The 118,849-nt window shown below is 41.7% G+C and overlaps 4 protein-coding genes across 8 annotated transcripts; 1 reads left to right on the top strand and 3 right to left on the bottom strand.

Moving 5' to 3' along the window:
* Positions 1-13,400: 13,400 nt before the first annotated feature.
* On the top strand, positions 13,401-27,306 carry LOC137676361 (granulocyte-macrophage colony-stimulating factor receptor subunit alpha-like). Its single transcript, XM_068423132.1, is given in 12 exon segments — positions 13,401-13,488; positions 13,660-13,796; positions 14,813-14,909; positions 14,912-14,932; positions 16,571-16,700; positions 16,823-16,998; positions 18,793-18,932; positions 21,791-21,829; positions 22,777-22,906; positions 23,560-23,650; positions 24,281-24,362; positions 27,238-27,306. Coding segments are annotated over 12 exon segments (1,200 nt in total).
* Positions 27,307-30,009: 2,703 nt separating this feature from the next.
* Positions 30,010-33,898, bottom strand: SLC25A6 (solute carrier family 25 member 6). The gene is made up of 4 exons (XM_068423143.1): positions 33,724-33,898; positions 32,058-32,544; positions 31,155-31,295; positions 30,010-30,655 (listed from the first exon to the last, which is right to left on the bottom strand). Exons 1-4 carry the CDS (start codon positions 33,832-33,834, stop codon positions 30,498-30,500), a joined length of 897 nt encoding a protein of 298 aa, XP_068279244.1. The 5' UTR covers positions 33,835-33,898; the 3' UTR covers positions 30,010-30,497.
* Positions 33,899-35,662: 1,764 nt separating this feature from the next.
* On the bottom strand, positions 35,663-69,218 carry ASMTL (acetylserotonin O-methyltransferase like). 2 transcript variants are annotated; one of them, XM_068395531.1, is made up of 13 exons: positions 68,878-69,216; positions 67,156-67,287; positions 65,277-65,324; positions 64,589-64,653; positions 61,203-61,264; positions 58,995-59,103; positions 53,192-53,618; positions 49,767-49,929; positions 47,782-47,966; positions 45,664-45,793; positions 44,397-44,540; positions 43,704-43,826; positions 35,663-35,918 (listed from the first exon to the last, which is right to left on the bottom strand). In XM_068395531.1, the coding sequence occupies exons 1-13, from the start codon at positions 68,968-68,970 to the stop codon at positions 35,704-35,706; spliced, it is 1,896 nt and encodes a 631-aa protein (XP_068251632.1). In that variant the 5' UTR covers positions 68,971-69,216; the 3' UTR covers positions 35,663-35,703. The 2 variants fall into 2 exon arrangements, with proteins under 2 accessions (XP_068251632.1, XP_068251630.1); XM_068395529.1 differs by lacking the exon at positions 35,663-35,918 and adding an exon at positions 40,839-42,043 and having other exon boundaries at positions 68,878-69,218.
* A 9,967-nt stretch (positions 69,219-79,185) lies between these two features.
* On the bottom strand, positions 79,186-117,516 carry P2RY8 (P2Y receptor family member 8). Of its 4 annotated transcripts, XM_068395533.1 has the most exons (5): positions 117,430-117,516; positions 115,566-115,629; positions 114,900-115,006; positions 113,771-113,857; positions 79,186-84,081 (listed from the first exon to the last, which is right to left on the bottom strand). In XM_068395533.1, the coding sequence occupies exon 5, from the start codon at positions 84,011-84,013 to the stop codon at positions 82,940-82,942; it is 1,074 nt and encodes a 357-aa protein (XP_068251634.1). In that variant the 5' UTR covers positions 84,014-84,081; positions 113,771-113,857; positions 114,900-115,006; positions 115,566-115,629; positions 117,430-117,516; the 3' UTR covers positions 79,186-82,939. The 4 variants fall into 4 exon arrangements, 3 of the variants coding, with proteins under 3 accessions (XP_068251634.1, XP_068251633.1, XP_068251635.1); XM_068395532.1 differs by lacking the exon at positions 114,900-115,006; XR_011047716.1 differs by lacking the exons at positions 79,186-84,081; positions 114,900-115,006 and adding an exon at positions 104,132-104,229.
* Positions 117,517-118,849: the final 1,333 nt, after the last annotated feature.

Raw genomic sequence — 118,849 nt, 5'->3', positions numbered from 1 at the left:
GCTCACAATCACCTCCTAAAAGAGTGATGGGGTTGTACTAGACTACACTAGTTTATATAACCTTACATGATATCTTTCCTCTTGGGCAAAATTGCCAGAGTGAAGCATAGTTTGGTTCTAATGCACCAAAACCTAGCCATGAGCTATGAACCATTCATTGGCTCTCTGTAGGGAAGGGAACAGGAAAGTATAATAAAGACAATACTGAGACACTAAGGAGATGGCATTATGATCTTGTTAAACAGATGCTAAACAAGCTCCTCATTTGTTTCCTGATTTCTCCTGGAAAGGGATAACATAGTTCAACCTATTCAGGCAAGGCATTACACCCACGTTCAAAAAAAGGCCAAAAGTTCATCCCAGAGGACTGCAGGCCTGTCAACCTGGGAAACTCATGGCATGACTCATCTTGGAGCACATTTCCAGGCACATTAAGGAGAAGAAGGTCACTGGGAACAGTCAGTATGATTTTACCAAGGGTAAATGTCTATGACAAGTGGGGCACCACAGGGGTCTATCCTGGGACCTATCCGGTTTAACGTCGTTATCAACAGCCTAGAGGAGGTGATGGAGTGCATTGTCATCATGTTTGCAGGTGACACCTAATTGGGGTGACCAGCTGATTTGCTCAAGATGAGGGCTGCCATCCAGAGGGACCCAGACAGTCTGAAGGAATAGTCCAAAAGGAACCTTGAAATTATCTACTACTTACTTGAATTTACATTGTCTGGAAGAGGAAAAGGTAAAAAGTATAACATTATTTTAAAATAGCTTTTTCAAAAACAGTGTTTTGAAAAATTGTGCTGTGCATTTCCTAGAACTCTGTGCATACAGCAGCCCTTGTTAGTCTGTTACAAAAGAGCTTCATACCACATTTGGCAACTTCTCGAGGGATATGAACAAAAATGTTCCATCTACTGCTTGCTTATGAAAAGTTGGTAACATTTTTGAAGCTTTTATTAGCCTCGTGTCTTTCTAAGTGCTCCTCCTAATGCTGCAAATGTTAATGCTAAACTGAGAGATTATTATTGACAGATTTTTCAGACCATGTAGAGTGAATTTTCTGTCTTTCATTTATGACAAGATATTCATGAATTGACTAGCAACATCTACATCAACAGCATGGAACACCACCTGCAAGAAATCCCAGCAGACCAACCTACACCTGTGGACCAAGAACTCTGGTGCTGGAAGGGACTGTCTTGGGAAACCAGATTGGTCTCTGCCCACCCCTGACTACTCTTGAGGGAGTCTCAGCCACTCACATCGCCAATACTGAACTACAATAAACCACAGAAAAGCACATTAAACAAAAACAAAATCATTGCTGGCTTATCATAAACACCAGGCTGTAGACTGTGTCAGTTCACAAGCTGTTGAGATGACTGTTCCCATGAGAAGGTGGGGCCTGTTGAAGGAGGACAAAAAGATGTTATATGTCCTGAAGGAAGTTGGTCCCCAAGAGAGTTAGAGTCCTGGTCTTGTCCAGGACCTGAGTGCAGACGAGTCAGGCCCTCCCCGACCAAGGCCCATCCCACACCACCCAGAGAGGAAGCACAGGCAGCCAGAACCCAAGAAATGGGGAAGGGTGGCTGCACCAGTTGGTGCACACAGAGCCCTGATGAATTAGCCCAGGCTAGAGTTTTAAATGGATCAGTTAAAACTAATTCAGCCACTGTTAGGGCAGCCTGAAGGTAGTGGTCAGATGACACTGTAAGACCACCCTCAGGTTATCCAGAACCTGACCAAACATGCCACCACAAGAGGATGCAAATCCCTTCATAAAAATTAATCAGGCATACTGGCACACACTTTGTATCACATATACATGTGGCATGGGAGGATGATGGTATAGAAAAGTTACATAAGGTGGCAGTGGTCACTGAGGTGGCTAATGGTACTCAAGTAGAGCATATTTGATGAAAAGGCTATTTCAGACCACATTGACACGTGTACTAACTGTGTTCTTTTTAGGCTACATAAAACAAGCAAATTAAATCCTTTAGTGAGTAGATCTGAAACACGCCAGTCCTGTTCCCAAGGTACTGAAAAAGCTGGCAAGGACTGAGTCAATGCTGGATATGTGGTTCTAGAGAGCAAATTCTGCAGCTGAGCCACAGCCTCACATGGGCTGTGCCTTCTGTATTACTCACTTAACTTATCTATAGTTTTTTTCATCCATAACCTCGAGGTTTTAAAAGGGAAAATATTATTAACATGCCCTTCTAGTGGGAATCACTGGGTAGAGGTGGGCAAGACTGAGCAGTGTGGATGAACAGCAAAGACATTTAAAACTTGAAATGTCTGTGAAGTAGTTTGATATTGGTGGATCTGAGCACATACATAAGCAAAAAAAAAAGATTTTGGTTCAAGGGAAGCAGGGTTAAGAGCAATTCTTCCTCTAACAGACTAACTACTAACAATCCTGCCTCACTCCTAAGAAGCCTGGGGAATTCTTCACCTTCCTGCTATTGTGCCTGTGTTGGTAGTGGAAGGTAGAGGGTAACTCAAATCACTCTTGCTACAAGCATTTGAGAACAGGAAGAAACAAAAAGAATTTATTACATGAGGATTACACATCTGCATGCCAGATATCATGTGAAACAAACTAGGAAGTGGCTAACACTCAGCACGACCCAGAGCCGCATCTGAAGTTGCTGGAAGTTAAAGCAAATATTGTGGCTTAGACTCTCATATTTACATGACTGCAAAGTCTTTTGCAAACTTGACATTACTGAATTCAGCAAATGCTTTGGATATTTTCTTTTAATTTGAAAATTCAGACATTTTTGCACCTAGCCCATGATATTGTAGCCTAAGATGAACCAGACAAAACCAACCCAAAACAGGGCAGTGAGAAAGTTCAGAAATTTGGATCTGATATTTTCCTTGCCACTTTGCCTACAAATACGCAAGACAGAATTCTCTTGGCTGTTTGCATATGCATGCCAAGGATTGATCTTCCCCAAAGGAGAACCTCGGTTGGTGCAAAGGTCATAAAACAATGTATACAGCCTGTCAGGTCCTGACACAATTAAGTGGCCGTGTTGTAAGCACTTTAAACATGGATTATTCAAAAAACACTGCTGTTATTTCCAGAACATGTTTTTTATGAAAATGTGTTTATTTGTAGGAGAGGTATCTCTATGAGCATAGTCATGTACTATGACTACTGAGTAATTATGTATTTTTCTACAATGAGTTTGCATATTGTGACTATTAATGCTTAGTTCATTCAACATAACAGGAAGGAAGAGTTAGTTGCGTGATCAGTTCAAGTGAAATCATTAGCATCTGCAAATTAGGAAATTTAAGGAAGCTCAAAAGCAGTAAGGAAATGATAAACTGAGTTACTTTCTGACTTGCAGCATTTGCTACTTAATACTGGCAGAGCAAAACACACACTGATGCCTGCAGGATCACAACTACAGGTTCAAGTGTCCTTGCTGCTGTGATCCAAAATCAAACAACATAAAGGAGGAGGGTTTTTTCAAGAGGAGGTATGTCTATGTTATCGTTTTTTCTTGTGCCACAGAAGATTTTGTGCAGAATACAAATGTTTGCTAAGGATTAAGTTAGATACAGTTATACTAGCACAAATACAAAATCTGGATTAGCTTCCCACTTAAGAAATTTTAGGCAAAATTTTGGTGATACTTTAGCCTATTTGATTAAAAATGTAAATCTGTGTATATGTAAAATTTCTAAAGCTTTCTGCAAGATTCAAGGAAAACTATGAAATATCGATGATGTCTGTTACACTATTTGACATTTGTCATCTGACACTTATTTTGCAATAAGTGAAAGAAATGCTATTATCTGCACACTTCCTATAAACTAATCTAGCTAGAAATATGTGCATTTTTATTTCTTGCAAAAAAGTACATCACAGAATCTTGGGATGTTGAGGCTGGAAGGCACTACTGGAGATTGTCCTGTCCCACCCCTTGCTCAGAGCAGGGTCTGCTATAGCAGGTTGCTCTGGGCTTTGTCCAGTCAGGTTTGAGCATCTCCAATGTTGGAGACTCCACAACCTCTCTGGAAAACCTATTCCAGTGGTTAACTACCCTCACAGTAAAAAGTGTTTTCTCGTGTTTAAATTGAATTTCTATTATTTCAGGTTTTGCCCATTGCCTTCTCTGCAAAGCTGCTTTCCAGCAGGTCGTACTCAGACTGTGCTGGTGCTGGGGGTAGTTCCTCCCCAGATGCCGGACTTGGTACTTCCCTTTGCTTAATTTCATGAGATTCTTGTTAGCCCATTTCTCCAGCCTGTCCAGGTCTCTGAAGCAACATAGTGGTAGATCAACCACTTCTCCCAGTTTTTTATCATCTACAGAAATCAAAATACTGATCTAAAGACTGAACTGATTCTGGGAAAGTTGCATTTAGGCAGCAATTTGAGAGGAATATTTCATTGCCTGATATGCATTGCAAGGTTTTTACTCCTATTTTTATACCTCCTGGTATGCTTAGCAAGTGTATGGTATTCTCCATATGTCTGCAATGTATAAGCATCTGTTTGTCCACAATGTTAACGCATAAGTTTATCCTCACATTACCCTATGAGTAAAATTCAAATTTTCACTTCTGGAAGTGTGTCATGGGCAGGAGTAACTTTCCCAGAGCCACTCAAGAAAATAAAGTCACTGGCAAAGCTGGGAATTAGAACCAAGGAACCTTGTTCTCAGGTGACATTTTCTGGTAACACCCTGCACTCACAGCCTAAGAGCGAAGACAATAGACTGTACAGACTAAAAGGGTAAGAAATGAAAGTGGTTAAGTCAGTATTTAATGGATGCTTTCTGTACAAACTACTGTAGGCATATCACAGCTTTTAAATGTGACTGTATTTTCTTTCTGACACATTGATACTGAGATCACTGTAGAGCAGATTGAGTTTGACCTTGCCTTGCTACAAAAAAACAGACTCATGTTTGCTAGCATCCAACTTACCAGGCATATGATCACTACTGCTGAGTAAGACACATCATACATCTGGTAACATTAAATAATAAGTTTAGCAACGTTTTCTTTGATAAGATTTTGCTAGTGAAAAAATTAAACATACAGGCTATGCACATACCTCTAAATAAAAGAATGCTCCAAGGCCAAGCATCACTGGCTGCCTCATATTCACATAGCTTAGGTGGAGAGATTAGGTTTATAGCAAACCTGTCTTGGAGAGAGCGAGGGAATGAGCTAAGAATTGAGGAGTGTGGAAACCAGGTGCTTGAGTCCCCTCTGGGGCCCTTCCCTACATAGCAGGGTAGACAAATGCTGAGAGGTCAAGACACTTGTGAGGCTGGCCAGGAGAAAAAAAAGGAAAAAAGCAAAGCAGAAACAAGCATAGAATTAAGGATGGGGGTTTTCATCCTAATAGATTCTTTATTATCTCCTATATTAACGAAATATGAGGAAATACCACTTACACAAGAATATATATATTTCTTCTGGTCTGATCCTCCAAATAACACTCCCAATAGGTTTGATATAAGTATGTGTTCCTTCTGACACCTTCAATACTGAGGTCTGTTCAGAGCAGAGAGAATTTTACCACACCTGTCTGCAAAAGACCAGTCTGGGAGAGGGTGGAGGTCCTGCAGGCACAAAGCGCCTACAGATGTGATGCTGAAGCCATTTGCTTGGTCACCGGGAAGAATGTATGGATAGGTCAGGCAGATGGCTTAGGGCTCACCACAACTCCTATATCTCTTAACCTGCTTGCAGGCCAGAGAAAAGCCAGGGGATCTGGCTATGTGTTGGCACCTTCAGCTGGGGCAATAGAGAGAACATAGGCACAACCCAACACTAATCCTTTCTTGTGTAATTTGTTTTAAAAGTTAGTCAACTGTGAAACACAAATCCTTTGGGAAGCAAAACCCCTTAGTGTTGTGGTCAATGGAAATGGTCATTTCTTGTGAGGAAAGTGAACACAGGCCCTGCTATTCCTGCTGCAAGCCCAATGATGTGTCCAGAGCCTGAAGGCAATGGTGCCAGCAAGCACTCCTCTAAGTAGGCAGGGCTGCAGATGACTCCTTCGGCAGTGCTCCAGACAAGGATTTCCATTAAAAAATGTGAAGACGGCTTGCAGTATGGGGCTGCTATCATATGTAGGAAACCTGAGGGAGATTTTGAAAGCTGAGGAGTCATATGAGCACACTGAGGGAGATGACAAGAAGAATGAAACTAAGACTATAAAGGAAAGGTGAGCAGACAGTTGCCAGAGAACAGGAAAACAAATGCCTAAAAAGGAATGGAGGATGAGGAAAGGAAGGAGGAAAGGTTAAGAGTGACTGAACAGATGGCACAAAATGGAGAAAAATATGGTTATAAGAAAAGGGGCGGACTAGAAAGACAAGAGATCCTGAGGTTCCTGTGCGCTTTACTGGGGAGATCACTGAGACCATGGGAAAATGGAAATAACTGTTGAGACCAATATCTCACATAGCATTTCATGGCCAGTCCTCCATACTGTTTGTACTTAAGATTCTTCAGTATCACTTCCCAGCAGCTGTGGCCACATCCTTACTGTAGCATGATGATTTACAAAGAAAAGATTGATGCTGCAAGAGATAAGCAGAGAAGAATCAGGCTGCAGTGAAGAGTCTGTCACTGTTGCAGCTCCGACTTAGTGTCCTGCCCTGGCTTGATTCCTAAAGACCATGATGGACGGCTCACATCAAGCCAATTTCCACAAAATGTGAGGTTCCTCCCGGAAATATTCAGGACTCCAGCTTGCTTGGAGGGTCTGGCTGGGTTTTTGCTTTCACCACAAATGCAGTGAGTCTGGAATCAGCACTCTGAAATGACCATCAAAATTAATATACAAGGACAGACAAGTAACAAAATATTACCATGCTTCTCTTTTTCCCGAGTTTGTAAGAATTTACCTCACAGTCTTAGAATTAACCTTAGAAATACCTGCAATCAATAAAATTGCTACTAGGAAGTTACTCTACTAGAAAATACTAAACCAAAAAAAACCCACATTAACCAGTGTTGTGTCTTCATGTAGAAAAAAACAGTAAAACAAATGCCGGGAATAGAGAAATCTCTTCCAAAGAGATTTAACTTCCTCTGAGAAAAAGGAAAATGGCACCTTAGATACAGATATGTGTGATGAGAGCTGATGTTAGTGTTTGACTAGCTCTGCTCAGACCTCCACGCCACATGAATGAACGTGGAGTCACCCTTTGGAGGTACTCACACTTCCCTAGTAATTTAAATTTCCTACAGTGATCAGTAACAACTGACGGCTCGGTTTCTCACACAGCAACAAGCAAAAATCTGAAGTAGACTGTTCTGGGGTGAGGGATGTAAACCTCTAAGAATAGAGGGAGTTAATCTGGTTTGAAAAGCGGAGAGCCATTTGTTAGCAAACAGGAAAAGAATACTGTGGTGGTTTGACCTTGGCTGGCTACCAGGTGCCCACCAAGCCACTCTCTCACTCCCCCTCTTCTTTATTCTCTACTTCCCATCAGCAGGAGATATTCAGCCACTCACTGGAAAGGAGGGCCTTGGTACATATGGCAGTTGCTTCAGAAAACAAATGCCTTAATAATGAATGCCTCCTCCCACCCCAGTCCTCCTTTCTCCCAGCTTTTATTGCTGAGCATGACGTCATATGGTACGGAATATCCCTCTGGTCAGCTGGGGTCAGCTGTCCTGACTGTGTCCCCTCCCAGCCTCTTGCCTACCCCCAGCCTACTGGCCTTTGTGGGGTGGGTAGGGTGGGGTTGGAGAGACAGCCTTGATGCTGTGCGAGCACTGCTCAGCAATAGCCAAAACATTGGTATGTTACCAACACCCTTCTAGCTACAAATACAAGGCACAGCACTATATGGGCTGCTCTGAAGAAAGTTAACTCCAGTCCAGCTGGACCCAATGCAGTCTCCACTCTATTGCATACCATTTGTGTCATGCTCAGGTCCTACATACTTTGGTACATTCACACGTCTTCTGACCATCCCGTCCAGTATCTGTTTCTCATTCCAGAAATCCCCTCTTACCAACACTTACAACTTATAATACACGCTTAAACAATCTTTATATGCAACATAGATTTATACATTCTCATTAATTATATCCTCAGTATAGTTTTTAACAGTCCATTATATCACTCAAATTTTCTGGAAGCTTGTGAGTGATAGGGGATGTGATACACCCAATCAATGCCGTGTTTCTTGGCCAAGGAGCCTATGATATTATTTCAGAAACGAGTCCCATTTTCTGACTCAGTTCTTTCTGGGATACCATGTTGCCATAAGACTTGCCTTTCAAGGCCCAAGATGGTGTTTCAGGCAGTGGCATATTTACAGGTATGTTTCTAGCCACCTGGTAGGTGCTTCCACCATGGTGAGTATGTAACACTTGCCTTGGCAGGTTCATGGCAGTAGCCCAACATATTCAGTTTGCCAGGCCTCACAATATCAAAAACCCAGCCACCAACCTCTATTCCAAGGAGACTCTACTCACATGGCTCACTTGATTGTGGCAAATTTTTCACATTCATGGGTGATTTGTGTGATGACCATCATGGTCAGGTCCACCCCTTGATCACACGCCTATCTGTATGTTGCAACTCTCCCTAGATATCCCAATGTTTCATAGGCCCGTTGAGCTATAAATAGCTCACCCTTATGATCCCAGCCCATATCCCTTCGGGCCACTGCCATTTTGGCAGCCTCAACTACCTGTTCATTGTTTCAATGTTGTTAGTGGCATGATTCTTGGGCATATGAACGTCTACATGACATACCTTCACAGTAATGTTTTCTACCCGGGCAGCAATGTTTAGCCACAATGCAGCAGCCCAAATGGGTTTACCTCTGCACTGCCAATTAGTCTGCTTCCACTGATGTGGCCACACCCACAGGGCATTTGCCACCATCCATGGGTCAGTATAGACATAGCATACTGGCCACTTTTCTTGTTCAGCAATCTCTAGGGCCAGTTGGATGGCTTTCACTTCTGCAAACTGACTTGACGCACCTTCTCCTTCAGCGACTTGTTGTGTGGGACTCCACACAGCAGCTTTCCACTTCCAATGGTTTCCTACACCACAGTAGGATCCATTGGTAAAAGAGCATAAGGCCTTTCATCTTCTGATAACTGATCATATGGTGGTGCCTCTTGGGCACAAGTCACCTCCTCAGGCAATGTTCCAAAATCTGCCTTCTGGCCAGTCCATTATCTCTTCCAGGATTCCTAGGTGGTTGGAGTTCTCCATTTGAGCCCACTGAGTGATCAGCGCTAGACACTTACTTCATGTTGCATCAGTTGTGTGATGTGTAGATGGAATGTTTCTTTTGAACATCCAGTGTACTATAGGCTATTGAGGTGCCAAGAGGAGCTGTGCTTCTGTACCAACAACTTCTGAAGTGGCTCAAACCTCCTTATATGTTACTAGTATCTATTTTTTGGTCAGGATATAGTGGGCTTCCAATCCTCAATACCTGTAGCTCCAAAACCCTAGAGGTCAATCTCAAGTTTTCTGGTGTTTTCTGCCAGAGGCTGCAGGTAATGCCATGCTCCCTCAGCTGCAGTGTAGAGGACATTTTGCACACCTGGTCCTGTACAGACTGGCCCAAGAGCTACCACACAAGCTATCTTCTGTTTGATCTGCTCAAAGGCTTCCTGTTGCTAAGAGCTCCACTCAAAATAGTTCTTCTTTTGCATCACTCAACAGGAATGGCTCACAAGCTGACTATAACCTGGAAAATGCATTTCCCAGAATCCCACAAGGCCTAGGAAGGCTTGTGTTTCTTTCTTGTTGCCTGGTGGGGACATAGCTCTTATTGATCACATCCGTACGAATGTGACAACATTCATCCTGCCATTTTACTGCCAAGAACTGGATCTCCTGTGCAGGTCCTTTGATCTTGCTTCTTTTTTATGGCAAAACCAGCTTTCAGAAGGATCTGGATTATTCTTTTTCCCTTCTCAAACACTTCTGCTTTTTTGCCCCACACAGTGATGTTATTGGTGTATTACAGATGTTCGGGGGCATCACCCTGTTCCAATGCAATTTGGATTTGTCCATGACAAATGACAGGACTGTGCTTCCACTCCTGGGGCAGTTGATTCCAGGTGTATTGGACAACCCTCTATGTGAAAGTAAACTGCGGCCTGCGCTCTGCTGCCATAGGAATTGAGAAAAATATATTGGCAATATCAATTGTAGCATACCACTTGGTTGCCTTTGACCCCAGTTCATATTGGAGTTCCAACATGTCTGTTACGGCAGCACTCAGTGGTGGCATAACTTTGTTTAGGGCATAATAAGCCACTGTTAACCTCTACCCTCCATCACTTTTGCACTGGCCATACGGGACTATTAAAAGATGAGTGAGTCTTGCTGATCACTCCTTGGGTCTCCAATTGATGAATCAGCTGATGGATGTGAACCAGGGATTCTCAGCTGGTGTGATATTGCCACCAGTGCACCATCATTATAGCAATTGGCACATGCTGTTGTTCTTTGACCCACAGCAAGCCTACAATGGATGGATCTTCCAAGAAGCTATGTAAGGTAGACAGCTATTTAATCTTCTCTGTATTCACGGTGATGACACCACAGAATCACAGAATCACAGAATCACAGAATCAACCAGGTTGGAAGAGACCTCTGGGATCATCGAGTCCAACCGTTGCCCTGATACCACCCTGTCAACTAGACCATGGCACTAAGTGCCATGTCCAGTCTTTTCTTAAACACATCCAGAGATGGTGACTCCACCACCTCCCTGGGCAGCCCATTCCAATGTCTAATAACCCTTTCTGAAAAGAAATTCTTCCTGATATCCAACCTGAACCTCCCCTGGCGAAGCTTGAGGCTGTGTCCTCTTGTCCTATCGCTAGTTGCCCAGGAGAAGAGGCCAACTCCCACTTCACTACAACCTCCCTTCAGGTAGTTGTAAACTGCAATAAGGTCACCTCTGAGCCTCCTCTTTTCCAGGCTAAACAACCCCAGCTCCCTCAGCCGTTCCTCGTAGGTCAGACCCTCCAGACCCTTCACCAGCTTGGTCGCCCTCCTCTGGACTCGCTCCAACACCTCAACATCTTTCTTGAAGTGCGGGGCCCAGAACTGAACACAGTACTCAAGATGCGGCCTCACCAATGCCGAGTACAGAGGGACGATCACTTCCCTAGACCGGCTGGCTACACTATTCCTAACAGAGGCCAGGATGCCATTGGCCTTCTTGGCCACCTGGGCACACTGCTGGCTCATGTTTAGCCGGCTGTCGATCAGCCGGCTGTCGATCACCAAAAGCCCTTGAAGTATACTCTCCTGAGGTAGTCTATGCCAAGGACACCCAGGGCCTTTGGGCCAGTAACAGTAGGGTGCTTTTGCCACTTGACCCTGCTAAGCTCACCTCAGCCTCCAGTACAGACAACTTCTGCATCTGGGGGATCACTGATTACCTTCTTCTGTCTCAACAGTAACTAAGCTGACAGCTTCCTTGGTTGGCTCCTTCCTAGCAGCTGCCTTTCCCCTTCAGTTCACGTACACTGGCTTCCAGTTTAAAAGTGGGCTTGCCATCCCACTTCCTCATGTCCTTCCCCCTCGAGTTATGCAGGAAGAACCAGAAAGTGCCATGTGGCATGCACATGGGGCTCCCTTACCCTCTGATCAGGGCCAGAGGGGACTGGCTCCATGGGATGGCTCATTGGGACGAGGAGAGAGAGAGAAAAGAAAAGAAGAAAAGATGACAGAAAATAGCACTGAAATTGATAGACAACATATACAAAACCAATGGTATGTCTTCAGTCTGCTTTGATCTTTGTGTCCAGAAAAAGAATGAGAAGTGATTCAGGACATTGCGCTAAACAGCATTTTAAGGTCTATTACAGACTTACTAGATGAAATCTTGAAATCAGCCCCAAAAGCCTTTCAAGAAAGACTGTAGATTTGACATAGTCAAAATAAGGTAAGCAGGTCAGCATTTAATTCATAGAATCATCGAATCATAGAATACCAGGTTGGAAAGGACCACAAGGATCATCTGGTCCCACCTTTCCTGAGAAAAGCATGGTCTAGACAAGATGGCCCAGCACCTTGTCCAGCTGAATCTTAAAAGTGTCTGATGTTGGGGAATCCACCACTTCCCTGGGGAGAGTATTCCAATGGCTGATTGTTCTCACTGTGAAAAATTTTCCTCTTGTGTCCAATTGGAATCTCCCCAGGAGTAACTTGTACCCATTACCCCTCATCTTTTCATGCGACTCCATGTGAAAAGAGAGTTTCCATCTTCTTTCTAGCCACCCGTTAAATACTGGAACATGGTGATAAGGTCTCCCCTACGCTTTCTTTTCTAAAGGCTGAATAAACCCAGTTCTCTCAGCTGTTCCTCATATGGCAGGCTTCCCAGTCCTTTGATCATCTTTGTGGCCCTTCTCTGGACCCTCTACAGCCTGTCCACATTTTTTTTGCATAGCAGGAACCAGAACTGAACACAGTATTCCAGCTGTGGCCTGACAAATGCCGAGTACAGTGGAATAAAGGCTTCTTACATCTGCTAGTGATGCCCTTGTTGATGCAACCCAGCATCCTGTTGGCTTTCTTTGCCACAGCAGCACACTGTTCACTCATATTGAGCTTGCTGTCCACCAGAACTCCCAGGTCCCTTTCCACAGAGCTGCTCCCCAGCTGGGTAAATCCAGCCTGTGCTGCACTCCTGCTGCATTCCTGCTAAAACCTGACGGAGGTTGAGACCTTTCTCTTCCTGCTTTGCTTAGACAGTTCAGATCTCATGGGAGTTTTCCATGCACTGGTAAGATATGCTGGCAGAAGCAGGTACAGGCTCTGAACGTGCCTGGTGGTGATGCTGGCTTTAACAGAGCACTCACAGAGAAGTGAGTTGTCCACTCCCTGACACAAAAAAAAAGCAAAACCATCCACTCCCAAAAGGTACCTTCAACAAATGGTTGAAAGCCAGCCTAAATGCTCACTTTGCAGCAGAAGATGAAGCACTGCATAGAAGAATCTGCAGTGATGTTCATAGGATCAGAAAGCAAGAAAATCTGACTTTCTGATGGTATGGTTATGATAGATATGCGGGACAACAATAATCCTAAGTCATGGTCTCTGCACCGAATACAGTGAGTGTATGTATCATAATAAGAGTCCATGGACGCTCTATCTCAAATCGCTGTGTTGTAATAGACAATAGCGAGCCTATTCAGTTCTTCCAAAGAAGAGGTACCTGCCCGATGTCCTGAAGCACACACTCTGCTTGGCTTTTCTAAAGAATATTTTCTAGGGGTGAATTAGACAGCATCTTTGACTCTTCCCATGAAAAAAAAAAGGAAGCTTTGCAGAAACCAAAGTACCCTTTGGCATCACTTTTCTTTTTTTTTTTTTCCTGAAGGCTTCATTGTCTATTTCCAGAGAAGAAAAGATGTTTGATACTCTTGGACTCGTTTGCATGATTTGGTGGTGTATGATGCTATTTCATCCCTTGCATGCTGACATCCATTGTATGGGGTGTAAGTATGTTTTTGCAGATATAATCTGAGAAACAGGGTTTAATTCTTAATTTTTCAGAGATATTTCAAATTAATCTGACAATTGTCATCTTAAGCTTGACAGATACTATCCTCTGCATTCAACAAAAACAATAGCATATCCTTACTGAAATTATTCTGTAACACTTTCAGCAGAGGCACAAGAATCAACTATTACAAATGTGAAAATGAATTGGAGAAAAATGGAACTGTCCTGGGAGAGCAGCAAGAATTTCTCTACATATAAATGTACCATCATGGACAGGGACATGGAAGCTGTACCGAAAGAGGTAAACTTGCTATTCATTGAGATAAACAATTGCACCTTTTTCTTTACCTTTTGTTGATTTTACTTATTTTGAAAAAATGAATCAGTTGAAGGTAAAATCTGATCAGTGATTGCAGTCTATAGCTTGATCTGTCAGGGGCTGTGGAAAGTTGTCACCAATGCAAGGGTGCATTTGTTGCAGGAGGAGCATCCCATGCATACCACAGAATAGAACTTACGGCACCAAAGTGGAAAGGAGGCAACAGCCTGAACTGTACCTACATGGAATCATGAATAGGGATGTAGCTGCTGAAAAAAAGGAGCTGTGAGACTAAGTGAGACTCCTAGAGAATTTAGAGAGACAGAGCAAGAGACCCTTCAAGTAAAAAGTTAATTCCCCAAACACTGCCACGGATTTTTATTATCACAAGTTTTTCACTTTTTTCCCAGTAAATTGCATCATGCCTGTAGCACAAGTCATGTTATAAGCCCACATTATCCAACAAGAAAAGTAGGAAGCTTGACAGAAAGACAGATAGAGATGGCTTATTTAGCCTAGAAAAGCAGATGCCTTAATTAGAAATACATATTACAAAAATACATAACATCTTTATCGAAGATAAATATAATGCCATAGACGTGTTTCTTAACCCCTGGGGAGGTCAGACAAGGACTTCTATTTTGCTTAATCCTTTGATTAAATTCAGTTGTGGTTCCCCCATTTATTAATGATCATCTGTTATGCCACTGGGGTACTATTAGCCTTCTCCAATAGTTGCACATCAGTATAGCATCCAACTCCTGACCTGCAAAGTTTTTGTGTAGTTATGCTTTTGTGTGGTTATCACTTGGCTCCATCCTACTTCACCCTCAAGTGGTAAAGGAGAGAGTTAGCTCTTGAGCCTAAAACACATACATATACATGCAAGATTTTGGCCATACGAATTGTGTTTCTTCAGTTGCACTTCCATAGCCAGCATCACCTAACACCAGCACAGGAAAAACAGAGAAATAAAACATCAACATGTTATTTTTCAGGTAAATAGTCCACTATGCAGGTTTCCAGTGGAACAATACATACCTCTGCACAAAGGGGTAGACTTTATCATCGAAGTTCCAAACTCAAACATCTCAAAAACTGCACCTTTATCCCTGAAGGTAATGTCTATGGTCTGGGTAAGGTTTTCTTCATTTGCAATCTTTTAAAGATAAACATTGCCTTAGAAAGCAATTCCTTACACAGTAGGTAACTGCTTTATTTTACGTTAAAATTTATTTTTTGCAGATCAGCTAAAATTATTTGCTCTGTAATGAATGGTTCCACAATTCTGCAAGAGATGCATTACTACAAATGCATCAGTAATTGCATTATTCTCTTTCATACTGGGGCTCCAAAATGCCACTGAATTACAGTGGTTTAAGGGTGGATTCAAATAACTGTGCTGGCTGTTAGAAATTAAGATGTTAGTGCCCATTTCTTTATGAAATGCTTTTCTGCTGGGCTGTTGGTAAGTTTGTCAGGAGCCAGATCAGCTAAAGGCACAGTCTGGGGATCAGTGAAACCCATAAAATGGGAGGAGGAGAGGAAAGGAAATGCCGGTGATAAGCATCTAGGGGCAAACCGAATGTAGCAATCTCCTAATCTGGCCCTGCCATGCACGTGCACACACACACACACACGCATGCGTGCGTTCCCTCAGCTGCTGTGCACCCATTGAGCTGAGGCAACTGTTTACAAAGATATTCTGAGCCTGCCCAGCGTGGGACTTAATCGAAGTGGGATTTAGACAAATCATAAATTCATAACTCCAACCCTGAAGTTTTTACAGCCTGTTTCCCTCTTCCTTCTCAACTCAGAGTTCACTAAAATTGCCCAGTCACCAGTGCTCCTGCAGCTGTGCGTAACTGGGGTGTTTCAGACCTGACAGAGGTGATGAGACTAGCAGCTTGCTCATATCTGAGCAGAGAAAGTGCCCCCTACTCATCTCTTCCTGGGGACTTGACAGAGGAAACACTCTTACAGTGACCCTCAAAATGCAAGCCAGGACACACTGCCTCTTCAAACAGCTTGCTTTCGGTGTTCCTCCCCAGCTGGCCCTTGCCTCCAAGCATGCAGGTTCCCCAGGGGATTCCCCCCACCCTGCTTCCACAAGGGCTCCCTCAACACTGGGTGCTGGAGGGAGCTGGAGGCAGCAGCAGAGGAGCCCCACCCTTTTGCTGAAGTTGGGGCATGCCATAGAAAGAAGCAGAAAATTGGCTGAAGCATAAGTGAGGAGGAGGCTGAGCATGCCTGCACAGCCCAGCCACGAGGGAGCTTCCAAAGAAACGAGGTTCCCACTTCAATGTGCTCCAGAACAGGAAGAGATCAAGTCACTGTCACCCATGTCAGGGTGCAAAGATCGAACTAGGAGGCTATTTGATCAGAGGGCAGAAAAAAGTCCAACCTTACTTTTATAAGTCCCAGCTTTTTAAATGCTGTGTGTAAACACTTCAGGAGTGTATTCCTGGGCATTAACTGCAAAAGGAGAAATACTTCTCTCTGTAGCACTAAGGATGGTGTCAAAAGGCAATGTGCCTTCCTTTACCTGTGTGAATGCTCTACTTGCTCCCAGATTTCACAGTTCAGAGACAGTCAAAATAGGGTGAGAGTCCATCTTTCCCTCAGTTGTCATGCCTAACCCAAGCAATAACCAGCTGGAGTTGCAGGTGTCTAACATACCTAAGTGTGTGCCAAGATCCTCCAGCTTAAAGCAGTCACACGAGTTTTCCTCATCACGGATATTCCTGTGTTTGCAGGCAAGAATGGGTCGGCCATTGACAATTTCTCCTGTGTGATTTATAACGTTTCCCTCATGAACTGCACTTGGCAGGCAGGCAGGGATGCTCCAGGAGATACCCAGTATTTTCTCTACTGGCAGAACTCGAGGTAAGTAGGTCTGCTTGAGTCTAGGGAAGTCTGAATTCTCATTTGACACATCACACTGCCCGCATTTAACTAAAGTACCTTGCTATATACAGAGGTGATGAGGAGAACGTTGCTATATACAGAGATGATGAGGAGACGGAATGTGAGCTTTACATTAAAGATGAAAATGGCAGAAACACAGGATGCAGATTCCAAAATGTGAAGATAAAGACTGGAAAAGCTTACTTCCTGGTGAACGGGTCTAGCAAAGACTCCCTGATCCAGTTCTATGATGAGTACATTCAACTGTATAGAATTGGTAAGTAAGTGAAAATTTTTATTTTATTACTGTTTTATAAAATAAGGAAGCGGGAATTTTTCTCTGAAGAAAAAAGAGGAATAAAACAAAGTCCGTAGCCATCACAGGATCCTGCACTGCAGGACAGACTTTGCTCCTGATATCTGACAGAATATAGTTCCAAAAATTAACTAAAACAAGCGAAGGCAGAAGCAGCCTGAAATAACGGCTTGGAGAAGTGGTGCAAACATATCCATGGAATCCAAGTAATGAAAAGAAATGGTTAGACTTTCAAGGCCACTTTTCTGATAGGGTCATTTGTCCATCCCATAATTCCACACCTCTCTGAAAGCCACAAAAGCTACATGTGCTAAAACCAGAGGGAGGGTTCGACTTGCGAATTAAGACTGCAGTATTTAAATGTGTGGGTACCTATGTGTGAGCTAGGTATTCAAGCTCCAATATAGATCAGGGACAGGATTCCATTGCGTAAAAACATGCCTCTAGTGCCATCTGAAACACCCTCAGACACTTGAGGCATCTACAAGGCTTGCAGATGTGGCCCAGGACCTGTGAGAGACCAGGGTCCTCCTGGGTGTCCTATGTGGTCTGAAATGCACAGCGTGAGACTGACTCCTGCCTGCAGCTGATGCAGCCTGTACAGCCCAGAGCTATTCAGCCAAGTATGCCTGCTCCATGGCATGCCAAATGGCTTTGCAGACATCCTGGGCACTACTGATGAGGTCTCTGCTGACTATAGTGGTTAGACACTTAGGTCACACCTAGTCAAGTATATTGTAGGCACTCAAATTCAGATAACTTGATCTTCTACCTGAATTCGTCCACATGCACAAAAACTCCCATCTTTTTTTCCGATGGAGACTTGCATTGTCAATGTGAAATTTAGACAGAAGAAAATGGCAGTCTGCTGACTGTACTACTGAATTACACAAAATCATAGAATCATAGAATGGTTTCTGTTGGAAGGGTCCCTAAAGATCATCTAGTTCCATCCCCCTGCCACAGGCAGAGACACCTTCCACTAGACCAGGTTGCTCAAAGCCCCATCCAGCCTGGCCTTAAACACTGTCAGGCAGGGGGCAGACACAATTTCTCTGGATAACCTGTAGCAGTGTCTCACTATCCTCACAGTAAAGAATGTCTTCCTAATATCTAATCTAAATCTACCCTCTTTCAGTTTAAAACCATTCCCCCTCGTCCTGTCACTACTTGCCCTTGTAAAAAGTCCCTCTCCCGTTTTCCTGTAGGCCCCCTTCAGGTACTGGAAGGCTGCTGTAAGAGGTCCCCAGAGCCTTCTCTTCTCCAGGCTGAACAGCCCCAACTCTCTCAGCCTCTCTTCATAGGAGAGGTGCTCCAGCCCTCTGATCATCTTTGTGGCGCTCCTCTGGACTCGCTCCAACAGGTCCATGTCCTTCTTATGTTGGGGGCCCCAGAGCTGGACACAGTACTCCAGGTGGGGTCTCACGAGAGCGGAGTAGAGGGTCAGAATCACCTCCCTCGACCTGCTGGCCACGCTTCTTTTGATGCAGCCCAGGATACGGTTGGCCTTCTGGGCTGCAAAAAATCCTTCATACTTTTTTTACACAAACTTCAGTTACTTGAGATGTCCAACTGAAGTGATATATTCCCAAGTTTTGCTACTGTATATTACTCCTGTTTACCAGATAACATTTGTTAACATCAGTAGCACAAAGTTGTACATCAGTTGCCTCAACTTCACATGTATTTTGATATGAACATGAGTTGTAGCAGATTACTGACCATGCCTACATTAATTATTTAATTTCTTTCCAGAAATACTCACTCCTCCATTAAATGTCACTGTCAATTGTACTAGAGATTCAGCGGGTTGCATAATTACATGGCAACCACCCCTTACAAATCATGTGGAAAACGTAAAGTGTTTTCAGTATGAAATTAACATACGAAATAAGGTAAAAACAATTTCTTGGTTTGTATTTGGCACTATACACGCAGATCTATAACATGCAAACTTCTGTTTCCTTTATTTATTAGCTTCTCTGTCATAGGCTGCGGTGTCCTCCTGATCCAGCTCTGTTGGTCTTGCCTCCCACTGCTCATGACCTTATTTCAAACTAATGAGAGGTGCAAAGCAAAAAAGCAGAGAAGAGGGAAATGTTACGAGGGGTCTCTGTCCAAAGGCTGGAAGAGCATCTGAGATGCTTCCTTGCATGAGCATGTCTCACAGGAGATGACCGCATGATGGCAGCCTGTGATCTGCAATGAGGGCGCTGCCTTGGTGGCAGCCTCCAGATCAGGCCAGGGCCCTTCATGCTCGCCCTGCTTCCCTGGGCACCTTGGCTTCAGCAACCCTGACGGCATTTTGCAGGTGCTGGAAAGCTCACAGCTGTCCCTCAATTTCAACACATGAGACTGTTTTGCTCCCCTCGTCCCAGCCTCCACACCTCTCCTCCACCACCTTTCCCACAGTCTGCCACCCTTTGTCAGCCTTCCTTCAGACGCTGTCCTTCTTCCCCTGGAGCCTGGTTGGTCCAAGCCAGCCCCCCCTGTCTACGCAACAGCCACCAAAGCCCCCGTTTTGAAAAGAGTGCTGAAACAGAAGCCACTCTTCTGAAAAATTAGATACCAGCAACTCAGAGGAAAGTTCACACAGGCCTAGGGTAGATGTCCACAATGGATATGTTTGCTTTTCAGTGAGTTACCCTCTACTCTCTCTGCAGCCAAATGTGGTGTTACCCATCTCCTTCAAAGGTAGATGACAGACTAATTGTGTCCCTAAAGTGTTTCTTTCTTTCCATTGGCTATAAGAGAGGAACTTGAAAGGGCTATCATCTCAGATGTAAACATGTGTGTACCAAAAGTGAGCTGGGATTTCTCCTACGCCATAGGCAGAGCACTGCCAACTTACCATAGTGACCACAGGAAAAGTGCAGTACAACACAGAGAGCGTACTTTACCATAGCTGAGGTATGCCTGGTTTCCACCAAGTACGACGGAGCAGAGAGGCTGAGGTGTCAAATCCTCCTCTATAAATCTCAGGGCCTAAAGGACCTGATCTTAACACCCTTAAGGACAAAGGGCAAGAAAATTCTTTGAGCCCAGGAGTTTGACAAGTAGGCAAGAAATAGCACTCTTCCTCCCCATCCCTGGGATACTTGTTTTACCATTACGTGATTTCCACATGTGGATGACATCTGCGCCATGATGAATTAGTGCTCCCTACCTACCACATTTCCCAGCCGCAGCTCAGAAGCTTACCATAGTGGCAATTCCTCATGCATTTGTAACACAAGACCATTACAGGAAAGATCAGCTAAGGGTTAAACATAAATGTACAATGCAATAAAGCAACACACCATTAAAACTCATTAATTCGTTCAAAACAAGGCCTGCAGCTTGCATGCTGTTTGGATTGTCTGGATTTTGTATCTTGCATGCATTAATAGTATCTATCTTGGTAGCTATTTCAAGGAGCAATTGCAGTACACGTAGCTTTCAGGCTGGCTGGTATAAATTGACAGTAAGATCTTGTGTGAAATACTTAGAATAAAGATATAGTTTACAACATATGACTAAAACAATACTATCAAAATGTTTCTTTTAAAGAAATACACGTTACCCCTTCTTTCCTGTGTCACAGTCAGAATGGGTTGGGTGCAGTAGATTCCTACATTTCGGTGTGAAATTCATCTCACGGACTGAGACACCTTAATGCAGGTGTCTGGAAAGAAGCATGGATGTCCCACAACAGTCAATGCACATCTAGGGCTTCGTGCAGCTGAGCAGTAGGTGCCTCATTCCCCTTAAGATGCTATAGGTACTGGAGGTACCAGAGGTACCTACATGGAGATGGCAGAGCTCCGGGAGGGGCCATCAGAGGTAAGGCAGCTAAAACAGCACTGCACACCTAAAGTTTAAGTAACTCATTTGCACCCTCCCCGTTCACAGCACAGGTTGATGACTTCCATCACGTCCTAAGTTGAAAGGGCTCAGCTGAAATTGAGTAATGGGGAAATATTAGTCTACTTTGTAATGCAACATACACGGTGGGTGTATTTTCTGAAATGAGACATTCCTTCCAATAACATCTTTCTGACTTTTCCGTAATGCCAGCTGTCCTTCCGACATTACATGCGATGATAGATGTTTCCAGAACCTCAGCTTTTCAATGTTTTCTGGGATCCTTGCTAAAATCACTGCTGTTGATTTTGTTCACTCATTTTTGAACCGATCCTTTTTTCAAAATTTTCAGGTTCTTTGATCCAGGTCAATGTTTGATTCCTGTCAATTAAATTTTGATTGTATGGGATGTGTAAGTAGCTCCTCACAGTACTTTGGGGAAAGCCCCTGAGTATGGATCACTCAGATGTCTAACAGAGACTTTGACTGGAAGGAGGGTAAATTTGCTCTTCACATAAATTTTCTGCTGCATTTTATCAAACTATTGTGAAATTACAGCTTCCAGATCTGCTGTGTTTGGAGGCTGATTTGACTGCTTGCATAATTTGGATATACTTCTGCTGGATGAGAAAGCACAGTGTAAATATGCCCTTAGAGGCAAATACAGCTTCTCACAACAACTGATAAATAATTCATGTTTCCTTCCTTTTCTAAAATGAAATGGAGGAAGCCAAAACTCTGAATAAAGTGCTATATTCTGGGACATTGCTGGAGCAGAATATCCAATTGATTTTTCAGTTTAAAATTACTTATGATCTTTATAAGCAAGAAAATGAAAACAAAAGAAGAAGAAATATTTGATTATTTGACAAGAAAATAATACAAATGAAGATTTGTCTTTGGTTTGCAGGATGAGCCCAAAGAAGAGAAAAAGGATCCTCCTGTAAGAGTAAGTACTCTTGTCATATATAAATTTGTGCTTTTGCTCACTTAAGCATATAAATACCATTATATAAGATATAGTTACTTCTAGAACTATAGTTTTTGTATCAATATAGCAATGAGAATTCAGCAAAATATGTTCCTATGGTTTCTTTCCGTGTAAACTTAATATATCTCTTTTGGATGAGGTAGCTTACACTAGGCAGAATTTTTCATGCATTTCACAAAACTTCGTACTTTCCATTTATCGCACAAATAGATTTTGCTTAAGACAGATCTGACATTTTGCTTAATAAAAATTGGAAACTTTCTCTTCCTCATATCTGTTGGTGGAAAAATACCACCGTAGTACAGGACAGATAGACAGAAGGAACACCAAGATCTTCAAAACCTGTGGAAGTTAATACATACTGTCAGTCTTCCACTAACAAATGAGTGGTCCTCTCAGCCCTGGAAGCATCTTAGGCTTGGCAGATTCCAGACTTTGTATAAAGTATCATGAGGTCAGATGATATATATCTATTATTCAATTGTCTCAAAAACATTAAGTCTATTTAGCAAAGTCAGACACCATCCAGGGAATACTTGCATGATTAATCCCCATAATGGCTGCAAGGTGAATTTGCAGGGTACTTCTCTAGTTTCAGCTTTCTGTTCTTCTGGTTCTTTTAGGATGCATAAACAAGGACAGGGAAAAAAGTGCCCTTAAAGCATAGTAAAATAAATTAAAGACCCAATAAACTTCAAACTCCAACTTTAAACTTCAAAAAAGAGAAGATTCAGCGGCAGGATGAACTAATTTATCATGGTTTTAAATTTGGGGAGAAGAAAATTTAACTAGTACATACCTACCAATTAGTTTTTATATAGAAACTGCATCAGGAAATTAAAACCCAAATTTTATTAATATATGCCTATGGGGTGAAATGCACAGTCTGCTTGCTTTGATTTTAGGTAAGGAACAACAGATATGAATTCCAAAATTACAATGAAAAAAAAAATTACATTCTGAAAATCAGAGCACATGGAAAAAACTGTCTTGTCAGCTCAAACTGGGGAGAATGGAGTGAACCCATCGAATTTGGTAAGACTGTGAAATATTATTTTAATACAGAATTTTTTTTCAATATTACTATGTTTGCCTCCCTTTCTCCCTCACACTCACAGATATGAACAAAATCTTAATTCTTACCATATGACACGGAAGGAACCAGGTGGAAATTATTAATGTGGAGCAGAAGCTCCAGTATTATGGCAACAGAGGCTGCTACCAGCCTTTGATTAGTTGGAATTGTGGAGGCAGCAGTTACTTAGATGCCAGGGCTACAGGAACAGGCTGAGGCAGACCCAGTCTTGTCTTCGGATCGAAGTGATGAGGTTGCCTTTCAGTCCTTTAAGTTTTTGCCACGAATATCATCCCCTTCCTTCCACATCTTCCTTTTCACCCTTTCCTCACCACTCTTTTTACAGTTCCACCACTTTTGCTCTGTTATTCGTTGTGTGACTCTGTTTCTTCTCCTTTTCTGGATTTTTTTTTTTAATTCTCCACATTTTAAATGTTTGAAATGGTTTAAAATGCATCAAGTATACCTGAACTTTTTGGCAACGTTCTGTAAGAAGTCAAGTTGAAGTCCTTCAGATTATTCAAAAATTTAGGTGAAATTTGCATTCATTACTGACAGTCACAAAGGTAGCTTTTTGGTATGCTAAGATATTTCTCTCTCTTGGATGTTTCAGGTCGAGGGCAAGATTACTTTTTTGTGATTTTATTTCTGATAGCACTTGGAACAATCTTAGAGACACTTCTCCAATATTGTCTGTTCAAAAGGTAAATCAACCTTATTGATGTAGAAACTACTGATACAGTATTATTTCTATGAAACACATTCCTCCTGTCTCCTACCCTCCTAACCTACAAACTTAAAAAATTTGATTATCAATGTCATAAAGTATTATTACCAGTATTGCTGTGGATGCCACTTTGACATGCAAAATCACTTCAGGTGAAAAACGGGCAAAGGATGTTAAAGTTCGTAAGGAATTGGTTCCACTAGACCCTGCAAAAACATTTCTGTTCTTACTTTCAAGTATTTAACATCCACATTGCTTTGAAGCCATTGGCTTCATACAGTACCAGACAAGAGGGAATCAGGACAAATGAATGTACCATTATTTTGATAAAACTTCTCACTTAGTAGTGGAAGAAAGTTGTGTCGTGATTTATTGGAAGTCATTGTTTAATAAAGTATTTACTGTGAGTCTTGTCACCCAAGTGATAAGCGTAATAATAGTTACCCACCAGTCTACACTCAAAATATTTTCCTTCTCAGTGATTTGTAGAGCAATAGCTATTCAACCTTGAAAGTAAAAAATGTCGTTAAGGTACAACACACAATGTTTGCTCAAGTTGTATTACCGGTATTTTTAATTACTTCACAATCCCATTTTGTACCCACAGGTATTGCAAATTCAAAAGCATATTTTCTCCCATTCCACAACCAAGAGACAAATTTAATGCATCAACTGATGAAGACTTCCAGGTATGCTTTCTTTCCAATTCAGTCAAATTTGTTAACTATAAACCACGATAGGCCAAAGACTAGAAGAACTGACATATAAAGATGAGAGTTAAATTTGGTCCATTAAAAACTAACTTGCTCCCGTGCAAAGTATGCTGTTTTGAAACTAGAAATGCTCTGTGCCAGTGCTGAGACTAGTGATTATTCTGTACATATTTGCAGCCGTATTTTAAGACCAGTTATCACTTTTACTGAACCAGTAATTTCTGCAGGTACCACTTTTGCTAGGTTGCTGTTCATACTTTGAAAATAACCTAAGTGAGGAAGAATTTGCCATTAGCATTTTCAAATACCAATGATCATAATACAATGTGAATATATCTTTTTTAAGCCTGACCTATACCCATGCAAAAATACTGTTGCATTGAATCATGAAGAGGGCTGGAAAGACTCATCAGCTTAGCTAGCCTTCCTCTTTGCTTCAGCATAGGATTAGTTATGACAGTTTCAATGTTCTGTGCAAATTGTGTTTGACCGATATTCTGTAGCATCCCCATGCAGACCATTCTAATGTTTAATTATCCTTACTTTTAGAAAGCTTTTTTAATATCCTGTTTTACTGCACTGAAAATCTATTACTTCTTGTCCTTATTCCTTTGCTGTTTACAGTATCTTACACACTCACATACTGTCAACAGCACCTAAATCCTCCAGTCTTTCTTCACGTGTCATGACAACTATGCCTCAAACCATTCATGTTTCTCTTCTAATTTGTGTATTTGAACAGGGGTTGGCACAGTGTCTGCATAGTGAGGGAATGCTTTGTATCAGCTGGCTAAAGCAAAGATGTACTTTAAGTCAATAAATCAGGCTAGTTGTTTATTGCCTACAATGTTTCAATGGGCGACACCACCCCTTTCAAAGAGGCTTTCAGAAGTCCCCACAGAAATTTTCAATCAATACTTTACAAAGAATCCTCAAAGCTATTGCTACTAAAACTTTCCAGTTTTGGTAACTATAAACCAGCACATTGTCCTAAATTATTTGGCTTCGGTCCTATTATCTTTGGCTTTAATAGAAGGCAGGTAGCAATGTAACTTGGATGAGTTTCATCATACATCTTAAGTCATAAATACCTGATATCTCACTTCGCATCAGGCTACCAGAGCTAAGGCTACAAAGCAGCGGCCCATAGTCCATCAAATTATTAAATAGTAATTGCTAGTAAAGTAGCAAGCAGTCCTTCAAAAATTGCAGACCCTCTGGATTGCTTGCTTTTGCAAATCTTGAGAGGCCTCCAAATTCCTGTGCATATACTACCAGAACTACTCAAATCACTCCGCTACAACCCAGAAGCCTTTGTGGATGTGGTTCTGTAAATGATGGCACAGGCACTTCCACGCAGGCAGCAACTTACCAGTAGTAATTGTCAAAGTTGAAGTGAAGCCCTCAACTCAGGTTGCCTCATACCTGCCAACAGGCACTGTGAAGATAAGTCGTTAAGTCTTTGATGTGTCCAAACAGTTTCTAGACTCTTCTTTGCCTATTTTAATCTAGTCTTAAAGCCTAGTTTTATTTTACCTCTTCTCTCCACACTCAGGTGTCTTTAACACTGATTGAATGCTGTAATTCTTCAAGGTGGACAATAAAGCACATATAGGTTATCTCAGGAGAGCTCTCCTTTTCCACTGATACCAGGGCTCTCTCTTCATGCTATTTAGTGCCAATTGATTTATGAGCTATTTTGAAACCTGTAATGCCCTTTGCTAATCACACCTTCTTAAAGCTTGCATTTCCTCATTTTGTCTCACTTACTCAATGACCTTCAACATTTTCTCATTATTTGTCCTGTTTCACAACACAACTTTTCCTTAGATCACTGAAAAACCTCATGATTTACAACCCTAACTTTTCAGCACTGAGTTTGCACTTGCATCCTTAACACTAATGTTAAAAACCTGCTACTTTTCCTGTTTGCTGTGGGTAAGATCATACCAACCAGTCCACTCAGTGCATCAGACTCCTTGCATTCCTCTAATTCATTTCTTTTTACCCATCTTCCTTCACTTTTTGGTCATTCCCACCCCAAACACTATCCTCACCCTCATTCAGAATTACACTTTTAATACTTTGTTTTCCTATTTCCCTGAATTAAATACATTCCAAGAACTTGCAGGACACACACTGTGCGCAGGTGCATTGCTTTCCTCAGTGCATGGCCAAGTAGCCTAGAACACCATGACCATGAAGCCCTGTCATGCTTACCAAACCCACTGATCTCCTAGACAAAATTCCCCAAGACATCCCGGTTTGGTGCTCTGTAACATACCTTCAATATGACAGCAAGCTTGGGTTTTTTTTTCTTTTTTTTCTTTTTTTTTTTTCTTTTTCCAGTACTATCCCTCCTACTTTTTTAAAAAATTAAATTTATCTCCCCTCAGTATTTTAAGCCCCAAGCCCTCTATCAGTACTATGATCTTACCCAGCAGCATTCACTCTCAGAACTCCAGGTTAACCGACGTAAAACCATACAATAGCAACCAAAATGTTTTCTCTAGAACTCTAGTTAACACCCACATATAGAAAACTCAGGCAATACTCACTGAATAAATTTCTTCTGTCATCTTTGTTAAGGTTGTCCAGCATTTAAATCAACTTCTATTAAATTTCCTTCAGCTGAGAAATAGCTAGCACCTATCATACATGTTAAAAGCCAAGCAATCCTTAACTGTCCTTAAAACTGTTTTCTCCTGCTTTGCAAGCATTTCTTATGTACTAAAATAGCAAGACAAGGTGCCTTCGGTACTGGTGTATCTAATGTTTAGAAATGTCCTCTCTGATAATCAGCTGTGACTCTAGAGCTTATTGCATGTTACAGAATTTTCTTTCTCTTTAGACAGAATATGTAAATCTACCAAAAAAAAGTTGCACCGAGGAAATAACTGTGGTCGAAGAGATGACCTAACTTTCAAAAATAAAACACACTTGGATTGCCCAACATGAAAGAAAAGCATGGATCCCCCTGACAACTAAGGAGTACTTCAAAGTACAGGCTAGAAATGAGTATCATCACCTATAAAACTTATTTGTCCCCTAAAAATTCATCTAAAATGGAGCAGGGAAAAAAAAGTGGAGAAAAGCAGTAAAATTTGTTCTTTTCTCTTAGTTCAAAACCACAATGCCTGGCAGCTAAGCTTTTCTGCAATGCATACTGTAAAGACTTCCTCAAACCTTGCTGAGATTTTCTTCACAATCTGAGACAAGGCCTCTCATCCACAACACAGAAGAAACATGTTATCCCGTCTTCATCGCTATGATGCTTCTTTCCTCTGAATACAAGTTCCTGTTGGATGACAGGACTGCTCAAGAATGCCACAGTAGTTAGCTTTCCCAGCTTATCATTTTTATATACCCACGGTATTTTCTGAAGGGGAAACCTGCTATTCAAAATGTGTTTAAAATTGCCCTTCAACCTTGCAACCAGCAATACCAATCATCTGTCTCAGTATATTCCATACCTTCGTGAAAAACAGAAAATGGGAAATAAAATGACACCTGCCAAAAGTAACTATTAATGCTGGGCTGCCACTCAACCATTTCATTAGCTCAGTACTTCCAATGCAAACATGAACCTCGGCAATACTAATATGGACTTAACTCACAGAGAAAGTATTAAAAAAACCCCAGTGTCACAATTGTGAGAATTGGAATAAAATCTATAGTAAGATTTAATAACTGGATTTTAAAGTTATTTCCTCACACCAATGCATTTTATTTATTCCCTTCAAAGTGTGCAAGCCCCCTTTCCAATGCCTTTTTAAAATAATACAGGCTTTAGATGTATTTTCTCTTACAAATTCCAGATCTTTTCCTGTTATTTTTCAAAATACAGACATTTCACCAAGTGTTTCAATAAGGCAGAAAACAAATGCTTTTTTTAAAAGTCTCATTTATTGTTTGCCTCTTATGTTCCCACACTGCATAACCGCACATTGAAAATCGCTTCTGCATGACTAAGGGAAGCCGTAGACTAAAAAAAATGAACACCAAGTAGTACATGCTGAATGCACAGCATAGGTAAATTGCAGTTCCACTTAAAAAAACACCACCCACACTTGCATTGATTTCTTTCCGTTTCTTCTGGTTAAAACCTAGTTCTGGAAGGGAAAGGGGGTGAAATATCTCCTCCCCCTTTTGGGGGCTGCTTGAGTAATTGTCATGTTTGGTTCTTCCTCACAAAGTCTGGGCCACCATACACTCAGAGTGAGCTTATGGGAAGTATTTTATCATTATCTCTACCTTTCAAGCCACTGATAAAGAAAATAAACCTAAGCAATGTAACCTAAGCAATGTATTTATACAGACAAAAACTCTTCCCCTGCCCCTCAAAATCAATATAATTACAACTGAAACAGCAGGTTGATTGGCAAGGTCAACATCAAACGACCTGCCCGCACCATGGGAGAGCTACCATTACTCAACAGGATAAACACACTTGCAGTACGTACATAAAGTTTGCTATTAGTCTGTGTACAAAGTAGCTGTGTAACATACTTGCATTCACATACAGATGTTGAAAGCAGTGCTTCTGCAACAGTGAAAGGAAAAAGGTAAATTATATTTGAGAGGAAGGTAATAATCAGCCGAAACCAAGTAGTTAATTTAAATACTTCATCTTGAACAGCAACCTCAGAAGGCACACAAAAGAACTCGACAGCTCAGTCAGCCTTCAATGACTCATACAATGACACACCACTTCCTTCTCACAATACAGGGAGTTCTTAAAAACACAACTGGAAGATGAACACCTTGTTTTCCTTTACTGGTCCCCCTACCGTGTCTTTGTAGATTACAAAGTACAAAAGTAAGATTATCTACAAATGAAGAACAGCACGTAGGTGTTACATTATCTCAAACAGCAGTATGATAAATTATTCAATCCAATTTTGGTCCTCTGACAATCCTCAGAACTAGACATCAGTTAATATTACAGGCTGACCTACCTCGATCTATATTTTACAGCCACACAAAAGCAGACATATTCCCTCTCACACACCCCACCAACTTCACCTCTTGGAATGAACCTCATTTCAGATCGAATTCACCTTCCACAGAGGTACTGACCACTGCTACAGATCAGGCCAAACAGTATCTTCAATGGCACAATCAGCATTTCCAAATAGCAGCAACAATACAATACACAGGTCACTCAGAAGTCAAAGGCATTTACTAGGTTGCTGGGTTTTTTGCATGAATGCCATGTTGCTTTCAATATTGATTTTTTTTTTTTTAAAAAAAAAAACCACATTTCATTTTAAGCTGTTTTACCAAGGGCAAGAGTATTATTTTTTGACTGTCCTTGGGACTTTGGGTTCTCCTAGCACTACAACAGAAACCCCCCCCATTTTAAATAATGAGAAGTTGCAAATCAATTTCTAAGAATCATGCAAAAAGCCACTATCAGGCACAAATGGGAGTGGTTTCTATTAGTATGACCCATGCTCCCCTCCCCCCACCCCAAGTTCTCACATTCAATTATTTTTTTGTTAAATCAAGCTTATTCTGTTATAGAGTGCAGTGTAAGTGTATCAGAGGAACCATGATCTGAAACAAGTTTTCAAACAAGACACACTTCCCCAAAGCTTTTATGTAATAATTTCAACACAGACAGAGTAAGTATGTTTATTGTTTTACAGCAGAATGCCCCAATTTAAGAACAAAATTGCTAGATGTTCAGCTGTGCAAAATGGTACATAGTGCTTCAGTACAAGTGGAAAAGAACATGATTTGTTAGCAAGTACTTTCAAATACAATTTTATGGTCCTGGAAGATAGGACTTGAAACTGGGGACTGATCCACAGGCAAACAATTTTTTCTGCCTAAATTGGACCCAGCCACTTTGGACCCAGAACCAATGCTACTGATTCCTCATTGCTGGAAAAAAAAATATCACTACACTGAATTGCCAGATTCAGTGTCTTCATGCATGTTACTGAGAAATGGATCAGTCCTCTGTGTTAGTTTCTAGCCCCATCTACAAATATCATCTGGCTCTGATAAATAAGACTCACAGGAATTTCTTGAAGGTCAATGGTCCATAATGGTAGTTACTCTACATGATCTGCTCAACTTGATTTCCAATTCTAGTTATGCTGTTTAAATGACCTTCTTGAATTCATCATACAGCACAAGCACAAAAGCACCCCCCATGCCTCTGAGAACATTAGACCATGCACCCTTGAAGAAGGCTTTTCCTCCCTCATCCCTTGCGATCTTCCGCCAGCAGTCAATTGTTCCAGAGTACATGATATCAGCTGTAGAAAAAGAGCAGAGACATTTTTAACTCCTATAACTGTATCTAAGATGTTTTTAACAACTGCCCTGTTTCTCTTCTCTAGCTACTCCGTGAAGTCCCAAACCACATTTTAAGACTGTAACAAAACACTTAGTTCAGGCAACAGAAAAACTTCCTATCTGCTTGCCTAGTTATTAAAAACTAAGTCACAAAATAAAAACATTAAGCATTCTTTTTGGCAATTATACTGTCCCCTAACGGCCTTCACTTAATTTGTCACTGCAAACAGGCAGTCCATTTGCCCATTTCATATTCTACAAAGAAAAGTTCTCAGCACAATTCCTGACAAACACCACAAGTTATGAGCACTACTGGATTTCCTCCTATCATTTAGATGTAATATAACTTAAATCACATTTACGCAACAATGAACTGTAAGCACTGAGGGATGACTGTTAGGAAAAAAGAACTCTATCTTGTTAATGCTGCTTAAAGAACTGTGCAAATTAACAGCCTACCTCCTTTGCGTCCTGACTGCATCATCATTCTACGCCGCACTGTGTCAAAAGGATAGGAGACCACTCCAGCCACAGCAGTCACCGTCTGGGCAATCATCCAACTGATAACAATATGAGTATTTCTGGGATCGGGGAGCATGCCTGCAATAAAAAAAAATAATAATTAGCTTTTTATCTTGTACATCCTCCTCCAGTTCACTCACTGCATGACAGCTGCTTTACTAGAAGAACTATTATGAAACGTTGCAAAGTCACCTTTCAAGTTGCAACAAGACACCTGACAAACTTTAAACATGCTGAAGCAATATTAAAAAAAATTAAGGAAATTCAGAGGATTTTCTTCTCAGTAACCAAAATTTAAGCACCAGGATTCTTTTCAGACAGGCATGAGAACAGATCTAACTATTCCCTACTCTTTTTAGAAATAAGTGTCACTAAACTAAGTCACTGTCCCTGTGAATTACATTAAACTTTAAGCTAGCATCACTGACCTCTAAGCCCAAATGTCAAGCTTAACAAACAAGTGCTTTGTAAAGCACTGCTCAATCCCATTCTGCTAAACACACTGCAACTGGTCTAACATAACTACAGTAATGCACTGAACAAAAAAGAACTTGCAATTATGTATGGTTACCATTACGCTTTGATGGCATTAGGAAGAACTCCTTTAAGGCCAAGTACAAAACCAGCAGCCCTTGAAATCAGCCTGCAGCCATCAATACATGCCCGACTTTTGCCTTGAACACTGCAGAGACACTGATGTTGGCACCGATACCCCCCCCTTCGACCTCCACGCTAACATAAACTATAGTTACTACAGACAGACACAGAGTGACATCCAAGAACAGACAGAGACAATAAAATTCTGAAGATAGGTTTATCAGATCCCTTCTGAGATCTTACCTTTTGCTGTATCATAGATCCCAAAGTAGGCAGCTCTATAGATGATGATGCCTTGAACAGAGACATTGAACCCTTGATACAAGCCACGCAGACCATCAGACTTGGTAATTTTAACTAGACAGTCCCCTAGACCAGAGAATTCTCTGTCTGCGCCAGCTTTTCCGACGTCGGCAGCCAAACGGGTTCTTGCAAAATCCAAGGGGTAGACAAAGCAGAGGGAAGTGGCTCCAGCTGCACCACCAGAAGCCAGGTTACCAGCGAAATACCTCCAGAATTGAGTGTGCTTGTCTACACCTCCCAAGAACACCTGCTTATACTTATCCTTGAAGGCAAAGTTGAGAGCTTGAGTTGGGAAGTATCTGATGACATTTGCCAAGTTTCCTCGCCAGAAAGACAGCACTCCTTGTTCCTTTGGAATACGCACTACACAATCGATGATACCCTTGTACTGCTTATCAGCGGCAATTTGTTTACTTGCATGTTGTACCTGCAAATAAAAACACATATTTTGACTGTATGCTTTGGCAGGCCTGCACTATAGCTGGGCTTAAGTCTGCTTATGCTATGAAACAAAGAGCTGTTAAGCCTAAATGCCTGCTGGTAGTTGTATACAGAGATTAAGCCTCTGTTAACCACGATAAACCAGCTGTGATAGCAAACTTCCAAGAAAAAGTTCCTGGGTCACTCCGAATCTTAAGACTAAGAAAAAGTGTCATTTATTTGTATTTTGATAAAGAGCAAAGAACTCGAGGATTAACTTTAATTCTCAAGAATTGAAAGCCTAGATTTTACGCACACACAAAACTAGAGAACGTACATGAAGAAAGAACCATAGATACAGGAGGTCTTGTGCTATGCGAAGAACCAGAAAAAGGCTTAAAACTCCTTCCGAGCTTCTTCAGAGCTCAGGACTTGCCAAAATACAAAGAGACAGCCACGAGGAACAAGGGCAAGCACCAGACAAGTACGTGAGGACTGGGACTCCCTACAGCCGCGATCCCGCACTGGCCGAGGCGAGCCTGCGGGCCGAGGGGGCGCCTGAGCGAGCCGCACTGCGCCGAGAGGCCTCCTGGCCACCGGGGTGGGGGGGAGCGGAGGCCGCCAGCCCTGCGCCCGCCACCCCGCCCAGGCCCGGCCGGGCCCGCTCAGGCCGGCGGCCGCCGCCAAGGTCGGTCACGCCAGTCACCTTGGGGCGCCCCACGCCCCGCCCCGCCCGCGGGGGTCACGCGAGGCCCCGCGCGCCGGCTCGGCCCCGCCCCGCCGGCGGGCCAATGCGCTGCCCGGCCGCACCGTCACGTGAAGGTCACCAAGATGGCGGCGCGCTGCCGCCCTCCCCCCGCCCTCTGCGCGTTCGGCGTCAGGAGCGGGACGGCAGGAAGTGACACCGGGAGCCGCCCCCTCGCCCCTCCCCCCGCCGCAGCCCACATAGCGGAACCGGCTTCCCCCGCCGCCGGCGCCCGCCGCCCACGTGACCTCCCCGCCAGCCGCCGCCTCGCGCGCTCTCTTTGTTCCGCGGAGGCGGCGGCGCGCGCCCGCCCTCCTCCCTTCCTTCTCCCTCCCCCCCCCCCCCGCCCGGCCAGCCCGGCCCGCGCGGGCTTCGGCAGGCGCCTGCGGGGGAAGGTGCCGGGCTGCCCCCGCTCCCGCCGGGCTCGGCCGCGCTGCTGACCTGCAGCAAGAGCTTGACCCGCTCGATGGGCGCCACCGCAGTCTTGCTGATGGCGGCAGCGACGCCGCCCGCCAGAAAGTCCTTGATGAAGGAGATGGCCTGGTCCGCCATGTTCGCGCCGCAGCCGCCGGGAAAGAGACGCCGCTGCCGCTCAGGCCGAAAGGGCGGGACTGCCCCCGCGCATGAGCTAAATGCCGGGCCCCGCCGGCCCCGCCCCCCCGGCGCCCCATTGGCTGCACCGCCTCGGGGCGGGGCCTCGCCTCCCGGGGCGGGAGGGGCAGGGTCGCCTCTGAGCGGCGGTTGCGGCGGGGCGCGGCTGCCCTCGTCCCCGCGCGCCGGGTGGAGCAGGGCCGGCCCCTCCCCCGCACGTCCCCGCCCCTGCGGCGCCAGTGGCGCAGCGCCGCGTCGCCCAGGGCGCGCCGGGCCGGGCCGGCTCCCTCCCTCCCTCCCTCACGCCGCCGCCACCTGTGAAGGGCGAGAGGCCTCGTCTCCGGCTGAGCCGGCACCGCAGCGGCGCCCGCCCTGCCCGGCTTGGCCCGGCCCGGAGCAGGGTGTGCGGGTCACCGCTGCTCACAGTTTTTTCCACCGCAGTCGCTTTCTGAAGCGTTTTCTGCGGCCGCTTTGTGCCGTTCTCGGTAGCGCACACAGGAACCTGTACAGTTTAACGGGTCTCGCCTCGCCGAAACGGTGCGGCCCGCGCAGCCTGATACGGAGCAGAGCGCGAGGCGGGGGAGCGCCGGGCTCGGGGTGCGGGTGTGCGAGCCCGGCCGGTCAGTGAGCGGGACAGCCAAGCGCACTGGGAGGCTCTTGTGGTGGTCACTGCTGGAAGGCAGCGCAGGACGGAGGCGCCGCTTTCTGCGCGGGGCCCTGGGCGGCAGCAGCAGCCATGAGGCGGAGGGGAGCCGCTTTGGAGTACAGGGCGCCAGTGGGTTTTGCTGCGTGCTCGCCCCCCTCAGGGTAACGCCGATGTAAGGCATCTCCTTGTTCCAGGTTCTGTTCCCACCGGCTCCTCCTCACCATTGCGGTGCCAAGCGTCAGATCGCCAGTGTTTTCTGTCAGTCACTGAACTAATCCGAGACAATGAAATTCCAAAGAACTTAACCGTGGCTTCCTAGAAGGGCTACGGGGAAGTGTGGTCCCAGCTTCTTGTTTGGGTGCTCAAAGTTAGAAGCTGTGAAAAACTCTTCAGCAGTTTGCCCGAGAAGGCACTCGTGGCAGGGCCTCTGCCCCGACAAAGACAAGCCTGGTCTCAGTCAGCAAATTCTGCTAATTTTATTGTATGCTGAAAGTGAAATTTTACTCTTAATGGCCAAACTTCTGTCTGAAATTATACCTGTTCTTTCTAAAAGGAAGTCTTGAAATTGTTCTAGCTGGAGGGCATTGGTTCATTGTTAACTACGTTCACTTTAAATGGACATTTCCTACAAAAGTAAATAAAGCCAAACATTTCTTTAAACATATGACTGGTGAACCACAAAGTTGCAGTAGCTGAGGTGAGGTGTCTGAAACCACTGCTTACACATGTACATACTTCGCAGGATTTCAAAATGAGAGCACTTCTCTCGGCAGGCATGTTGTGAGAACAGGATGTGCCAGGCATGGCTTTTGTGTCTGGTGTAGCACGATAGACAATGTATTATACATCACTATACCTTGTTTTTGCACATCAGAAGGTATGAAGTAAATTGTGTGCTATTTTATATTCTAAATCATAATACACATAACAGTGAAGTGGCTCCTGTGCTCACACAGGGTAAGGCACATGCAGTGTTACAGGACTGTATTTTGGATGTAATGAATGAAAGGCTGTGGTGCATATTCTCAGGCAGGCACACACAGTGTGGTATTTTTCTTTTTAAAAAAAGCTCGTAACAATGTTAATACTCTCATAGCACAACACAATGTGTGTAAGGCTGGGATAATTACAAAACATCAAACATGACTAGAGACATACAGATTTTACTACGAAATCAATTTTTTCTAGGTCTTAACGCAAAGAACGACATCTAACAAATTTCCTGTCAATCTGATCTTGACATTTGTGAATCCATGTTGTTCCAGTAAGCCTCGATATTCAGAGCCACTTCTCTCCTTTCCCTCTGTCTGCACAAGCATGTTCAAAGACTGCAGCAGAGCTCTGCTCCTGTTCTTCTTCTCCTCATCCAACACCATTTCAGCCAGCAAAATCCCACAGCCTAATTTAAAAACAAATACATGCAACAGCACTAATCCATTATCAGGCAAGAGAATTTCTGCTACCATACATAAGGGTGCAAACTACAAGACACAGGTAATTTATCATTTATGGATTTGCTCTGTTATTAAATGACTAATCCACCACTAAATGTATAATCCACTTCTCTCACAAAACCCAGGAAATTCCCTTCTACGCTATGGAGGCATCAAACACTCACATGTCAAGTCATGCCTCTGTTTTCAGAGGAAGAGGGGATGACCTCTGTACACTTGGCATGAGGGTTGTGGAAACCAGTAAGACAGAAAATAGTAGTTACATCTCTTTGGGGCATACTGTTGCTTCATGTTCATATTGAGATGGTGCCAACCAGAAAAAACGGTGGATGGCAAGCATTGTAGAAGCAGAGAAGTCGATGTTGTACATATTTCTGTAGGAACTGAGTTCTTTGTGGTGGGACTGACCTAGGGATGTGAGCAGAACTTAAATGATCCTGTTTACACACAGCCTCTTCCTCCTTCTTCAGACCCGTGAGGGGAAAGGGAAGACAAGAGTGGGCTATTGATAGAACAAGCATTGTTTTACTCATTGTCTTTTGGCCTTGCATCTTATCTGGTGGTTTCTCTTGGCACAGTGGGGGTAGGATGCCACCACTCAGATCAAAATAGCAGCATTTTACAGTGATTTTAGTACTACTGAGTGCTGCATAACATATCTTTCTGACCCTTAAGACAATCTCCTCAGAGCCATTCCTACCCGTACACCTCAGACATTTAACAATTGATTAAAAGTAAATTAAACATAACACTGCAGAGAAGAGACCAAGATCTGCGGATAAAATTGCTGTCTGAGACCTCGGTGTTAACTATCAGGAGTCAAGAAAGTCCTTCTGAGAGCTTATTAACAAATTCCCTTTTTCTTCCCCGTATCATCAGCTACCTTACTAAATTCAAGTTCAAGCCACCTACCCTGTGATGACCCAATGACACAGGTTTGCCTCACAAAGAAAAAGGATTAGCCAAGCATGTCTGAGGTGAGCCTGAAGCTACATTCTCTCTCTAGCAGGATTCTTCTGCCCTAATTCAGTCATCCATAAATCAGATAGCTGTATTTCACCTAGCCCTCTTAAATCTGCTCTGTCCACTATTAAATGTATAACCACTTTTATTAGGAAAAGCAGGACATTCCCTTTCACAGATGGACGAGATGAATCATCCTCTGAAAACGCCTGTTTTTCTACTGATTGGACAGCTCAAGGTGACTAGATGATTTGAACGCCTAACATTTAGGTACCTACAGTTAGGGCACTGAAGCCCATTTGTTATGATTCAGTGGTTTCTATTCCCCCTCCCCTTCCCGTGTGATTCTCCTTTGCCTTCAACAGAGGGACCTCGGAATCGCTGCTCCTGGTACACACCAAACGTTGCTAGGCAGAGTAATGCAGTAGGACTATCATTTCTAAGTCACTGTTATATTACAGCTTTGGAAGATGGTGTCCAAATTTTGTACACTCTGAAAGGAGGACACAAATAGAATGGTGTCCTGGTTTGGCCTAAACCAGGCCAATTTTCCTTCCAGTGATTTTTACTTTCAGCTAAGTCTCTTCTAAGTAACTGCACTTTCTGAAAGTAACTGCATGTTTTGCAGACAGTGTCTGCTTCTAGGACTGATAACGCTCGAAGTTTACAGTTATCACTGAGGCACTGGTAGGGATGTTGTGCAGAAAGGCTCTTGCTGTACTTATTCTTAGAGAAACCAAGGTCACTGCTTACGAGTGAAGAGCCAAAGGGGGGTCGCACCTGCAGGGAGGAACGGACAGGGCAGGTGACCCAAAACTGACCAACGAAGGTATTCCATCCAATACACGTCATTCTCAGTATAAAACGGGGGGATCACGAGGGTCTCGCTCTCTGGCCCCTTCCGCCTTTCCCTTGCTGCTTCTGCTGTGTTTGGGTGTTTCTGCTGCTTCGGGCTGCTTCTGCAGCTTGAGCCTTTGGCCAGTGTCCAGGGAGGACTCTGTTTTCCTGCTGCCCCCGATCCTGAGCTGTCCATCCCTGAATCCAGCTCTCGACCGTCGCTGGGCCCAGCCTGGGCCTTCCTGGAGCCTGCCCTGCAGTGCCGGTGGTGACGTGGCCGACATCAGGGGAGCTCGATCTTGGTTTTGTATATATTTGATTATTCCACTATTATTATTAAACTATAATAATGAAAAAGAGTGTATTAAAACTGTTTTAACTTTCCAACCCATAAGTCTCTCTCCCTTTTCCCTTTCCCTTTGGGTGGCGGGGGAGGAGGGTTAACAGAGAGCGTCTGCCTCAGGTTTAATAGCCGGCCCAGCTTTAAACCGTGACAGATTTATTGGCGCCCAACGTGGGGCTTGAGAGAAGCTCCAACAGGTTGCTCTGATAAGTTGAGTCCTGGCTCCGGCAGGAGGAGACCCGGAGAGCTCAGCTGAGAGACTATCAGATTTCTTCCTTTGAGATTTACGAGGGGTTGGAAATTAAAACAGACAGCTAAGATGATAATGAGCGCTGTGTTATCTCATCTCTTTATAGAGCTTTATACAGAGTTAAGTGTAATAATACCTTACTTGCCACATGCAGCATATTATTGCTTGCTTCTTATGAATGTTTACATGTGGTTTAACAGTGGGAGCTGCTCGAAATGTTTCGCTTTGCTATGGGGTTTGATACCGATTTATGCCGTGATAAACTGGGCAGTTACTATTCCGATCTCTTATCTCTATGACACAGTATAATTACAAATGGTAATTATAATGTGCCACAGAAAGTTATTTGGGACATCCAGATAACATCAGGGTAATCTGGAAAAATATACCCAGAAAGCACAGCCAATGTGGGAAGAACACCTTCAAAAATTAGACACAGGAAATTAAATTAGTACAGGGAAAAAGAAAAAAAAAAATTCTCTCTACAGTTAATGAAGATTTACTAATGTAATTGAAATTTCTTCATGAGAGGGACTGAAACAGAGCTAACTTTCAACCCTTTCAGGAAACATACTTTGATGAAGAAATCTTGGCCATGGCTTTATAGGAGGTAAAAATTAATGGTCATAACAGTCTTTTCTGAATTAGAAAGCCATTTAATCCAGATTATCATTATTTAGCAAGGACATAATTTCCATCCAAAAGATGGGGGGGAGTATGGAAGTAAAGTGCCAGTCCTCCAAAAACTTTTTTTAAAAAAACAAACCAAAACCCCACATTAAATACTTTCACTATCCAGGAGTCAGCTAACACATGCAAAACTGAACTGAGAGCTCACACAAAGGGGCTTAGCCATTAAATAGCTCTTCCTAAGCTTCTGCACTGGGTGGCTCAGATGACGTCCTACCCTTCGCTTCTGTCCCGTTACTTTTCCAGGCACAAGTACTGCTAATAGCTGTAACAAGGTCAAAAATTGATATAAAAATGATTGAGCTAGGACAGCCAACCAAGTTGTGTCTCTTCTTTCTTACAAACTTCCTCAAGGATTCTTACCTCAGCGTTCAGTGAGCAAGTGCTGAAGTTCCTGTTGCTATTATTCATCTATTGTGTCAACCCCCATGATTCTCCACCTCAAAAATTATTTTCTGTGCATCACATTTCCTCTAAACTGATGTTAAGGCAGAATATGGATAAAAGACAGCATCCTCGAGAAGGCATAGCTGAATGTCACTTCCCAAGCAGCAACAGAAAACCTACAGGCTTTTTGGCAGAAGTTCATTTGGATTTTAAACTTTAGCCCCTCATTCTTCATGTATTGATTAGTGAACAGGCCCAGATCTTTCTCAGTTATGCCTATTGCTGAGGAAGTCTTTTCAGTGTAACACCATTAAGTCCACTCCTTCTACCAGTCAGCAAAAGAGATCAGCTTTCTCCAGAGCAACTGAAAAACTTGATTTGGACATTAATGAGAGAAGACAAGTTTATAATTTCTCAGGTGACTGGGATATGTCAAATTATTATAGAACTGAAATGGACCACAGGAGATATGTAGTCCAACCTCCCACTCAAAGCAGGACAGCTCTACAGTCAGCTCAGCTTGTTCAGGGCCTTGGTCTCAGATCTTGAAGCCTCCAAGGACAGAGGTTCCACAACATCTCTGGGCAACCTGCTCCAATGCTTCATCATCCTGAGTGCAAAGCTGTGGTGCATTACCACAGACACCATGCCCAAGGGACTAATGCTTAGTGTGTATAGCATGTTGTGCTTTAATTACAGAGTATGTTGAGGCTGTGTGGTAGCCAAGCACATTCTATTCAAATTTTACAGTCAGATACATAGTACTTAGAGGCACAGTTTTAAAGGCTGTGACAGTTACACGTGTGCCAACTTCAGGATTGAAATTTCCTGACTCAAACACCTTACAGCAGCTTAAAGAACAGCGTTATGAACTTTATGAATTACTATGAGATAAGAAACATCTGATTGCTGGAATGAGTCTCAAAATACTAACCTGTTAAGCATAATGGCAAGCTTCATGTCAATATGGAAAAGAAAGTTATTTTAAATTTATTCAGTTGTTGAATATTTTGCATTTTTTACAGATGAGATCAGTCAAATTACCATTCATAAAAACTTTCTGCTAAGAATTAAAAACCCCAATCTGGTAAAAGTCTGACATTTCCCTGACTTTGTGCAGCTGAAATGCTCTGTAGTAAGCCTGTTTCTCATGATGAATTGAATCACTGTGGCACTTTTGCTTTACTCGGTGCTCAAAGAGCAAAGTAACTTCTGATTAAGTAACATAAAAGAGTCTACCAGGCAGATGCAACTCTTGACCTTGCTCATCAACTCTCTTTGATTTCCTGAGGTTGGTGATTCAGCATATGCATGGCCTCTTTCACCCTGGTTTATTGGGATTATTGCTGGAGAAGTGTGACAGGCAAGAAACTCACAACTGATAGAGCAGAAAGCTAGTTTGAAAGTGCAACTTTAATCTCCAGGAAGGCTTCCACTACAAAGTACACTTCAAGTACAAAAAATAAATATCAATGAAGTATCAGGGAAAAATAAACATTAGGAGAGGTGACATTAGTGACAAATTACTTGAAGAAATGGGATACAGTATGTGCTTCTCCAATTAAAGACAGGAACATGAAGAAACTTCTATTTTTAATTTTCATGAGAGAATTCACACATAAATACTAAAACTCATCTCAACTAATGAGGCAGAAAGCATATATGGCCATTTAACTATATTCAGAAAAAAAAAATCAAACTGACAGGAACGGACAGGTACAGCTCTCAACTGCAGCCATTGTGGGTACATACTGTGGCTGGAGGTCAGAAGCTGCTGAAGTTTCTCTGTGACACTATAGCTGCTGTAGGACAAAGCTCAAACATGTTCCTATTTTCATTTTTGCCTGCGGAAGAAGTGCTTAAATAAGGGTATCCTCAAGAGGTTTTTGAGTAAAGCCCCACAGAAAAGTGAAAAAGAGGACTAGCATCCCCAAATTCATACAGGTGGCACAGTATTTATTTTTTCATTTCTGATAAAAATGAGCAGTAACCACTGACTACACTGCAGAGGGAGAATTCTCTTTAATTTTAAGGTCCAAGAAAACTAAGGTATTAATGTGGCTCATAAAGGCTTGTAGTTTTAACTTGCCAAGCTATACAGCTGTGTCAAGTCTAAGCTTAATACGGTCTGCAAACTAGCCAAAAGAACTGGACATGAAGGTATGTAATACACAGGAGTTTTGGCCTGCCCCAGACACTTTTTAAATGCATAGAACTCACTCCTGCAGAAGCTGCAAGTCCAACTTTTATTCAAGGCCTGTAACAACTATGCTTCAGATAAAGGGTCAAAATGATCCTAAACTGACAATATGTGCTGGCTGATGATGGGTATATTGCACACGTGTTGTAAAAACTCAGCATCCCAGTTTGCTTCTGGGCACACTATGGTGACAGATTCTTCTTGAAGCACAAAACAGCATCTAGTAAGTTTCCTGTGATCTTAATTTGTACATTTGTGAATTCATATTTCTCCAGCAGCTGTTTATATTCTGAGCTACTTCTCTGCTTGCCTTCAGTCATACTGAGCGACTGTAGTACAGCTCTAGCAGGGTGCGTCTTCTGTTCATCAAGCACAATTTCTGCCACTAGCAAGGCACTTCCTGCATTTCCAAAACAACCAAAAGTGGTTCAGTAAAGTATTTCTAGCTTCAAGTTTTTACTGTTTTGTTCAGAGACAGTTATAGAGGTCCCTCAGACTAGGGTTGTTTTAATGGTCTTCAGTGGAAATCAGTGACAGAACTTTACTTTCAGTAATCTCCTCCTGGAAGCAACCATTAATTGTTAAAAGGAAGGAGGAGTTTAGAGCACTGTCTCCACTTCAATGAAGTTAGATCACTTCCTGACTACGGTCTTAAACTCAGTCCTGTTTCCATTTGAACCAAGCAACTCCTGTAAGCATCTGTCATACCCCAGTCTTCGCAAAAGAAGATTAAGACAGTCACCTACAATTTTCTTTCATAATTTATAAACAGGATTATGCTTTATGGCCTAGATCTGATTTTGAATGCTCTCCTATGAAACAAACTTCATAATTACAGTTAATCCTGTTGGATTAAGCGATCAGTTCATCTTAGCAGTCAGGCTTTTCTGCTTTTTTTCTTCTCCTTCGATCTTTAATACTGTCCAAATATGGGTCAACAGTGTGTCCTGGCAGCCAAAAGGGCCAACCATGTCCTGGGGTGCATCAAGCACAGCATGGCTAGCCGGTCGAGGGAGATGATTGTCCCACCATACACCACACTGGTGCAGCCCCACCTCGAGTACTGTGTGCAGTTTTGGGCACCTCTATATAACAATGACATCAAACTATTAGAGTGTGTCCAGAAGAGGGTGACCAAGATGGTGAAAGGCCTCAAGGGCAAGACTTACGAGGAGCAGCTGAGGTCCCTTGGTTTGTTCAGCTTGGAGAAGAGAAGGGGTGACCTCCTCACAGTCTACAACTTCCTCAAGACAGACAGCAGAAAGGGAGGTGCTGATCTCCTCTCTCTGGTGACCAGCAATAGGACACGAGGAAATGGAATGAAGCTACACCAGGGGAAGTTCAGGTTGGACATTAGGAAAAGGTTCTTCACGGGGAAGAGTGATCGATCACTGGAAAAGATTCCCCAGGGAAGTGGTCACGGCACCAAGCCTGTCAGCGTTCAAGGAGTGTCTGGACAACGCTCTTAGTCATACTTAGTCATACTAGTTTTAGGTAGTCCTGCAAGGAGCAGGGAGTTGGACTTGATGATCCTTATTGGTCCCTTCCAACTCAAGATACCCTCATTCTATGATTCAAATGTAGGAGAAAGAAGAGACTACATATTTCTCACAAAATCTGTGCATAAAGTAGTGCTGAACTCCAGTTTACCATATCCTGGGCACTGCTGAGATTGCAAAACAATAGCAAAACAAACTTCTTGATTAACCTAAAGGAACTTTAGTTAGACTACTTGTATGTATAGAAATAAGCATATGCTTAGTTATTTGATGATACTGGGCTTTGTAAGAAAGACTGGGCCTAGCAGAGATAGCGGAGATGACATAGTTGTATGTGAAGTCTGCAACCATAGTAAGGGCTTATTTTATGTAGTTTTATTAGCAGCTGTGTTTCCTTTTTTTTTTTTCTTAGTAGGTATTATCATAATGCAAGCATAGACATTCGAGCAAAGGCTACGATTGGACAGAAAAATATGCTTTTTAAATATGAACTTCTTATGATTACTCATTATGTTTATGCATTAACATACACCTTTAAGCCCACAAGATGAAAAAACTTACCTGGTTTGCAAACTGCTGATATCTTGCTTAAGAGCATGTGTATCTTTTCATCAGGCCAGTCATGAAGAACACGTGAAAGGATATAAAGATCTGCTTCTGGAAGGTTATCCTTGAAGAAGTCACCTGTTGGAAAGCAGAGTTAGTACATTCCTACAGAAACCACAGAGTACATTCCTACAAAATGAAATGAAAATATTACAGAGGAACTAGGAGCTTCAGCAGAGGTAAAGAAAAAAGAATGAACAAGTACAGGGATGCACTGATTTGCAGATGAGGAAAGTGTCATTAAAGAGAAGAGCCCAGATCACATGTAAGAATTCTGTAACACATAAAAATGGAGAGAAAGCCTAGAGCAAGGAAGGAGACAAAGTCCTTCGTAACCACCATGTTGATCTTGCCTAGAGAAAAAAAGCCTGAGACAAGGAAATGCAGCCTCTACTCCCAGTGGTACTCAAAAATGACTAATTCATACTTCCTTATTTATCCACATTCTCCAACCATAGCCAGTTCGTTTTTATCCCTACGGGCCTGAGAAATACAATGTCCCCATTGAGCATGGGTGACCCTACAGTGCCTTGTACTAAGACACGTTTGGGGTTGGAGCAGGGTAGCACACCATCTTCTGCAGCAAAAAAGCCTGCTCTGTGCTCCAGGATAACAGAAGTAAGACAAAAGTTCATATGTTACATTTACCTGATACAAATGTCACGGCAGCTGTGCATTGTCCTGAAGGCTGAAAGTCAGAGGTGTTTGGAATTACTTCTGGAAGGTCAAATACTGTGACCTTGAGATTTGGGTATATCTGTACTAATTCATGAGCCAGAGCTCCGGTGCAACCTGTTGAAAGTTTAAAAAAGTCAAATCAAGTCTTTTCTCACAGCATTTTCAGACATTTTTAAAGACAAGGCTGTACAGAACATTGAAATAGAGACATCAAATCAGATTTAGAGGTAGATGGTCAGCTCCACAATTAACACAGGCAATAGCACTTCCTGGTGGCTAGAGCAATGCTTTAAAGCTTGGGGAATGCAGGCATGACTCCCTACTGTCATAGAATTGCTAATATGACCTTTGCTACCAGTACCTCAGGGGGTTTTTGGGGTAGAAGAACATCAATGAAAGGGCAAGGACTTGTAATTTGTGAATGAAGAGCACTAGAACTATTTGCCATTTACAAAGCACTGATATCTGAAGTTTGACAAATACTCTCCAGCATGGTGAAGGATAGGGATGGTAAAGTCTTGGAGTCTCTGCACAAGTGGCAAAGGTTGCACCGGTATTGTGTCAATTCCTCTGACATGCTGTCCACCTCCCCAGGCACTAAGTAAAGTGTTCTTCCTTCAGTGGATCTTTCCCTATATAATAACACTCCCTCTGTGCAACTCCTAGCACAGGGTAAAAAAGGACACTAATAAAAAGTTTCTTCAGATGTATCATTGGTCTTTACCAATTTTGCTGGTCATCTTAGATATTAATAATTAAAACATACAAAATACTTAAATCCATTCTAAAAGAATCTAACCTTTTTGTTCTAGCAGTGCAGTGTTTCAAGTTTGACATTCCAATATAGAAAGGTTCAGAAATAAATCCTTCATTGATTTTGAAAATCTTGGACATGCCAAAGGACAGCAACAGCACAGCTGAAAATGGAGCTCCCAGCCCAATATTCTATCAGCTGAACCACAAACCATCTTGTTTTCTGTGCTATGTGTCAGTATGTAACTGATTGTGACAAACATTCACTTATTTCAAACTACTCAAATACCATTTAAGTAACATTGCTTTCAGTTAACTGCACTAAATCCTTTTATTCTGACATTACAATACCAGAAAAACAACAGTAGACAGTATTACTGCAGTTCCAGTAAAAAAAATATACATAAGTTTTAAGTAATAAAATATAGAACTGAAATCAAGCTTTTCCCTTTAATATGTATACCAGTGCAATTACAGGCAATACCTCCTAAATCACAAGCAGATTTAAACTGCGAAAGATCAAATGCTGTAGCCACATCTCTTGCTGTTAGGTGGGCAATGCTGTGCATGGCAGCCATAAAACGTTGCTTCACCTCCTGGCTGTGATAGTAGTCCTAAGATGGGAAAAAAGCACAGTAACTGAAGTTTATTTTCATTACTTAACTAAAACTATGTACTACCAAGGCAGTAGGTGCACACCATTAACATTAGAATTCTAAAATTAAAATATCAGTAAAAAGTGCCATTGACTAGTTGCTCATCCAAATCCTTTGCTGTTTCACTGTAGTGATAAGCAGATTTTTGCATCCTCTCCAAAATTCTGATCACACAGATATCTTCTGCAGTGCATCTCAAAGGACATGCACTTGGCTGGTTTGAACCTGATCTTGGTGATGTCCCAAGGGATGTTAAATTCAATACTTCTGCCCACTAAATCTGGGGCAGCATAGCAGGAAGAAAGGATAATCTGAAAAGTGCTTTTTAAAGAAATACTGTGCCTTTGATACATATTTACTAACACATTTGCTCCACAGCAAGATTGAAGTCTCTAGACTTAAACTGTTCAAAATGACAGATTGAGTTTTTTCTTTCAGTCTCCTAAAGCGTTCCTTCTTCATATACTCACAAATTGCTTTCATTTAATTCTGATATTTATTCTCCCAGGATAGGAAAATAACAGATGATTGGACCATAACTTAAAACCAGAAACATTAAAGCTCATGCTGGGTTTTTTGATTAGATGAGAAGTAAGCATTTAGCATCAGAACCTCATGCCTTTACCTCTGAAATGATACATAAGCATGAATCCCTTTATGTCTCACTTTCGTACAGATTTCATCAGTTATATCTGTCTTTACAGCTACCATGAAGTGGAATTATCTCCGGGCTGTGGTATGCACAGTGCCATAGGCAGCCCATATATTCTGCTTGGACATACTATCCTGTACACATACGGAGCCCAGGCCTGAACTCTCAGTGACTCCTGCCACAAGCATCATCCAAGCAAACTCAAGTTGGTAATCCAGATGTTTAATAAGGGATGAGATTCAGTTCACCTGCATTAAAACACTGAGTTTGCACATGAATTTAAGCATCTACTGCAACAGCTATACTAAAGCAAAGTACCTAAACTCCCTTTTAAATAGCCTTTGAAGGATTCCTACAGGAGGTTCTGTCCACCAGTAATCTAGGTACTAACGCTAGGCTAACAGGACCTTCTTAAGTCTCAAAACCCCTTATTTCCTTCCATCAACTGTATATGAAGAATGTAGACATCTTCTTTAGGAGACCGGCTTCATCAGCATCTGGAAGTTAAGTACAAATTAAGAACCTCAGGATGCAGTCTGAAGTACACTTTAAGCCAGCACTGCCGTCAGAGATGAAGTCCTGACATATTCACCTGCTCACTCTATTAGCCCTCTCCTTAAACAGGCACAAATATTTTTGTCCCCCAACCTGCTTCACCAGGTGGATAACTGACATTAGGCTAGCTAGAACCCTAAGTGACCCTAACACATCCACCTGGGCTAGCATTGGAACAGGAATGCTACAGACATGGAAACAGATGGAAGAAAGGATTACAATCCTTATCAGCAACATACACCAGCCTGAAGCACATACAAAGCTACAAACCTTCATGAAAGACTGGATCCCTTCTCCACTGCATCAACACAAAGCAACTTTGAAAATAGCTTCGATTACACAGCCAGCACAGATTGAACTGGATGTACATCAGTACCAAGTGACTGGCATCCAAAATGGAAGGAGTGCATGTGTGATAAGGTACTATCTGGTGTTATACAGAGGACACATAAATATAATCAGGCTCAGAGGTTGTTCCGAAAGTGTGTTAGCTGGATGGGCAACACTTTAGCCAGAGAATTTTCAGCAGCACTTGAATTTCCCAGTATATTCTGTGACTGCTCCAGGACTTCAGAGCCTAAAGTTGAAGGGAACAGAAGCCTGAGACCAGAGAGTTGCATTGTGTTTCCACCATTTCTGAGACTGATCAACTTTCTTACACAGCTCAGTCTCCATTTGCCCCCAGATCAGTTCTGGGCTCCTCACAGTCAGCTTTGATACAAATAAGAGTTTACATTACCTCAAATAAATCCTTTGCTTTCTTTCCAAAGGCTCGATGGTTCTGCCTGCTGCCTTCTTTGACAGCAGACTCCAAGTTTGTAAATAGAGGCCAAACATGGTCGTTAGAGTGCATAATGTAGCCATGAAGTGAGTATTCACCATCTGAGGTCAGGTAGGTATTTGCTGAATCGGTATTACTGTAACCTTATGGGAAGAAAACAATTGTTACCAGCTTTGTTTCAGTACTTCACAACTGTCATCTAAAGTCCGAAGGCATGTTTTCCTGTATAGCTGTCAAATAGCTAGCAAATCCTGATCTTAGGATCATATTGTTTTTCGTGCAAAGATTTCTAGGAAATAATTCTAAAGGTCTTCCCATTCTTAAAGGAGCAGGTACTTTGTTTATAAAAAGAACTTAGATGCTGGAGGATATAGATATGCACCAATTTTTTATTTTTACTTTTTTTTTTTTTAAACCAGAGTACCTGAGTTATACACCTGATATTCAAGGGAGAGTATTAGAAATTCCTCATTCTTGACTGCATTTTTCCTTAGATTATGGCTTCTCCTTCCCTTAAATTCAAGCGTTCTCCAGTATGTTTTGCCTTTAAGGCTTTCTCCTTGGTCTTGTCCTCTAACAGAGTTGAAAGCCTCCTTTACTTCCTTTTCTTGGCACTTGACCATTTCAAGTCTTACTATGTAAATGATGTATATGGAAACTTGTAACTACACAGTACAGACTGAAAAAGTTAATCCTAATACTGACTCCCACACCTACATACACCTTCAAGCACTGTTCCAGTTAGGGGCACTAAAATTTAAGCTGTTGTCCATGAAACGGGACACATTCCAGAGCTCTCATTGTTAAAACCCTGATTCTCTGCTGAAGACTGACTCTGCACTGCTGCAGCAGGTAACAGAATTAGATAGAATTTAGATAGAATCATAAAATAATTTAGGTTGGAAACAACCTTTAAGATTATCAAATCCAACCATTAACCTAACACTGCCAAGTCCACCACTAAACCATGTCTCTAAGCACCACATCTACATGTCTTTTAAATACCTCCAGGGATGGTGACTCAACCACTTCCCTGGACAGCCTGTTCCATGGCTTGATAACTTCTTTTGGTGAAGGAATTTTTTCTAATACCCAATATAAACCTCCCCTGCACAACTTGAGGCCATTTCCTCTTGTCCTATCACTTGTTACCTAGGAAAAGAGACCAACACCCACCTCGCTACAATCTCCTTGCAGGTAGTTGTAGAGCACGATAAGGTCTCCCCTGAGCCTCCTTTTCTCCAGGCTAAACAACCCCACTTCCCTCATAAGACTTGTGCTCTAGACCCTTCACCAGCTTCATTGCCCTTCTTTGGACTCGCTCCAGCACCTCAATGTCTCTCTTGTAGTGACGGGCCCAAAACTGAACACAGGATTCAAGGCGCGGCCTCACCAGTGCTGAGTACAGGGGGCGATCACTTCCCTAGTCCTGCTGGCCACACTAGTTCTGATACAAGCCAAGATGCTGTTGGGTTCTTGGCCACCTGGACACACTGCTGGCTCATGTTCAGCCAGCTATCAATCAACATCCCCAGGTCCTTTTCCACTGGGCAGCTTTCCAGCCACTCTTTCCCAAGCCTGTAGCGTTGCATGGGGTTGTGACCCAACTGCAGATAACACATCTGAGCTATTATGCTGCTCCCTAGGACTGCCCCCATAACTTTTTCTTAGAAATTTGGTCAGTACTACGTCCAGAGAGCAAAAGCAATCTAAGGATTCCTCAAAGACCTGAATGTGTTCATTAGATAAAGGCCGCCCCGCCCCAAATAAAACAATTCCAGCTACTAATAGTGAAAGCAAAGAAGCGACAATTCATTCCCTTTTCCCACAAATCCAAGTTACCCACAATATCAAGTCAGACCCTGAGACCTTCAAAGCACCTCTTCCAGTCCTGCGTGTCTTTCAGTACTATATGCAGTTGGAGGGAAGGAGAAATTAGTCACCTTGTGGTGTCTTCTCCAGTAATTCAAGAGCAGCACATGCATCAAGGAGTCGTTCTGTTCCACACACAGAGGTTCCAACCTCATTTGCAATATCCACAGCCTTCAGTGGACCTTTAGCTTTCAGATGATCAAATATCTTCAGCTTAGAGGCTACAAACAGAGCCTACATGTAGGCAAAAACCTGTCAGCATGCTGTGCTTAAAAGACTGTAATAAAGACACAAAAGAACTATACCTTTTGACTAGAATTATTCTACACAACTACTGTTCTTTAAGAAGTGCAACACAGTTTAACAAAACTCCTAAAAATTGCTATGATGCATTTCCTTCCTTCTCAGAGGGTTTCACTATCTTAGCCAAGTAACAGAATTTTGAAGAAAGGTGTTTGGGAGAAAACGGAACTCAAAATATTCTGGAATGCAGCCTACTGATTTTGTATGAAGACCACCTCTTTATTCAGATATTTAGCACATCCCCATCTATAAGCTTGTTCCATAAGGTCAAACATTCTTAAGGATCTGAACCAATTCCAAAAATCAAATTAAATTTGATTTATCCAAAATATAAGGAACCGGAAAGCTCCACTAAGGCAGTGTAGCAGCTTCAGTTGCTATAATACTGGTCTTTGTTTAATAAAAATTAAGGGGAAAAAAAAAAGAATAAAACTTCAGAGCACAACTGTACTACATGCACACCTTAATAGGACATGTACACATGGAATCAGGAACAGAGAAGAGCTAGTACCTGATGGTGAAGAAAAACCCATGGGCAATGCAGCTGTCTGAGCTGAAAAACTTAACTGAATGCATAGAGATATGCTAACCAAATCAGAGAAGAAAGTTAATGATATGTGACAATATATACCTCTCCATTTGAAATTAATTTGCAATTATGCAGTTTCAGTATTCTGAAACAGTTAAAACACCTAAAACCTAGGAACTTATATAGAGCACAAGAGTGGAAGCACACACAGCAGTCACAGAATCCATTTCTTTGCAAATGCGGGCAACTATAATGTACCTAAAAATCAAAGGCAGTAAAGGAAAAAAAAATGGACTGACATTCTGTTTAATAAAAATCAAATGGAAAAAAAGAGATTAACTTTGAGAGGAAGGTCTGGTACTGTATGTTTATTTATTTTATCAACTTCATCCTCTTTTTACAGTTTCCTGTTATTCTAATAAGAACGTATAGCTGGGATTTATTGTAATCTGGGTTTTCACAATACTGAGCCAATTCCATCTAGTCTACAACCATTTGGCTTCTAAGACCTGCCAATCTTTGGACTTATACCACCTGGAAACTCTAAGAACAGGAAAGAGAAGGTCAGAAGATAGGGTCAAAAACTTGGCTGATCCAAACCACTCTTTCTACCATTCTGTAATTCTCAGTTCAAGAAGGGGAAAAAAAAAAAAAAAAAAATAAAAGAAAAAATCCCAAAGATCTGAGTACAAAGCAGACTATGCAAATTCAGAACATATTAAGTTTTGAGAAAGTACAATTTAACCCTGACCCACTCCTCCTCTTCAACAGCAGCTGTTCAGAGTAAAATAGGCAGCAACATCTTCGCCTGCAAGAGATTTCACCCTGCTTTATGAAGTCCTTGAAAAAACACTGAAGGATCAAAATGATATAGAACTTGAGAGCTTTTGTGAAACTAAATGCTTTTGTTCTCTTATCCCTATGCTACAAGTGGAGAGATGATGAGTTTTGTCAGATCACAGGAAGCGTTCATTGCAACTCGTAATTCTACAAAGACCCAAGCCCTGAGGAAAAAAAATTCCCACTAGTTCAATGTGAAGCTCAGCACTTCATACTATGACTTTACATTGGATTAGTGGGAAAGGAAAGCTTCTGCTTCTGTTTACAGACTCCACCGTCTTTCACTGCACAAAACTGAATTCGGCATCACATCACTGTAAACAGTGTACATAATGTGCAACAAAATGCTGATGACTCTCCACAACAAAATGCTGATGATTCTCCATATTTTTTTTTACTTAAATTGAAGAAATGCTAAGCATTATCTCACCCATTCAAATACACGAAAACTCGCTCCCTATGGATACACAAGGAAGTTCACAAACACAGCAATCTCAAGGCTGCTTTATTCCATCTCTCAATACTGCTTTGCATACCTGCAAGCAGCACGCCCACAGATCTACAGTGACCACAGTATGGTTTTCTTTCAGATCTGGGTACAACTTTCTGCTGTTTCAGCAAAACCATTGTCCACTATCTTGCATGTTTCCTTCCATCCCCCCTCAAACTTGTTATCTCTTTAGTTCTGGGTTTGTCATTTCACTGCCACTTCAGCAGTTTTTTCACTTCTTCCTAAAACATGAATGATTTGATGGAGACAGTGATCTCTAGATTGACTGGTGGTCACTTCTCCTTCACTATTGTCTTCACTACCCTGGACCTGTGAGTAGAAAACTTGGCAGCACTTAAAATGTCCAGCTACTCTTTCTCATCACACTTGGCTCCTACACAGAGCACGTGACCTTCTGTTTGTAAGTTATATGTACGTCTCCCTCAGATACTGCATGGACATTATCAGCTAAACATACCTGGAACATGAAACAGGGTATAAAAAAAAAAAATAATCTCCTTAATAGACAATAAAAAAAATTAAGGTCTTCCACAGAATTCTAATGCTAAGCACTAAAAGTTAGAAAGGAAATATAATGTATACAATTCCTGTCACAGTTTAAGTCAGGTAAGTTAACCACATGAAATGCTTTCTTTGCAGAGAATCTAAAGGTAACTTCCTGCTTGATTATGCTCTTGTGATCAGTTAAAAAAAAAAAAACACAAAAAACAAAACAAAACCCACAAACTCTGTAATTAGTGAGACATTTCTTAAAAGCATTTTGAAGTTTCCCTACAACATTCCACTTTCCATTTAGAGTAAATGTTCCAATTCTGAAGTTACTGTTATCCTGAAGCCTCCCAATTACACCAGAGCCTGAATCACTGATATAGCTAATGGGATATAAATCATGATCTTGCATAAACTGCATTTAATTAGACAAGATGACAAAAGGCACATATAGGAGGCAAGAGGGTACTCTTTCCAGACACCCTGGAAGTACAATTGCACTGTTCACACCTGAGGACAATCATGCAAGGACAAAAAAATTCTGAGGACTTTTTTTTCCCCTCTCAACAGACAAAAATTTTTATCAAATCGGTAACTGAAATTTCATAGAACAGATAAAAGCAAATACCAAAAACCAGTGTTTGCACTGCACAAGAAGTTTCAGGTACCTTAGATTCTCTGGTACTTCTGTGGTCCTTTTATACTAAATATTAATATATTCTTACCCCAGCTCAAGTATTTCACATTACCTGCTATATATTGAAGTCCAATGAAACAATCATATCAGTCAGAAATGTAATGAGTAGTTCTATTTTTTCCCTTACCTTTGAAGCTCTAAAACCATCCACCAGCTCTAGAATTTTAGATGGAAGTTTTGCTGCAGTTTCTGACACTCCATTCTGATTTTCCAAAGGTACCACAAAACCAGTTCTGATACTAGAACTGTTTTCGGAATTGTAAATAGCTCCTGAGGAACACATCCCACTGCTGTCCAACTTACTGTCACCTTTATGCTCTGTGAAATTTGAAGATTCACTTTCTCCATCACTTAAGTTCTCAAAAGTGTCCACAGAAGGGATAGAGTCATACTTCTTGTGTTGCACATTATGTTTAGGGGGAGGATAGTACAATTCTGCTAGCTTTTTGCAGAAGTGATTCAGAGGAAATCCCACCACATTCAAGAAGTCTCCGTGGACATACTCAACTAACATTCCACCAAGGGCCTGGATTCCATATCCACCAGCCTTGTCCCTGGGGGAGAGAAAGCAAAAATGACATATATCTAATTAACGTTAACAGTAAAGGTAGCACAGAATGCAAATAATCCACCAGTACTGCAGAGTCTGGAATAAAGACTAGGGTACTCAAGTTAGAGGTGGATTAAATCTACTAGTTAGGCTCAACACTTCAATTTACAAATCACAAGATAAATATAAGGATCAGTATTTCTTCTAAGGGCAAGTAGCCCAAGGTCTTTATGCTTCAGATGGTCTTTATGCTTCAGTCACCTAAGCAGGAGGCACTTCAGCTGGCTGCAGTCAGATTGTGTTGCCATAGGTTACCCAGCATTCTCCAAGTCCTGGCTACCAAAAAGGTAAAGGCAAGCGTCACTGAGACCAACGTTGCCACTGGGTCACCCAGCTGCATACTGACCCTAGTTCTATTCCGTAAGATGCTGAAGGGCCAAAAGGAGCTCACGCTGAAGAAGACATAACTCAAACAATTGTAGTATGCGTCTTGCGAATCTCAGTCATAGGAGTATCTAAAATGAGGATCAGGAGGATAGGACTTTCTTGGGGAGAAACAACATATTCAAATACAAAATCCACTACTATCCCATTCAGCCCTATCCAATTCTTGTGTAACCCTCTGAGATATGAGTTGTGGTTCACAACACTGTGCTCTTAAATGTCATGGTAAGGCTAGCAATTTAGCACAGGGATGTATTTTCACAGAAACTAACCTTGTAAATCTAATTTGTCTTTAGGTGTAATTATGCAAATTCCACTGTGTGGAATGGAAATGTGTACAGGCAGACAAGCTGCAATAGACCCAACAATTTTACTGTTCACATTTAAGGAACAAGGCAGTTACAAGTATGCTTACTACATGATAACACCAGAATCTGAAAGCCTAAGTCAGCAAGCTTTGAAACCAAAGGTCAGTCAGTCTCAGATCTATTAACTTCAGATAGTATGGAATTATGCAAACTACTTGTAAAAGAAGGTTACTACACAAAGAAGATCGTAGATTTTTCATCTTAGATTTGATCAGAACCAGCTTTTTACATTTTCAGAACTTATTTCTGGATTGCCTTTCCAATAGTCTCCTAAGAGAAACAATGAATCAGTATCCCAGCAAATGGGATTTTTTACTTGCTTTAACTAGGGAATGGGGCTTTTCCTTTAATCTTGCATTTTAAACACCGTCTAGTTTTGTCGTTGTTTAAATTATTCCTTCTTTTATAACATATATAAGACTGACACCATCTAAACTAGGAATATTCTAATGACTAAAAAGTCTTTTCATTTTTAAATGAAGTTGCAGTCCAGTAGGATGAGGTCAGTCTGGTATATGCTGACAAGGAGGCAAAAAACATTGTGACCATCAGAAGTAGTGGTATACTGCAAGCAAGGACATTAACACAATTGGCCACATGTTGTTTATTTTTATACAAAACTTTACATTCTGGCATTAGATCCTGAGTAGTATTCTCTACCACAGCTATAGCTTCTAGTCCAAAGGCATGAGGCTATGTAGTTAGTAACAGTTCCATCAATTTTTCAACAAGTGTCTTCCATGCTAAAACACAGAATATATCAGTACTTACACAGCTCTCATAACTAACTCTGGCAAATGTGACTGGCTTTTATAACTGGATACTTTTATTAGCATAGTGTTATAAATGAAGCCTTAAATTTAGTGCTATAGACAGCATCAGTTAATTTGTGTTATAATAAAAAAATACAGCTCAAAAATACACCGTTTGACAAACATAAGATAACTGCTGCAACCAAAACATTTTTCAGTAACTGACTGTTGTAGGGGATACATTATTTCAGCAGGAATGTGTACAACATCCACTGATTTTTAAAAAAAAAAAAAAAAACAAAACTCAAACAAAAGAAAAAAAAACCAACACAACCAACCAACAAACCAACCCACACACAATACAGCAGGCATGTGTGCAACATCCACTGATTTTTTTTTTTTTTAAAAGAAACACAATCAAATGCGCACACAATACAACAGGGGAAAAATATTAAGAAAGAGGTAAAACAGAGGTAACTCTTGAAAATGCAACATTAAAGCACATTTCCTTTATTAACTGTAGAACTTCAGTCATGCCACAAAACAGTATATCCATGTATACAGTATGTGAATTGTCCAACACAGAGCCAATGATCAAATAAATTACTGTTGTGCTAACAAGCACTCCTGCTCCTACAGATGAAAGGAGATGCTTGGTTGGGTTTTAGGTGGGTTTCCAAAGGCAAGAACACATGTATGACAGTTACACACATCTTGGCCCATACAGTCACATTAGCAGAAATACAGGCAAATCTCAGCCACATTAGACAGAGTCCATCTGAGCTAGTGACTGGGCTTCACTAACAGTCAGATAGATACAGGTACAGCACTGACAAAATTCATCTTTACTGAAGCAAACATTTAAAATACATTAGAAGCTGTACACTAATTTCTTGCATCTCTATCAACTATTAGTTAATTGATTGGATACCCAAGCTCAGTCATCTTCACTTCTCATATCTACAGGTAAGTCCCACCTTCAGTTCCTTTAAATATGAAGTTAGTGGTTTTGTAGAGCAGAGAGACTGGCATGACAGTGGTAAGGAGAAGCAGAATCGGTCACCTATCTCTTGGGAGAGGAAACAGCTAAATGCTTGGTCAGCATACACACATCATGGAACCAGTCAGAGATGAGTTTCCATTTGCAAAGGAACTTGGAGAAGAGCAGAGGTAGGCAGGTACAAGAAAAAGATTTACTAGTAAGTTCTGGTGAATGTAGAACAACTATTTCATACAGAGGAGTCAACTGTAGCAACATGATGTATTAAAAGCAAGATTCAAAGTTATTTCTAGTGTAAGAACAGTACAGCTCCCCTTAGTTCTGTAATTCTGCACTTGGAAGGTTTTTGCTCTTAAGCCCTAAGAGCTGATAAACTCAAGCTATCCATGGGCACATTTGTGCTGTGAGACTGTAATTATTCACAGCAACTAAAAGATGCATTTGCTATAGCTTTGAAGAAAACTCTCAAGAGAAATCATTCAAGGGAAGAAAGTTAGACATTTGTATTCTACATTTTATTACATCATAGTTAAGTCTGAAACTGTAGAGCTCCAGCCTCTGTAATCACCTCTTTCAATAGGGTAGTAGTGCAGTAGGGTCCTTTGGTTTCATTGCCACCATTCAGAGCAGAGCTACCAAAAACCACATAGGATCTTCAGACTGGAAGTTGTGAGCAGAGACAGAGGAAGTTGTTCACAAGGGAAAGATTACAAAATAAAAAGCTGGGTCAAAGAGGCTGGCAGAAACTAAGTCTACTCATTACACAAGCCCAAACCAGTTAGGATTACTATGGTCCAGCCCTCTTTCTACAGAGGGCCAGAAAAGAAGAAAGAGACCCTGCCAGCAGGCAGAATATCCTTGGTTGGAAAGAGGAAAAGGAATAAAACAGAAAGGGAAAGGCTATCTTTCTGCAGCCAAAATTTTTGAGGGGTTTTTATAGCCTCATCACAGTCTACCTTGAGATAGTGCTTTTCCTTCCTCCCTTATTCATACTTTGTCAGCTACATGCTTTTCGAATTAGCTCCTGTGTCACCAGTGACTTTTAAAATACTATATATGCCAGTTTTGTCCTTGCTATAAAAAGAACTCGATCCAATCCTCAACAGCATGAGTCAATTATCTTTTAATTTTTCATGTGATCATTAAGTCTTGTATGATTCCACAAAATTAAGTAGCCATTAAAAAAAATAAACAAATGGTCACTTGAACTGCAATAGTGTTCACAAAAACCTCTATGCACATAAATGTGCAACCAGTATGAGTGCCCATGGAGGAAGGGACAAAAAACCCAACCAAACAAAAGACCCCCATGAGAGACTTCCCCTTACTGTTTTGCAAAAATTATAGGACACTATATTTAGCAGTTCCTTCCCAAGGCCAGAGCAAATGCTTCCTATCCTCTTGATTCTATAAATGAAGATCAATTGTCTTCTGCTCCAGAGTAATGAAATGTATTCTCTGAACCTTTGGTCCCTGAGAAACCCTTGCTGTCACACACCCTGTTTAGCAGAATGAACAGAATTACTCAGTGCTGCTCATGAGCCATTTTGCTGCAGTACAGCACTGCTAAAGAGTACTTTATTCCAGAGGAAATAATCAGAACATGCCCAAATATTTTTCAACCTGACATTCTTCCTAAAAATCCACGGTCATTTCTCCTTCAAACTGCAACTTTCTGATCAGCTTCATAGAAAAGATCACCTTCCAAAAACCTAACTATGAAACTTCCGTTACAAACTGCATTCTTTCCAAAAGATTCTTCTCTGCATAATCCAATTTAGCTTCAGTCTCTTTAATAAGCTGGGAAACTTACATGTTCAGAAAGCATGCCTCATTTACACACAAGCACTTAAATAAATCCAAAGTCTACACTGGTTCCTCTTTCCCCAGTAAAACATGGCTGTATTGTTTTATAGCACAAATGAGTGTAAAAACCACAAGTCATATTCTTACCCAGTCAGAGTTGAAGTAGCAGAGACAAAAGTTCACCTCAGATCACCAGACATGCAGTACATAGTGCTAACTATGGCCTGATTTGCCTTTACTAAACTTCAGCTAACACAAAGGCAAATTCCATAAAGTCACAAACATTCCCTTCTTGTCTCCAAATAAGCACTTTTTCTTTGTTGTTTTTTTTTTGTTTGTTTGTTTGTTTTAAAAAAAAAAAAAAGAAATCTAGTCAACTTCATCTTATGAATAGTTAAGCATTCTCTTCTCATTCTATTTCTTCTGTGGAGTCAATGATGTTGTCTGTAACTAACTAGTATATTGTAAGGGTAGAGGAAAAACATAAGGTAAGAGACAACTATGGCATAAGAACACATATAAGCTGGCCAGAAGAGTAAGTGAAAATTGAGTTGGCGTTTCCGGCAACAGAGCAGTGTGATTTTGATAAACTAAATAAATCAAGTTCAAGCTTCTTTCAATAAAGTTCTCCAATACCCTGATTATCCAATACTCACTCTGTTCACTTGTTTTATAGTGAGAACTATCCACTGCCTCAGGTGTCCAAGCTCCCTGAATGCCTCTGTTAACAGAGAGGTAATTGTATATTGCATGAGCACTTGCTCTAACCCAGAGTATTTCAACAGTCTTCACTTTTCAAATTTGTTAGGGTACTAAAAAGGTAGCTCACTTTCCCTGGAGGAATGATAGTTCTAGACAAGGAGAACAGAACACCCACCTTGCATCACCCATGCTATCATTTATCGCAAAACTGCACATAACACAGGACAAAATGTTTTATACTGGTGGTTAGTAACGTACCCCAAGGCCTGTTCTCAAGTACAGTGTGATAGCTTCAGGGTCTTACTTACATTGGCTCCCCACTATGAATATACTCCCATAAGAGCTCTTCAGACAGGTGAGAAAATTTTACTTTAGTCTCTTCATAGAAATCAGTGACATCTGTCTCTAGCTGATTATCTATAGAAAGGAAGAGGTCTTATTAGAAACGGAAACTGTAGTTTAGAGAGCATAACATGTCAGTTTTATTTCCATTCGTATTCATTTGACATTTTTTCTTGGGAAAAACTAAAGATACTACACAGACATATGAAATGACTAATAATGCTCTTCAGGGACAGCAGACTCATAACTTTCCCCAAAAAAGTAAAAGCTTGCATTTTCCATCTCTGCAGTACTGTCTTGGGGCTAACAGGTTGCTCTCCCTGTGTGGGATGCACTCTTAAATTAATGATGCTTATGCAGAGATATTTACAGACTGCTAGCATACACATCCAGCATCGAGTACAAAGAAGGCTACAAACACCCTTCTAACTTTATGACTGTTGACAATGACTTCTTAACATCACCTTATAGTTAAACACATAGCTGTTACAAATGCTTGAATGTGAATGTGCAGCTGCCATCTGTACTGCAGATTCAGGCATCCAGCAGTCCCATCAGTAACCACCAGTGCCATTTTCATACCACCTCTCAAGAAATAACAAGATTATTTCAGCCTTCTGTATCTAGAAGTGGTTGAGAGAAGACCAGGGGTGCAATACAGTACTGCACACCTGGGTGTGGACCCTGTTGCATGGGGTACACTGTGAATCTGGTATCATTGCAGAAGGAGGCTTTTCCAAAGCACGTTCAAAAGGAAACAGCCTTGCACAAATGAGTGTGCACGTTGCCAATTATTAGTTCTCTCCACTCTTTCTATAAAAATCAAGGTTAGCATCTCTTGTTACTGCTGTTCTGACAGCAGTAGAAATTCTTGAGAAGGAGTAAGAAAGATCCATAGTACTGACCAAGGGAAGAACACTAACCAACTGCTAATGGTGTGAGTGTTGAAAAAACATTTAATGACCCAGCTGAAAGAAAAAAAGTTGTTGCATATGAAGACAGATTACTACGTCTTTCAGTATTGATAAAAAAAACAATCAGCTCAAGATGAAAATTCCATCTGTAACATATACGTGATACTTAACAGCATTGTAATTATGAATTAAACCTAAAAATGTGTTCTAGAAAACTCTTTGATTGCATCACTTGGGGAATATGCAGACTTATGGTATTTTTATTCATCTGAATATGACGTGGCTTAAATTTGTAAACTTCAAATGAGACGTGCTGTCATAGCATCAATACTGCAGTTGTGTGCACTTTTACTTTCTTCCTAGAGTAAACCATGAAAGGATTAGTTCTTGCTGGATTGTTCACAGGTACCTCTTGATAGCATGTTTTATTTCTTTTGCAGCAGCTCTCTTTCTACTGTACCTAGCATATTAGTAAGGGTACTGGATCACTGACTATTTCTGTTACAAGAGTTAAGAGCAATCATTCCAGTAAAGATTAAAGGTGTAAATAATTTGTCTACAGAAAGACTTATGTCCAGTGAAATTTCATAGAAATGATTCTTGCAGAAGTTCCTCCAAAAGAACATCGGCATAATTATCAGAGGAAGTCCCTCAAACCAAACACTCCTCAAATTATATTAATGGTACAGTTCTCATAAAAACCACTTGCTTACTATATAAATTATCTGGTAACATTGATGTATTACTCCCTACAGTTCATTAACAGTCTGAGGCATTAAGCTTTTATTCATCCCCTAAAAATGGACTCTAAAGCTTCCCTTATTTACTGAAAAACAAAGTAACTACAGATACAGCAACTGCTTGTATTCATCAGCTACTGTAAACAGAACACAGGAATAAAGTTAATATGGATCAGATTCTGCTCGGTCCCACAGTTTGTAGTGCCTTACTTGAATTTCATTTAGAATATTCCCACAATTTACACTGGCCTTTTAATTAGTCTCATAGCTTTCAGAGACAGTATTTCTAAAGTCTATCGTATTTTGTCATCCTCCTTCCTGTGTGAAAACTGAATACAGTAAGAAGGTTGGCTTTTGTGTGGAGTTTTTAATTTATATATTGATAAGGTAATTCTCCTCTTGAGTAGGAAGCCAATTCAGACTGGATATGAAAAATTTCCATCCTGTTTCTTCACTTGTTCAAGCCCTCATAAGAATAATTTAATGAAAATACTGAGTTTTAATAAAATGACACATGTACCTTTACTGCTGCAATGTATAATAGCCACTCCTGTGAACACACTGTGCTCTTTCCCACTCAGCCTGTCAGGGAAAAAATACGCATTGAGCAACAGCTTTACAAAATCTGTGCAAAAATGTTCTACACGATTACGTTACTATGGCCTGAGAAATAGACCATTATATTAATACATCACTTGATGGCTCTAACATGTATCCTAAATTAATACATTTTATTTTTTTTTATTTCAATATAGGTAAAGAGACATTGGCAAAATAAAAATATACAATCGAGAGATTCAGCCATTTCAAGTCTCCAAAATCTCACTTGTACTGATGTCCACAATTTGGAAAAGTAGTTCATGCTATCAGCTTATTTACTGTACCTAGGTAGAGGTGACTATTTCAAATGCGCAAGAAAAAGCCAATCAGCATAACCACTGCTATTACAGGCACCTTCACTGAAAGCTGGCAATAAATAGCTGAGTGATGCAACTGAGACTAAACAAGTAACAGGCAACTAGAGCTGATGTAGTCATCTCATCCAGACTGGCCCCCAGGGATGCCATGGCAAGCCAGAGTAACAGATGCAGAGTGTAAAGGAAGAGAGCCGACATTCACTCTTACCCCAGACCCATGCTGCTCTCTCTTGTCGTGGCTCCAGAGCACCACACTGTGGCCGATTAATTTTGAGGGCTTTAAGTTTATTAGTCTAATGTGCAAGCAATGAAAGTATAACAAATAGCATAAGAACTTGAATCTTTGAAGAGATTAATTAAGGAATAGTCTCCTAGAGATTAGCCAGGCTATAATTTGATGTGATCAGAAGCATCTTGCAGTCTTACTATCCCCCAAAAGATTCCATATAATTAATTTTAAGATGAAACAGTGAGCGAAAATTTTAATCTAACACCTTGGATATATGCAACTATATATCTTGTCTGCATTTTTCCTGTTCATGTAGAATAAGATTAAGAGGAGTTATAAAAAAATAAATTTTAAGTGCATTTCATATCCATGATTGAGACTGACCTACTGAAATTAAAAAAAAAAAAACAAAAACAAACAACCAAAAAAAACCCAAAACCCCCAAAATATTTGCATGTGTTAGAAGTAGACTAAGCTCTGTTAAAAAAAAAGCGTACTATTTTTGAACTAACCAAACTTGACATGATTTCAAGCAAAAGCAGTTGTGAGAAATCTCTTGCCAGACAGACTCCTTTGGGATTTTCCTACTAATAACATATGCTGCTGTCACTTTTTGTTTTTTTAAGACTACTACTTTTAAGTTAGCAACATGCCATGAAGGATCAAAAAATCAGCCTAAGTCATCAATGAAAAAAAAAAAAAGAAATCTAAAATAGACTTACAGAACAAAACTCCATAAACTACTAAGCCACTTGTACTCTCTCCTTAGGAGATGCCTGAGTTGGAATGTAAACTGGTGAAACTTGGCTTCACCAAGGGGAAGTCATGCTTAACCAACTTGATAGCCTTTTATGAGGACGTAACCCGGTGGATAGATGATGGTAAAGCTGTGGATGTGGTCTATCTCGATTTCAGTAAAGCATTTGACACGGTCTCCCACAGCATCCTCGCAGCTAAACTGAGGAAGTGTGGTCTGGATGATCGGGTAGTGAGGTGGATTGTGAACTGGCTGAAGGAAAGAAGCCAGAGAGTGGTGGTCAATGGGACTGAGTCCAGTTGGAGGCCTGTGTCTAGCGGAGTCCCTCAGGGGTCGGTACTGGGACCAGTTCTATTCAATATATTCATTAATGACTTGGATGAGGGAATAGAGTGCACTGTCAGCAAGTTCGCTGATGACACAAAACTGGGAGGAGTGGCTGACGCGCCGGAAGGCTGCGCAGCCATTCAGAGAGACCTGGACAGGCTGGAGAGTTGGGCGGGGAGAAATTTAATGAAATATAACAAGGGCAAGTGTAGAGTCCTGCATCTGGGCAAGAACAACCCCATGTACCAGTACAAGTTGGGGGCAGACCTGTTGGAGACCAGCGTAGGGGAAAGGGACCTGGGGGTCCTAGTGGACAGCAGGATGACCATGAGCCAGCAGTGTGCCCTTGTGGCCAAGAAGGCCAATGGCATCCTGGGGTGTATTAGAAGGGGTGTGGTCAGCAGGTCGAGAGAGGTTCTCCTCCCCCTCTACTCTGCCCTGGTGAGGCCGCATCTGGAATATTGTGTCCAGTTCTGGGCCCCTCAGTTCAAGAAGGACAGGGAACTGCTAGAGAGAGTCCAGCGCAGAGCCACGAAGATGATTAAGGGAGTGGAACATCTCCCTTATGAGGAGAGGCTGAGGGAGCTGGGTCTCTTTAGCTTAGAGAAGAGGAGACTGAGGGGTGACCTCATTAATGTTTATAAATATGTAAAGGGCAAGTGTCATGAGGATGGAGCCAGGCTCTTCTCAGTGACATCCTTGACAGGACAAGGGGCAATGGGTGCAAGCTGGAACACAGGATGTTCCACATAAATATGAGGAAAAACTTCTTTACGGTGAGGGTGACCGAACACTGGAACAGGCTGCCCAGAGAGGTTGTGGAGTCTCCTTCTCTGGAGACATTCAAAACCCGCCTGGACGCGTTCCTGTGTGATATGGTCTAGGCAATCCTGCTCCGGCAGGGGGATTGGACTAGATGATCTTTCGAGGTCCCTTCCAATCCCTAGCATTCTGTGATTCTGTGAAACAAGCAGTGCACCTTTTCTGTACTCCTCCCATAAAACAGAAGCACGACTAGTGCATTCATCATACCTCACCCTTCAGAAAGGAGGTGACTACAGTTATTTACTTGGTGTTTCTTAAAAAAATAAAGAGTGCTACAAGGTAACACTAAACTTGTAGGGAAAAGTATCCTTTAAGAAAAAAACAGAAGCCTTAAAAAACACCAGCCCACCATCCATGGAGAACACTGATTGAAGTGGATTTTTCTTCCTCAGCTAAACTATAGAATTTAAAGCATTTGTCCATGAACACATATCACCGTGTACTTTCTTGTACATGCAATATTTTTCCATTAAATGTCAAGCCTCAAGCCACTTCTATGATGGTTCTGTTTTATTTCCCATCATGATTTCTCTCCATATCTCCCCTTCCTGTACCAACTGAAGCATACATAGTGCCTTGTGATAAGCTGACTCTGAAAACTAATCCAAGTGAAAATAAAATGGTTCATTATGTCCCTGATCAGCTTCCTAAGGTGAAGGGGCAGGAGCAAGCAGCTGTGGGTAACATAAAAGCAGGTCTAACTTTTTCAGGGGCAGAACTCGCTTACACTATTCAAAAATCACTGAAAAATTTGTGTCCACGGAGTTCTTCATACACATCAAGGCATCTGTACAGCTCCTTTTAAAACAGCTTAATACACACATTTGGCATCTTACTTAAAAACTACAGACCTTGACAGCATCCTATATGCATCTTGCTTATCAACTGGTTTCTCCAGGATCTGCTCATCCACAGTCTAAAACAGAAAGACAGAGTGAGTGTGCTGCTTTTTCTTACTTCTCAGAAACATTTAAACCATGATTTCAGCTGGGGCTTCAAACATAAGTCTACTGAGTAGAGGAAGCAGCATAGATATTTTCGTACAACAGGTAATTTAGTGTCACATACACAGCGAGTGCAACACTCTACACTCCAGTGCCTGCAGCTCTCAAACAAAACAGTAATTCAACTTCTTCTGTCCTAAACTGTTCACTCTGTGGAGATGATAGTAAAAAGTAAAGTGACGCCCACTACAAGGCACAACATTGAACAGTTCACATGATCTGGATTTCTTGACAGTCAACAGTTGCCCAAGAACAGAATTTTCATTACATACTAGAGGATCCAAGGCAATACTTATGCAATACTACTGTGTCTGCAAAAACAGCAGCAAGGCTTCTAGCACTCAAGATACCAAAAATTGCCTTGTTGGGAAAAAAACCCTAAAACACACACCCACAAAACCCAAGAGACGCATCATATTGCAGGTGTAACTTCTCAGTGAAGATAGTTTCCAAACGAACTTTAAACCCAAAGGTACTAGTATTTTCTACACTTATCATAAATTAAAACAATGCTAAACCACGTAAGACTTCTTACCACAATAGTGTCTGCTCCTATCACAACATCAGGTGTTCTCAAGTGTTTCTGCAAAGGTATAAAGAAAGAAGACATTTCTCAAAGGAGGCAGAAAGAACAAAACCGTATAAAACTTAAGGTAAGAAAACATAAGCTCGCTGGTTTCCAAGTAGGGCTCTACACTGACCTGATAACAAGACACTGTTTCTTCTTTTGCACTGTTTACAAAATAGTAATCATTTATATCACCATAAAAGTGAGGGAAACAGGCGGCTTGAGCAGACCATTCTCAGGTCACGATTTTGCCCAAATATGTTACTGATGAACAAATGTTTTCAGTAAAGAACGAACTGCACTCTCAAAGGTCAACCTGATCTTCAAGATAGCATACAGAATTCCTTTAAAGGAAGTGCTCTGTGGAAGCCAGGGAGTACAGCATTGAAGCCTTCTAGGATTATTTTTCCAAGCCAAGTTTTGCTGAAAAAAAAACAACCCAACCCTTCTTTAGCTACACTTTGCTTATCTCTCTCAAAAAGGAACACATACAGTCCATTTTTGGGAACTGAGAGGTAGGGGTATATAAAGATTCTCTGTAGCCTTTTCTTGGCTTTAAACTGTAATCTGTCCTCATAACAGGCAAGTAAATCAAAACTCAGCTGAGTTTTGATTTACTTGCCTGTTATGAGGTAAAGTTATTATTTAACACAGCAAGACAGGAAACTTGTCTGTAACAGTGATCATTATATTAAAAAGTTTGTAGGAAGGTGATTTTTCTATAGAAAGGCTGTTGATGTGCTTTAAATAGTAGAACTAATTCCAGACATCATTTAAAAAAAAATCCTGCATGAAGAAGCATTTTGAAATCCACTAAACTAGCATTATTGCCAGCATAGTGTTTTGCAAGTAAAGCCTAACATAAATCAGTTCGTGAGGCTGGGTTTAAAATCCACTCTCCTAATGTACCATTCTCTAAGAGGAAGTTGACGGAAACCAGGGTAACGATTTACATTGGAGACCATGCAATATTTGCTTTGAGGAATGGTGACATCTGGCAACATTGTTGGTTTAAAGTGTTCAACATTCCTTTTCTGCCATCATTATAGGTTCAACAAACATACTCTCTTTCAGAGCTGTATTATCAAGAAATTATTATGCTACATTTTGTGGGATCTAATCAGCTAGACTTCGAAACAGGTTCTGGTAGAGAACAGCCTTGTATGCTCAAACACAGTGATCACAGCCAAGGGCAGAGGTCAAATATGCCACTGATGGTGTAAGTTGTATCACTGGTTTTGATAATATTTAGGATACAAAACGGATGCCTTGACTACAGAACCTGAAATCACATCAGCTTCTCCCTTCTTCAGATGAAACTGCCCGTTTCTTTTTGTCCAGAACGCTTTAGAACAGAATTTGTCTTTTCCTGCTTTTCTCCAGCACCTCTATACTCACAGATCTGAAGTATTCTCTTGTCACAACTGTTCAATTGAACTACTGTTCAATGAAAGCTACAGCAAAGCACTGGATTCACATCAGTGTGTTTTTCCATAGAGTCTGCCTCCACAGTCAACAAATACCTGGAATGAACAACTGTCCCGCCACACACCTGGCTGTTGTAAGGAACTACCAAGTATAAATCCCAAGCAAGAGCGGGTGTGCTGCTGACAAGAGATGCAGGCCACTTCTGTTTGTGAAAAGCCCAAACTGCAGGCACGAGACCTTTTGATTAGGTAAGTTAATTTCAGGAAGCTCTCTCTCACAAATGACAGAAAAACATCCATTTGCCTTCAGTGGGGAAAATGCACTCAGAGACCACCTAAGAAGTACATGCAAATTGAGTCACAGTAACACATGCCACTTCAAGACAAAAATCTCATTGCCAGAATAGCTGGTAACTTACTGCATGCATTCTGTTTGCCACTTCAAGAGCTTTCTGTTTTGCTGTTTCCACAGCATACTCATAAGGGGCTGCAAAAGATGATTTTTCAAGTGTCTCCTTAAACCAGGATGGCACCACCTCAAACCGCAGGCCCTGTAACAAAAGCAAGCAATGCAGTCAATCTGATCTTGTTATTAAAGGTTGCTCCCAAGACATATTAAGCAAGTGACAAATTTGTCACACAGGTGGCAAAAACAGAGCTATTACAGTGTTTGGTGTATACATACCATTTGCAAGCAGTCCAAAACAAAAAAAAACAATCAGAAATAACTTTTAAACTGGTGTGCTTTCTTATTTTACCTTTTTATTAGAACCTCATCACATTAGTAATTTCACCATTCTTCTCCTATAAAAATGTAACAGTATAAAACTCATGCACTTCATAAACAGACTATTCTACTACTGGTTTTTTTTTAAATTTACTCCACCCATAGCACTTTACTTGTGCACCAGTAGTACACATTCTGACAGGACCTTTTCCACTCACACTTTACGTGCCATTATACATGTGCTAAACAGAAAAGAAGAGACAGTTTCTATATTGTTTTGTTAAAAAAACCCTATTCTTCTTATGTCTTGCCTCCAGGTTAAACCTGTAAATTAACTACACCCCGCAGGCACATTACATTTCTAGTAACTCTGTGCATACTTGAGCCCTGATGCTTCTGCACATCTCCGTATTTTCATAAGAATATACTTTTTTCCTATTTAAGTTCAACTTCTCCCATGAAGAACAGTAACACTAAGCAATCTAAATGTGGTGTCAGGGCAACGGTTGGACTCGATGATCCCAGAGGTCTCTTCCAACCTGGTTGATTCTGTAAATCCGATGCATTGTAACACTCAAGTGCCATTCAAAAGCCTGCAGCCTGTCCAGTGAGGTCGACATGTTCCTCCCCAGGGGCTGAACAGTCCGAATGATGGGTTACCGCTTCCTTTGCGATCCACAACTGCTTCACAAAAAAAGAGGGGACAGCTACCTTATTCCCCCTGCCTCCCCTCCAATACTAATCCCATATAGTTTTCATATGTTTCAGAAGCCTAAGTCAAATTTTCAGAAGTGTCAGTATTAAGTATCTAAAGTAAGAGAAGGACATTTTTAATTACCTCAGGCCGTTGCAAGACCTTCCAAAGTTTACTATTATATGCCAGAAATAACTATGCCGGCATTTTTCAGCCTGAGCAAGTCTTTTATTTGTTTGACTACACCATCTCCCGTCAGCAGAGTATTTTAATCCACTCTCACATTTATCTGATCATAAACAAAACTGGCGCACACGTACTTGCTTACAGAGAAAACCCGACCAAGAGGAACTGGGACTGGAAAAAAGAAAACAATACTGGTCTGTAAGGCGCCGCGCCGCTCAGGGAGCAGATACACGGCCGCAGCCGGCCGGCCTCGCCGGTCGAAGCCCCGACGCCCCGCACGCCGCTGCCCAGGCCGGCAGCCGGGCGCGGGGAAGCCCCGCGGTCGCGCCGCCGCCATCGCCCCCACACACAGCAAACCCCGCCGCGGCAGGAGGCACGGCTCAGGCTACCGCCCGCCCTGCGCCACCAGCCCCCGGGGGCTGACGGGCGGGAGGCGGCAGCCCCGCAGGCCCGGCCCGGCGCCGGACGGCCGCTGCCCGCGCACCGCCGCCCTTCTCTCCCGCCCGGGCGGGCGAGCGGCCCGCCCGCACTCACCACGTTGGCGAGGATCTCCTGCCGGCGCGGCGAGGCGCTCGCCAGCACCACCCTCTTGCTGACCAGCTTCCCCAGCACCGGATGCAACACCATGGCGGCGCCCACCGCGCCTCAACCTCCCGCTCAGCGCAGATCGGGCGGCGTGGCGGCAGCGTTATACAGCGCCGGGGCCGCGGGGCGGAGCCGGGCCGGGACCGTCCCAGCGAGCCGCGGAGGCCCCGCGGGGCGAAGGCGGGCGGGTAGCCCTCGGGGCCGGGGCGGGGGGTTCGACCGGCCCGCTCGCCCGCCCGCCCCTTGGCCTCCGGCAGCCGCTGCCTGGGGGAGCTCGGCCTCCGCCGCGGAGGGGCTGGACGTGCGACGAAGGCGCCCCGGCAGCCGCCCCGCTGTGAGGGGCAGGGCAGCTCCGGGGGACGTGCAGCCTTTGCGGTAATGAGCTGTACACCGCCTAAGGGCAGCCTTCAATGGAGGGGGCTGGAGGTCACAGGCAGGTTTCGCGTCGTAGGAGTCACGTTTAACGCGCGCCCCCCCGCCAATAGTGCTTGAATTAAATGAGTATTTGGCAAAGAGGTGATATAATTCGTTTTTTTCAGTGAGAAGGAACCATTACCATCACCTAATTTGATGCAAATCTTAGTGGATGGGCTCTCCCCTATTTGGCCTTTTGAGCAAGTAGAAAATGTTTAACACAAAAGCCTGGATTTGTTCCCAATAACTTGCAAATAGTGTGATGCCATGTATCTTCTTAGCTGGTTAGTGAGAAAGTGAAATATGTGCTCAAGCATTAAAAAGATATATCCAATCATTAAAATAGCAGTTTGCATTGAATAATCATGTCTCTTGACATCTGTTTAATGGACCATATCTCTCATGGGTTGTGTTAGGGGTTGCTAAATCTGGTAGCTCAATGGAGGCAAGACTGCTGCAGCTCCGTGCCCCCAGGGTCCTGCCACTGAGCGTGCATTGCCAGCAGGCACACGTGCACACACCGTGCAGCACGTATACATGGACGCACTGGCACGGACATGACCAGCACCAAAGGTCTCTTTCTGTTCCCGTTGCTGGCTGCTCAGGATGAAGGTCTGTTAGTGGGAAATACATACCTATATACACACACACATATGTGTACATACCTACCTATATACAGCGTGGACCCTCCAGTAGCAGACCACAGACAGGGCTCCTGTGGCACTAGGAGGGGCTGGGCAGGGGGCTGTTCTGCCCCTGCAGGGCTGCTGGGACTCCCCCCACCCTTAGCCTCCTGCTCACAGTGCACAGGGATCAACCTTTCGTCACCATGACCTAACAGGTTGTACATCATCCTAAGTATCAGAATTTAAATTTTGAAATTAGTTTTTTGTTATGTAGCAGTGACTTGAGAGCACATTTGAAAATTCATCTTTAGACTTTCTTGCTCAGTGTCAAGGTTTAAAGCTGGGCTGGCTGTCAAACAAATGGTAGACGCTCTCTATTAACCCTTTCCTCTCCCCAGAAGGGGAAGCAAAAGACAAAAGGGAGAGATGTACAGGTTGGAAAGTTAAAACGGTTTAAATGAACTATAGTAATGAAAAAGAGTATAATAATAATAATGGAAATAATTAAATATATACAAATATATACAAAACCAAGATCGAGCTCCCCCGATGTCGGTCACGTCACCACCGGCACTGCAGGGCAGGCTCCGGGAAGGCCCAGGCTGGGCCCAACAATGGACGGGAACTGGATTCAGGGATGCACGGACTGGGATCGAGGGCAGGATAAAAATGGGCAGAGCACTCTTTGGACACCAGCCATAGAAGATAGGGCGACCCTCATGATCCCCCCGCTTTATACTGAGAATGACGTGTATGGGATGGAAGACTTCATTGGTCAATTTGGAACATAGATCTATCTCTAGTCATCTGTAGAGCCTGTGGAGATGCATGCAACATAATTCATCTTCCTTACTTGAGGTGTCCCATTAACTCCAGAGTAGGACAAGCATGACTTGCCTCCCTTGGCTGAATTCTGCTTGTATACTGCTCCTCTGATTTGCACAACAGACTTTTTGAAGGTAAAATAAATAAATAAATAAAATAAATATGTGTCATTTCTATAGAGTCTTTTACATGAAGGTTCAGACAATGTCCAAAAATGGAAATTGCTACAAGGATTTTTGATGTGAAAAGAGACATGGCTTTTTTATTATTATTTTTAAGGAGAAGTAATTACTAAATTTGTTATTCTGGTAAACTTAAATGAGAAAGAGTGATTTACTTTATTTAAAAGACAAAACCATGAAGCTGTTGAAATACATGTTTTCATTTACCTTTATTTTATTTATGCTGGTCTAAATGTCATTCCAAATAACCCTTTAAGAAAAACTAAACCACATCACATAAGCTACCACAGTTGGGAGAGGTTTGACAAGTAATCCTTACCAACTGCTCCATAGCAGCCTTGCAGGAGTCAGGCAGAACAAGTGTGAGGTTGCAGCGAGCTGACTGAGGTGAAGATCAATGACACCAGCAGTTATCAGAAAAGTTTCTGCCTTGGCTGACTATGCTAGTCAAAGATTAGCTTGTCCAAGGTTGGTTATGAAACTGTTGACTTTTTCAAATCCCTGGGGGATTTTGAACAAAAACAAAATAGCAGTTAGAGCTCTAACTGCAGAGATCTTTCCTCAATATTTTTGTTCTGGACTTCTCTGCTTTTCTGCCTGCACATTTACACTTTGACCATCACAGTAATACCTTCCAGCATGTAAAGAACACTGTGATAATCAAATTCTTGTGTCAACTTTTATGTATATCACAATGAACGTAGGTATTTCAATCTGGATGTATTTGGCTGAGTCACCTATGCAAGCACAAGATCAACTTGTTTGGGGAACATTGCATTGCCATTGTGAAGAAGCTAGTGAAGCCTAGGGACATTGCCGTGAAGGGAATGAACGTTCCACCTTTCACAAGTCAGCTGGGCTTTTCTAGGATAACTTCATTAACTCTGAGAGCTTAGGTTTTTCAGGGAGCCTCTTTCTGCCATTGAAATCCTTGCCATAGTCCAATGTGTCTGCACAGTTCATGAAGTCATTAATATCTCTTGTTTCTACTACTTGTAGGGAAAAGAACATTAGTGGTTTAAAGATGGATTCTATTTCACCAGCTAATTATCAGGAACTCCTCTCTGTTTAAAAACATCATCGTATCATTTAACATTACCTGTGCTATGTGGTTTTTTTTATCTTTTTATGTCCAACTGGTATTTAACTATCAGTCTTCTGAGCAGAGTTACCTGCTTCATTTAACACTCTATGTCCTTCATCTGTTAAGACTGATTCACATGTTCAACTAGATTTGTGGGTTATGAAGGGGGTATTCTAGTTTTTTTTAATAAATTCAGATGCTTGCAAGGTGTATAAACCAGAAGTATGTGTTGGTGCTCAGATTATTTTGTCATTGCTTCTTGCAGAGTACTGCTGAAGTTTTGCTGGAAAATCATAAGACTTTCAAGAGCCATTTTCTAGACTGGGGGAGTACTTTCAGAGCAGGTACCATAGATTTCTTTCACCAGTCTTATTGTTTAGCTCTGTGTTCTCATAGTCCATTTTTAAGAACCCCTATCAATTCAGTTTTCTTCAGCTCAGGTCTAAATGCTCCTTCCTCCTCTTCTATCCAACTTGGAAGGCCTGCAATAGCTCGGTGTGTCTACGTGATCACTTCCCATAATTTCCTTCCTATTTGAAGTAGGGTGGTGTTACAAGCATATAGAAGTATTTTGGGGAAAACGCAGGAAGTCAGATTAAATAATTTTTTAAGTTAGATACATGGGCTGTATAGTATGTAATGTCCCTGTAAATGTTTTTACATATACTTAATTTGAAGATGTTTATCCCACATAGCTATCAAATGACATTATACCTTGCCTGTGAGGCAACTTCACAACTGCTGAGGGAGTGCAGTACGTCTAGCACCAGAGGAATACCAGCCTGTCTCTCAGGCAGCTCCATGTCCATCTCATGGGACAAGGAGAAGCAGCTACATCAAACATGGATGTAGCAATGCCCAGGAGGAGAACATGGCCATTCACAAAGCATCTTTTAGCAACAGAGATACCATTATCCAAGCCCCAGTGAATCATCTTTGCCCAGCATATTTAAATAGTGTAAAGAGTTTCCTTCTAAGAATAATGAAAGAAGGGATGTCAGGAATTCAGACTAACTGCTTTGCTTTTGGCCTCTGCCACAGAGAAGGTATTGATCCACAGCAGCAATACAGGGCAGGAGAAAGAAAAGAACGCTTCCTTCCTGCTAGTTTCCACCTGATGTCAAATGTGGGCTGTAGCGCCTTCCAGGATGAAACGGCGTGCTGCAAGCACATCTCAATTTACGTGATATAGAACCAGCATCACAGTTACATGTGCTTCCAGGGCTGTCTTTCTCAGCTGTTGCCATAGCCCAGTGTCTGCTGCTGAAAGCAACTTCTGATCTGCAGCTTGCTTTCTCTGTGCTGTTAGCTCGAGGCCAACAATCAGCCTCAGAGGAGAAGACAGGGCAGTGCCTAATAACCCTGTAATCACTGGGACAGGAGGATAAGTGTTTGCTGACAACATCCCTAGTTACCTGTGTGTTTATGTGTTTGAGGGGCAGTGGATTATGTCGAGTCCTCTCTTATAGTCACATGGCTTGTGCTGCAGGGATAGTACCACCTCTCATATCAGCATTGCCCCAGTCTCACTCCTGTTAGCACTAACGTAATCTCTAGAGAAAAATAAATAGTATATCAGACTATAAAGACCACTGTTTCTGAATTGTTTATATTTGAAAAATACATAGACAAGTTCATATTTTCAGAAAATGTGTGTGCATGTACATAATTTATATATTATATACACAACATGCATATGTGTGTGCATTTATATAAAACACATGTACATATATATAATGTAAGATACAAATATGTATTTGCCTAAGTATGAAAAACAAGTGTTCCTTCTACTAGTACCGTATAATGATTACTGCAAAGACACCAGTGTAAAGTCAGGGAAAATGAAGATGAGATGCCGAGAACAGAAGGTTTATTGGCTCAGCTGGAATCCCAGCTCTTCCAGAAAATTACTTCCGAGGCTCCAAGGTCAAGAACGTTTGTGGAGCGCTTACGAATATGTGCATTATGTAAATCTCCACAAGAGGGCAGTACATCCCATAATTTTTCTACCTATTTGCTCGCATTCTTCAAGTAGCTGTAGAGAGCTGTAACTTGTAAGGGCTGAAGACCACGCACCACAAACAAAGTCCCAGTTTTAAGTATAAGGATTACTTAATATTACTTATATTATTACTTAATATGAATGCATGAGTGAACATGAAGGGATAACCAGAGCTAACGTTAATAGGTCTAGCAATATCTTAAAAGAGACATGTTGAGATTGGTGCTATAAAGGGACACCATAAACACATTAATAGGTGCTAAGATATGTTTGTAACAGAGCTTAAGGCCCCTCCAGCAAATTTGCGTGGTTGTAAGAACAGGAATAATTCCACCCTGTGGCCCAAATACCTTTATTGAATATGAAAATAAAAACTTAAGAGTAAATACTGTCAGATTAAAGGCTTTATTTTTGTATTCTATCTTCTGAATCTGATCAGATTTATCAATTGAAGAAAAGTTATCTGCTGTATTTTATCTTATTTTTGTACTCCTTTAAAGGTTTAGTTGTAGCAGGAATACATGGGAACACTTGCCATATTAAAAAAGCTTAAATATATTGACATTTTAGGTAAAAGTGTACAGAGTGGTTCTCATTATTCACCAGAATGGGGTGAGGTACTGATGTGTTCTGCATATACTATGGAAAGCAAGGTGAAATAGGGAAAGAAAAAAATGTCAGCATGAGGACAATAATGAGGAACTGGGGAAACAGAACCATCTGTGTTGCAGTACTGAAACATTTTGAAGGTGAAAAAGCCATTGTACCTCCATAGAGTTTCTAATTGAAAAGGTGGTACAGTCTCTTTGTAGAGGTAAATGATGGGAAGAGGCTTCCAGTCATTTAGCTTATACATTTACCTCTATTTTCTGAAGCCATATGAGTTTGGGGAGGTGAGAAAGACCTGCACCCTATTTAAGGGTTTGCTGAGGTGCCCAGGAAAATTATTTCCCAGGTCATGAACTTACGTGGCTTTCCATCAGATGAACAAGCTGCTGTTACAAGCATGAAGATGGCAAAATCCAAAGACAGCTGTCAAGAAGAAGGTGGTAACAGTCCTGGGATAGCAACATTGCTTTTGTGGTGTGGATCCATAGTAACACAGAAGTCTACCAACATCTGGATGTCTGAATGCAACCAGCAGCCAAAGCAGCTATCATGTGGGTTTCAGAAACGGAGGCGGCAGTCAACATGAATGCTGCCAAGCAATAAGGTGCTTAGAGCAACACTTGATATCTACTTTTGATCAGATAAGTTGCACCTTTTGTGCCTGGCAAGCCCACATTTCCAGAGATCTGAGTCCCTCGGTGAGATGTTTGCTCCGTGCCTAGGTAGTGGTTTATTTGTCTGTTAATCACATTCCTTTCCTTATGGCAGAGATCTGGAGATTTGCTGCTGCTTCCAGCTTTCATGCTGAAAGGGCTACATGTTTCTAAAACGAAACTGGCTGTTTATGAAGAAAACTATTTACAGACATTCTCTAACTTCAGTTGGCCTCTTGCAGAGACTAACTTTCTGGATCTTTTCCAAACTCTTACTTACTGTATTTCTCCCCCCTGCTGCCATCTCTTCAGCCTCTCTCTCTCCCATCTCTAGTTTGAATATGTTTATACCTCCATTAAGCCTGTTGAACTTTCTCCTTTGACAAGGCTGCTCAGGTATACAGCAGAGGAGGTGAACTTTTGAGTTTTCTCAGATTTAAGGCACTCAGAAAAACCCTTCCCCATTTTCTGGTACCTCACTGTGTCCAACAACAGCAGTTACAGGTGTGAAAGATATTAGAGAAAGCTTCAAAGGGCAATTAGTCTTGGTAGCTCCCAGCACGACAACACGTGCACTTTACTTTCTGCACTTGAGTAATTCTGGCATGCCAGAGACAGGTCATGTGGGCAGTGGTGCAGAAACTGGGGAAAGAGAACCATCAGTGTCCCAGTGCTGAAAATGTCTTCAGAAGAAAAAGACTGACTGCAGGACATCACCATGAGCCAAGACAGTCAAGCAGGGGGTTGTGGTATTTATTTATGCTAAAAGCTAGAAAGGTGTTCTGGCTGGCAGCAGGAGGCCTGAGTCTCCTCATCTGATAACATATGCCAGCTGTTTAACCTTTAAGCAAAAATACTAGAAGTCGTAAGGCTTGTAACTAAGTCATGAAAGACAAGATGTTCAGTAGGAGTGCAGAATTCAGACAGGCAGAGTTTTTTTTTTGTCAAATAAAAAAGAAAGCTTAAAAAAATTTCATGTAAATGTTATGCACTACTCTATTATGCTTGCTATAATTACACTTTAAAGATTTGACAAGAGAACACTTACTTGCAAAAAATTAATCCAGAATAAATATAATCCAAATATATCAAGATGAATAATATGATTGAAATTTTGCTCTCAATAACTCCTTTTAAGACTATGAACTGCAGCATAAATGAGGAAAGACAGTACAAGATTTAGTCCAATAAAAAGTTCCTCTTTTTTTCAGAATGGAATCAATTACTAAGTAAAATAACCAAGGCTTGTATCCTAATCGTTCTTGTGAGAGGAATTTTATATTAGAATTTTCATTTTGGGCACTTAAAAGAACTGTGACTTTAGCTAAACCTAAAAAAATTTCCAATAAAACTGATTCTTCTAATGGACTTTAACAGGATATGAGCTTCTGTGGAGGAACTTGTCGGGTCACTGAAAAAGAGACCAGTGTTACATGCTCTTTCAGCAAAGGGATACTAGAGGTCTTGCCAGCATATTTGTGACAATTCAGGCCAGGAAATCATACTCTTGACTAATGCAGCTATGACAGCTTTTAAGTGTAGACCAGGCTGCTACCTGAGAAGAGAGCCAGCAACTGCGAATGGCCCTGCCCCAAGAGGACAATGAGGTCTGCTGCTAGTCAGCTCCAACAGCAGCTGCCTTCAAGAGAGTTGGGTCATGGAAAAAAATGAACGTAGGTGAGAAAAGATGTTAGAAATGGAATTAATAACTATATGCTTTGAAGCAAAATGTGTTAACTGTTACCAGCAGCCAGAGCGGTTTGTTGAAGGGCAATATACAAGTTCATCTTCACCTGAATGTGAGGGACTGCTTGAACAGGGGGGTTGGACAAGGTGAGCTCCAGAGGTCTCTTCCAACCTCAACCATCCTGTGACTCTGTGACTTGTCAACAGGGCTAAGTGGCAGAGGGCCAGGCTTGTGCCCCAGGCCACCCCCCGGGGCACTCTCAGCTCCCTCCCCGACTCTGGGATATCCCCCTTCAAGACAGCAGCAGGCAAAGCTCCCCGCCGAATCTCTGCCGGCAGCACCCCAGCTGGCAGGGTGGAAGAGGCCGGGCTCCAAGGCAGTTCTGGTAGGCCTTACATGGGAGCAGGGCCAAGGGGCTGGCTAGCTTTCAGTGTCCTGCCTCAAGGACTGGCATTTCAAGAAGAGGAAGAACAGGGCAATCATGTAATGTCACTTCTCTTTAATACTCCTTCAACCTCTGACCATTTCAATCTTATGGGTTTTCCTGAGTCTGTTGTGGTTTGCCTATTTAGTAAGCTACAGTGGATTTCTTTTTCAGGTGCTTTTCCAGTCTCTCTGTGAACCCATGTACTATGTGCATCCACAACATCCTTGGCAAGGTGTTCCCCAGTTATACTGTGTGTTATGAGAAGAGATACTAACTTTTCCTGGTTTTCTCCCTGGATCTTGTTAGCTTAGTATGTTATTCCCCAGTTCTTGCATGGGCAAAGGCAGTGAAACTCATCCCGATCTGCTTCTGCGCTCCACTGAGGATTTTGCAGACCTCTTTCCTGCCTACCTTATACTGTCTCTTTTCTGAGCTGAAGAGTCCTAAATTATTTAACTCATAAGGTTTTAAATTCATACCTTAGATCATCCCACATGCCCACTCTCACCTTTTTCCAGTTCTTGTAGATCCTATCTGTGATGAAGAGACCAGAAGTGCACAAAGTAAACAAGGTGTGGGTGAACCATAAATTTCTACAATGCTGATCTGATGTATAGAATCATGTATTATGATTCATAGTGGTCACTGCTGAGCAACATCACTTTGTACACAAAGCTACGTCTGGATTTCCCCATGTGCATTACTTCACACTTACCAATACTGCATTTCACCCTCAAACATTTGTGCTGTCATGCACACCTTTGGGCATGTAGCATATACCCTAAGAATCTCCTTAGAGAAACACCACTCTGGTGGGCATCAGTGTAGACCTCATGTTATTTTAAACACTATGAATAGGAAAAAACAACAAAAAATTATCAAGTGACTTTAGGATGATCTCTGGCCCTCTTTCATGTATCAGCACAGATGTAGCCAAACAGACGTGGAACCCCAAAATGGAGCATAGTCAGTCTAGGGAATATTTATCAAGGCACCACCAGACCTGACTGTCCCTGCCCAGCCCCCTGGGGCTCCCCCCACCCTGCCCAGGTCCCAGGACCCCACTTGAGCCCCCAGGGACTGTCAGCCCCTGCTCCAGCGATGTTGCAGCAGGGCCAGTCTCCAGCTCCCCACAGCCTTGCCCTGCCCGGCCATGGGCCCCGCCAAGCTGGGCATACCACAGGCCCATGTACCAGCCTGGCCTTGGCTCGTCCCCGTTCCCAAGGAGGTGCCCGATGCCCGGGGCTGGGTCTGCCCCATTGCCCTCCGGCTGCCCTGCTCCCAGCTGGGGGTGGGATGGGCCCTGGCTGCCAGGCGCTGTGAGAAATGCATTGAAATTTAAAAACATATGTATTCAGTGCACTTATTGGGCAAGCAGGAGGATTCCAAGTGGGCCAATATCTCATTCTAGTATTGCTGCTTTTAAAATTTGGCTATTTGAAGGGAGTATGCCAACGCCAGTTTCTAAAATATATATTAAAAAAAAAAGAAAAAAATGAACAAGAAGGCAAAGAAACAAAAATCAATCTTCAAAATGCTTGGGAAAAATAAGAGATTTAAAATGATACAGAAATCTAAAAAAAAGTACAATAGCAATGGGAAATGTATTCATTTTATTTCATAACTTGTGTTTCCCTGCCATCTTCTAAGCCTGTAAATTATTCACAAATGGCAGATGCAAAAAAGGAAAGAATCTTAAATCATGTCCTTTTTATGTTTTTTTTTTAATTACTATATGTACAAAAAAATCCAAACACATTCATAGATTAAATTGCTAAACAATAATTAAAAAAATCCCCTCAAAAAACAAACCCCAAAACTGAATAGAAGCCTATACATTCATGCCTTCTCAGTAAAATTACATTAACCACAGAGGCAATCAAGTAAGCATGTTGCCCAGGACCTGTATTCCCCAAACCAAAGGCAGTGTTGACATGAACTTCTCAATAACCTCTCAAATTGCATTCCACATTTATGTGTATATATGGTTTTATATATATATATATATGTATGTATGTCAACTCACACTCACTGACCAAGGAGGGTTGAAATCTTGCTACCTTAAGGTACCCCTCAAGGACATGTTTCCAATGTCAAAGAACAGTATGTTGGGCCACTTTTAAAAATAATTTATTCTCCTTCTCTCTAAAAAACCCCTCCAAAACTTCACAGTATACACCATCGGACTCAAAAGATTGCAGTTGTTGGGTTCATTTCTGTATTCCTTTCTCGAAGAACAATCCTGCTGAACTAAATGGGAATTTTGCTTAATCTGAGCTAACTAGAGGGTAGTTCATAAAATGGCATGAAGTGCCCTTTCTCTTCCTTTTTAGGCAATATCAGAAGAGGGATGAAGGGCTATGAAGAGCTGCATGAGGCTGGAGAGAAGAACATTTTCAATCATTTGTGAGCATCTTTTCTCTCTTGCAAAAGGAGCAATTCAGTATATTTCAAAATATAGCAGCTGATGTCCAAAGTGCAAAGTTTCTGCCCTTTTGGCTCTACTGGGTGTCAGTTTCAGTTCAGGCACATCACAGCACATTTTAGGAGGCACTAAGTGCTTGAGGATCAGGTTCAAGACAAAACAGAGTGAAAATCTGCATTAGAGCTAGGAGAAGTAATGGTTTTCATTGTGAAAATACTTGCATGTTAAAAAAAAAAAAAGGAGAGAGATTTCAGTATAACCTCCAGAAATGTTTCTGCCACAGCAAAATTCTGAAAACAGTTTTGGTAGTAAGAAAGCTGGAATTCTGTGAAAGGGGATAGTGAAGGGACTTGAAGAGCAAAGTGAAACCATGCACTGCTAAATTAATATACATGTTTGCAAAACGTAAGTAAACTAACTGAATTTCTTCCTGACAGATGTGGGACGGCTTAGGAAGAGCCATCGTTCTTTCTTTGGAGGTCCTGGCACAAGCAGACATTTTGGAACATGTGCTAGAGATGACACAGGAGCTCAGAGCCCCGAACTCACACAGGAGCGTATTCAGTGGGCTTCTCTCTTTCAGCACAGGCAAGACGATTTAAAGTAGCAAGCCCATCTCACTGCACACACACACCCAGCACACAAGCTGGTAGTGCTGCGTAGCTTCCAGGCAAATTGATGGGAAGGTTTGGATGGGTCACATATCACTAAGGTTGGCCTTGTGGGTAGAAGATGTGCAGATTGATTAAAACTAACTCTGTGAAATGCCACAAAACACTTCAGATGGCTTTTGAAAGGTAGTACTTGGTCCACTCACATTTATCCTACTCCAATAACTGATGTTACTTTAGCAGAAGATAGGAAATAGAAATATCTCGCAGTTGATTTTGTAATTATACAGCCTTTATCATGAAGAAATTCATGGTGATTAGTGGTGGAAAATTGTGTTTTAATCATGTCATACACAAAGAAAAAAGGCAGATTTTAAGGACCTTGGGTGTTGTCTTTTACTTAGGCACAGGAGCTCAGAAATCAGCATCTGGTGTCTGAACCAACTATCCATGATGTCAAAGGCAGCCTTGTCATTGTTTAAGGCTGGACAGGCAGTTAAGCGGACGGCAGATGCTCTCTATTAACCTTCTTCTTCCCCAGAGGGGAAAGGAAAAGAGAAAAGGGAGAGAGACTTACGGGTTGGAAAGTTAAAACAGTTTTAATAAACAATAACAAGGAAAAAGGGTATAATAAATAATGAACTCTATACAAAACCACTACGAAGCTCCCCCCGATGACGACCACGTCACCGCTGATGCTGCAGGGCAGGCACTGGGCAGTCCCGGAGCACATGTGGCAGCAGGCAGGAACCGGGTTTGGGAGCAACAGCAGGGTCACAGGCAGGGTCCTCCCAGGATGTCGGTCATAGGGGAAGAGAGCGCAACCCTCGTGGTCCCTCAGCTTTAAACTGACTATCACATGGGTGGGATGGAATACCGCATTGGTCTGGTCACCTTCAGAAAGTACTGTCACTTAAAAGAAACTTAACTGAAAAGTCTGTCCTAGTCCAAACCAGGACAAGCCTCCTACTCAGCGTTGGATGGAGTCACAGTGCAGAAAAAGGATATCATATAGCTTTGTCCCGCTTGTGAGGGAAGCTTGTCTGGCTCTGTCATGTGTTTTTTGGCTCGTCACTGTCAATGAGGGCCAAAGGTAGGTAAAAAGCTGTAAATACTACAGGAAAAACTTTGCCTTTGTCTCTCCCCAGTACATATTCTATAGCAGTTGTCTTTCCAAGCACACGAGCAGTTGCTGAGATGTGAGAAGAATTAAAACATGACACAGTATATGCAAACGAGCTGGAGAAGGATGTTTCAGAGAGGAGTCCCAAACACAGGACTGCACAATCAACTTGCCATAACCTATTTCCAGGGTATTTGGTACATCTCCCATTCTCAAGACTTGCTTTCATTTTTTCGAGTTCTTTCTGTTTGCCCACTTGAAAGAAGTACATTTCTGACATCTGGCTATAGGGACAGGTTTTCAGCTGGTTTCTGCTGGCACAGGATCACTCCAGATTGTGGTTGAATTCTCATATATCCAGCTGAAAATCTGATTAATAAGCCACACCATCACAGTAAGGAAGATAAGTGTAAGATAGTGTACGCACTATATGAAGCTAAATTCTTCGCTGAGGAGGATGGTGCTTCTGTGTATAGCCTATAGTGGACTGGTGAAAATGACTTGTTGATACCAATCACATACGAGCAGCAGCATTATTACTGTAGTAGGTCAATGCGAGAAAATCTGTTTTCTTAAATCAACTGTTCCCTAATGTCCTGAGAAATTAATAACTTCAAGAAATTAAAATATAATCCACTCAGCAGCTGAAGTAGTCTCAAACATTGTTAGTCCTAGCATCCTTTTCATTGTATGAGCTATTTCACTACATAAAGTTGAAATAAATAGCATGAGTCAACCTAACCTTTTCAAAGGTCAGTGTGGTTTGGTTCTGATAAACAGTTGGGTGAGTGTTGTGGTGAATTCACAGTGGCTATGCATTATGAATTAATGGTGAAATGACAAGCTATTTTTACTCATTCTTTTATAGAAAAATAACAAGAGAGAAAGCAATACATTAAAAAACAGTAAAACAAAAAACCCAGCACGTTGCTTAGAAAAATAGCTCCCCTACCCCAAATCCAACTTCAGTATATGCTCTAATTCATATACAGTAATATTTCACATTCACTGAGAGTCACAAGCCTTTAGTTAAACACTGAGATCATAAAACTTGTAAGTAATTTTTGTTCTAAACTTATCCCTTGGTTTCATGCAGTAGGACTAGTTCCAGGCCAACCCCTAATTGTGAATGTTGGGTTTGCTTCAGTGTCTTCTTGGATAAACTCAGTTCCTTTAACGCTTCCATTTCTTACCAGAAAATACTGAAGTAGGATGCACAATATGAGTATGGCCTGACTTCTGTCACTGGAGCAAGGTGTTTTGAGGGTAGACATTCAAAAAGAAATGTTTTCTGTGTCTACACATGGATCTCACAGGTGCCTTTCTTCTGGGGATGTCTAAGGCTAAAAAACACTTTCCTGCCTTTGCAAATAGACCTTTACTCCTTCTAACCCATCCATAGGTCCACTTGACATCGACCTGGCTGACATGGTCCTGCCAGAGAATAAGCTTTCCCTTCTGTTTTCCGAACTGTCGCTGAGCAGTACCTTGGGGCGAAACACTTGCATGAATTTCTGGTAAAATTCTTTGGATGCAAAATAATAAATGAAAGGATCTATGCAGTTGTTGAGGCAACTGAGGCACAAGGTGAGCTTGTAGGCAGGGTACAAACTCCTGTCATAAAATAGACGGACGATCATATGCACAAGTAGGATAAAGTTATTGGGGGCGAAGCAAGTGACGAATACCAGAAGGACTATAATTGCCAGGTATATGGATCTAGTCTTCTGCCTGTTACCGTATCTGTTTGACGTCTGAATAAGCTTCCGAATGGTGCCAATATAGCATCCAACTGTTACAACAAAAGGGATCAAGAAGAGCACGACAAATAGCGTGAGGAGAAAGGCTACCCAGGCTCCAAAGCCGGGCAACATATCCCATTTGAGGACATCAAAACAGGTTATAATCCCCAATTCTTTCACCTCATAGGTCAGATCTGTGCTTTCTAGTGGGTAGAAGGCTAGAAGCAAGAAAATCCACATACCTAAGCAGGCAGCCAGGGCATATCTTTTTCTTCTCCACTTGATCAACTTCATGGGATATACCACACCCATGTACCGCTCAATGCTGATACAGGTCATGGTCAGTATGGAAGAATACATGTTGGAGTAGAACATCACAGTCACAAGGCTGCAAAGAGTCTTGCCAAAGCTCCAGTGATTTCTTTGGATGTGATAAGCAATCTGGAAGGGAAAGCAGCTGGCCAGCATGAGATCCGTGATGCTTAGGTTGATCATGAAGATAACAGAAGGTGTTTTGGGTTTGATGTGCCAGCAGAGCACCCAAAGGGAGAACAAGTTGCCAGGGATACTGATCATAGCCACCAGTGTATACACAACTGGGAGGGTGATGGAGATAGCTTTATTCTGGAGCATTGCCAGCGTTTCAACATCCAGGTGGGATCCGTTTTTAACCATTATTCACAAGGGAGTTGTTGATCCCTATAAGCCAGCTGGATCATATTATGAACACTTGGCTTAAAAACCTAGAGGAAAAATGTCAAAAGAGAAAAGCAATATATCAAAACAGAGATTAAGAACATATTTCTTCTATTAATCAAACTAAGAAAAAGCCCTATGTAGTTTGACAGATTATCTCTGAATGAACTGAATCCATTAAAATTAGCTCCTGAAAACTCTCTCCTCCCTCTGAATCATGGTAATGTTTTACCAGTCTCACTTCTTCCTAGCTTTGAACAGCTACTTTTTCCCTGCTGAATGGCTTTCTGATACCTTCTGCAGTCTATACATTATCACACCTCTTATGTTATTGTAACACAAAAAAACATTGATGTCTGCATGAGAACACTCTGCCATGGGATCTTCATGAGCTAAATCCATCCTATCTACTCTGAATGTCATGACTTTGCTTCTTGTAATACACAATTTTTTTTTTTATTTTTTTTTGGTCCAACTAAACAGTGATCCATTCCACATGACTGCTGGATTTTCTTAAATTTTTTTTTTCCATTTGGAAAAGGAAAACATGCAATCAATTATTCTTGGTATATTAATGATATAAACAGAATATAAGGAAAACACCATGTATAATCGAGAACCAGGGACAGATCGCAGTTGCTTGGACTGGTTTACAGCCTGAAGGGATTGGGCTAAAGAAGTAACAAGCCCTCTTCTAAAAAACAGAAAAGCTATTGAGTTTCAGTTTCTGCAAGATGGAAGTTATTAAAAAATGTTCTTTTTGCAGCTGTCTTATTGGCATCACCTGTAATTCTGCAAAATTAGTTTCAGTTTTGCAGTCTGCAAAGCAAACCCATGCTTTCACTGTCTGTCCTGTATACATCTTTCTTGGCAGACACAATAGCTTATGGTTTAGCTTATTTATTTCATACAGTGTAGGAGCATTTAGCAGCTGCACACAAGAACTCATGCCTCAATGTGCTACATGCATGCGTGCTTACTTTCATTAAGCTGCAAGTATAGGGATGCAGATCACCAAAGTACAGAGTCGAAAAAGTGAAGAAATGGCCATGAATGACCAGAAAGGCAGAGGACAGAGCAATATTGGCCTGAAAAGGATGCCAGGCCAAGCCAGCTGATAGCTCTGGGCACATCTATGCTGTTTAATAAAAGAGGGGCAGAGAGTGGGTGCAGGCATATGCTCCTACTTGTGGCCTCTGATTGCCTGCACAGTTTAATCCAAGCATCTCTTTCCAAGACACGTTTGCTGTAGGAGGTTAGATTAAAAAAACATAGGTGCCAGTCAGCTGGTGTCACTTAACCTCAGATCTAGTTAAAAAGACCTTTTAATTTAATGGTGTGGTCATAGCCCATGAGCAGCGTAACAGATCTGTCCCTCAGAGAGGTAGTCAGCCCTCAGTGCTGGCTAACTCTAGCTGGAAATAACTGTTCTGAAAAAAAGTGTGATTTCTGACAGAGGCTCTCACTGAGTAACTTGCTAGTCCTGTCACAAAATAACTGTTGATGAGACTTGGCAAAGGTGAGGTCTCTGCTCAAGGCTGTAGTGCGGTAGAGAGATACTCAACTCAAAGTAAACTGAGTGCAGATCCAGAAAAAGCAGAGCTACATCAGCAAGAAGCTCAATGGGGGCTTATTTCTGTTTCTTGATCTGACCAATTTGACATAGTGCTTCAAATGTCAGCTAAAAATATGCAGAAGTAGTGAGAGTCAGTATCAAACAAGCATTGTTAACAAATGTTGCCAGTCTTTCAGGAGCTTCTAGCTGAGCTGTTGGAAGCCCACAAAAAGGCACAAGAAAATAGGAATTGCTATGAAGTCAGAGATGTGTTCCTAATATATCATGCACATGACACAGAGCAAACATGTTCCAAGTAATGAGCACGTCACATGATCACAACTGCAAAAACACCCTTGAGCCAAATCCATTGCAGATGAAATTCTGTTCTTGTCAGTGGAGCTATATCAAGAATGAAACTAACTCTTCAGTTTTCAGGGGAATTTGAAAAAGGACTTACTGACATAAAGCTCTTGAAAAAGACCTTAATGCTATCTATTTCAACTCTTCTATCTATGACTTACCATAGTAAATACCTATTTATGAACTCTTTATGGGCTCAAAGGTCCTTCTCAAGTGACACCCCTTTGTGCCTAACAACCTGAAACTTCCCGAAGAAAAGTTTTGTCTATTTCAAAGTATCTATGGAGCTCTGATAATAAGTCTTTGCAAGTGGAAGATATTTGTTCTCACAGGCTAAGGGATCTCACCCCTAGATACTATTCCTATAGGAATTGTATGTACTTGGGAGGTAGGAGTATAGGGGAAAATTTCCATTAAATCTGTCACACTGGTCATAAAGCTATTGAGTACCTCCTGCATTTGGTTTTGTTTTAGGGCTAATCACAAATATATTTTCTTCTAAACTTGCTTCTTCTGAGAGCACATCCTGATAAGAAGGAGATAAAAAAATGCATGCACAGATGTTGCAGTATGCAAAACAGTGTCAGAATTTGTGGCCTTCCTAAAGGCAAATTTTATGAACTTGTGGAATACTACTGTCAGTAAAACACAAGTGCCTCCCAAGTTTAGGCACCTCTTGAATAGGGGTTGAAAGGCACCAGACTTTGTGGTTAGGTGCCTACAAGAGCTCTTCAAAAAGGGTAGGTCCCCTTGGCATGTTTTTCAGTAAGGAAGGTGTCCATCACATGGAGCAAAGGACGAACGATGCGATGGTTCCCTAGTGTCTTCTGCAGGGGAGGAGGGGGCATGCAAACCACATGATACTGTTGTTGCAAGTCATTCTTGAGGGCAAATAGCCTATTGGGGAAATGTGGAGTACAGAAAATCCTCCTTCCAACTTTGCCTTTCCTTTTGCCAAATCCTTCTGGGGCTCTAATCCTGAATTCCTTGTTCTTGAAAGCCTGGGCTAGCAGAAATTCCTGCTCTGAGTCACTCTTACTTGTGATGTTTTGCTTTTTAAATGCCCAGGTTAAGCTGCTGGAACCACAATGTAGCATTTCAGCATACTTTACCTCTGCCATGATTGCATCTATTTGTGTTTAGTTAATGCTGTATTTATATTTTCATCTTGTTAGGGTAACTTTATGTCCCTCCCCCACTGCAACCACTGTCTCTGTCTGTCTCTTGTGGTTTAACTTGAAAATGTCATAAATCAAGTGAGAAAGTAATCTTTATGAGATTAGAATTAGATTCCCCTCACATTTTATGAGTTGCTTCCGTTCAGTTTCAGGTTTCCAACACAATTCAAATCAGTGGAGCTGGCATGCATTCTATGCAAGAGAAACTTTGCTGCAGGATAATTTTAAAAGATCTACCCTCAGCTAAGCTTTCATAACCATAATCTGTAAAAATATAGTTCTGTTACATAAATATTCCTCTTAGAAAGACGTGGTTTTGCTTTTATTTTGGGGAGACCTATATTTAAACTATGACACAGAGAAATGGACATACAGGTAGACTGTAACAAAAACTCAGTAAGGATTCTTCAAGTGAGAAGATCCAGTCTTATTGCCGTTTACATCAGTCCTCAAGCTTCTGACATAGAAAGAGAAATGTTAAGCTTTTCTGCTTGCCTCTTTTCTGAAACTTTTAGTGGACAGATATATTTTAGTTTTATATTAGGTACTAAGAGCACCTACATCCTCTGGAGCAACCCTTGCTAAATCCAGGTAGGATTTTTTTGCCTCTCCTCGTACTCACTGACTCGTGGCACTCTGGATAGAAAAACTCACTTGGAAATTCAGTCATGGCAGGTTTTCTTCTGATCTGTAACTGCAAGCAAAGGTTGGACAGCTGCTTAGTGCCTTTTTGACAGGAATGGTGATTCCTTTCCCTTCAATTGACAAAAGATGACAAATAAAACATTAAAGGGTATACTGAAAATCCAACAGTAAAAATCAGAGGAGGGCTGTGTTATTTCTTTGCCATGGAAGAGCAACAATAGAGATGTGTCTACTTTCTTTTTAGGGGACTACTACTAAATAAAACTGATGTGTTTCCTCTCTTACCTCTATTCTCTTCCGGTTGTCTATGTCAAGTGCACCTGTGAAAAAGACTGAAAAGGCTGTGAGCCAAATGAAAACCAGAATTACCATTTTATAAAAAGTTTTGTGATTTGTTTTGTGATTTGAGATGGAAAAATAAATCTCAAAACATATGCAGCAGAAAGCCTTCCAAAACCTATTCTTTTTCGTAATTTTTGGTTCACTACCTGTCAAAGCACTATTGTGTAGAATAGAAAGGTCTTATTTCATAAATTTATTGATATTGTTACACTTTTGGAAAGGCACTCTTCCAGCTAAAGAATGTAGATGGCATGTTTCAGATTACAGGAAAAAAAACCCGAGATGCAATTTCAACACAATTGCAAACAGATTCAGAATGAAGCAAAATGAAAGGACAGATTTTATTGTTGTAAACACTTAGAGAAATCATGTTAACAGTTTTTAATCAACACAAATGTGGCTGAAGAATGTATTTTGCTTTTTCTCAAAAGACTGCATTTTTTGAAAAAGAATTTTTTTTCTTATTTTTTACTCACTCAGTTTAATACTATTACAAAGCAGTAACAAGAGCTAAAGGGTTAGGATAGTTTATGCCTACCTAAATGTAGCTAAAACTGGTGAAAACTTAGGGATCCTCAGTGTGCAGTGTTCCTGCTGGGGATTCAACCCCTCCTGGAGCGTCTGAATTGCTAGTGAGATGGAAGAATATTAGACAAGCACAGGAAACAGACACTTAGTTTCTATCATAGACTGAGTGTGAGGAGAAGAAGGAGTCAGGAAGGCAAGGAGCTAAGAGCCAGTCATCTTGAGTTGTGGGAAAAGTGACAAACACTTTGATATTTAGATAGAGTAAGGGGTTTTAATATGAGGAACAAGAAGAAAAGGTGCCCTTTTGTAACACATCTCAGTTATTGTTCCTAAAGCATCATTGATGTGATTCAGAGAAACACTTCTGCAAATGTTCAAGTTCACCAAACTGAGGAATGTAAATGAGCACATCTCTGATTGCGTGTTCCTTAAACTGAACATGGGCTTTACCGAAAGAGGCTGCAGGTTTTGTCTGGATGGTTCTTTCTCACCCTTGCAATAAACTTTCATGCAAATTTTAGCTTCTAGGGCTACATCTCTGCATCTCTAAAAGCCAAGGGTTTGGTTTACTCAGTCAAGATCTGAACCTAAGTCTTCTAAGAAACGTCTTTGTATTGGGCCTTCCCCATTCTATTTGCTGATTTCTTTTTTTTTGTGTCTATTGTTTTGTTCTCAGTATCATTATTGCAAAGATCAGAAACTATTGCTGAGCTTGTAGTTATGGTATCACAAAGGCATTATTTCACACTAGGCTTTAGCTTATCTTCTTTTAAGAATAAATACATTTGGGAAATGAGACTTCTACCCTCTGTGCACTTGTATGTACAAGTATTTCTGAGCAAACAAAACAAATCTGAATTTATCTAACTAGCTGCCATATTCCTGACCTTCTATGTCATTTTGCTTTAGAAAAATAAACCCGTTCTTTATTTCTTATTTTTCACCAAAGTTTATTCACATAAAGGATATAAGAAAACCATATGTATGCCTTCACTGCAAAAGATGACATATTTTTTACAAGGAAAGATTTACACTATAATCACTATATTAATTGAAAACTCTTGCGGAGACCAACTTCGGTCTTTATCTCAGTACATCTAGTCAAAGTAAACCCTATGGTGGTTATAGCTCTGACCTTAAATAGTTAGGGCAAGGAAAAACAAGAGTGTCTTTTCTCCACAAGAATTTCACATTGAGAGGTTAAAAAACCCTCTATTTTTTCAGTAAGAAAATGTAGAAGCATTTCCAGCTTTAGGGTAGTGGAGTGGTACCTGCCTGTTGAGCTTGTTAGCTCTATCGATCTAGATGAAAGCAGCATTTTTCAGAAGTGATGCAAAATAATCCTATCATTTCTGCCTATTAGATAGTGCTTCTCATCTCCAGCCTGAGAGAACGCAAATGGACAGTTTCCAAGATTCAACCAAAGAAGTCTTACTAAGTGTGAAATCTAAATATACAGGTGAGAGGCAAAGAAACATCTCAAGGGAATACTATACCTATTCTTCCAAACTAGCTAAGTAGTAAAATTAACTGTACATAGCTACCTTTACATTTCCTATGTCTGTCCTGGACTATGCAGTTTTGCTGATAGTTGAATTTTAGTTCACTTGAACCTTCACCTTTGCTAACCATAAATTAGCAAAGTCAGGATTCTGTGCTGGTGTTAGCAACATTCACCCTAATTTAGATAAGGTTTGCATAAACACAGACACTATAATCTGTGCCAATAACCCTGGTCAGAGTGAAACTAGTCAATGTGGTCTTTAAAAAGTTCTTTTCTGCAGTAGTCAGGTTTATAGAAATAGTAAGGCTGTGGGCCAGTATTGACAGAAACCTCTGAGCATCTGAAGTGTGATTCTATGACTTTAAGTGCTAGTTACACTACAAAATAAAGCAGTTTGCAGTTTTCTTTACTGGTGTGCAAGATAGTCAGCTTTTAAAAATTCTATGAGCAAAACCTTAGGTCAATGAAACCTAACTTGTGTAACTCCACTGATAGGTTTTCTAGGCTGGTTTAAATTTCAGTCAGAGTAAACATCCAAAACTGGATTTAAACAGGTTCCAGTTTATGGGCTAATATCTAGAATATTGTATACATGTTGGTCTTTCCCACATACACAGATTTTGTAATCTTAATTTTTTCAAGCCTGATATTTTAAAAACGATTAGCAAAGCTAAGGCAATCCCTTTTAAGAGTTCAGCATAACAGCCCAGGAATTCATTCTGCAGGACTTACTTATACTCACAGAATCACAGAATGGTTAGGGTTGGAAGGGACCTCTGGAGATCATCTAGTCCAACCCCCTGCCAAAGCCCTCTGCAGTCACTGCCCATGTGCATGCTCTTATTTCCCAACAGCACAAGGTAATTTGCCTCTTGGTGAAATAATGCTATCTTGCATGTATCATGGAGGAAGAGTGTGCATGCAAGAAGTTACTGAAATATTGCTGATGCCTGGCAGGGAACCTTGACTTCATTAGACCACAGTTTTTTTCAGATGGTGCTGGCCATGGACAACCAGCTTGCAAAGCTCCTTTTAACCACTCTGGCAGGCATCCTGGGTAGTGTGGAGTTATGCTGTGCCAAAGGGCCCTCCTGAAGGTAGCTTGCCCTTGAGTTATGGCAAGATCGTGAAGATTTATGTTTTTATAGAACTTTGACCACAGAAAGCGCCCTATCAATCAAGTCTAAATTTAAATAACACATGAACTGATTTCCTTTATAACTTTAAATCTTTCAAATACTGTCTACGCCCAGGACTGACAGACAATGGTTTCTGGTCTGCAATTACTTCCTACTACAAGTAATTGCCGCACATAGCTGTTGTGAAAGTCAGAGGAAAAAGTGTAGTCGATCATTTCCCTTCTGACCTCAAATGCTGGGAAAAGAAGTAACAGTTTGTTGGCACAAGGTGTTTGTGGTAGACAATATGACAGATTCCAAATGAAGACACCTCAATCTTCAGAAAACTTGATGGTCTTATATTGAATTTGTATGGTCTGATTGGCATTTTACAGCAAACATATATATACACACACATACACACATATAAACATATCTGTATTTATATATATATTCTATTTGAAATCTGTAGTTTCTATCTTTTCATCTCTCTTTTCTGTGAAACTCTTTTTGAATGTTTCCTCTCCTGTTCAGTCCACAAAGGAATTGAGATAGAGCTGCATGCATGTTTTTGAAGATTATCTTTAGAGATAAGAAAAAAAAAAGAAAAAAGCTCGCACATTGCTTTTTCTTGCACTTGCACTAAGGATATAACAGTCTGTAGCTGTTGATCAATTTAACATATGATGGAGTCCACAAACATGACAGTCAAACAAGTTTTGGAGGTGTAGCTGGAAGGATGATTTGGCATGGTATTTGGGAAATGCTTCGAGAAAAGAATGTAGGGTAATTCTAACATTCATGTAATGTATTGGGGCCAGAAATTGGAAACAGTATTGTTAGGGGTGAATCAAAGAACTTGGCTGAGCATGTAAGCCATCTTCAGATAGGCCTTCTTCCATCATTTCCACAAGCTGGTCTCAGTATGTACAAAACCTCTTACTGCCTCCTAGATAAATAGACAAGTCCCAAAAAGTCCATTCTGGATCCAAAACGACTGGTGACTTGTAAATACAGGCTGAATTATTGTTCCTCTTGTTAAGTAAGATCTATATAAATATGCAAATCTTTTTCCAGAGCAGCAGCATTAAGTATCAGGATTTGGGTATAGCTGGCACCTTTCTTGCCTGATCTTTGCTACAGCCATGTATTTAGCATCTGTAGAAATCTAAGTGTCAATTTTAGGGTGAGTTGGAAAGTGTAGATGCCACTTACTGTACTGGGCAGATCTCCAATGACCATAACAGGCTCATATGTAGTCACTTCCACTGTAAATGCAGGTGTCTGAAGCTGAATCCAGCCCATTTTAAACATCCCGTTGATTCAGATCCTGTTTTTTTTCAGATCCTGGGGCACCCTCAGTAAATTTGCAGATGACACCAAGCTGGGTGGCAGTGTTGATCTGCTGGAGGGTAGGAAGGCCCTTCAGAGGGATTTGGACAGGTTAGATAGATGGGCCGAGACCAACGGCATGAGGTTCAACAAGAACAAGTGCCGGGTCTTACACTTCGGCCACAACAACCCCATGCAGCTCTACAGGCTGGGGGAAGAGTGGTTAGAAAGCGGCCCGGTGGAAAGAGACCTGGGGGTCCTGATAGACAGCCGGCTAAACATGAGCCAGCAGTGTGCCCAGGTGGCCAAGAAGGCCAATGGCATCCTGGCCTCTATTAGGAATAGTGTAGCCAGCCGGTCTAGGGAAGTGATCGTCCCTCTGTACTCGGCACTGCTGAGGCCGCATCTTGAGTACTGTGTCCAGTTCTGGGCCCCGCACTTCAAGAAAGATGTTGAGGTGTTGGAGCAAGTCCAGAGGAGGGTGACCAAGCTGGTGAAGGGTCTGGAGGGTCTGACCTACGAGGAACGGCTGAGGGAGCTGGGGTTGTTTAGCCTGGAGAAGAGGAGGCTCAGAGGTGACCTTATTGCAGTCTACAACTACCTGAAGGGAGGTTGTAGTGAAGTGGGAGTTGGCCTCTTCTCCCGGGCAACTAGCGATAGGACAAGAGGACACAGCCTCAAGCTTCGCCAGGGGAGGTTCAGGTTGGACATCAGGAAGAATTTCTTTACAGAAAGGGTTATTAGACATTGGAATGGGCTGCCCAGGGAGGTGGTGGAGTCACCATCTCTGGATGTGTTTAAGAAAAGACTGGACATGGCACTTAGTGCCATGGTCTAGTTGACAGGGTGGTGTAAGGGCAACGGTTGGACTCGATGATCCCTGAGGTCTCTTCCAACCTGGTTGATTCTGTGATTCTGTGATTCCTGGAGGCCTGTAATTGCCTGGATTATGTCAAAATCTGAACTAGTCCACTAAAACATAATTGTCCTCTTTCACACTTGGACCACTCAGCTGCCACTTTAAAATGACCAGGCCAGATTCCGTGTGAAACTGAATTGGCGCAGAATAGGACAAGATGCACGATTTTACCTGCACCCATCTTCTTCCACCTGTGTGTCAAAACCAACGGTCAGTTTTATGTGATTGTAAACCTGTTTGTGTAGCAAAGATGCCACAGCTGGGACTCAGAATAAAAATTATTTTGTCTTCTGTTGGTTCTGCTGCTGTACTTGCTCAGCACATCTCCTTTAGCCTTTATTGATAGCCCACCTACAGGACCAGCTGCTCTGCTCTCTCCCCAGATGCCTTCTGCAATGTACTGGCGGTGAACTGGTAGACTGAGTGTTCTCTTGGCTCACACATCACTTAGAAGAAATTCTCACATCAGCACTAGTGAAAACAGTCTTGGTTGAAAAATGCATGAGACGAGGGGCTCTGTAGGAGCTAGGAGCTAAACTGATATGCACTTGGCAGCTTTCTTGCATACCTGATTCTCTGCTCCTGAAAGGGCAAGAAGAGCTAGATGTACAGAAAGAATGAGCCTTGCTTCCTGTCAAACTGTACCTCTTACTGGAAGGCTTTGTTACAAAAAATGGGCTACTGGAAGATCTTCTGTATGACTGGAACTGATATTGTGTCCAGTCATTCCCCTGGACCCCCTGTCAGTACCTGCTGAAAATAGGTGACCACATGTATTTCAGCGGGAGAGGTGTGCCTGGGCTGATGAAGGGCCAGTAGGCAGCGACACATACAATCCAAGGCAGTGGGAAATGTGTGAGCTCTGTAGTTGTCACCTTGTTCCCTAGCACTTCGGACAATGCTTCCCAGCCTTGCCTGAAGGGAGAAGTGGTTGGGGCTCACCTCAGGTGATCTCCATGAGAAATCTTGCACAGTCACAACTCTTTGCACAGTTTCTCTTACTGCTTATTGACACAACTCAGAGTGCAAACCCTGAATCGTATCTGTACTACTGAGCTATGTATCACTTTATTTTTCCTAAGTGATGTTCAGTTGCCCATGTATATGGTCTTAAAGTGGTTGTGATTCTCTGCTAGAGAAAGTTTCTTCATTTTTTCAACATTACCATCCGCAGTTAATAGTATTCAAGCTACAATCATGGGGTACCCTGGCTGATTCTGCCTTTTAATTGTGGTCATATCATGATCAGGGCGTGTGTCACTAGGACAGCCATGTATCGCCTGCATCTGTCTGGAGAGGAGCAACTTAGGGAACATGCAGTACCGCTACGGAGCCCAGACAGCATCATCAGGATTCGTTTACCTTGGGACCAGTCCTGCAGGGTTTTTTTTACTATGGGTATTCATGCAACTCCCAGTGAAGTCTGAGGCAGCTCTGTGTGCTGTATGCACAGCATCTCCGAGCTCTTTGCTCGGTAGGTAGAAGCCAGCTCACCCTGTCCGAGCTCATGCAAACGCACATCATTCACATGCTGCAAGAACTGAAAGTTGGCTTCTCTGCAAAAGCTCACGGCTTACGTTGAGCATTGATAACTGCAGCTGTGCTGCTGGTGGCTGGCACGGGGCACGGTAAAAATTCCCACGTGCCTCAACAGTGCTGAGCAGATGTACCCAAAAACACCGCGCACAGGTAACAGGAACCTCAGAAATAGCTAACTACAGGAGCAGATACGCTGTTATGACCTAGTTTTAAAAGCAGTGTTATATATGCACACAAAGGAAAAAGAAAGAGCCAACATAATTATTATTTTTTTTCCCTGGCTTAACACTTTTTTCCTGACTTCTCTTCAGTTTGGCAATTTGATACCAGTTAGAAGTATGACTGGTAACATACAGGAAGTGAAGATTATAAAATGGGAAAAAAAGATTTCTAACAAAAGCTTCACCTCTTGTTCAGTTTCTTTGTGACTACTTGAGCTATCACACTAATATAAGTAGATACAACAGGAACAGCACCCTGAAACCACATCTGCTATTGTTTCATTCTTCTGAAAGTCCTCGAGTGCAGGTGAGACAGCAGATCAAAGTTCAGCTCTTCAGATGAACCAGACTCCAAGTGTCCTTGTATTCAGGCTTTGGTCTTCCTCTCAAATCCTCACTGCGCTTAGGCAACTTAAATGCACAAATAAGACAAAAATTGGATTCTATCCTTGTCTAACGTACTCTTCCTGCATTGAGAAGTATGTAAGTGCCCTAATTATAGTCAAGATATAAGCTGATATATTATTATATGAATGTTACCTATGAAATAATCACAGGCAGAAGTCAAACATGTTCTGCAGATGGTTTCATTGGGGGAGCTAGTCTCTTCTCTTATCAACAGACAATACATTGCAACAGGTTGTTATTAGCTTTACCTGAGTTCCTCTTTACTGCTGCCAAAATGCCCTGAGATATCTGGATCATCACTGGTCTGCAAATCCTTATTGGAGTCTTGCCATCTTGAGAAAATGTAATGAAAGTGAAGATGCTGTGCTTTGAAGGGTTGCTATTTATTGACCTGTGTACTAAAAATCAGTGTCTTAACTATAATTTTTATGACCATGGCATTTAGCTCTGACTTAATAGAGCTAATTCTAGGTTTTCCATTTGTAAACAGTCTGTATCTCACAGTCTCTTCTACTACATGTATCTGTGGCCTGCTAGTTTTAAGTGTATGGGCAAGCAAACACATTCTTGCAATGTACGCGAAGGTGTGAATCCGTATCTTATCAGTCACTCTATATATTTGATCTCACTCCTATAGACAAAGGAGGTTGCTCACCCATCTGGATAACGTTTTGCAAAACAGCTCCAGGTTACTATGTGAGAAAGTGTATTCATTACTATGCTATAGGATATACTATACTACAGCCAATATGCTACCACCTTATACCCTACTTTGTCTCTGCCATAAGTTGTCCTCTTGCCCACATGCTTGAGGTAAATAAACACAGCCGAGAGATTTTAAGTGGTGACCACATGCAAGCAGCACAGCCCGGTATGAGGTGAGAGCAGCCTTAGCATCATTCTGATGCAGGCAGCACCTCAGGACAGTGTACACCAGCAAAGTAAAGGAGAGGTAGGAAGCCTTCACGATGACAGGCAGGTATTCTTATTTATTCAACTTATAAAATAAATATTATGTATGAGATATTATTATGATAATATACCAATATAATATTATATATTAAATATTATGTACGAAACATAATCTATATATATGCTATAAATATTTTTTTCACTGGTACTACAAAGTGAAATACCTATAAACCCCATAATCAACATCCCAAGTGCTAGAATTTCTCTTTTTTATCGGATGATATTTTAGCCTGTGTTACTGATTCATCACATATATATGTGTGTGCGTGTACACATATATATGCATGATACTATATATCTTATATGATATGTCTTATATGATATATTGTATCATCATATATAATAATAATATATATTTTCTTGTTTCATAGTATAGCTACAATTGATAACATCCTTCTGTTTTTAAACTTTTTCTCATGACTACAAGTGAAATTTCAGCTATTTGGATATTAAGTGTTACTAGGATAAACCTTTAAACGAAAGGAAAGAAATCCTACAGTAGAGGAGCTCCATGTCCTAATGTAAAAAGTGCTCAGACTAAATTTAAAGCTTGAGTTTCACTAGGTCCAAAACAGTCTGCAGAAAAATGTGGGCTCCAGAGCTCAGACAGTCTTAAAGAGAATTTCCTTTTAAGGTGACACCTAAAATTCAACCACCTGGAAAAGTATACTACGTCTGTGAAATGCAGTGACAAGGACAAATACAAAGAACTGCACTAGTTCTTTGTTTAGCTTAACTCCTAGACTGGAGAACTTAGAACTTTTAAAGTTTTATGACAAAACAAATCCATGTATTTTAAATGCAAGGGTTAGGTGATTCCAAATGTAGCTATATACATACTGCCTGATGTGACTCAGTCTTCAGTGAGGTGCCACACACTGTGGCAGCTAATTAACTGCCCTTAATTAATCATGTCCTGGCATGGATTGAGGTTTAGCTGTGGTCTAGCTGAGGCTGGGGTCTAACCGCAAGCAAAATATATGGCTTTGTCAGAGCGAAAAGGGGGCCCCTGGGTGGCATGAGCCCTTGAAATGAGTCTACAGGACAGAGATAAATTTGAATGTGGTGAGATTTCAGGTGTGGGAAAAGAAAATTCAAATTCTTGCCCTCTGGCACTTGAAAATGACAAAAAAACACTTCCCTTCATTCAAGTAGTTTAAAAGGAAAAGGAAAATAAACTCCTCCTGCTCTGCTAAAACCTATTAACACAATAAAATGAACGCAATAATCTGGCAGAAAAGAAATGCGATGAAGAAACTTGCAAGCATACCATAAAGGAGCAGTCTCACCACGATGAGTAGTCCCTGCCTTTCTGAGGAGAATGGACATTTACTGGCAGAGGAATGGCAAGCTGGAGAAAAAGTTCCTACAGATGGGAGCTTCTTCAGTGGCACTGATTAAAATATCACCTGATAAAAAAGAGAGGAATTCTAGCCCTTGGGGTGCTGATTTTGGACTCGATGATCCCAGAGGTCTCTTCCAACCTGACTGATTCTGTGATTCTGTGATTGATTCTGTGATTATGGGCTTTATAGGTATTTCAGTTGGTGTGAAAACTGCCTGCTGGAGATGAAGACTGTGAAACTCATGGGATGCATAAAGACAAACTCTGAGGTGGTTTTGAAGTCTGGTACAATTACACCCCGACAAGATACTAATAACAATAGAGCACTAGGAGATCTTTGGAGGTAAAATTTGAATTGTTAGGACCTCTAGAGACCTCTAAGTGATGTGCTCTGAAATATTACTGCATTCCTGCATCTTCAGCATGTAACTGAAAATAGACGCATAGGAAATGGATATAAAACTACTAAGAATAAAGGAAATGTTTGCTGCAGATGGTGCCTATTCAGGAAAGTATGGTTTGACCTAAACCAAAACCAAAAAAGGACAAAGCTTCTGTTACTAAAAGTTAAGGTTATAGTTTTTAAACTAAAGACTAGAGAAAGCCAACTGGCACAGAAAAGCGTATAGTTCAGGATGACACACACTTAGGGGTGGGAATGTTATTAAAACCTCTGTATTCTTAGAAAAAAAGGACAGGAAAAGGTATTAATAAAGTCCAGGAAGGAACCAGACAAGCAGTTTCTGTGTGAAGAAACAGAGAACACAGATCACGTAAAACAGTCAGCCAGAAAAAAACCCCAGATAGTCGTGTCTCTACAGATATGTAAAAAGTGTAAAAATGCTGAGGTCAATTGCCCCAGTTTTCAGCTGGGAATCTGACCTAATTTAGGCATTGGAGAAGTCTGATGACAGAAGGTAACTGTTGGAAATGGTATCTCCAGGGCACGCGCTGATATAGCCCTGCCAAAACAGGCCATGTCGGTGAAGGATCGGCACTATTGTGTTACAGGAAGCTTTGTGTCACATCCAGTAAACAATTCACCTGCGTCAACAAATGAGACAGAATTTCCATGGACTGAAGGCTGTAGCTGAAGGACTGTATCATCAGTCACATAACGATGATGGTAAATGTGGCAGCGATGCGCTTGGGATAGAAAAATGGCTGAGAGAGCAAACGATACAGAAATAACAAAACCCTTCTACTGCCCCTAAATAAATGGGGCAAACGAGCTGAGGTGTGATGCGTGTGTTCAAGCACCACAGTGTGACTCCTCATGGAAGCCACCTGTTCAAGATCTGGATGGGAGCTCCTCGCAAGAGGAGGAGAAGCAGATCTTGACTCAGGCCTCTATCATCCTGAGCCTCCGCAGTGGCAGGAGCATTGACTTGGGGTCTCCTGCTCCCCTATCAGGACACCTGAGAACGTTGGCCTGTAGCCTATCATAAATAAATTCCTACAACTTCAGCTGCTTAATTAAAAAATAATATTCTATGTCTGTGTGAGGTTTGACCCTACCTGTGTTTAGTGGATAGGTTAAGGAGACAGAGCTTCTCCTTTGCTTTTTTTCCTGGTTCCTTAAAGTGCTTGGCTGGAAGATACACATCAGGTTGTCCCAGCTGTTGCTTTGGGCCATTGACACAAGCAGTGCTGGATGACTGCAAAGCCCACCAGAGAGGGGAGCCTACAGCTGAGACTGGCCCTTTGCTACGTGGGTACAGAATTAGGTGTCAGATAAATACCAAAGGAAATCCTAATATCACTGAAGAATCCTTTTCCTTCTTAAAAATGCCTTCTCCTGTCCCGAGAAGAGCTGCTGCTCTGACTGAAAGCAGAGAAGGCCCTTAGGTGGTACTCCGGGTGTTGCTTGGTACTAATAGCCACATGCACTTGGGGCTGTTCTCTGCCATGGAGGTTGTCTGGCCATGGATAGCCTCTGCCCATGCTATCAGGCTTCCTCAGCAGGGTGATGGCGTGTAGCCTGCCTGCTCACAATGGTCCTGCCCTGAGCCAGCTGCTGAACCATGCCTGAGAGCTGGTGGGGAGAAGTTAGTAGACACAAACCAAATCTGCACCAGGAAGCCTCCTTGTGAGGTAACAGTACAGAGAAGCACATTCCAGTGACCAAAGACTTTCCCTGGGGCTGATTAACCTATTAGCACTGATATTACATAAAAATACAACTTGTTGGCTCCAAAGAAATGTATAATACATAGAAATATCTAATGAGAAATGAGACTTGGCAGAAAACAGCAAGCTTGAAACCTGGGCTCTCGTGAGGGCTTCCCTATCAAAAGGTTTTGGTTCCCTTTTTCACTCTCTTGTAGTGCCGTAGATCTCAAAGGAGAATTGCTGCTGGGAGCTCTTTCACTGGCCAGCATCTGATGCTTTGACAGTGGCTGAAATGTGATCACAGCCCCCACAGCAGCTGCCTTCTCTTCTGAAACCCCAAGGAAGCCCTCAGCTTCCTGGGAGCAGAGACGGGACAGCGCCTTTGAAAACACAACCCACCCTCCTGTCTGCTGTGAAGGAAAATCAGCACCAACCACTTTCTTGCTTCTCTTTCTGACAAGAGTGGAGGTCATTTAATTGTTGCTACTACTTAGTTCCCATCTCTGTTTCGGGACCCATGGCTCGTGCTTGCTCATGGGAAGTTCATGGGCTCAGGGACATCTCAGGGTTTTCCCACAGACCTGCCAAGCCTATGCCCTCCACGGCCCTGCTGAAATCACGTGGGGCCGGGGCATGGTTTCTACATGTGCACCTGGTGGCCACCCTGCCTCTCCGTGCGGCATCAGCCAGGCGGTGGAGAGGCCTGGCGGGGTGTGCGAGATGGTCACTGATGCCTGTGATAGTCACTTAGCATTACAGCCCGCGGGGGGGTTAATGTGGTTTGGCAAGCAAAGGAGGGGAAAAAAGCCAGTGTTTTGAAACTCATTCAGGTTACTGAAGGAAACAGGTCCAAGTTCTTTTTATTTTAACATCTCAACAAGTCTTTTATAAAAATATAAAAGCAATATATATTCCAGGAGAGCAGCTTTAGTATGCTTTCTTTTTCTGTATGTGTTTCTCCATCTCTTGCTCTGCCTCATTGTCATACACATAGGCAGAGAGGGAGAGAGGAAGAAAAGGAAAGCAGATTTTTAAGATTTTAAATAAGTCTGTTTTCTTGAGGATTGGGGTTAAGTATAGGCTGTGCATTACATTTTTGTAAAAGAGCCTGGAAAAGTAAAATAAATTCTTACAGCCCCTTCTAGCACCATCCAGCCAGCCATGCAGGTGAGCAAAGCAAATATACACAAATATAAAAAATATAACAAATATAAGAGTGCAGTGATAAAAGCTGTTTCATCACATGATGTGGGGAAAGTTTTGTACAAGATAGGACTAGCTGCTCAGTGCAGGTTCCTCTTTCAATTCTCTGAAACTCTTTAAAAAAAAATTACACATACACAAAAAAAACAAATTTCAAAAGCGGTTTCCTCAGTTCAAACCTCCCACCACTCCCACACCATCTCTATAGATGTTACCTCTAAGACGCACTATAAGCTACACGTAAAAGATACTTGTGTTTGCACTGCATATACTGACAGGTTTTAGAGCATTCTGTTACATCATGTTATAAACTACTCTACACAAAAAAAACGAGGCTTGTTACTTAGTTTTGTTTACCTCTTTCTTTAATGTCAAAGAAGTCTATCCTTTTTTTGCTAAGACTAGTAGAAAGAAAAGACACCTAGGAATTCATCAGCTAAAACCTATCCTTTCTTTTTAAAGGTTATACAATCACAACAGGAAATATTTTGAAATGACCACACTAATCACAAGACAGACTACTTTTTAGGCTGAACATGTGTTTATACTAGTCTCCTATTTTTAGGTCACATCACATGCCAACTCCTTGCCATTGCCATTTGTATTTTAATTATAAATGAAATAATAACTTTTGCAGTCTTCAAGAATAATAGGCTTATACTTCATTCTTGCTTTGTTCTTACTTGCTATACTCAAATTCATAATCTGACAGACACAAAGAGTGAAAACTAGCTAGTTTACATTTAATTAAAGGTCACTCTTCTGTTTGCCTCATAGTTATTGCCCTTTTTTTCTTCTTTCTTTAAGCACCTGCAGCAAAACAGTATTTGGGAAAGATGCTAATTATGGCCTACGTCCTCAAAAGGAATTAGGCATCTGAATATTTTTGAGGAATCAGTCCTTAGCAGTAGCATTCCTGACTGGTTTCCATGCACCTTTCTGCAAAAGCAAAAGCAAAAGCAAGCTTGTCTCCTGCTGCCGAAACTGTCAATGACAGAGTAGCAATGATACTTTGACCAGGTGATCAGTATGTCAGTGACCTCTCTGCAATGGCATGATAACCAAAACACTATGACTTTCTAGATTTGAGTAAGGATCCACCTTCTTTAACATGTGTGTGTAAAAGGATGGCTCTGGCACTCCAAGAGCACTTCCAAAGTGCTGGGATGCAGTGGGCTGAGGCCAACACCCGCAATGAGCTTCCTCATTATCACTCCTGCAGAAAGCTGTGCCAATAAGCAGATGAAAATGTTATCGACTTCTCTGTATCTTTTTGTGAAAAAGCCTCCTTGCAATAACAAGATAGATGATTAAGAAGCAGGACTCTTCTGAGAGTTGACAAGAGTGTAGGTGTGTCCTTGAGAATGATAATCAGATCGCCTTCAATTCCAGTGCTCTCTTTCACTTGCTTGCCTTTTAAAAAGTCGCTTTCCTAATCTGATTTAATTTTCTTTTTTTTTTTTTTGTGATACTAATATATTTGCACTGCTCAAATGCCTCACTGATGATGGTCTAAGAAATATTAGTGTCTTGCTTTGTAAATGCTCCAAGTGTTATAAGGAGAACAAGTGGCTTTTGAAATTGCCAGCACAGCACCTGCTTTTATTTAGCTGAAGAAACAATCTGTAAAAACCGTACTTGCATGCTTAGTCTAAGATGAAAACTGTTGCTGTTATACACTACCCATTTACTTACAAAGTTTTCTATTCTTTTCTAGAATACCTCAAGAAGTTAGATATGTTCCGTATCTAATTTTACAGAAAGTATTCATCCAATTAATTAACATTAATTTACTGGAATCATTGTTCTCATGGGGACTGAAACTACGTTTTTCCCAGACAGAGCATCAAGATCTCTGCAAATCTTTCAGTGACTTCTTAAAACAATGCAGTAAGCTTGATGAAATCATTCAAAAGTTATGACAGAAAGCTCTTGAATGAGTGTTTGTGCCATTGTTTCAAAAGCCCAGTTCAAGCCATATTCAAGGAACTGTATTTGTCAAAACTGTATTCAGATTTTTTTTTAAAATTGAGCACTTCCTTGTACCTTAAATTGTGATACCCAAATAATGAGACTTCCCAAATCAATTATCAAAATAGTAAATTCTTTCTTTACAGGTAGTGTTTTTCTTCTGCCCAAATTATAATAATGCAATAATATCCAAAGGGGGAAAATCTCCATAAACTGTAAGGTAGAGCAGGATTTTCTGTTTCTCAACTGACTGAATACCTCATATTACAAAAGACAGAGTATGACTTCGTATACTGAATTTCTGATGTCTTATTCTTGTTACTAGTCAAGCTCAAGAAGTCCACAGTTCAGCTGAAAACCAGTTAAAAGAATTTCTTCAGAAACTGGGTGTAAAAAGAGATTGTGGTTAGTTTTGCTCACTCACAAAAAAACACAGACACAGGAAAGCAACAAGTATCTAGAGGCAGCTAATACAGAATGCAAATCTGCAGAGAGAGCCTAGGGCACCCGCCATCCACACCTCCTCTACCCTGTGTTGTAGAAACATAAGTAGACAGAAGCACCTGCCTGCCTAGGAGTCTCCACGACCCCAGCTGAGATGTCCCATACCTCGTCGGCTCACAATTAGACATTTTAGAATGAAATGCAGAAAACCAGGACACGGAGCAGCAAGCAAGCTAGACAACAGGAAACATCTTGGTCCCCGAGAAAGCTGCAGCTTTTGATGCTTTGCTGAGGGTTTCAAGGAGACCTCTAGCTACAACCATGTATTATGACTGAAATTTCTCCTGGAGTGAGATACTTGCATCAGTCTTACCTCACAAAAAATGGAAGGATCCAATCCAGCAACAACAGTACTGTTCACATTTCCCAAATATCACTCAATGGGGATGCAGGAGATATGAATTCATATCTCTCTTCAGAGTGATGAGATCTGAATCTACACTTCCCACCAAGGAAGAAGATTTTCTGTTAGTCACTTCATATAAAACATATAAATTACATTGAAATAGGAACTGCAGTTTGGATGTCTTCTCCTCTCAGGTACTGAACAAAACACTAGAGTATTTTTTTCTCACCCATGGACTTTATATCCCAGTTGCATCATGCAAACTGGAACAAATTCAGGTGCAAGAGTAAAGATAAGTCATAGATAAATACTTTAACATGGTGGTTAATGCATTTCTGTAGGAATGGTTGGTTCCAATCAGATTAGGTAAACATCCCTAGTCTGTAGAGGGTGCTCTAAGCACCCACACAATTAAAGGGCACATGGCATTGCCACTTTTCTTCTGGCTGTATTCCATGGAGGATCTACTCCAGTAAGTCTCCAATAGTGCTTTGACTAGTTATGGTATACTGGGTCGTCAAAATGATACAGCGCAAGGAACAGTCTTTCCCCATTCCACAACTGTGGATCATTTCAGAATTTCACTCTGAGCTGGATATTAGGATATACGGTGCTTCTGAGCACTCAGTGTCTGGTCTTCATAGTTTTGATATTGGGCACCCTTAGCAAAACCTGAGCAGTTGAAGACCTCAGTCTTGAGTTTTAGCACTTACAGTGATGACAAGAGAGTATTCAGGCTCCTAAAGCCTTTTTTTCAATGCTAGCATTAGGGTCGGATATTGGAAATTTGACCTGTGAAGAAATGCTTTCTCCTTTAGTGTGAGATTGAGGTGAATGCCAACAAGTAGATCAGGCATATGAAGATGAAGAGGCCTGATGTTTGGCATATAATGTGAGCCCGAAATGCACATTTGCCTTGCTCTGCCTTCTGGGACTGTGCCCCTTTTGCAGAAGAATCTCCTTGGCTTGTGCAGCTAAATCATCCCTTGGCAAGCAGTCCCACCCTGAACGGATTGCCTGCACTGTCTATTGTAAGCCTCAGTGGCAGTCAAGTAAAAGTACTTGCCTTTCCTGCTTTTGTGGCAGTCCCAATGGCTTCTCTCTAGGTCAAAAATCCTGGCAGGTATTCCATACTGTACAGCCACTCAATCAGCTAACCAGTCCTCCCAGATCATGGTATGTCCACAGACATTTTGACTTTTCCCTTGCCAAACTCCTTGGGAACAGATATCCTGTCCATATATCCCATCCCAGCAGACTAGGAAAGGCATTCAGCAGAGAAAAGCTACCTGGCTCAACTCGGCATTTTTGTAGCGTCCTCCCATACAGAGTAGTTTGGATATAAGGGACTTGTGGAGGTGGAAGAAGGTGAGTCTGGCAGGCGGGTATGGTGCCTTCACTGCAAATCACCAGGCCGAGCGCTTGTGTTTCCTGACAGGAAGTAGTAAAGTAGGGCTGTTTCTTGTTGCATGAACATGTCTGATTTCCTGGGTTGTTTAGAGAAGGATGATGAGCCTCGGCTCACGGGGGTATAGGTATCTACTCGCTCTACCTCTCTTGCTGAGGTCCTTTATGAATCCCCCCACCTCCCCGCCAGGCTGGGATGGGAGAAAGACAATATGAAGTTCCTATACTTACACTGACTACACTTACCTACTACAATTACTACACTTGCTATTGATAAGAGGGCAATTACACAGGGAGATACCTAGGAAGCTGTTTTTCCCCCTTTAATGCCAGAGAAAAGGACTTCAATAAAAATGAAAGCTGGGCTTGTGGAGTTACCATGTGAGGCAGGTTGGCCTCAGAGTGGAGGCATTCTGTTAAGTGCTTTTTAACAGAACTAGGCTTACGGGACATACACAGAGTAGTTTATACACACCTCCTCGCCTCAGCACGAGACCTCAGCTATCTCTTGTGACATCCTGTCATTGCTGGTATGAGTAATTTGTATCAGTGGGTATGTGGAGGCATCACTGTGAAGGACAAGGTTTGAGGAAAGCAACAGATGATCAGGTCATTTTTAGTGTTGTGTGGTGGCAGATAGCAAGCAATTCTAATACTTCCAATGAAATCTGTGATGTAGGCTTGTCAAAATAAAACACTATTAGAAGGATGAATGAGAAGACCATAAGAGCCTCAGTGGTAAAAGCCTGACAAAACCCACTCCTACCAAACTGTTGTCATCTCTTCAACCCTGTCTTGCTTTTCTGATGAGAAGCGACCTGGTTGGGAAAATGCCTCTATCAACTTATTCAGAGACTATAAACAAAGGAGAAAAGCAGGAGTACATAAGAGATTGTATAGTAAAGAGTTAAGAGGAAGGGAGGAGAAATAAGGAAGTAGTGGTTGAAACAATCTGCTTTTAAGCATACAAAAAGTTAAAAAAAACTTGATAACATTTTAAACAGAGCATATAAACAACACAGAAGAGCCCCAAACTAGCTGTTCTTTTTCTAGGGGATGGGGGCGTTCAGAACTAGTGGAAACTATAACTTCAGAAATGGAAACTCTGCACTTTTAGCCAAAGAACAAGTACAGGTTTCTCACCCATCCAGACTGAAACATGAAGTGAAGGGACTATTTCTAATAATGAGAAGAGATGTTGGTTTCCAGACCCTTACAGTGTAGGGTAGCACCATTTTTTCCACCCAGTTATTTCACTTGAGCTCTATCAAGTATATAAAACAGAGAGAATGCAGTAAAGTACTTTACCTTGGGGTTCTAAGGACAGCTGGACTGTCAGTGTCAAAAAGACAAATACAAACTGATTTGCAAAGAACATTTACATACTCTATAATTCTGATCTAAGAATGCTATGCTGGCTTTTAAAAAATTATACTATATTTGGCTGTGTCTCCACTGGGGAAACACTCTTGTCATTTTTCATCATTGATAGCAGTCATTCAGCAGCAGTGCAATCTTTGTAGCCCTGACATAGAAAAAAAAGTTCTAACACTAAAGCCACTGTTTCTTGCAGATGTGTGTTCAAAAAAGTGCTGTCATTTGCAACTGTCTGTACGTAGGGCATTGCGAAAATCTACAGCACCGTGTTTCATGAGTGTGAGTGGTCATGGAAAAGGACTTAGTTTAGGTATGATTTAGAATTAATTTATTTCATAAGTGAAATAAATGTGAATAAAAATAATATAAAATAAATAAAAAGATAAAACTGAAAATATTTAATCTTGAACTTCAAAGCTATTTAGTAGTTTAATTGCTGCAAACTTAACTTTCTGCTTCTATATAATCCCATTTAACTCTTGAGCATGAAGCAGTAAGACAGCACGTAACAGTCTGTAAGATTTTTATTTACCAGCATCACTGCGAGTTGTCTATCTTCACTGCCTTTGATGGCTACACATAAAGAGAATTAAGCTTCAGCTCAGATCTCGAAAAAGGAAATAAGCACCCACAAGATAGTGCCTACAGAGCATTTCTCCTCCGGAGGAGGAGAGCTCTGAGGCATTAATGTTGACGCAGAAAGTGCAGACTGAATCTATTTCAGGGGAGGTTTTGATGTTTGTGTTCTTCCCAGAAGAAAGTAAAAGGGCACAATGGCACTGGGCTGCAGAATCGGAAGGTGAAGCCAGGTCTCTATGGACTACCATGGGGATAACATGCACCAAGATGCTGGGCCAGGAAATGCTTTCTATGAGCCAGTCAATAAATACTGTTCACAGACACAGCGTAGGCTGCTTGGACTTAAAAGTGAAAGACTGTTTCTTCAGTACAGCTTCTTACCTGACAAATGAGGTTTTATGGGTGGGCATGTGGCCTCATCTGTAAGGGAAGCATGTGATGTGGGGGAATCCAGAAAGGGATGTGGGAGTCCTGGGTGACTGTCAGCGAGAGCCATCAAACTCTTCCGCTTGTTCACATTATCATTAATTTAGAAGCAAGAATATAAACAAAACCCAAACAACTACTGAGCCCAGCTGCAGTTCAGCTTTGTTTGAAAAGGATCTTTGGTCTGTGTTCACAGGTCTATATTTCCCCTCTCTCCCTCAATAAATGTGGACGTGTTGGTTAATTGTAGCCAAATTTGATAAAGGGTGTAGGTACCAAGATTAACAAGGTTTCTGTGCGTTGTACAAAAATATTTGGCCAATGGGATGAAAGCCTGGGATTCAGATATTTATAATTCCACCTAATGTTTTTTAGTTCCTTTCCCTGATTTCTGCAACTGCATATGGTCTTCTGTGTGTCATGGCCATAATAATTCAGGAGAAGGTTGTAGACATGTAAAATGACAATAATGACAATCTTCACTGCATAGTAATCCACAGTAAGTCACAGAACTGTAGGAAGAAAATAGGCTAGTGTTTTCTACTGCCCACAGAGCCACTGGAGAACTTGTTGGTGTTATTTCCCCTTTGGGAAAGTGCCACCATGAGTCTCATGCTAACTGCTCAAAATGCCTCTCTCTCATCCCTTTTTCAGCTTGGAATCAAAGCAATAAAAGTGTAGCTCAGAATAAATGGCAGAGTATTTCATGTGGTTGCAAAATCCAGTCTGCAAATCCTACACCAAATCCTGCTTGACTCAACACTTGACAGACCGAACTTATGAATGGGCCAAGACCCAGTGAATACATTTATCTTCCATTGAAGGCAACAGGAAGCAAAAGCATTTAGCATTCCGCTCTCTTGGGCCCACAGCTGGACACAAAAATATCTTTCATATAGAAGCATGACTTTATTTCTAATGCCTGGCACACTTCAAATTTCTGGCCAGTCCTTTGTGAATAAACCCCTACTTATTAATTTATTTTTTTTTTCAGATTTACTAGAAAAGTTTAAGCTGATGATATATGGAAGGTGAGAACATTTTTCTCTGCTGAGGCAGGTGGGGGTAGAGGAGCATTTACAGCTCCCATAACATGTTACTCTGAACTGTGAAATTGGCAATGGCAAGCTGCAACACTATGGTTTTTATTTCAAACATGAGGAAGTCAAATGCCCAAGCGCTCCCACGCTCTTTAGAAATAGGCAAAGATGTTTCTGCCCACCTATTTTTCCTTCTGCACTCATGAATACGCTAGTCCCAGAGACAAGTTAGAGCAGCCAGAAGAGTAGGCACAACCAAAGGAGATGATATTTCTGTAGTACAATTTCTCGCTCTCTGCTCTCCTACTGCTAACTGGCATGGGAATAATCTTTCCACATGCTGGTGTTCCCCGCATAACAAAGTGATCCCCAGGCACTGCTGTGAGAGACTTCAAAGTTCGTTTTTGCAGTACTACAGCAGCAAAAAACGGGAGGTGCTGAGGATCCACTCCCCTCAGCGTAAACATTTTCAAGTCGAGGGTAGACCAACCATCTATTATTGATATCCAGATCAGTTATGATATCTGCCTCCCTCATGTGAGGGTTCATGGACTCATGTAGGAGAGCCCACAAACATTAGCAGGAATAGACATGTGAGTTGAGTACACCTATCGGCCTATTATAACATGTAAAACTGCACCATGTCCTGTGTTAGTTTCCCTATGAAGTGTTGTTGATGGAAAACTTATCATTTAAAAAGCTGAAAAAAGCTTTCACAAGTATACATTATTTAAAATCTCAAACATTTAACAAATGCTGAACCTGAAAAATCTCAGTGATGAGTTTGTGAGGCTATTTTATCCACCAAGACCAGATTTTAAGGTTATGTATCTACACAGCAAAGAATTGCTGAGATCACTAAAGCCAGACACCTAGCAGGAACATTCATTCTTCATCCTCTTACAGAATAATTTCTCCCACAGAAGAAATGCGTGACTGAGAAGGCATGTCTTCATGTGAAAGAGTGGGTTCCAGATACTTTCTTTGACAAGCATGTACAGATTTAGGTCATGAATTGGACTGATAAAGGCATGTTGCATGCAATGTGTAAAGCAGTGTTTAGTTCAACTTAAGGGCATGATCTTGCTCCTGCTTAACTCTCATCTTCGTCTACTAGCAGTCAACTTATTTTAGCTGCAATCATGGACAAGCTGCAAACTTTTTGACTATGTATTTCTAATGACCACAGCAGCTCTGATCATTGCACGGATTATTTAAGCACTGAATAACTGAGATCATCAGCTTTGCAGAGACCTGGGATTGAAGGGAGGGCAAGGTGTCTCTTATGAAAATGTCTTGTCTTTTCCTTCCTTGTCAAAATACTCACAATGCTCATATACCTCAGGAAGGTTACTGCTCTGGAGAAATAAACAGCTGAAGAGCCTGGGAGCCAGAATTTCATCAGCAGGTTCCCCTGGTTGCTTTGCAGTTTAATGATCCTACTAGTGAAAAGCTGGAAATCAACAAGCTGAAGAGAGCCAATCAACCCAGCTACCAAGAAACTTTACAAGTCAGCTGGCTGGAAAATGGACAAATGTGAGCCTGCCCATTTCAATTTGATCTTTGTTGGAACCAATACCTTCCCAGCATTTTTCCAAAGGCAAAATAACCCATCAGAAAGATTTAGACTCTTCTCATTGTTCAATGCCTACGCCCTATGTACAGTGCACTGTTCAAACTCTTGTCCTCAATACAAAATAAATAATTTACTTGTGGCATTTTTGTGGCATCCAGTGTTGTAGCATCGAAGTGCTTTAAAAAGACCCACAAATTTTTTCTTTGCAGCCTTCCTCTAATATGAAGATCATTTAATCCCATATTACAAACAGGAAAGTGAGGAATGGAGGCTCAGAGTTGCCTAGGACCTGATTTCTAAGAGCTTTTGGCATTACAAAAAATGTTATTGTTTCAAAGCCACATTTCTATTGACTATATCTGGATCTGTGAGTACTCAATACTTCTGCAAGTTAGACCCAGGTGTCTTTTAATAAGCCTTTGAAAATGAGGAACTCAGAGTTGGTGTCTCTTTCTGAAAGCTTAACCCCTTGAAGCCAGATCTGAAACAGGATTTCAGGCTTCACATGGGTGAAAGGATTACGGCCTCAGTGAAAACTTAGGTGTCTCAGAATGGGATCCGAAATAGTCAGCAAAATGATGAGGTACAGTGTGAAGTCAGCACTCTTCACATGCTACATACATAGGTGATCCAGAGGAGACTAGGGATGAGTCCTGGAAACATGAAAACTTGGAAATCTTAGTGATTCTCACAGAACATCCTCTCTCTCACAGGAAAACTACTGGGAGACCTGAGCCTTGAACTTCTTTATGAAGTTTCCTTTTATGAAGATTCCCTGTTGCCTTTTCTTTCTGGGGACTGAATATGATTTGCTACAATCTTTTAAGATGGTTGATAGAAGAGAAACACTTCCCTTCCCTGTCTAAATGATAGAGTAGTGGTTAAGGTCAGGAAATAGATGCCTCAAGCTGCCTCCCAAGTCTGACCATGGGACTTATTATCTGAGCAGGAGATTGTTTTAACCACAAAACTGCTAGGTGCTTTGCATATTTCACATTAAAGATGTGTAATAAATAATTTTAGGTATGACAACTCAGGGAAAGATGAAAATGCCATGCAGAAGGGCAAGAGATTCTCTAGCCTAGTGACAGGAGCAGTCGTCTGCAAGGGAGTGAAAATGGCCTGGTGTCTACTCTTTAGATTGGCCTCTGGGGTTATCCCGTGACTACTTAATGTGAAATAGTGTCCTTGAAGATGAGACTAGAGATTAGGTATTTTGCCTTCTAGCTGAATGATCTTTCAGGCATCTGGTTCTTTTTTTGTCTAATCACCACTGCTTGCTCTTCCAGCTTCAATTGGCCAGGTGCAAATCAGCCCAGACTGTGTCAGCTAGCATACTAGCTAGCTAGCAAGGAGGGAGGTGGATAAGGCTTTAAATACTTTTCAAAGAGAGTGTTGAACTCTTTGAATACACTTCAAAGAGAGTGCATGTTCTTTCTCCAAGGAGAGTGCTCTAGAGGAGGAGTTACAGTATTTCCTCTTCCTTGACTGTGTTTGAAAAGAAAACACTTGTATTTCTAAAGAAGAAACTCAGTCTTACTGGTGTGCTTTGGGCATGCTTCTTACTGGCACTAGGCCAGCTCTCTCAGCCCTGTCAAAATCCAATTGCTCTATAATTGCAAATGGATATCTTCTCTATACTTGTCCTTAAGTATCTTAAGTACTGCTATCTTAAGTACTGCTATCTTGTGTTATGAGAAGCAACTACTAGGGTATAATTCCCTAGTAGTCAGAGGCTGTATGAGAATTGTCCCCAGCTGGAGCTGAAGCTCTAAAGTTCCACCCCACTCCCATTTCAGGCATTTCCCATGTATCCATTTCTTATGGAGATGCCCTTTTCTCAGCATCACATGAGACTTTCAGGAGGAATCAGTGGCAGAATCTCATTTCCCAGGACATCACTCAGTCACCAAAATCACAAGGCTACTTTGCCTTTTCCTGCAGTTTTACCTCCCAGTCAGCACATGTCCTCCAGCAGCAAGTAGATCAGGGCTGATCAGGGAGACAGGAAATAGTCTCCTTCTGAATGGGCTGTTGATTGATTTCTTTTTTGTGCTGAAATATTCTTCTGTAATATTTGCTCTTGGATGACTGAGGGCTATACCATAGTCCACATACACAAGGGAGCTGGCACTACACAAAGGGTATGTCAATATTAGTAAATTAAATGCTGTCAGAACCTAGGCTCAGGCCATAAAATTCACTTCCTTGTGCTGTTACAGTTCTGGCACAGTTTTGGTTCCCTCCCTCAAGCAACTCTGGGCCCCACACAACCATCTTGTGCAGTTTAGGAGTTATCCTAGACCAAAGACCATTCCCAAAAAGGAGTTTGGATGCAGCCATTGTATTTCAGAGTCTGAGAACAGTTTTTGTTACAGATGTGTCAGATAAGCTAAAGACCAGAGAGTTTGACAGGTCCCAGCAAAGGGAATTAGTGCAAAATTAATTGGGTAAAAACATATTTTCTGTCTAGACCACTAGAGGGTGCAGACAAACCTACTTTACCCTGAAGATTATTTTTAGGTTACTGAGACCTGGATATTTCAGGTTTTTCTTCTTCAGAGTCTTTGAAGAAAAGACCTGAAAGGATCATGCCTTGCTGTCCTCTACAACCCACTTACATCATCTGTACCATGTAACCCAAAGTCTATCTTTCTCCCCTTAACCGCTGACAACACCCTCTGTCCTCATCTACCTCGATTTCATACTACCAGTTTTCCTCTCCTCTTTTTTATCTTTTTTTTTTCTTTCCCTCACCATTTCTGTTTCTGCTTATCCGTGTTTCCCACCCTACCTCTCGCCACCTCCCTGTGCTCCAGGAGGATTTCCCTTTGACCCCTGTACTGCCTGACTGTCACAAGATGAAGTAATAAAAGTACGAAAGGCTTATTCTCCTAGTCTTCAGCTGCTGAACCATTGTAGCCCAGAAATAGGGTCTACTCAGTGTACCCAAGATCCTGGGAGAACAGGATTTCAATTGGGTATGATATAGAGAGTCTCAAAGACCGATCATATTTTTGAGAAGTTGTGGGGAAAAAAAAAGAAAGAAAAAGTCCTTACAAGATTATTCCTTTCTTTGTGCTTACTCATCTACTCAAAGCAGAGGCTTGTGTTCCTGAATATTCCCTTATTACTTCAGCAATTGCCTCATCCAGCTAAACTCTGCATGTAACATCCTGCCAAAGAAAATGCAAAACTTTTCATCTTAAATGTTGATCAGACTTACAGGCAACTCCCTAAGGAATTTGTCTTGCCGTGGTCACTGCTGATGTTTCCGTGCTGTAGCAGATCAGATTTCCTCTATGAGTAAAAGCTGCAGAAAGGAGCAAAGAAAGATCTTTTAAGAATCAACTGTTACAAAAAAATTTTTTTAAAAGAAGCACATCTAAAGATAATGCCAGTGACAAGCACTGATAACACTGCCTTTCATAGCTTTAAAACACAGTTCGCTAGCTGTAAAACGTACCTGTGCAGGATTACTAAAAATGCATAATATCCGCATCTGAAGATGAAGAGAAGATAAAAGAGCACATACTTTTTGGTGTCTTGATATTTTCCCTTCTTATTTTTGCAGATATGAATCAGGTGCAGCGTATCTGGTAGCAAGTGACCCTAGCTGCTTCATCATGACCGTACCGGTGCGTAATTTCTGTTGTTACTTGGAGACTTAATGAGCAGCTGGGAAAGCGAGGATGTGAGGGTAAAATTATTTTCAATTCACCAGCTGCTGAGCCTGAATTCCTCATGCAGTAGTGTGAAAACGTGACAAAAATGTGCAGCTCTTGATGAACAAGCTTATAGATGCTTTGCCCCAGCCTGAAAAACTCTTGGGTCCTCATCAGTCTGTGCACAAAAAGGCAGAATCTCTCTGTTACAATATCAAGGAGAGCTAAAATCCAGCATTTAAAAAAATTGAGGTGTTGCATGAAGCACATGCAAATCTCTCTTTCTCTTTCTCTGTCTGAGTATTTAGCTTTAGTTAAATGCTCAATACTGAAAAATAAGACTACCAATGGAAAATTTCAGTAAGGATGGAAGGCTTCTGATCAAAAATGTATGAAAAGAGACCAGATCAAACCGCTATTACCAGATTCAAAGCATGAGGAAAATTAACCCTGTGGGATATTTCCCATTGATTAGCACCTAAATTTAGATAAAAATTGGATTATATTACCCATTTTAAACCTATTTTAAAATAACAACCCTAACTCTCAGGCTAAGAGTCCCTCTCACGTTTCCTGCATATAAATAGTAAGCCCAGGAGGAACACCAACTTGACCTTCCCATTCGAGAGCTGGCAGTAAGAGAAAACAAGTGCGAACAACAGTCCCAAAGACATTTACTTATAAAATGACCTCATTTCATCCAGGAATTTTTGAGGCAGTAGTCAAGGGCCAAACACTCCCATTTCTGTAAAGTCATTTTTCAGAGGAGAGCTCCATTTTCAAGCCCATTTTGCACACTGTAAAAAACATAAGAACAGTGTCGATAAATATGTCTGACACAAAAAAAGTCCTGTCCATTTGGAGGCTTTGCAAACATTATTTGTCAGTGGTGAAGCCCCCTGGACTTCTGCTTCAAAACAACATTTTATCTGGAAACTATGCAAATATGAAGTAGAGTTGTTAGGTGGCAATACGTGTGCAAAACACCACCACCACATCTTTTAAACACATTGAGAAATAGTCTTGGTGTCTCTTCGTTTTTGAGCAGGACAGAGGGAGTCCACCACAGGATAACATCTTGAGGCTGGGTTGTGGGCTGCTGGGTTTCTCCCCTCTAGCCACTTGACCAGAATGCAACAGTTACTGGGGGAGACCACATTTACCATACAAGGAATGGCTTTTCTAGGGTTTGTTTCTTTTCCATCCTATTATGCTGCTACATGTAACGTCTGCCTCCTTCCAACAGAGAGCTGAGGAGTACACCCTTTTCCCACACCAAGCAAAGATACTCATGCTGAAAGACAGCACTGAGTGCAAACATTTCAAATCACCTAAGCCGGCCTTTTCTGTACTTACAGTCATCCTTGAGAGCAAAACTGTCCGTGCAGGCAGATGTATCTGAGTTGAACCCAAACCAACCCTGAAAGACAGAAGGTGAAAACACATTTTCAATAAATGTACCTGAAACGATGCTAAAAACTGAAGGCAGAAGTAGTGGGTAAGCTGCTGGTTGGCAACAGGGAGGCTTGGGTTCAGTTTGCTCTCCCCACACAGAGCTGCTGAGTACTTTCCCTTGAGCTGTGCCTATGCAGTAACTGGGAAATGTGACTGGAGGATGGGTAGGCACACCTCAGACAGCTTTCTTCTTGCAAGCTGTAGCATAGGCTGCAAGTATTTAGCAGCTAAGGCCACAAAGAGCTGTAAGGAACTGCAAATTGCTTAGCATCGATACTCAAACTGAGAAGACTAAGGCTGATGCAAGTGCTTCTACCCATGCCGTAGCCTCTACCCTAGCAGAACGGTGACATGCTCTATGGCTGTGTCTAAACTGATGTACAGTTGTTTGCAAGGAACAACCTCGGAAGGTTTGCAAGGAACAACCTTGCAGGAAGACCGCGGATTCTTTGTCAGATCGCCTGTGCTGGGTAGCTGCGAAAACCAGGGCACAAGTCTGGTGTCAACTCGGATTCATCCAAGTTCCCCATCCGTAGATGACAGTGACAAAACTTCTGTGGCTTGTAGAGTCTTTTAAGGGTGAAATTCATTACAGAGATCCAAGTGCTACCGTAGTAGCAATCTCACAAGCAGGGTGGAGGTGGTTTAGGAATGAAGTCCAAACACTGATGGGACTTACATGTCTGGATCAAACAAATGCTTTTGAAAACCCTAGCTAGATCCTCCTGACCACTATGTATAAAATCCAGAAAGTGTTTATACCAAACACTGAGCACAGTCAAGGAGCCAATGTCCAAACATTAGAACTCATTACAAGCAAAGAATTAAAAAAAAGCAAATGCCAAAACCCCGAATTTCCAGTGTATGACTTCACCCAGGGGTCCTCACAGCATGTACAATTTCACTTTCTGTAGGGCAATCTGGTGACAACACATTATTACAATAACTGTCCTACAGATGGCTATTTTATGCTTGCTTCTGAACTATTAAAAAAACCTTCACGTAAATAGTCTCTCCCCCTGTCTATTACGAGACAACAAATGCAGTACGCAAGAGTGCACTGTGTTATGAGACTTCCTTCTGGTGCCTGTCTGTCTGAGTTCAGTTTTTATGCATCAAAAGACCCCTGATGAAATTATATTGTTTTGTGATATGGTTCCACAGTCACTTCTGTGCATATGTTTGGTTGCTGCAAACCTCAGGAACAGTCTCAGGATGACTACAATATGTGACTCTGCAATAGCTAAAGATAGGCATCAGGTCCAAATTTACAAATAAAACTGGTCCAAAATTATCTGGGTTTTTTACTCCCAATATGTAGAAACTCATTCTTCCTCCTTTTAAAAATACCGTTGAAGACATGCTATGATTTTTACTACTCTCCTTACTAAAGCAAACTTTACACCTGAGAACCTCTTATTTTCATAGTGGTTTGTGCAGAGGGAACTCCTTAAAACTGGCAGTAAGAGTTTTCTTTCTCTTTTACTGGAGTATTTGCTGTAATAATTCTGACTTCTGACTATGTGTAACATAACTTCTTCATTATCATTGCTCTATTATTAACCCATACAGTTCGTTCTTTATTTCTAAAGCTCACAGTCATCTGGCACAAAGACACACATGTACTTCTTGGATTGCAATGAACTTTGTTCTCCCTTCGGATGTAAATAATAGGAGGGATTACAAATCAGTCTTGACTGAGTCTGACTGCACTGGAAAACAATTTTGAATAAACAATCAAGAAGTGAAAAGCTGTACTCCTTACCTGGTCTGGGATGTACAGTGCACCTTGAAAGCCTCTTAAATGACAGAGAAGAATTAGAAATAGTTGAAAGTTTCTACTCATCCAACCACAGGGCTCAGGAAATGACCGTGTATTTTGCAACAATTAACTCCTTCCTCACTTTAACGTCTTCGCTTTTTCAAGTACAGTAAAAAAATCCATCATACCCTTCCACTGCAGTTCAGTAACTAGTGCCATGCCCTACACATGATTTCTCTTTCACACTGAGAATATGCAGGTGGCCAGAGGAGATGACTCTGGTTACCTCCATGGAAGAGAGAATTTGCAGTGTCTTCTGCGTAACTGTGACCAAGTACATCTTACTGTTGAGTGAAGCTTATGTGATGAAGTGTAGAAACGACTAAGTAAGGGCTTCAGCGCCTAACTCTAATTTTTAGAAGAGGTTTAGAGAAATATTCTCAACATGGCTTCAGTGTTGTGATGCCCAACAGAGCAAGAAAATAAAAAATTATTTAAAGGAGCAGCACCCATTGCAGTCTGGACAGGTATTTGATGTACGTATGGTCTATGATACTTTCATGCACAGGTGGTCTCTAGGTAAAAGCCGGGCATGCTGGAACATCAGAAGTTAGGGCCTCTGTGCATAAAAAACTTTCTGCCCCTAAAAGCCTGTTTCCCTTGGCTGAATGTACCCGTTCAACTGAAACGCATTTCTGAGCCTGAGTACTACATAAAACCATTAGCCTGAAAGCTAGTAGAGGCCAGTTTCACACAGGAGCACAGGTGGGAGCACAGGCTGCCTTTGAGGAGCAGGCATCTCCACCCTGAACCCAAGGTGGCACCTGGGCTCTCTGTGTGCAGGCGCAGGGGTGATCAGTACCCCAAAGTGGATTCCCCCCAGCAAAACAGCAGGCTGAGAAAGAAAACACTTCCAACAATCCAGACTGCAACACTAAAAACAGACCTGTGTTTTGTACCCTTCTCCATTTTTTATGATTTAGAAAACAAGCCCTGGACATATATGCATAGATGTCCTTTCCACAGCCTTGAAGCCTCTTTGCCTAGGCACATGTGCGCTTTATTTTAAAAACCTTATGGGGGAGGGAAATGTCACTCCCTGCATTTGGGATGTTGGTAGAGGAAGAGAGAATAGAAATGTCACCAACATGCACTTTCATACAACAGTTTCGTAGCTCAAGCACCCAGCTATGATGGTTTGGGTTTAGTCTTCTCTTTGAGAAGAGTTAAATCGGTGTTTTGGGCATAAAGTATGTCAAAAGTCCACAGAAGCTAGAAGAGGTAGGGATCTAGTCCATTCTTCTCAGCAAAGCTGAGCTGACACAGCAGGACTTGATGTGTCAGTGAGCCCATGCTCCACAGACTTTTCCGTGGGAGAGGCTTTGTATGAACTACATAAACGACTTAAGTACAAGGACCAGAG

Source organism: Nyctibius grandis, chromosome 2 (assembly GCF_013368605.1).
Source record: "Nyctibius grandis isolate bNycGra1 chromosome 2, bNycGra1.pri, whole genome shotgun sequence".
NCBI classification, from domain to species: Eukaryota; Metazoa; Chordata; class Aves; order Nyctibiiformes; family Nyctibiidae; genus Nyctibius; species Nyctibius grandis.
This window is presented reverse-complemented; position numbering and strand designations above follow the sequence as displayed.

What these genes read in the sequence shown, in the direction of transcription:
- SLC25A6 (XM_068423143.1), bottom strand. Translation starts at nt 33,834, where the DNA reads ATGGCGGACCAGGCCATCTCCTTCATCAAGGACTTTCTGGCGGGCGGC. An exon ending in GGGTCAAGCTCTTGCTGCAG is followed by an intron (nt 32,545 to 33,723) that starts GTCAGCAGCGCG and finishes TTTTATTTGCAG; the next exon opens with GTACAACATGCAAGTAAACA. An exon ending in GATCTATGATACAGCAAAAG is followed by an intron (nt 31,296 to 32,057) that starts GTAAGATCTCAG and finishes TTTTTATTGCAG; the next exon opens with GCATGCTCCCCGATCCCAGA.
- ASMTL (XM_068395529.1), bottom strand. Translation starts at nt 68,970, where the DNA reads ATGGTGTTGCATCCGGTGCTGGGGAAGCTGGTCAGCAAGAGGGTGGTG. An exon ending in TATACATTGCAGCAGTAAAG is followed by an intron (nt 59,104 to 61,202) that starts GTACATGTGTCA and finishes TCCTTTCTATAG; the next exon opens with ATAATCAGCTAGAGACAGAT. An exon ending in TGCCGTGACATTTGTATCAG is followed by an intron (nt 43,827 to 44,396) that starts GTAAATGTAACA and finishes GCTTTCCAACAG; the next exon opens with GTGACTTCTTCAAGGATAAC.
- P2RY8 (XM_068395533.1), bottom strand. Translation starts at nt 84,013, where the DNA reads ATGGTTAAAAACGGATCCCACCTGGATGTTGAAACGCTGGCAATGCTC.